Source organism: Myotis nattereri, assembly GCF_964212035.1.
Source record: "Myotis nattereri genome assembly, chromosome: 3".
In the NCBI taxonomy this organism is placed as follows: domain Eukaryota; kingdom Metazoa; phylum Chordata; class Mammalia; order Chiroptera; family Vespertilionidae; genus Myotis; species Myotis nattereri.
Window position 1 is genome coordinate 69,771,753 of NC_138077.1, and position 144,179 is coordinate 69,915,931.

The 144,179-nt window shown below is 41.2% G+C and overlaps 3 protein-coding genes and 1 pseudogene across 4 annotated transcripts; 3 read left to right on the plus strand and 1 right to left on the minus strand.

Moving 5' to 3' along the window:
• Positions 1–74,156: 74,156 nt before the first annotated feature.
• LOC308515375 (nuclear nucleic acid-binding protein C1D-like) lies at positions 74,157–77,842 on the plus strand (the record flags this gene model as incomplete). The annotated part of the gene is made up of 2 exons (XM_081085993.1): positions 74,157–74,162; positions 77,414–77,842. The coding sequence occupies 2 exons, from the start codon at positions 74,157–74,159 to the stop codon at positions 77,840–77,842; spliced, it is 435 nt and encodes a 144-aa protein (XP_080942119.1).
• A 9,808-nt stretch (positions 77,843–87,650) lies between these two features.
• DPPA4 (developmental pluripotency associated 4) lies at positions 87,651–93,126 on the plus strand (the record flags this gene model as incomplete). Its single annotated transcript, XM_081085994.1, has 5 exons — positions 87,651–87,831; positions 89,621–89,781; positions 89,865–89,915; positions 90,535–90,826; positions 92,927–93,126. The coding sequence occupies 5 exons, from the start codon at positions 87,651–87,653 to the stop codon at positions 93,124–93,126; spliced, it is 885 nt and encodes a 294-aa protein (XP_080942120.1).
• Positions 93,127–102,890: 9,764 nt separating this feature from the next.
• Positions 102,891–112,669, plus strand: DPPA2 (developmental pluripotency associated 2; the record flags this gene model as incomplete). The annotated part of the gene is made up of 6 exons (XM_081085995.1): positions 102,891–102,914; positions 105,053–105,185; positions 107,192–107,337; positions 107,428–107,511; positions 108,100–108,460; positions 112,470–112,669. 6 exons carry the CDS (start codon positions 102,891–102,893, stop codon positions 112,667–112,669), a joined length of 948 nt encoding a protein of 315 aa, XP_080942121.1.
• An 18,745-nt stretch (positions 112,670–131,414) lies between these two features.
• Positions 131,415–132,979, minus strand: LOC308515378 (spermidine synthase-like; annotated as a pseudogene). Its single transcript has 2 exons — positions 132,973–132,979; positions 131,415–132,264 (listed from the first exon to the last, which is right to left on the minus strand). The product of its transcript is annotated as a spermidine synthase-like (transcript).
• Between the last annotated feature and the right edge of the window lie 11,200 nt (positions 132,980–144,179).

Sequence of the window (144,179 nt, forward strand, 5' to 3'; positions counted from 1 at the left end):
CTAACTACTGTTGAATCCAAGAAGAGTATACCTGCAAAAAAAGGACTCTTTCTGGTTAATTGGGCTAAAATTCATACTCCAAGTCCAGCAGCCATTGTTCATAGAGATCCCTCAGGCACTTTGCATTTCAATGAAAAGCCATGGACTGGGCTGCCAAGCATCCAGCACTGTGCTTCTGCCGAGTCAACCCTTATAACAGCGCTCCTAGGATCCAAATTTGAGCAGTAGAACTGATACTTTCCCTGTCCAATCAGAGCTGCACACAGCTATATCCTTATTTGCATTGTTACCATCCAATCAGAGCAACTCTATTCAGACCAATCAGGATGATGCTATTTGGACCAATCAAACTGTAAGGATTTGGAGTCCTCATTTGCCTCCCCAGTCTCTGGAGAGCACACTTTCAGTTTCCATGCAGACTTTTTTCATTAGCTTCAACATCAGCTGAGCTGCAACACTGGCATGAAGCTGTCTCACTCCACCTGAGCTGTATCATCAGGGCTGCCTCACCTGGGCCACCTCATACCTGTGCTGTCTAACAGCTATACTGTGTCATAATTGACCTGTATCACAGCCATGCTATTCCAAAGACAAGATGTATCATAACTGAGCTGTTTGCACTGAATAAAGTCTCTCTCCCTTCACTGCATCCCAAATTAAGGACTCTGTCAGTGTTGACTTGGCAACAACGACCTTCAGTTGGCATTACAAAGGACAAAAAGTCGGAGTAAGTAAATTTGGAAGTACAATTGACCCTTAAACAATGCAGGGTTAAAGGGATATGTAACTTTTTACCCCCAAAAAACTTAACTACTAATAGCCTACTGTTAACAGGAAGCCATATCTACACTAATAAAAGACAAAGATGCTAATTGACCGTGCCTTTGCTATGCCCATCAGCCAATCAGAAGAGTATGCAAATTAACCCAACAAAGAAGGCTGTTAATTTGCATACTGCAGGCAGGGCGGGACAGTGCTATCCACCGCCTGCCCCACCACCATCTGGGCCTCCTGTGTGTGACCCGGGGTGGCCGGGCGGGACAGCAGTGATCCACCACCTGCCCCACCGCCATCCAGGCCTCCTGTGTGCAACCCGGGGCAGCTGGGCTGGACATCAGCAGAGACAGGAGGAAGCCAGGCAGTGGAGACAGGAGGGAGCAAGGCGGCGGAGAAGTGAGTGAAGCCTGCGTTGGCGAGCTTTGCTCCCTTCTCCACTGCTTCGCTCTGGCCTGAGGAAGCCCTATTCTTGCAGGAATCTTCCTGCAACAGCCTCTAGGTAATAACATAGTCATTTATCATGTATTTTGAATGATACTGTATTCTTACACTAAAGTAAGCTAGGAAAAAAAATGTTATTAAGAAAATCAGCCATGACTGGTTTGGCTCAGTGGATAGAGTGTCGGCCTGCAGAGTCAAGGATCCTGGGTTCGATTCCAGTCAAGGGCATGTACCTTGTTTGCAGGCTCAATCCCCAGTGTTGGGCATGCAGGAGGCAGGTGAACAATGACTCTCTCTCATCAATGATGTTTCTAACTCTCTATCCCTCTCCCTTCCTCTCTGTAAAAAATCAATAAAATATATTTTTTTTAAAAAAGAAAATCATAATGAAGCCCTGGCCAGGGTGGCTCAGTTGGTTAGAATACTGTCCCATACACCAAAATGTGGCATGTTCAATTCCCAGTCAGAGCACATACTCTGGGTGCAGATTTGATCCCTGGTTAGGGTGCATGCAGGAGGTAACCTATTCTTTCTCTCTCTCTCTCTTCCTTCCTCTCTCTAAAAATTATTTTTTAAAAACACATATGGAAGAGAATATACATTTACAGTATTAATTTTTTTAATTGCCTTAAAGGGGACCTGTGCATTTCAAACCTGTGTTATTCAAGTGTCAACTGTGCTTGCGTATCCTCTTTGCCTTAGTTAACTTATCCCTATGGTGTGTACCAGTGATTTCCCTCTTCTTGATAAGAATTATGTAAGATCAGGAGATAAACTTGGGGAAGGATATGACTTTAGAGAAAGTAGCACTAAATCGTTTACAAACTGCAAGTTAAAGAGTAGGAGAGATGGGATACTAATTATCCAAGAGGTCAATACAAACTCTTTGACAAACATGAACATTAGAGAACTTCCATAGGGATTAACAAATCCTGGACTGCAGAGGGAACACCAAGTGGCAGCTCTTAAATAGGCACAAGAGATCAGACTTTCAAAAGGGCAATGTAATGAAAGATTTGATAAAGGTTTTTCATGCCTTACTGATTTTGATGATAAAAGTCACATTTGATTAGCCGGGTTAAGTGTCTGCTGTAAAGAGCAGTTTAAATAAAGAGAAATGTCCTCTCTTACTGCCAAACTGTCACTTCAATAGATCTTTAGAATCTCATCTATGGGTAAGCATCTCTCCTCGGGATACAAATTAACTGTTTTACAAAGGCCTCCCCAAAATGCTTTAAATACTCAACAGAAGCTCCTGTGTGTCATTATTGGAGGCAAAAGTAATTTTACAATTTTAAATAAATTTTAATTTTTAAAAAAATTTGACTTTGCATATTTTTCATTGATTGATTTTAGAGAGAGAGAAGGAGAGAAACATCAATTTGTCATTCCACATTTTTATGCATTCATTGGTAGATTCTTTTGTTGTTGTTGTTGTTAATCCTCACCTGAGAATATTCTTCCATTGATTTTTAGAAAGAGTGGAAGGGAGAGGGAGAGACAGAGAGAGAAACATCAATGTGAGAGAGACACATTGACTGGTTGCCTTCCGCACATACCCCGTCAGGGCCGGGTATCAAGCCTACAACCGAGGTACATGCCCTTGGCCGGAATCAACTCTGGGACCCTTCATGGGCTGACACTATCCACTGAGCTAAACTGGCTACGGCCACTGGTAGACTCTTGTATGTGCCCTGACCAGGGATCAAACCCACAACTTTGGTGTATCTGGGAGATGCTCTAACCAACTGAGCTACCCAGCCTGGGCCAGACTTTGCATCTTTATCTAGAAGTGGAAGCAGAAACTTTCCTCTAGATTCTCAGCAATGGACCTACCTAGATAGCAATGGACTAGATTTCTCGTCACTAGAAATAACCAGAGCTCCCTCTATGCAATATTTGAGTCTAACTTAAATAAATATTACTGGCATAACAAAACAGTTTAGCATTTTATGCTCAACCACTAAAACAACTCAAAAATAATAATAACTGCCATTCATTGAGCATAGTTTATGCCAGGCGCTAGATTAAGTCCATGGAAAGCATAATTAACAGCTGTATTAGATAGGTATTATTATTCCAATGTTGAGATGCAGAGAATTTAAAACATATGGCAAAGTCAAGTCATTAGGCACTAGCAAACATGAGATTTATATTATAGTCAAATCTTGACTGTAAAATTTGGATATTTCTATATTCTTCTCAAATTGTGCTTATTACACATTGACACAATTTTCTTATTGGGAGGAAACAGATTTTTATTTTCCAGTTCTCTTACTTTTAAAATGGTATTGGAACCCACTTCTTTGATTGAATCACATTATTGTTGCAGGATAAAATTAAAGTAGATATGTCAACCTGCTTTGAAAATTAAGTTTCTTGCAGGTCCTATGAAGGTCAATTCAATTTCCCACAAGAAACAGATAACATTAGTCACCTCCAGGAGGGAACCAGTGTGATGGTAGAAAAGAGTAGGAGAGAGAATTTTCATTACATGCCCTTTTACTCTTTTGAACCATGTAACTACATGAACTAATCAAATAAATAAAATATAATTAAAGTTAATCCCAAATGACCCATATAGTAATGGATTATAGTTCAAAAAATCCATATAAATTCATGTTCAGCTTAATAGATACAGATGGTGACATACAGAAATGTTTATAGATATGTGTATATACACAAGCTAGTATACACATATGTTTTTTGCCCTGTCAACTTTGAGGACTTAAAAAAGGAAAGATACCCCTGTGATAACAAGTATACCTAATGTCCAGGTTTTTGTTTCTAATGCTCATTTCCAATAAAAGGAACCAAGGATCCTTGGCAAAATGGCTGTTTCTAAGACTGAGACAAGATATAAAGAATATGAGCCTGAAGCCCAGCCAGCAAGGCTTAGTGGTTGAGCGTCCACCTATGAACCAGGAGGTCACAGTTCGAATTCCAGTCTGGGCACACGCCCCGGTTGCAGGCTCGATCCCCAGTGTGGAGCATGCAGGAGGCAGCAAATCAATGATTCTCTCTCATTATGGATGTTTCTATCTCTCTCTTCCTCTCCTGTCCTCTCTGAAATCAATATGTATATTTTTAAAAAAGAATATGAGCCTGAAGCACTTTGTAGTATGAGAGTAAGGAAGTACTCAAAAACCAGAAAGCCACATAGATGGGGGTATATCAAATGAGCACAGGAACCACTGAAAGAGCTCCCAATGGCGAAAGCTGGAATAGTTTTAGCAAGAAAATAAAGTAGTATTGGATCATAACTCAAAGTATAAAATAAATATCCATGAATCCATAAATAAATTACTATTTAAATTAATAAATGAAGAAGAGACAAATCTCCTGAGCAGAAGAATTCCATATAATTTATGCAGATACTCTGCCCTCAAAGAGAGGGAATATGCCTCCTTATGCCTTAGGTGAGGCCTGCAAATAGTGGCTTCCTTCCAAAAACATTTTTTAAAAATATTGTAACAGATGATTGACAATTTAAAGCAAAATAATAAAACATACTTGAGAATTTATGTCCTATTTAAAAGTAAAATATATGGAAGCAACAGCAAAAATGCCAAGAAATATTCTGTTTTAGAGTATACGCTAAAAAGAAGCTCAGAATAGTTTTGGGGATGTAAAGTACAACATAGAAAATATAGTCAATAATATTGTGATAACTGTGTATGAGACCAGGTAGGTAATGGAAATATCAGGAGAGCACTTTGTAAAGGATATGACTGTCTAACCGCTATGCTGAAACTAATACAAAATAATATTGAATGTAAAAAAGAAAAAGAAGAAATATTTATTTTAGGTGATGTGGTATCTTGAAGTGCAGACTGTGTCAATTTAAAACATAAACTGTAAACCATTAAAAATCACTAAAAAATCTATAGAGTCAATATAATCTCAATCAAAATACAAGCAAGATTTTTGTAGAAACTAACAAGTTGGGTTTTTTGTTTGTTTGTTTTTTAAATGCACAGGAGTTAGAATATCCAAAAAAAAATTGTAAAAAAAAAAATAACAAAGCTTAGCCCTAGCCAGTTTGACTCAGGAGATAGAGTGTTGGCCTGGAGACTGAAGGGTCCCAGGTTCAATTGCAGTCAAGGGCACATGCCAGGGTTGTGGGCTTGATCCCCAGTATGGGATGTGCAGAAGGCAACCGATCAATGATTCTCTCTCATCATTGATGTTTCTATCTCTCTCTCCCTCTTCCTTCCTCTCTGAAATCAATAAAAATATATTTTAAATAATAATAATAACAAAGTTATAGAACTTAATTACTTAATTTAAAACTTACTATAAAGCTATAGCAATCAAGATGGTAATATAGACAGAGAGACATGTAGATGAATACTGGTAGTATAGAATACACAGGCTAAAAGAAATACACATATGTATGGTCCATTGATTTTCTACAAAAATGCCAAAGGAATTCAATGGGAAAAGAGAATCTTCTCAACAAATGGAGCTGGAACAATTAAAAAGTCAAATGGAAATAAAAGGGTGGGGAGAGGAAGGAATTAAAGTACGAGGAAGGAAGGAAGTCAAGGAGGAAAGAAAGGCTAATCATTTCCTTATCATTTCCTCAAACCATATACAAAAATTCCCAGTCATTTTCTCAAACCATGTACATGTGGTTTTCTCAAAACCATATATAAAGCTATTACACATATAAAATAAAACATATAATGAAATCTTGGTGATCTTAGATTTTGGAAAGATTACTCAAACAGGTCACAAAAAACACAAACTATAAAAGAAGAAAAACTGATAAATTGGACTTCATTAAAATAAAAACCCTTTATACTTCCCATAATACTATTAACAAAATCAAACAACAAGCTGCAGACTGGAGAAAAAACAAGAAAGCATATAATCTGACAAATGACTTGTTCATATAAAGAATTCTAACATGAGACTGTCAAGCCTCAGAGGGAAGGCAGGGGAGGGTAAGGGGAGGGGGAAATATCAACCGAAGGACTTGTATGCATGCATATAAGCATAACCAATGGACACAGACACTAGGGGGATGAGGGCATGAGCAGGAGTTGGGGGGACATTGGGGGGATAAGGACGCATATGTAATACCTTAATAAAGAAAAGAAAGAAAGAAAGAAAGAAAGAAAGAAAGAAAGAAAGAAAGAAAGAAAGAAAGAAAGAAAGAAAGAAAAAGAAATTCTTACAACTCAATAATAAGAAGATGAGCCAATAAAAACATGGAGATTTAGCCCTAACCAGTTTGGCTCAGTGGATAGAGTGTTGGCCTGCAAACTGAAAGGTCCCAGGTTTGTTCCAGTCAAGGGCATGTACCTTGGTTACGGGCACATCCCCAGTAGGAGGTGTGCAGGAGGCAGCTGATCGATGTTTCTCCCTCACTGATGTTTCTAACTCTCTTTCCTTCTCCCTTCCTTTCTGTAGAAAATCAATAAAATACATATATTTTTTAAAAATGGAGATTTTAAAGAACACTTCACCAAAAAGATACACAAAGGGCAAATAAACCCACAAAAAAATGTTTAACATTATAAGTTATTAGGAAAATGCAAATTAAAACCATCAAATGGTACCACTATGTACCCTCTAAAATGGCTATAAATACAAAGCCCTAACCATGCCAAGTGTTGGTGAGGACATCAAACAATAAAGTGTTCATATAATGTCAGGAAAATCTAAATGGCACAAACACTTTGATTTAGCAGTTTGTTAAAGTTCAGTAGAACTCTACTGTGTGATCCAGCCATTTCAAGAGAATTAAAGAATATATTCATATAAGGACATGTACATAAATTTATACAAAGACGTATACTTATCCTAGCAACTTTGCATATTCCCAAACTAGAAAGAAAAATGTCCTTCAGTAACTGAATGGGCAAAAAAACCCTGTGATAAATCAATAGCATAAGATACTGCTTAGCAATAAAAAATAAAAAATAAATGAGCTATTGCCATAGTCAGTAACATGGCTGAATCTAAAGATACTTATACTGAATAAAAGAAGCTAGATGCCTCCAAAAAAAAAACCAAAAAAAGCACACATACTGTACAATTCCATTCATATAAAATTCTAGAAAAATTGGAAGCTAATCTACAATGTCATATATCGAATTAGTGACTTCCTCAGAATGAGGGGAAAGAAAGTGAAAGAACTTGAGTTTTGTAAACAAGAAAACTTATGGTTGGTGAAAATATTCATTTTAGCCTGGCCAGTGTGGCTCAATGGTTGAGCATCAACCTATATCAGCGGGGTGGGGGGATAATGACACATATGTAACACCTTAATAAAGAAAATAAATAGCCGAAACCGGTTTGGCTCAGTGGATAGAGCGTCGGCCTGCGGACTGAGGGGTCCCGGGTTCGATTCCGGTCAGGGGCATGTACCTGGGTTGCGGGCATATCCCCAGTGGGGGATGTGCAGGAGGCAGCTGATCGATGTTTCTCTCTCATCGATGTTTCTGACTCTCTATCTCTCTCTCCCTTCCTCTCTGTAAAAAATCAATAAAATATATTTTAAAAAAAAAAAAAAAAAAAAAAAAAGAAAATAAATAAATAAATAAATAAATAAATAAATAAATAAAATAATTTATTTTTTTATGAACCAGGAGGTCACAGTTTGATTTGATAACTAGTCAGGGCATGTGCCTGAGATGCAGGCTCGATTCTCAGTAGGGGGCATGTAGGATGCAGCTGATGCATGATTATCTCTCATCATTGATGTTTCTCTCTCTCTTCCCTTACTCTCTGAAATCAATTAAAACACACACACATACATGCACACACACAAAGAAAATGTTCATTTTATGGACTGTGGTGGTGTTTTTTACACCATATACACATAAGCATAACTCCTTAAACTTTAAATATATGCAATCTGTTATATGTCAAGTACCTCAATAAAGCTGTAATAAAATAACTAATTATTATAACCATTTCAATACAAAAATCCATAGTCCATACTAACATAAACATATAAATAAACATAAAGAGAAAGCTCTATGTTACAGTAGAATGCCAACTAATAAATGTAGGAGTACTAGAATTGAAAAGTATCATTCAGCAAATGCTATTATAATAAACTAGAGGCCTGGTGCATGAAATTCATGCATGGGGGAAGGGGGTTCCCTCAGCCCAGCCTGCACCCTCTCCAATCAGGGACCCCTTGGGGGATGTCCGACCTCCGGTTTATGCCTGATCCCTGTGGGTCAGACATCCCTCTCTCAATCTGGGACTGCTGGCTTCTAACCACTCACCTGCCTGCCTGCCTGATCACCCTTAACTGCCCTCCCCGACCAGCCTGATCTCGCCCCAACTGCCCCCTCTCCCCCCGCCAGCCTGATTGCTTCTAACTGCCTCTTCCTTGGCCCCCACCACCATGGCTTTGTCCAGAAGAAAGTTGGATGTCCAGAAGATGGCCAGTTGACCTGGTCTAATTAGCACATTACCCTTTTATTAGTATAGATAGATTATATAGGATAGGATTGCTTAAATTGGGGAGAAAAGCCTTTTTCAGCAGGAGGTAATGCTCTTGGCAGACAAAAACACATAATCCCTATATCTGGACTGATAGCCAGCCATATGCACTATACTGCCAAACCGGTCATGAAAAAATTGAACTGCTTTCTTACACCTTATACCAAACAGCTGTTGCCCTTAAAACCCCTCCTCAGCTCCCACCTTAGGTTCTGCCGCAGTTCACCCATATTAGGTTCTGATTGGTCAGTTTCTATTCCAATCAGCATCAAAAGCTCCACCTCCTAGGCAGCAATTGGCTCCTGGCACTTCACCCAGGTTTGGTTCTGAGTGGTCGGTTTCTATGCCAGTCAGCATCTCTGGACCTATCTCTGGGCCTGAGAATGCAGATCAGACCCTGCCTCTCTCTCTGCAGGCCTCTCTCTGGGCCTGATCTGCAAGCCCCTCAGCAGTCAGGCTGAGTTGCTGCACCAGCACCAGCTGCAGTCAGAGCTGGGTCACCACAGCAACTGAGCACTGACTTACAGTGTTGTGGATGTTACGGACCCTGGCTCTTTATACATATAGATGATTCAATTAATGTTAAATGGGTGAAATATGGATGAGAAAATATATAGTCTCAAAGTAAGTCCAAACAAAATAACTATTAATTACTTATTAATGAACTTGACAGTGGAGAAATATCATAGACAGCACCTTGACCAAATGACAAAAGTTAATATCATTGGTAATGAGAATAGATTCTGTGTCCTCCCGATGTGAGGCGCTGAGAAGAAAACAGCATCATTTCTGTGGTATTTGGACCAAAAAGTATATTTTTAATCCAGTCTGGGGAAAAAAAAATAAAAATAATTTGAAAGAAATTTTATAAAATAACTGAGTTATACTCCTCAAAAATGTCAAAATCATGAAAAACTAAGAAATTACAAATTGAAAAAAACTAAACACACATGGCAACTAAATATAATGAATGATTCCGGATTGGATCTTGAACCAGGATGGAAAGGAGAGAAAGACAACAATTTTGTTATTACTATTCCTTCCATAGGTGATGATTGTAAAAATTTGAGTGGGGTTTGTTGATTGGATAAAAATATCATAGTAATATTTATATCCTGAGTTTGATGAGGGTATTGAGGTTATGTAGAAGAGTGCCTTGTTTTTAAGAAACACACTGAAGTATTTAGGGTAATTTGGCAACATGTCTGCAACCTAATTTAAAATGTGTCAGAAAGAAAATAACTATATACAAAAGAAAATGAAAAGACAAATGTAAACTGTTAATAATTCAGAATCCTGAGTGAAGCGTAATTCTTTGTATTATTTGTAGTTTCTCTTGCAAATAATTTTTAAGTTTGAAATTATTTTAAAATAAAATGTTAAAAACTAAAAAGTAATGGTGACTTTGAGTAAAAGGTAAAGGAGAGTTCCTTTTATTATTCTGGCATCTTTTCTGTAAGTTTGAAATTATCTTTCCCCCTGAAAAACGTAGGTAATGAAAACATTGGGAAGATGGAGAGATGCTTCTTGTCTAACCCATTTATTCATATATTTTACACATATGTATTGAATGCCTCTCTGTGCCAAGCATGCCACCAGTTTCTAGGAGTATCCTATATAATAAAAACCTAATATGCTAAGTGTCCAGTCATCCAGTTCTCTGTTCAATCAATCAAAGCGTAATATGCTAATGATATGCTAAGGCCACTCAACTGCTCACTATGATGTGCACTGACCACGAGGGGGCAGACAGTCAACCAGTCGACCAGTTGCTATGACGTGCACTGACCAGAAGGGGACAGACGCTCTGACTGGTAAGTTAGCTTGCTGCTGGGGTCCAGCTGATCAGGACTGAGCTAGATGGGCTGGACATGCCCTGGAGCCCTCCTGCAGTCCCTTCCCAGCTGACAAACCTTCTGTGTCCTTCCCTGTCCCAATCATGCACTGGTGGGGTCCCTTGGCCTAGCCTGCATCCCCTCACAATCCGGGCTGAGGGGAACCCTTCCTCGCCACCCCAAATATACAAATTTCGTGCACTGGGCCTCTAGTAAACAAATAAAATGGGCACAATCTGGAGCTTTTTTGAGTTAGGAATCCAAGGTAACCAACTATACTAAGTTCTTTGATGAAACTGAGCAAAAGGAAAGGAGAATCCGTGGTAACAATCATGCTACTTCAATTGTTATTGTTTAAAGCCTTTAAAATATATTCAGCCCTGTTCTAAAAAATACTTGTGCAGTATTTCATCTGGAAGAGATTCATCATCATCTCATTCCATATCACTTAAACTCCAAGGTCTAGTAGTCTCATTTATAGAAAGAAATAACATCACTAATAAAACTTATTCCCTGTATGGACTAAAAAGCTGTGTACCCCCCCAAATTCACACATTAAAATACTAACCCAAATTTGATGGCATTTGGAGGTTGGGCCTTTAGGATGCGATTAGGGTAGGATTATGTCATGAGGTGGGGCCCTCACGAGATTATTGGCTTTGTAAAATGAGGAAGAGAGAGGACAGCCCCTATGAGCAGACATCACAATGGCAGCCTTCTGTGAGTCAGGAAGAGAGTCCTCACCAGTACCACTGTGCCCGCACCCTGATATCTTGGGCTCCTAGCATCCAGAACGGTGAAAAAAGAAACATCCGTTATGTCAACAACATACAGCAGCCTGAGCTGACTGAGACGTTCCTTTTCCATCTTTCCCTTTCTATTCAGGATCCAGTCCAGGATCAAGTGTTATATTTGTCATGTCTCTTGGAATGATGTCTCTGTGTGAGCACTTCGAACAGGTAAATGAACTAGAAAAGAAATTTACTACAAGAGAAGTTTTACAAAACAGTTTTTTTCTTTCAACTACAAAATAATAATAAAAATAACAATAATGGCTAATTTTTTTAAAAAAGCACTTAGGAGGTACGAGCCAGTGTGTTAAAGGGCTTTAGAGAGTTTATGTAATTAAATCCTCCCCATAACACATGAAATGGGTTCTACTATTTCATCCCCTCATTTGCTAAATGGCTTAGAAAAGTGAATTTACTTTCTCAAAGTCATAGCAGTATTTAAAGGTAGAGTTGAGGAGAATTCTCTAGAACAGTGCCTCTTAAATGCACATACAAATCACTGGCGGATCTTGTTAAAATGCAGAAACTGATTCTGTCTGGAGGAGGACTAAGATTCTGCATTTCTAATAAGCTTTCGGGTGATGCTGATGCTGTGTTCCACTAACACTCTAAATAACAAGCTTCTAGAGGTATCTAACAGCTAAGTGTGCCTGGCATATAAGTGCTCACTAGATATTTCTTGAATTATTTAACAAAGGGAGAAAAGAAATAGAGATAAAGAAAAAGAGATTTTTTTAGATCTGTTGACCTCATTCTTAATCTGAGCCTTATTAATTATTGTGCTTTTTCTTCACAAAGATGTTATAAAATCAAATATTTCAAGGGAGATCTGGAAGATTTTCAGGCACAAGATGATGCACAATCACAGAGATCACAATGCTAGAAGGCTACATAAAAGGAGACCATCACCGTGTAGGCAACACTTTACCTGTAGGTGCATCTATTGAGTTGTAGCATCATTTCAGCAAGACTCTATTTCCTTTCCATTGACCTGCCTGGTGAGAAAGCTATACGTTAATGAAATGTCTCATTCTCCATATGTCATATGAGGCTATAGGGAATGCAAAAACCCTGTCAGAAAGAGAATCACTGGGAACAAAGCTGAAGGCCAGCGCTAGCTAGCATTCCTACTTAGTGGATATGGGTAGAAAACCTTCACACCAAAGTAACTGATGTAACAAAATCACATTAGAGGTAAAGAGTATAAATTCAGTATAAGTATAGGTTAGTGTATAACCACTTCCAGAAAGAGATCCATTTTGAGACTCTTAAATATTCCTAGTAATAATTACAGCCTTTTAGGGAACCCTCACACACTAATGGTGGGATTGCAAACTGGTGCAGGCACTATGGGAAACAGTATGGAGGTTCTCCAAAAAATTAAAAATTGAATTACCATATGACTCAGCAATTCCTCTTTGAGGCATTAGCCTAAAAAATATGAGAATACTAATTCAAAAATATATATGGATTCTTATATTCATTGCAGCATTATTTATAACTAGAGGCCCGGTGCACAAAAATTTGTGCACTCGGGGGGTCCCTCAGCCCAGCCTGTGCCCTCTCACACTCTGGGCCCCCTCAGGGGATGTCCATCTGCTGGCTTAGGCCTTCTCCCTGGGGGATTGAGCCTAAGCTGGCAGTCAGACAACCTCTGGAAGCCCAGGAGCCCTCGGGGGATGTCCACTTGCCAGCGGGGGCAGGCCTAAGCTGCAGTAGGACATCCTTAGTGCTGCTGAGGAGGCGGGAGAGGCTCCCACCACCACCGCTGTACTGGCAGCTGTCAGCCTGGCTTGTGGCTGAGCAGAGCTCCCCCTGTGGGAGCATACTGACCACCAGGGGGAAGCTCCAGCATTAAGAGTCTTCCCTCTGGTGGTCAGTGTGTGTCATAGTGACCAGTCATTCCCAGTTGTTCCACTGTTAGGGTCAATTTGCATATTACCCTTTTATTATATAGGATAGAGGCCTTGTGCACAGGTGGGGGCTGACTGGTTTGCCCTGAAGGGTGTCCAGGATCAGGGTGGGGGGCCCGCTGTGGTGCCTGGCCAGCCTGGGTGAGGGGCTAAGAGCTGTTTTCAGACTGGCCACAGCCCCTTCAGGTGGGAGTCCCCGCTGGGGTGCCTGTCCAGTCTGGGTGAGGGGCTGATGGCTGATTGCAGTCTGGCCACGCCTCCCAGCGGGGACTCTTACTCCATGGGGGCATGGCCAGCCTGGGTGAGGGGCTGAGGGCCGTTTTCAGGCTGGCCACACCACCTTCAGGGTGGAGGTCCCTATTGGGGTGCCTGGCCAGCCTGGGTGAGGGGCTGATGGCTGTTTAAAGGCTGGTCAAGCCCCCCAGTGACCTAAGATTCCAGTCTGTCCTTTTTTTCTTTTCTTTTTTTTCAGCAGGTATCTGGGATTTATTTATCTTCTATAATTGAAACTTTGTGCCTTGAGCAGAGCTCAGGGCCAGCCAGGGCAGGCGGGAAGCTTGGCTTCCTCCATTGCCGGGGGCAACCCAAGCCTCCTGCTCACTCCAGCTCTGTGGCTGCAGCCATCTTTGTGATGGAGTGAGGGAGGGGTGGAGTGATGGAATGATGGTTAATTTGCATATTACTCTTTTATTAGATTAGATAGCCAAGGTATAGAAGCAGCCTAAGTGCCCATCAATAGATAACTAGATAAGATGTGGTATATCTATGCAATGTACCATTAAAAAGAATGAAATTTTACCATTGCAACAACATAACAACATGGATGGACCTAGAGGGTATTCTGCTAAGTGAAATAAGTCAGAGAAAAATATATGATTTGGGGGAGATGCGTGAAAAAAGGTGAAGGGATTAAAAAGTACAAATACTTACAGAATAGTCATGGGGATGTAAAGTTCAGGATAGGGAATATAGTCAATGCTATCGTAATAACTATGTATGGTACCGGGTGGGTATTAGACTTATTGGGATAATCACTTCATAAATTATGTAAATGTCTAACCACTATGCTGTACAACTGAAACTAATATAATACTAAATGTCAACTGTAATTTAATTTTTTTAATTTTTCAAGATAAAGTTATAACCTTTTGCAAAACTACTTGAGATATAACTGGCATGATATAAACTATACATCACATATATAAAGTGTACAATTCTATAAGTTTAGACAGATGTATACATTCATGAAACTATTATTGCAATCAAGATAATGAAAAAAATTCATCACTCATCCACCAAAAATTTCCTCCTGACCCTTTGTAATCCCTATCAATTCCCATTTTGAAGCGACCACTAATTTGTTTTCTATCATTATAGATAAATTTGGTTTTTATATGTACTTTTTTGTTTAGTTTCCTTAACTTGGCATAGTTATTTTGAGATTCATGTTGCACCACTTTAAATGCTGAGTAGTACTCCATGGCAAGGATACTCCAACAGGTCATCTATTCACCTGTTGATGGGGACGTGAATTGTCTCCATATTTTTGGTTATTACAAATAAAACTGTTATAATGACATTGTCACTTTCATCTTTAGAAGTCACTTTGGGCTTTTTGCTTTTTTAAATCTTCCATGTCTTTATTTTACTTTTTAAAGATATTTTTATTGATTTCAGAGAGGAAGGGAGAGGGAGAGATAGAAACATCAATGATGAGAGAGAATCATTGATCAGTTGCCTCCCTGCACACCCCCTACTGGGGATCGAGCCCGCAACCCAGTGATGTGCCCTAACCAGGAATCAAACCATGACCTCCTGGTTCATAGGTCGATGCTCAACCACTGAGCCATGCTGGCTGGGCTCCTTTACTTTTTAAGCATCTGAAGTATAATAACTGTTTAATGTCCTTCTAATTCTAACATATGTATTAGTTCTTGATCTGGATCAACTGATTTTTTTTCCTGCCTTTTTTTTTAAATACCTGGTGGAATTATGAATTTTACCCTGATGGATCCTGGATAATTTTGCCTTTCCATAAATATTCTTGAACTTTATTTGGGGATGCATTTAAGTGACTTGGGAATAGTTGAATCCTTTTTGGCCTTGCTTTTAAGATTTATGGGAATGACCGGAACTGGGTTTAGTGTAGAGTTCAATATTCCCCACTACTGAGGTGAGGTTCTTTGGAGTATTGTCTGCAGTGCCTCATCCTATATATTAAAAGGCTAATATGTAAATCAACTGAATGGTGGAACAACCAGTCACTATGACGCTCACTGACCACCAGAGGGCAGATGCTCAACACAGGAGCTGCCCCCTGGTGGTCAGTGGGCTCTCACAGGATGAGCACTGCTCAGCCAGAAGCCAGGCTCACAGCTGGCAAGCGCAGTGGTGGCGGTGGTGGGAGCCTCTCCTGCCTCCGTGTGCTCCCGGACTGCGATAGGATGCAGGCTGGGCTGAGGGACCACCCCCCGCCCCTGAGTGCACAAATTTCGTGCACTAGGCCTCTAGTGAGTTATAAGCTTTTCCAATCTGGCTGGTGGGACAGGCACTTTTTCTGACCCTGAGTGTTATGTTCTATTCCAGCCAGTCTTTTCAGGTGGTTCTTTCCCCAGCTCTGGGCCATTTCCTCATATGCATGCACTGAACAACAATCTCCTGAAAACCTGGGGAAAACCATCTGCAGATCCCAGAGTTCTCTCTGATGCAGCTCCTTCACTTCTGCACTGTCCTGAGAATCTAACTGCCTGTGTCTCCCCAGACCCTTGGCTCTGTCACCTCAATGTAGAGCCTCCCAGACTCTGCCTGGGTTCCCCTCCCTGTGCCATACCCTGAAACCTCCTTCAGGTCACTTACCTGGCTCAGTCAACTGGCTCACCTCATTGTTTCCTATTTTTCCAAGATTACTGTCCGTCATTGCTTGAATCCCAGTGTCCTAAAAACTGGTTTTACATATTTTTGCCTCCTTTTCTGCTTTGTTTACTTTCAGACAAGAGGGTAAATCCAGTCCTTCTAACTCCATTTTAACAGAAGTAGAAACCTATATTTACCTCTTAGACTTGTGCTGTGGTTTAGGTTTCTGAGCTCAGAGGCACAAGCTCCAGACCGACTCCCCCCTTTCCTTGATGATGAGTTTGGTTCTACAGGGCTCTTTCTCTAAGCTTTTAATGGTCTCCCCTTCCTTTGGAGTGTGTTATGAAATAAGTTGTGCCCCCAAATTAGTACGTTGACGTCCTAACCCCCATAACCTCAGAATGTGCCTGTATTTGAAACTAGGATCTTTAAAGAGGTGATTATGTTAAAATTAAGCCATTAGGATGAACACTAATCCAATATGACTGATGTTCTTACAAGAAAAGAAAATTTGGATTTAGACAAGTTCAAAGTGAAACCATGTGCAAACAGGGAAAAGACAACCATCTGTAAGCCAAGGAGAGAGGCCTGTTGGCACGTTGTCTCAGACTTCTAGACTTCTCCAGAATTATTAAGGAATAAATATCTGTTGTTTAAGCCACCTAGTCTGGCATTTTGTAATGGCAGCACTAAACTAATGCAGAGTGGAATAGCTGCTTCTCTGGTTGCTATATTTATGTTATCGTAGAGGAGTGTTTCTTTTTCACACTTTTACTTACCTAATTACCTCGTATTTACTTTATTTCTGGCTAGCAATACTTAGTGTTAAATTCTCTCTGTTCCAATAACTGGTGTGGTTACTGTCCCCTGACTGCACCCTGAGGAACACATGTTTAGAGCAGCCATCAGCAGCCTTCACTGCCAGCACCTGCCTGGCCTACCAAAGAAAGCAGATAGATTCAGTTGATTCTAAAGATTCTTCTTCACTAATGCGGACAGTGGGTGCTCCAGCAAAGTCAGGTCAGTATAGATTTCTGGCTTTTAGGTACTAAAGTAACTGTTTAGTTCAAATGTTTGTACGAAACGGATATTACTCCAATAGCAGATTAGACAATTTAGAAAAATAAATAAGTCCTATATATAATTATATGCCAAATTTTTCTGAAATAAAAGTAAAAAATACATTAAAGTATGTTACTAAAATTGACAAATAAAATTAAAAATTTAAAGAGACTAATTATTATAAAGAAATTTAAAAGGAATCTAAAACTAGTGCCATCTCCTCTCAACTCCCGCCACTTAAAACACAACACGCAGTTTTCATGAATTCTATCAAACACTCATAGGATTCCTATTCTACCTAAGCTGTTCCAGGACACAGGCAAGCCTTGCCAAATCATTTTATGCAGGAAGCAAAACTTGGATTCAAAGTCTAACAAAGAGGCCCTACTCTTCTCCCAACAGAAAGAAAATAAGGATGACTTGTAAAGGTCAATAATTTTCATGCGCACATTACAGAAGAGTGAGGTCAGGTAGTTTGGGGAGAGTAGGTATTAGCTTGGGGAATGGCTTTCAGATTCTCAGAGAAAGGAGCTACCTCTGTTCATCTGTTCCATCCCTCTGCCTTTGAGATAGATCGCACCTCGTTTCTGAAACCTGGGTACCTGTCCTACTATTGGAGATCCTTAGGAGCCAGAGCCAACATGCTCTCTCAACTGTGTGTGTCAGAGCTTCCCCTGGTGTCATTAATCCCACCTGCTTTTCCACACTGCATGTCAATCTATTTCCTTGTGATCTGAATTCTCTCTCTCTCTCTCTTTCTTTCACACACACACACACACACACACACACACACACACACACACGACCTGTTTTCCTCATCTCTATCGTTTAAACAAGGGATACATTCAGTATCTGATTAAAGGATCTGAGTAGGAAAAGTAAGCATTTAATATAGTAAACTCTACATTTTTTTGCTTCCCTGTTTGGTGTGTATATAGCCATGTGGGGATCTTATATTGAATCAAGAGAGTAAAATTACACTAGCATGTCAAAACTAAGAGAACTGAGAAGCATCAGAAAATCATTATAAAGCTGGTAGTCCTAGACCCCAAGTCCTGTCTGACTCAAAAATCTTTCTTCCTATTATACAAGATACAAAAATATTGTATTAGTATTTGAGCTCTAAATATAATTATTTTCTAGGTGACTTTAGAAATTAGAACCAAGAACCTAATATGTAGAATACAGTATTAATAAATAGCTACTATTAAAACTGTAAATATGACAAACAACAACAAAAAAAGTATCCTTTTTGAATCCCAGAAATGCTTAACCACTGAAAGCATCCAAAACTATCTAAAAGTGACCCAGAGTGAGGTGTCAGGGACATGAAACCATTTCATTATTTTTAATTTAAAATTTAGAAATATGTAAGTCCTGAGTTAAAATGCCTGAAAGGCTTAATGCTGATGACTTTTTAACTATTTATGCAGAAGGTAAAGTAAAAGTAAATAATCTGTTTGCCTTGGGTTTAGGAATTGAAGTGCCTTCATTCCGTGGATTGGAAAAAAACAGGTCATTCTGAGTTTTGCCATTTATTAAAAATCTTCAGAAGTAATGAATGTGTAGAATAGAACATTGAATAAATCCTAAAAGGCTCTTGTTTTATAGGGAAATAAGAAAACCTGGCTTGAGAAAGGTGACTCAATTTTTTATGAACAGTGAATTCATCATTTGAATATTCTGAGTTCAGATGACAACCACAGTATATTATTCATTCCTGTTATTTGATGAATTGTGTCTCCCAAAAATTCATGTATTGAAACCTTAACCTCCAATGTGATGATATTTGAAGATGGGTCTTTGGGAAGTAATCAGGCTTAGATTAGTGATGAGGGTGGGGTCCTCCTAATGGGATTACGAGAAAAGGTAAAAAGCAAAAATATTGTTCCACATTTGTTTCTCAGTGAGCCTACAATCAGCATATTAGAATCAAGCCACCATAGCTTTAAACTGTGTCTGTGAGCATCTTTGCTTTATATCATTTTACTTTATGTATCCACCAGAGGCCTGGTGCACAAAAATTTGTGCACTCAGGGGGAGTCCCTCAGCTCAGCCTGTGCCCTCTCGCAGTCTGGGACCCCTCGGGGGATGTCCACCTGCTGGCTTTGGCCTGCTCCCTGAAGGATGGGGCCTAAGCTGGCAGTCAGACATCCCTCTGGCAGCCAGGGAGCCCTCAGGGGATGTCCACTTGCCAGTGGGGAGCAGGCCTAAGCTGCAGTCCGACATGACATCATAAGTGCTCTTGAGGAGGCAGGAGAGGTTCCCACCACCACCGCTGTGCTGGCAGCTGTGAGCCTGGCTTGTGGCTGAGCAGAGCTTCCCCTGTGGGAGTACACTGACCACCAGGGGGCATCTCCTGCATTGAATGTCTGCCCCCTGGTGGTCAGTGTGTGTCATAGTGACTAGACATTCCCAGTTGTTCTGCTGTTAGGGTCAGTTTGCATATTACCCTTTTACTATATAAGATAGAGGCCTGGTGCAGGGGTGGGGTCTAGCTGGTTTGCCCTGAAGGGTGTCCCGGATCAGGGTAGGGGTCCCGCTGGGGTGCCTGGCCAGCCTGGGTGAGGGGCTGATGGCTGTTTGCAGGCTGATCAAGCTCCCCAGTGGGGTCCCTCACCACATGGGAGTGTGGCCAGCCTGGGTGAGGGGCTGATGGCTGTTTTCAGGCTGGCCACACCCACAGGCTGGAAACAGGTATCTTGGATTTATTTAACTTCTATAATTGAAACTTTGTTGCCTTGGTCCAGCTGGAAGCCTCCATTGCCCCTGGCAACGGAGGCTCCCAGCCCCTCCTTGAGCGGAGGCCACGCTGGCTGGAACCAGGTATCTGGGATTTTTTTTTTTTCTTCTTCTTCTTTTTTTTTTTTTTATTTATTTTTTTTTCTTTTCTTTTCTTTTTTTTATTGCTTAAAGTATTACAAAGGGTATTACATATGTGTCCATTTTATCCCCCCGCCCTAGACAGTCCCCCAGCCTCCCCTCTCCCCCAGTGTTTTATGTCCATTGGTTATGCTTATATGCATGCATACAAGTCCTTTAGTTGATCTCTTACGCCCCTACCTCCTGCCCCCCAACCCTCCCCGGCCTTCCCGCTGTAGTTTGACAATCTGTTTGAGGCAGCTCTGCCTCTGTATCTATTATTGTTCAAAAGTTTATAATCGTCTCTATTATCCATGAATGAGTGAGATCATGTGGTACGTTTCCTTCATTGACTGGCTTCTTTCACTTAGCATAATGCTCTCCAGTTCCATCCATGACATTGCAAATGGTAAGAGTTCCTTCCTTTTTAGAGCAGCATAGTATTCCATCGTGTAGATGTACCACAGTTTTCTAATCCATTCATCTACTGATGGACACTTAGGCTGTTTCCAGATCTTAGCTATGGTGAATTGTGCTGCTATGAACATAGGGGTGCATATATCCTTTCTGATTGGTGTTTCTGGTTTCTTGGGATATATTCCTAGAAGTGGGATCACAGGGTCAAATGGGAGTTCCATTTTCAGTTTTTTAAGGAAAATCCATACTGTCTTCCATAGTGGCTGCACCAGTCTGCATTCCCACCAGCAGTGCACAAGTGTTCCTTTTTCTCCACATCCTCTCCAGCACTTGTTGTTTGTTGATTTGTTGATGATAGCCAGTCTGACAGGTGTGAGGTGGTACCTCATTGTTGTTTTGATGATATCTGGGATTTATTTATCTTCTCTAATTAAAACTTTGTAGCCTTAAGTGGAGCTTAGGGCCAGCAGGGCAGGCAGGAAGCTTGGCTTCCTCCATCGCCGGGGCAACTCAAGCCTCCTGCTCGCTCCAGCTCCATGGCCGCCACCATCTTTGTGACAGAGTGAGGGAGTGATGGGGTGAAGGAGTGATTGTTAATTTGCATATTGCTCTTTTATTAGATAGGATTAGAAAGGTGTGTCCTAAAGTAACTGCTTCTTTGCTTTATGCCACCTCAGCTTAAGAAAAGAAACTCTCTATCTTAGAAAAACTGTAGCAGAAAAATATGTACATTGTGATTTTTTTTTACATTTTAAAACAAAAATGTATAATAAAAAATACACATTGTATTTAAATTACCGCATTTATATAATATAACATGTTTTTATGTGTATAGAGAACCTAAAAAAACACCTCAACACGATTAGCATTGGAATTAGCTCTAAGAAATAAAATGGGAATAGGTTAAGTGAAAATTTTGACTATTACTTCATATATGTTGGAATGCCTTTTGTGCTTTAATGAGTGGATGTGATACTTTTCTAATTTTAAAAAATGTAATTGCATTGTGGCGAGAAAGGTTATAGGAGAAATAAGGTGTTAATGCCTATGCCATATGTCTTTTTTCAAAAAAACACACAGAGTGGTAATGATAACAACCGCTTTAGAAAGACTGTTGGTATAGTTTAAAGCTAAAGCAAGGAGAAACAGAAGGTAACTGAAACATGCACAAGCATATTTAAAGTAACCTTACTCAAATTAGCCCACACCAGGAAACAATACATTGTCTGTCTACATTAGGATTAAAAAATATTTACTGGGAACAGACCTCATGTTACCTTGTGGGTTGCTAAAAATTCTCTATGATTGTATCTGGGTTGTAGTTAAAGTAAGGGCTTGTATATGTAAAAATTGATGGAATGTTTAAGTAGGGTACTATATTGTATATATTATACGACTTAATTAGAAAATGAAAGAAAAATGGCTGTGTATTTTATAGAAAGTATACTCTGGACTCTTTTGTGTTGCTTAGTAAACTCTGGGGCCTGCAAGCTTGTTGCCAAGAGGGCAGTTACAAGACTATCAGTGGCCACATCCAGATCTTACCTCTAGGTGGAATCAGAGGACCAGATGCAGCCCAAACACTCCAAGTAAGTCCAGAGCCCACATCCACATTCCCCAGGGCCTGGCCACACCTTCCTACTGTGGTGATCAAGAGATTACACGTATAACAACCCAGAACAGGAAGAAGTAACTACTTGAGGTATGGCTCTAGGTACAAATTCTTACCCAGAAAAAATAGGGCTCTAAAGGATCCCATAGAGTCACTATACTGTATTGTACACTAGAGCAATCTCAACCACCTGCCAATTTTCTCTACTCTACTCTGATAATGCCCCTCTCAGGTCACACATTTAATCCCAAAGTGGAAAGTGCAGGTAAGAAATAAGGAAAGCACCACCCTTTCAATGCTTCCATTTTGTGGTACCTTCATTCCATCTAGAGAGGTTCACATCCCTTTATGACTGAAATGGGATGGTCTACACATGGCAAAATCTTCCCAACACTTATTCCTGCTTTCTCCTGGGCTTTTCTAGTTTTGAAAACATGTATTATTTTCAGTTTCACAGCTTGTCTTCTCTTTTTCATTTCTTTTTTTTTTTTTTTTTTTTTTGAGGGAGGGGGAGGGGTGTCTAGAATTACTGCTTCAGGACTGTGGTGAAGAAAGGAAGAAGAATATGGACACAATAGAGATGCTAGAATAGTTTCAGAAGATCACCAAAATATTGTTCAAGGACCAGCTTTAGTGAAGTAAATTGTTGAGTAAAGTTTATGGCTCTGCTATTCTCAGAACATAGTAAAAAAATGTAGTCATTTGTAAGAGAAATGACAGCAGTAAATCCCTAGAAATGGGGATTAACGACAAACCCAATCATTCTGCTGTGTTTACTAATGTAATGTTCAATAGTAACTTCACAAGGAGAGTCTGGAAATAATTTTGACATCATAATCTGAATATGGTCTTGTGGAGGGGGAACAAACTTTCCTCTAACATCAAGATTCTTCTGGCACGGCTGGCATAGCACAGTGGTTGAGAGCTGACCTATGAACCAGGAGGTCATGGTTCGATTCCCATCAGGACACATGCGCAGGTTGCCTACTTGATCCCCAGTGGGGGGGCATGCAGGAGGCAGCTGGTCAATGATCCTCTCTCATCATTGATGGTTCTATCTCTCGCTCTCTCTCCCTTCCTCTCTGAAATCAATAAAAATATATATATATTTTTAAAAGATTTTCTGGCTGGTGCCCTGGCCAGTGTGGCTCAGTTGATTGGGCATCATCCCATGTATGAGGAGGTCTCTGATTCTATTCCCAGTTGGGGCACATGCCTGGGTTATGGGCTCAATCCCCAGTGGGGGAGGGGGCATGCAGGAGGCAGCGATTGATGTTTCTCTATCATCGATGTTTCTCTCTCTCTCTCCCTTCATCTCTTTATCAAATCAATACTAATAAAAGAAAGATTTAACATATATATATATATATATATATTTCAGAGAGGAAGGGAGAGGGAGAGAGAGATAAAAGCATCAGTGATGTAATGCTCCTAGGGCAATGGAAACTAAAGAGAAAATAAACAAATGGGACTACATCAAAATAAAAAGCTTTTGCACAGCAAAGGAAACCATCAACAAAACAACAAGAAGGCCCACTACATGGGAGAACATATTTGCCAATGATACCACCGATAAGGGTTTAATTTCCAACATTTACAGGGATCTCATGAAACTTAACAAAAGGAAGATAAACAATCCAATAAAAAAATGGGCAACGGACCTAGACAGACACTTTTCGAAAGAGGACATACAGAAGGTCGAAAGACATATGAAAACATGTTCAAAGTCACTAATTATATGAGAGATGCAAATCAAAACGACAATGCGTTATCATCTCACACCTGTCAGAATGGCTATCATCAACAAATCAACAAACAACAAGTGTTGGAGAGGATGTGGAGAAAAAGGAACCCTTCTGCACTGCTGGTGGGAATGCAGACTGGTGCAGCCACTGTGGAGAACAGTATGGAGCTACCTCAAAAAACTAAAAATGGAACTCCCATTTGACCCAGTGATCCCACTACTAGGAATATATCCCAAGAAACCAGAAACACCAATCAGAAAGGATATATGCACCCCTATGTTCATAGCAGCACAATTCACCATAGCTAAGATTTGGAAACAGCCTAAGTGCCCATCAGCAGATGAGTAGATTAGAAAACTGTGGTACATATACACAATGGAATACTATGCTGCGGTAAAAAAAAAAAAAAAAAAAAAAAGAACTCTTGCCTTTTGCAGCAGCATGGATGGAACTGGAGAGCATTATGCTAAGTGAAATAAGCCAGTCAGAGAAAGATAAATACCACATGATCTCACTCATTTGTGGATTATAGAGAACAACATAGACTGATGAAAAGGGACAGATCCAAAGACTGAGAAACAGCGATCAGGCTATCAATCCCCAGAAGGAAAGTAGGGGAGGGCGGGGGTAAGGGGAAGAGATCAACCGAAGGACTTGTATACACACATATAAGCCAAACCAATGGACATGGACAACAGGGGGATGGGAGCATGAGTGTGCGGGGCGGGGGGGGGGGGGAGGTTGGGGGTTAATGGGGGGGATGAGGACACATTTGTAATACCTTAACTAATAAAAAAAAGAAAAGAAAAAGCATCAGTGATGAGGGGATCATTGATTGGCTGCCTCCTGCATGCCCCCTACTGGGGGTCAAGCCCAAAACCCAGGCATGTTGCCTAACCAGGAATCAAACTGTGACTTCCTGGTTCATAGGTTCAAAGGTTGATGCTCAACCACTAGCTATACCAACCAGGCAAAAGAAACATTTTAAAAACATTCTCTGGCTGATCTAATGATCAAATAGACACAAGACAAATTAGCAAGAGAAAATAACCAAATATAATTCATACATATGTATGGGAATCCCAAATACATGAGACAGTCAGAGACCCCCACATGAAGGAGAGGTTCAGAGATAGAAAGGGAAGTCTACGATATTCTGTACTAGGAATGAGGTAATGTACCCAGAGAGGGGGGTTAAAAGGGCCTTTGCAGGATAAGAAGAGCAGATGTTTAGTAAATAAAAGTTTACTCTACCATATAGGTGGGACAAGAAGAGATGCTTAGTGATTATTATGGGCAAGGCCCCTTATTCAAGTTCTTCTAGGTCAGTGGTCGGCAAACTCATTAGTCAACAGAGCCAAATATCAACAGTACAACGATTGAAATTTCTTTTGAGAGCCAAATTTTTTAAACTTAAACTATATAGGTAGGTACATTGTTATTAACTTAATTAGGGTACTCCTAAGCTGGCCTTTGCCTAAAATGGCCTCATTTTATAATAATAAAGCCACCAACACAAAAGAATTACAATTCTTAAATTGATGACAAAAATACCTGTAGGATTTGCAGCTGGTTGGAAAAATACAGGTAACTTTATGCTTCGAGTAGGTACTTTTGTCACCCGCATGTGATTTACGGACGCGACTAGCACTAACCACTGCACAATGAGACTGCTGACTGACTGGCTCACTCAACTCGTGCATGAATCACACGCGCCTCCCCCACACTGCGTTATCCCTCGGCCCGCCTGCACCACGTCTCCCATCACCCTACCGACCAACACCCCCCACTTCTTCTAACGCCACTTCTTCAAAATAGACTCGCCCAGGTTGAAAACCAACTTCTGCGCATGGGCCACGAAGTTTCAGTCGCACTGTACATGTGCGCCCGCACATGGTATTTTGTGGAAGAGCCACACTCAAGGGGCCAAAGAACCGCATGTGGCTTGCGAGCCTCGGTTTGCTGACCACTGTTCTAGGTAGGTGAGGAAGGAGCAGAAGTTTCTCTTGAGCCTAAGGCTAAAATTGCCGTTAGCTCAAATCAGAAGCTCAGTCTTTTAGACTTTTCAAAAACACAGCATCTAAGATTTCCTAATTAAACTCAGAGAAGAAAAAATAAATCAATAAAAGAGGAACATAGAGGAGAAAGAAAAGAAAAAAGACTGTGTTTGGAAAGGTGTCAAAGGAAAGAAACCAAAAACAGAAATTAGAGATGAAAACAGTATTAAAGAGTGAAAAAGATGAGACCAAGAGGCAATTTAATGATTCTTTTGTAGTACATGAATCTTGTTTTACATGGAGAGAAACAATCGGCTCTACATTTGAGAGAGTTATAAGGGAGGAAATCAGCCTCAATGAAAGTGGCAGAGACAGCCAGCTTTTCATGGGCACTCAGCACAGGCAGGACAAGATCACTACTAACAAGGAACTTACAATCTAATAAGAAAGACAGCTGCACATAAAAAGATGACTAATAATCAATTTAATGGGACAGATTATAAGAACAATTAATTCAGAGAAGGGAGAGATCTCTATGAATTCATGAGCTGAGATAGAGAGGAAACACTTCACTGAAAAGATGAAATGGTAAAATCCTATTATAAGTGGGGAAAAAAAGCTATATAATAAACCTGACAAGCTTGGGGGGGGGGGGGAGAGAAGAAGGGGTTGGCAGACCTGTTAAGCTCAGTCACTAAAAGTATTCACAAATTTTTAACTGGGCAGATCTTGGTGGGTGCTCACATCCAAGGACTATAGCTTCCTTAGCAGAGATCAATCTTTACCTTAAGTGAGCCTTGTCCATTATTCTTGTTCATCTACAATAACATAGCTTGAAATGTCAGAGTAATTTTCTTTTCTGGACCCCTCAAAGTCACAATCAGGGCACAAGACCACAGAACCCCTCATTGTTATCCTGTTCTCCACATACCATCTCTATGTGCTGTAAATTTTAATTATTAACTATCCTGCACCTAACAATGAAAAAAAAAATGTGGAGAACCAAGATGGCGGCATAGGTTAATGCCGGAGTTTGCTGCTTTGAACAACTACTTCAAAAGTGAAACTAAAAGACGGAACGGACATCACCCAGAACCACTGGAACGCTGGCTGAGTGGAAGTCCTACATCTAGGAGGAAAGAGAAACGCATACGGACACTCAGAGGAGGCGCAGTGCTGAAGTCAAATTCTGAGGTGCGGAGTGTGCGGAGCGGGCTGGAGGAGGAGGGCGCGATTGGCGTTTTCAAACGGGAGGGAGTCGCAGACTCTGAGCTCCAGATACAGGCGAGTCTTTAGGGACCCAGACTCAAACGGGAGAAGCGGGACTGCCTGGCTTTGGTCAGAGCGAGTGCAGCTTTCTCTCCGAGCTTTGCAGCGGGTGCTGGGACTCAGAGAGGCAGAGCCCCTGGGGACAGGACTGAGAGCCACCATAACTGCTCTCTCCGGCCCACCCTGTTGATCCTGTGCGACCCGCCCCGCCCAAGCCCTGCACAGAGGCATTTGCCGGATAGCCTCAGGCAAAGGCCAGATTAGCACCTCCCTAGAGGACAGAAGTTCTCTCACTGCTGACACAGCTGATTCTCATAGCCACTTGGCCTGGAGGTCAAACCCTCCCTGGAATTAGCTACAACAATCAAGATTTAACTATAAGACTGCGAACAAAGACCACTAGGGGGTGCACCAAGGAAGCATAACAAAATGCGGAGACAAAGAAACAGGACAAAATTGTCAATGGAAGATCTAGAGTTCAGAACCACATTTTTAAGGTCTCTCAAGAACTGTTTAGAAGCCGCCGATAAACTTAATGAGATCTACAAGAAAACTAATGAGACCCTCGATCTTATATTGGGGAACCACCTAGAAATTAAGCATACACTGACTGAAATAAAGAATATTATACAGACTCCCGACAGCAGAACAGAGGAGCGCAAGAATCAAGTCAATGATTTGAAATGCGAGGAAGCAAAAAACACCCAACCGGAAAAGCAAAATGAAAAAGAATCCAAAAATGCGAGGATAGTGTAAGGAGCCTCTGGGACAGCTTCAGGCGTACCAACATCAGAATTATAGGGGTGCCAGAAGATGAGAGAGAGCAAGATATTGAAAACCTATTTGAAGAAATAATGACAGAAAACTTCCCTCACCTGGTGAAAGAAATGGACTTACAGGTCCAAGAAGTGCGGAGAACCCCAAACAAAAGGAATCCAAAGAGGACCACACCAAGACACATCATAATTAAAATGCCAAGAGCAAAAGATAAAGAGAGAATCTTAAAAACAGCAAGAGAAAGAAACTCAGTTACCTACAAGGGAATACCCATACGACTCTCAGCTGATTTCTCAACAGAAACTTTTCAGGCCAGAAGGGAGTGGCAAGAAATATTCAAAGTGATGAATACCAAGAACCTACAACCAAGATTACTTTATCCAGCAAAGCTATCATTCAGAATTGAAGGTCAGATAAAGAGCTTCACAGATAAGGAAAAGCTAAAGGAGTTCATCACCACCAAACCAGGATTATATGAAATGCTGAAAGGTATCCTTTAAGAAGAGGAAGAGGAAGAAAAAGGTAAAGATACAAATTATGAACAACAAATATGCATCTATCAACAAGTGAATCTAAGAATCAAGTGAATAAATAATCTGATGAACAGAATGAACTGGTGATTATAATAGAATCAGGGACATAGAAAGGGAATGGACTAACTATTCTTGGGGGGGAAAGGGGTGTGGGAGATGCAGGAAGAGACTGGACAAAAATCGTGCACCTATGGATGAGGACAGTGGGTGGGGAGTGAGGGCGGAGGGTGGGGCGGGAACTGGGAGGAGGGGAGTTATGGGGGAAAAAAGAGGAACAAATGTAATAATCTGAACAATAAAGATTTAATTTAAAAAAAAATGTTTGTTCATTTTGCTCTTTATACAGTTCTAGAGACTTCCCCACTTCCCTTTCTCCAGTCCCTTTAATTGACCACCAAAAAATATCATGTAACTCTCTCCTATGTCTTCTTTAATTCTAATGTACAAAATTAAGCCCCCAAACTGCCATTCTATGAGGCACTTTTTCAATCTGTTAAAATTTTGCTTCTGAACATGTCCTTTAATTTTGGTTTAAATAAACTCCTATACGCTCTAGCTGGTTTGGCTCAGTGGATAGACCGTTGGCCTGCGGACTGAAGGGTCCTGGGTTTGATTCTGATCAAGGACACATGCCTGAGTTGCAGACTCAATCCCCAGTAGGGGGCGTACAGGAGGCAGCCCATAAATGATTCTCTCTCATCATTGATGTTTGTATCTCTCCCTCGCCCTTCCTCTCTGAAATCAATAAAAATATTTTCATAAATAAGTAAATTCCTATAAGACTTTTCTACAGGCTAGATTTTTTTTCATTGACACTATCAATAAAATAGAGAAAAGACTCAGGCAAAGAGAAGTAGAAAATGGCAGTAAAAACATAACTGGAATGTCTGAAAAACACATTTTTAGCACTCCTTGCTAAAGCCAATCTCTCCACTTGCCCACCAGAACCAGTGCAAGCTATGGCAAACTTTCGCTCCGATTTTTTCTTCCCTCTTTCCACTGGATAATTCCATCAACATTCAGTTTGTGTTTCTATTATCTAAAAAAACAAAACTATTCCTTCTCTACCTGTTGTTCCATTTCTCTAATTTTTTCTTTCTCTATTTTTTGTGGAAAAATTTCTTGAACTCATTGTTTATACTTCCTATCTTGTATTCATCTCCTCACATTCTATCCATTTTGTTGTTGTTGTTGTTAATCCTCACCCGATGATATTTTTCCACTGATTTTTAGAGAGAGTGGAAGGGAGGGGGAGAGACAGAGAGAGAAACATTGTTGATCGAGCCAGCAACCAAGGTACGTGCCTTTGACCAAATCAAACCCGGGAACCGTCAGTCTTCAGGCCAACTCTCTATCCACTGAGCCGAGTCAGCTAGGGCCTCACATTCTCTCTAGATCACACCACAGTCAGGACAACCACACACCAAACTGCTATCAGGCCTCCAGTGATATTCACATGGCTAAATTCAGTGGTCAATTCTCCATCCTCATCTTTTTTATTTGACTATCTTGATGCCTCTCTCTATGAAATGCTTTCTGACCTGGCTTTCAGGACACCCAGACTCATTCCCTTGGTGATGTCAATCAAGCTCATGGCTGTAAATACCAGCCACAGGCTAATGGCTTCCACTCTAATATCTCTGCCTTAATTGCACACTTGTGTATCCAACTGCCTATCTGATCCTCACCCCCCCTCCCCCAGGTGTACATAGACATCACTAATTTAACATATCCAAAATTTCCTCACCCTCTTCCCCCAATTCTATTCCTTGTACAATATTCCCATTGTTATCCTTTATAAGTGCCAGCTCTTCTTCCATTGCTCGGGCTAGAAATCTTAGAGTAATCATTAAATTCAGGAAATCATGATAATGTACCCTTCAAAAATACATCCAGAAATTTAATTTTCAACACCTCTCTTACAGCTATCTGAGTTAAATCCCTATAGGTCTCACCTGGATCATTACAAACCTCTGTCTTCACTCCTCCAGTCTATTCTCAACACAATAGCCAGGACATCCACGTAAAATGCCAGTCAGACAAGGGTACATCTCCACACAAAGGCCTCCAGTGAATTCCCATCTTACTCACAGGGAGAAATTATATATATATATATATATATATATATATATATATATATATATATATATATATTCAACCATAAATGCCATACTCACACACAAACACACAGAGACACAATGGAATATTATTCAACCATATAAAGAAGGATAACCTGCCATGTGAAACGACATAGATGGAACCTGAAGGCATTTTGGTGAGTGAATTATATTAAATCTAAGGTTCCATCAATAGTATAATTCACCATTTTATTATCAACCACTAAAGAAAAATAAAACTGAAAAAACAAATATCACCCGACTAGGATAAATTTTTTATCACTTAGAATTTGTATTATATGTCTATTGAAAGAGCTTTTTCAGATGTATTTAGACATAAATTTCTATTATATATCATTCTTGCACTTATATAAAAAGGAAAATGTAAGTGAAATAAATCACTAAAGGCATTTCTAATCTTTTAGATTCAGCAGCTGACATCTGAGTGTTGTTTTTTTGTTTGTTTGTTTTAGCAAATTGCTGTTATTGTTTCATATTATTATTCTTTTGTTGCTGTTAATCCTCACTGAAGGATATTTTTCCATTGATTTTTAGGGAGAGTAGAATTGAGAGGGAAAGATAGAGAGAATTGATGTAAGAGAAACACATTGATTGGCAACTGATCTGCACTTGCCCAGACCCAGGGCCAGGGCCACGGAGGAGCCTGCAACCAAGGTACATGCCCTTGACCACACTCAAACCCAGGACCCTTTCGTCTGCAGGCTGAGCTAGGGCTGTTTTGGTTGTTTTATATTTCTGTAAATGTCTTTATTGATTTCAGAGAGAGGAAGGGAGAGAGATACCAATATCAATGATGAGAGAGAATCATTGATCTGCTTCCTCCTACATCCGCACCCCTCCTGCCCCCACCCCCACCAACCCCCCACCCCCACCCCCGCCACCTGGGGATCGAGCCCATAACCCAGACATGTGCCCTGACCAGGAATCAAACCGTGACCTCCTGGTTCATGGGTCAACGCTCAAGCACTGAACCACACTGGCTGGGCTGAATGACTTTCAACTCAGTCTCATTGATGCCCATGTTTTCCCACCTATTTTGTCATCATAGCATGAGAATACTCCACCATGATCTCTGGAGGCTTTTCTGACCTTACCATAAAGTATCAATGCCTGGTTTCCAAACCACAAGTTGGAATGACTTAGAGTCTTTCTGAAGTGTTCCTGTGCTGCGACCTGCACGGCGGGTTCAGGAGGGCTGATGCACAATGAAGACACTACACAAGAAGATGAATGTGGAGCGTGGGGGCCGGGTGGGACCTTTCTTTGGGAAGAGGACCCACAAGTCCTTGTCTTGCCTGCTTTTATTCAACTTGGTTATAAATTGTCCTTAGCAAAGCACGTAGGCAGAGCACCTAGTAAGCAGATAGTATCAAAGGTCAGTAAAGCTCAGTAGAGTTCAGTAAACGTTTACTCAAAGATTATCAGGTCAGGAAATTGCTCCGAGACCCTGCAATCTCAGCAAGAGCAATCTGTGCTTGGTGTCAGCCCTGCTGCCACCCAAGGTTTATGGCCTTCCAAATTCCTTGTCGCACTTTCATGCCAACGCTGCCATGCGGTGGTCTCCAGAATTCCTGAAACAGTCTGTTGATTGAAACTTCGTGGCGTTGCACTTTTGCAGTCATGCCACCAAGAAATAAATAACCCGGACTCTCATGTCCCAGCAATGGGAACTAGTTCATGCCTGCCCCTCCCCCATTTTGACAGTTATTGTAAAATGCCCTGGACTGTCACACGCAGATTTCAAAAATGTGAAAATATGGGACTTAAAATACGTAACATATGGTAACAAACTTCACTTTACTTTTGTTAAGTGTCAGTAGGAAAATCACCCGTTTGGTTTTGATGTGGATGGGAGGTTGCTATCCTGGTGAAGTGCTGTGACGCAGAATCTGTGTACTGCTCCTCAAACGCGTGAAAAAGTTTGATTTTAGGAAACAGACCTTTAAATCAGCATGGAGGCTGCTGTCAGAGGTTAAAAGAAGGAAGCTGAGGTCAACAGAAACAGAAGCACTGCTCAGGCGGGACCACATGCTGAGAAAAGGGCACAGATTTGGTTAAGAGGAATACCAAGTGCTCGACAACTTGAAAATATAAGATGCTGTGAATCTTCCAAATTTTTTCCCACTGGACTAGGGTATAAGGATAAATGGCTAAGAAAGAAAAACGTAGGCATTCACAGTTTTTGTTAAAAAAGAAAAAAATCACATTAGATATCAGTATTTAACATTTATTGAGTTCCTTAGGTTTTATAATAGGTTATGAAATACAGTATTAAAAGCAATCCTATAATCCTCAGGAAAATAATGTTGGCTTTTTCAACTCTATCATGAAAAGAAGGGGCTGTCTGTATGATAAGTCAATTCACACTCATAAACCCCATTAAAATAGCTGCATATTATGCTCAAATCTCTTAGAATCCTTTGGTACAAAATGAGGATTAGAAACCTGGCTTCTGAGACTGTTTCAGACCTGTGCATGGTTAAACTTACTCTTAAATTTCAGATTGCAAGAGTCTTCCCCTGAGGGAGAGAGCATTGTAATGTGTGGGTTTTTTTTCCCTTCTATCAAAATAGTAATGCTAAAATAATAAAGCAAAAAATTATGCGTAAGTCAGTTTATCAGGCAAATAATTAAGTGCCTCTTTGCATTCCAGTGAAAGGGAGGAAACTCTGATTAAGTGTCTGCATTTTGCCAGGGATCATCTCACTTAATGCTCACAGTATATTTGTGAGATGGGTGACTTTGGGAATCAGGCTTGGGAAACCCAAATCACATGCCTGAGACCATGAGGCTAGTAGAAGTGGGGGTGAAATTGGAACCCAGTCTGCTTAACTTTCTCAATTTATGCTCTTCACACCTGATAAAAGATTGCTGGATTACCAAAATGCTTTCTGCCTCTAATAATTCTAGAGTTCTCAAAGAGGGATAGCTAAAAAGCCAGTTCACACTGAGACACAGGCAAAGATTCTATTTCTAATTGCCTGGATGCAAGACTAAGTCTATCTACTGAATATCTTCTAGAATGCTCTCTGGCTACATGTTACTTTGCTGACGCTACTAATTAGAGCCTTTCCCAGGACCCAGCCAAGACCTGTCCCTCCGCTCTTTGCCTGTCCCCTCTGCCATCTCTAATAATTGATAATTGGAGTGGAACTAACAGAGAAGACGAGCTCCTTCCCAACTAGATTTTTTTTTTCCTTTTGATTTTTTCTTTTTAAATATATTTTTATTGTTGATAAAAAAAAAATATTACAGATATCTCCCATTCCCCCTCCTCTTACCCCTCTCCCAGCCCTTACACAACCCCCTTCCTGGTCCCCCCTAGTTTTTATATCTATGAGTCCTGAGGCTTTACAATTGGGTTTTAATCCTGAAAAGATTAAGCAGTTTCCTTCAGCTTCACCACAATTATGAGGAGTCTCGAAAATACCACCAGAATTCGGGGTGTTTTAGCTACAATACACTACTAGACCCTGTGGCAGCTCATGACTCAGTAGAACGGGCCCTAATTCTTTTCCAGGTGTGATTTTTTTTCCCCCTTTCTTTCTCTAAAGACTTTCTCATTCTATGTATTGAGACAGCAACAGGAAATCTCTGACTTTTCTCCCTCCCTCCCTCCCTGCTATTCTATTTATAGTTCTAAATATTGCCAGGTGTCAGCAACAATTAAGGAGGGACCATTAGAGTCTCTCCAAGCTGTTGTTCTTACTTAGGGTACACCTAATATTTTACATTAGCAAGTTGCAGTACGGTTGCATTGATTCAATGTTCTGGACATTCTAAAGATGCCGAAAAACTGACTCTTTTCAAAGCCCCAGACAAAGCTTCTCTCTGTGCTATGCACATTTAAGCTGCTAATACCAAAAGAATTGAGCCTGGGGGAGTCATGATTCAAGCCGAAACCCTTCGCTGAAAGTGCCTGTGCTAGCTGGAGTGTACTCCACTTCATGTTGTGATAAAGCAGATAAGTGGCTATGCTTTAACACCAAGGAAATGGAGCAAGTGCTTAAGATGGTAATTCCCATGCCTTTACAAGCAGGCACTCGCTTTCATCAATAGGTTCAACTCATTTATCTACAAAATGGGAATGGTTTTAATTACGAGATAACTTGGGGGGGGGGGGGACTGCTTTCTCTATTGCTCTTGCTTAATTAGTTTTATCACGGAAGAAAGCTGGAAACTCATAGCCTACTAAGTTTCATAGCTGTGACAGGAAGTATCTTTGGGTGGGTGTGTGGAGGGATGGGATCATAGAACAGAAAGCAGTTTTGCTGTATTTCTCAGAATAACCCATTATGAACAAGCTTGTATTTTGACCAGCGGGTTAGTTAGGGATATGAGGCATATAACCAGGTGCTGCCATCTCCTCCCAATCCCCTGGTCAGTAGAAATGGTAAGAAAATCGCAGTGAAAAAATGAAGAACTAAACCACAAAAAGTAACTGTGAGTTTCAAGAAGCATAAATGAACATTAGGGCCTAATTATAATGGAGGCAACTTCTATTCAGAAGTTGAACTCACCAGGTCTGGTTTGAAAGTATGGGGGAGGAACAAACTTTCCTCTACCCTCAAGGTTCTTTGGGCAGGTCTAATAATAAAATAGACATGAGACAGAATATCAAGAGTCAACAACCAAATTTAATACATGCATATGTGTGAGATTCCCGCGTACAGGAGAGTCAGAGGCTCCCACATGCAGGAGAGATTCAGAGATAGATAGGGGGCCTGGCTGGCTTGGCTCAGTGTTTGACCATGGACCTATAAACCAGGAGATCACAGTCCGATCCCTGGTCCGGGCACATGCCTGGGTTGTGGGCTCAATCCCCAGTGTGGGGCCTATGGGGGGCAGCTGATCAATGATTCTCTCTCATCATTAATGTTTCTATTTCTCTCTCTCTCCCTTCCTCTCTGAAATCAATAAAAATATATTAAAATAAAAAGAAAGGGGGATTCAAATACGTATATAAGACATTCTGAGCTAGAGATAGGTAAGGTGCCTTTGGGGCCTCAAAGGGTCATTGCAAGACAATAAAAAGAGCAGGTGTTTAGTAAATAAAAGTTTGGCCTGCCAGGTGGTGGGTCCAAAAGGTTATTGCTGGTAACCTCTTATGGGCTAGGCCTCTAATTCAAATTCTTCTAGGCAGTTAAAAGTGGGAGCAGATCGCTCCTGAGCCTGCGGCTAAAGTTGCCTTTAGCTCAAAATATTCTGTATACCACAGAGGCACATCCTGGGTTACTCCTTCTGGAACCCCACAAAAGTCACCCCAGCATCTGTAAGACCCAAATATGGGAGTGGAGAGAGATAAGGCAGCTAGATTTCTCTTCTGTTTGCTTTGATCAATTCAATGTGCTTTAGAGTTAATTCTCACCAAACCCTTTCAGAGATAAATATTTTTATATCAATTTAAAAGATGACGGAAGTGGGATGTACAGTGGCTCTAAATTTGGTCACACACAAACATAAGGCTGACCAACCCCAAAACCATATAGTACTAATCATATACAGGGGGAGTGGATAGTCAAGCAAACCCAAGTCCGTCTGGCTTCAAAGCCCTTGCTCTTTCTACTCTGCATGTAGAGTTTTGCTTTTTGTAAGCACTATGCTGGGAGAGAAGAAAATCAGCCAGAGTATATTTAGTAAATGTGCTCGTTTTATAAGTTATAGAACTACTAATAGCAAAGAAGATATGACTGGGCCGCCAAGGCTGAAAGCAAATCAGAATCCTTCGAATTAGTAGAAACTCAAGAGATCATTTATGGCCCTCTACAAAAGTTTATAAACTTATCAACATATTTTATAGCATTCCCAGAGAGAAATGTTCCCAGTTACTTCTAAATTATGCCTTGGGTTCCCACCACTGAACTAGAAACTTCATTATGAAATCAAATATAATATCTCTGCCGAATTCCAGCCACGGTTCCCCACACCTACCCCATAGTCCAAGTCCATCTGCACCAGCCCACCTTCAAGTGGGCTGAGGAAATGGCTCAGTTCCCAAATTTCACTGTGGAGAGTATTAACATAAGCATAAATCTAGCTAGGATCTAATGACATTTTAATTGTTCCAGCTAGCCTGGAGCATTTACTCTCTATTCCTCTTTTTTAAAATATATTTTTATTGATTTTTGTTTGAGAGAGAGAGAGGAAAGGAGAGAAGGAGAAATATCAATGTGACAAGGAAACATTAACTGGTGCCCCAATCTGGGATGGAATCGGCAACCTGGGCGTTTACCCTGATCGAGAATCAAACAGGTGACCTTTCAGTGCACAGAACACCCAACCAACTGAGCTACATCTGCCAGGGCTCTCCATTTCTTTGGTGGTAGGGTTGGCGGGTGGTATGTACATGAGGAGGGCTATTGACATATGTTGCTTCAAATTTAAAACTAGGAAATTTCTGCCCTGGCCAGTGACTCAGTTGGAGTGACAGCCAGTACACCAAAACACTGAGGGTTCGATCCCCAGTTGACACACATACCTATTTTTTTTTAAATATATTTCTTTATTGATTTCAGAGAGGAAGGGAGAAGGAGAGAGAGATAGAAACATCAATGATGAGAGAGAATCACTGATCGGCTGCCTCCTGCACACCCCCCACTGGGGATCGAGCCCACAACCCAGGCATGTGCCCTTGGCCGGAATTGAACCCGGGACCCTTCAGTCCACAGGCTGACGCTCTAGCCACTGAGCCAAGCTGGCTAGGGCGACATACATACCTATTGATGTTCTCTCTCTCTCTCTCTCTCTCTCTCTCTCTCTCTCTCCCTCCCCCCCCAAAAAAATTAACAAAAATATATCCTTGGGTGAGGATTTAAAAAATAATAAGAACATAGAACTAGGAAATTTCTGAAGACCTTTTTTCTTGAACAAAAAAATCATGGTCTTTTAGATGAAACACTTTGTTTTTGTAGTCCCAGGATTTTTATACTTGAATTTTCTTATCTCCTGTAGTAAAATCAGTCTGTAAATACTTTTATTAAAATGCAGTCTTAGGCTGTTTGAGGTTTTTCAGGAGCTTAGAGAATACTAGGTTTATTTGCAGCTAACTCATATTGATTTTTCTGTCATCTTCAGGATTAATTGATTGGCTTCAAATAAGAATTTTGTTCTATCCACATCAGTGAGAATTTTAAAATCTCAGTAGAGAACTTAAAGAAATAGAAAATATATAGGAAGTATCATACCAAATAAATATTGATTTTTTTATGTTACTTTGCAAGTTATTCTAAAGAGATTTCTAAGTAGTATGAATAAAATGGAAGGTTGTGTGCCCTAGCCAGTTTGGCTCAGTGGATAGAGTGTTGGTCTGCAGACTGAAGGATCCCTGGTTCGATTCCAGTCAAGGGCACATGCCCGGGTTGTGGGCTCAATCCCCAGTGGGAGCCATGCAGGAGGCAGCCAATCGATGGTTCTCGCTCATTATTGATGTTTCTATCTCTCTCTCTCCCTCTCCCTTCCTCTCATCTATATATATATATATATATATATATATATATATATATATATATATATATATATATATGAAACACATGCTCTTGGGTATAAACCAAGATCAACCAAATGAGAAAAACAAAAGCTATTCCTGCAGAGCTTGCTATAGCAAGGAATGTTGGTTTGCAAACTTCCTGGGTGAAATCTGAAACTGGTTCCTCTACACAGAGGGCAAAAAAGGCTTCTCTAGAGTGTGGCAAGACCACCATACCCGCCACGGGGATCTTAAAAGTTTCAGCTCTGTATCATGTCCAGACAGCCTCAACACCTTACTTTCTCAAGGCTGCATCCTTGAAAATGGCTCCGACATTCCAAGGGCAGCAGAGGGGTGAGGAGCCTCCAGTTGTTGGTCAATTTCCCGCCAGGACTTCCTCCAATGCTCCACTCGTTTTGACATACTCTTACAACCTTACGGAACCACCTCTCCTGCAGCCTTCCCGAGGGTCAGCAAGGACTTTCCCTAGTGTGGAGGGAGCTCATTTGGCAGCTATCTAGCTGCACTGGAGGCAGATACCACAGCAACAGGATAGGCACATGCAAGAGAAAACACAAATAAAGGTAACGATTGCCAAAATAAGTAACCATTTCTTCTATCAAGGGCTCCACGATCCAAATCACTGATTTATCAAATCCCCGAGGGACTAAGAATGTGTTGATCCTTCTCAATAGATTTCCAAGGTTCGCTGTGCCCAAGGAGATCCCTCTCATTGGGTCAAACTTCCCTCGGGCTAGAACTACCTAATCTCTATGGGAGTGGGTCAGAGAAATGCCTTCGCCCCCTACCTCACAGCCACATTAACCATGCCTAGATCCTTTCCCTGGCCTCCCCCTCCCTCCTGGACCTTGGAAGCACTATTGATTAACTCAGTGGGAGTATATTCTCTCATCATGAAAGTTTCCTGAGCTGAGGACTGCCCGGTTGGCTAGGGTGTGGTTGCTATACTCTTATTTTCCTCTATATTAGGGGTATTTTGTCTGTTTCTGACAATCACAACATCCTCCTCTTTGCCCTCCTCATTTTCCCCAAAATTCCACCTCTTAGTGTCCCAGTCAAGTAGCCTTTTTGTGCCAGAAGTTGCTACTTTTAATCAAGGCTTGTTTTCATCTGTTGAATCTCAAATGTCTCCGGCTTAAAAAAATCTTTATATCAACTCTGGAATCCAAGTGGGTCCCCAAGATTGATAGCAGATGGCTTCCTGGGCACTTTATTGTGGATAAGGGGGTTCATTCCCTGGACAGGTTACTGAAGCTTGTGGGTCAGTTCTCTTTGTGTAAATGGTCCAGCCATTATCTGTTTGTACATGGCCCTGTGCGATGCCATTTTGCAGGGAAGGAAGGACAGACGTTTTTTCTCATCCTTTTCTTTTAAGTCCATTTTGTCATGAATGTAAACATGTGTGCCTGAAGTTTAAAGGAATTCAGGATGAATAAGGAATACTTTCAGCATAGCCAGCTTCTTTTTGTTTCCAGGTAATTGTGCTGCAATTAGACCGTATTTGGGGAAGAACTGCATCCCTTAGCCAGTAGACATAAGAAGACTGTAATGGAGCTGGGTACGGGGGGGGGGGGGGGGGGGGAACTAAGGGCAAATGAAGATGCCTCACATGAAGGTGTTGGTGCTTTTGTATTGGGAAGGGCTCTTGCAGTGACTGGTTGTCTGGCTTCAACCCAAGAAAAGAGTCATGGGGGGTGTTTGGCAAGATGATAAAGAGAGACAGAGGCAAAGAGAAAGAGGACAAATAGGAAAAGACAATGGAAAAAAAAAAGACAATGAGGTTCAATAATTCTAATTAGCGTTTAACTTTCTTTCTACCCAAAGTCGTGAGAATGATCTGTATCTACACAAACCAGTGACCTTCTCTTTCTTGTCCTTTGCCAACTGGTTTTTCCACAAATCTAAGATTAACCACAAAATCTCATTCTAATTAAGAGAAAGTACAGAAACTTACAGGACAAAATCGGGTGACCCAAGCAAAATAATAAATTGCAAGGAAAATAAAAGGTAAAAAAAAAATGTATTATTAATGATATCAGAAAAAAAAAGTACAGTGAAAATGTTGCTTTCTTATTACATGGCATACTCCATAACGAATATCTCTAAGTCTGCTAGACATTTTCAAACCTTAAAATCTTCAGTTTTTTAAAAAGTAACTGCAATTTAATACACATAGTATGTACCATCTATACCAGGAGAGTAGCAGACAAGTCAAGGCTGACTTGTCCTGGGAAGAAATTGTTGTAATGTGATGTACATTGGGGGGGGGCTAATTGGCATCCAATTTAAAATACACAAAATATTAGCCTACAGTGCCACGCTATTAGCTCTTCCTGAGAAACATTGGAAGACAGGACATATGCGCTACACTTGAAAAGGGCAAAAGTTATGTTCATTTTTAATGAAATCTTGTGAGAACCCTGTAAATTATAGACTATTCAGCTTCACCTGGTTTCCCAAAGAAATATTGGACTGAATCTTCACACAACCAATGCAAAAATATCAACAATGCCAAGTATGGAAGAATGCTCAGCCTGACTCTATGAAGAGTAAATCTCATCAAACCCATTTTCTATTCTACAGCAGCTTGCCAGGATACGCAGATAAGGTGAAAGCAACTGATGCAATGCTGTGGGCTTCAATGAGATTTTAATTCTATAATACCTGAATTTTTTATCAGCAAAAAATGTTTAGTGTCATAGTATAGGGTTTGTACAACTTAAGGAAAGGCTTGTGTCCAGAGGGTTCAAAAGCTCAAGAACTCTAATGCCAGAGAACATGTCAAGGAATGCCTCATTTCAAGGCAGATATTCTGGTCACCACCTGCAAAACCCACCATGATTAGTCAAAACAGGCGCGTTTCTCCCGCAGATGGCTGGCTTTCAGCCCCTGCTTATGCCTCACTAAGCATCCTTGTGCAGGACACCACTACAGACGCAGATAGCGTGATTGTAATCCCCTCTGCCTTCTTCTTCGGCTCTTTTTCCTGCTTTATTTTCTCCACAGTGTGTAATACACTATATAAATTATTTTGTTTATTTTGGGTCTCCTCAGACTAGAATATGTGCTCCGTGATGACAAGGATTTTTGTCTTTTGTTTACTCTCATTGTCACTAGCACTTGCTATGCCTGATTAGTCAAGATAGTGCTCAATAAGTAGCTGTTGAAGAAACTTTAGAGAAAATAGATCAGATAAAATGGGATAAATGAAGGCAAATAAATGATTTTTGAAGGCAAAAAGGAAGAGGATATTCTTGTTATCACTTGGCTTGTCAATAATGTCCTAACATAATAAATAGCCAGGGTCAAGAGACAGTCAGTGGGGACTCATTGCCCTTGATCTAGACTGAACACCAAGACATAGCATTTTGTTGTAGTTGTTAATACTCACCTGAGGATATTTATTCCGTTGATTTTTAGAGAGAGTGGAAGGGAGAGGGACAGAAACATCCATGATAGAGAAGCATCAACATCAATCAGCTGCCTCCTGCTGGGGAGTAAGCCACAACCAAGCACGTACCCTGATTAGGAATCAAACTGGTGACCTCCTGCTGCATGGGTAGATGCTCAACCACTGAGCCACACCAGCAGGGCTGACATAGCATTAAAGTATCCCTTCTCCTTTTTGGTCCTCTCTTTGCCCTGCCTGAATTCACCAATAGCAATCTTATTTCTAAGGCAGTGTGACAAGATCGCCCTCTAGTGATGTGCCACTCAGCCAAAGTCTGTGCAGCCAGGATGAATTGGAGATATTAGGCTCATTATTTTTCCCTGTTTAAAAACAGCACCCTTACTACATCAAAATAAAAAGCTTCTGCACAGCAAAAGAAACCATCAACAAAACAATGAGAAAACCCACTGTGTGGGAAAACATATTTGCCAATGTCATATCTGATAAGGGCCTAATCTCCAAAATTTATAGGGAACTCATACAACTCAACAAAAGGAAGATAAACAATCCAATTAAAAAATGGGCAAAGGACCTAAATAGACACCTTTCAAAAGAGGACATTCAGAAAGCCAAGAGACATATGAAAACATGCTCAAAGTCACTAATCATCCGAGAGATGCAAATCAAAACAACAATGAGGTACCACCTCACACCTGTCAGACTGGCTATCATCAACAAATCAACAAACGACAAGTGCTGGAGAGGATGTGGAGAAAAAGGAACACTTGTGCACTGCTGGTGGGAATGCAGACTGGTGCAGCCACTATGGAAGACAGTATGGAGTTTCCTTAAAAAACTGAAAATGGAACTCCCATTTGACCCTGTGATCCCACTCCTAGGAATATATCCCAAGAAACCAGAAACACCAATCAGAAAGGATATATGCACCCCTATGTTCATAGCAGCACAATTCACCATAGCTAAGATCTGGAAACAGCCTAAGTGCCCATCAGTAGATGAATGGATTAGAAAACTTTGGTACATCTACACGATGGAATACTATGCTGCTCTAAAAAGGAAGGAACTCTTACCATTTGCAACGTCATGGATCGAACTGGAGAGCATTATGCTAAGTGAAATAAGCCAGTCAATGAAGGAGAAATACCACATGATCTCACTCATTCATGGATAATAGAGACCATTATAAACTTTTGAACAATAATAGATACAGAGGCAGAGCTGCCTCAAACAGATTGCCAAACTGCAGCGGGAAGGCCGGGGAGGGTTGGGGGGCAGGAGGTAGGGGGGTAAGAGATCAACTAAAGGACTTGTATGCATGCATATAAGCATAACCAGTGGACATAAGACATTGGGTGATAGGGGAGGCTAGGGGACTGTCTAGGGCGGGGGGATAAAATGGACACATATGTAATACCCTTTGTAATACTTTAAGAAATAAATTAAAAATATATATATATATATAAAAACAGCACCCTTGCCCTGGCCGGGTAGCTAAGTGGGTGAGAGCATTGTTCCCTTATACCAAGGTTGCAAGTTTGATCTGCTGTTAGGGCACATACCAGAATCAATCAATGAATGCATAAATAAGTGGAACAACAAATCGCTATCTCTCTTTCTCGCTCTAAAACCAATCAATAAATAAAAATTAAAAATACTAAACCAATTACACAAAGCAGTTGGTTTTTTTACTTCATAATAACCACTCCAAAGGATTGATAAGTTATACCTCAGAGCTCCAGAAGTAGCAGGAAAAATCTCCTAATCAGAGAATGCTTCATTCCATCTGCATCCCCCTAACTAGCACTTACTAACATACTAAATACATATCATCTTGTTGATAATCACCAAACTTTTTTACATTTTATATCTAATTTCAGTAATATCTGTGATGTTATTCACTGCTTTCTATTTTATATATGGATGTTATGAGGGATCTGTACAATGAAGATACTATATTGTTGGTATGGCAAGTGAGTTCTCTTGACCCACTGTCTACTTCATCAACAACAAAAAAGAACAGAAAAGGAATGTAAAGAAACCTGGTAGCATATACATTGGTTTTTATGTATTTAAAAGAAAAAATGTCCTGAAGCAAATCGAGACCTATTGAACTACTATAGGCAAAATAAAAATAATACAAGCAACCAATGCCCTGTTCCACTAAGAGATGACAAAAAAATAAGAAATGTGGCATTGAAAAAAGCAGTGTACTTAATGGAAAGTTTATGAGGCTCCATAGCTTAATAAGCTGCCCTCTTTCATCACCCTCCCCTAACAAAGGAAGCAGAAATGTCATTTCAGTATCATATATACTTGACTTTAAGACTTTTTTCTCATTTGATCATTTCTGAAATCCAAATGTATCTTATAATTAATGTGAATGGTTAGTGTATAAGCAAAATAGCTATAAATAAATCACAGGGGAATTTACAGTCACAGCTATCCAAGGAAATAAGTTATGTCTCATCATATTTAAGAATTTGACCTGTTTCTACTAGTGGACCATAATTCAATAAAATTACAGAGTATCCATAGGCATTGTGTCAAAGACAGTCATAGAATTCAAATGGTGTCTTAGTGTCTCGGATTATGAGATTTGACCCATACAGACCTACAGACCTTTCCAGCAATCTTTGCACAGTGGGTAAATTACTTTTAGAAGTAACTTCCTCAAGTTAGCAGACCAGAAAATAAAGTGATTCATTAAGCACACCGTTATATCATTATGATATAAATATTTAAAAGGTCCAGTTAGATTGCAAAAATACTATAATAAAGAGCACTTAATTCTAGCATATTCTCTCTCTCTCTCTCTCTCTCTCTCTCTCTCTCTCTCTCCCTTTCTCTCGCTCTCTTTCTCTCTTTCTCTCCCTACCCCCACCCTTCACCAGTGCCCTCTTCCTTTTAGGAGTGTCTCTGCTTTCTTTCTCCTAAGCTCCAGGGGCCCTTCCTTTGCCTCTGTGATTGGTTTCCTGGGCCCATACAGCCAGACTGGCTTGATTTTTTTATTGATTTTTTGTAATCCTCACCCAAGGATATTTTTTCCACTGATTTTTGGAGAAAGAAAATGGGAGGAAGGGAGGACGGACAGAGAAAGAAAAATATCGATGTGAGAGAAATACATTGATTGGTTGCCTCTCCTACGTTCCCCAACCCAACCTGGGATCGAACCTGCAACTAAGGTATGTGCCCTTGACCATGAATTGAACCCACAACCCTTCAATCCTCCAGGCAAGGTTCTAACCACCTAGCAAACTGGCCAGGGCACTGGCCTGCTTTCAAAAAAAGCTTTTGCTTATTTTTAAAAAAAATGAGCACATAATTCTAATTCTTAATGTTAGGTATTGATTATAAATATGAAATTATTTATATGTATATCGATATTATCTATATTTATTTATATGTAAGTATATATTTCCATGTAATATTATTATGTGTGTGCTTAAAAGAAGTTATCATTTTGCAACCTGCTTTCTTAATTGCTGCTTCATATACAAAGGGTGCCTATTCCACAGACATTTCCGATACTAATGAACATTTTGACTATTTTTAATTTTTTGCTATTTCAAATGTGCTTCAGAATATCTCTAAAGGGTACATTAAAAATTGGTACATCCTGGTTGCCACTAGGAAGAACAAATCGTGAATAGATACATGAGTTTGAAAAGGACACTCACTGTTCCCTGAACATCATTTTATACTATTTGAATTTTTCCAAATAAATATAGCTTGAAATATAGTATCAATACTGTGGAATCAGTAAAACTGAAAAACAAAAAGCAAAGCTGCAATGAATTTGCCTTCTTGGGCATTTTTTATTGTAATCTATCAAGTGCTGTGTTAAGAGCTGTACCTGTATTGCTTCATTTTGCCTCATTTAATCTTTATAGTTATCTACAAGACAGGTATTATTTTCCCCACTTTACAGATAAGGAAATTGAGTGCGAACAAGTTAATTAATTTTCTTGAGTTAGAGAAAGAGGGAGAGTGACAAAACCAGGATTTAAATCAGATGTTTCTGGCTCAAAAACGCTTGCTTTCAACCACTAAGCTATAACGTAACAGCTTCTTCACCAGAATCTTCTAAACTCTTGCCTCTGACTGTGCTACAACTTAGGGAGTCATTTATAGGATTCTAGTGAACTAGATTCTCTCATGTACCTGGACTTTTGCACATGTGTCCTTTCTGTTAACATACCTTCCCCTCCTTGTTAAAATTCCTACCCAACCTTCAGTGGTCAATTTTTTCATCTCTTGCTCTTTCCCTAAACCTCAGACTGAGATGAATGCCTTCTGTCTGCCTTTGTGTTAGATCAAAAGCTGCTAGATCACCTTTGTGTGTCTCAGTGGACAAGTCCTTGGCGCCAGGAAATCTAAATATTCCTCATATTACTAGCCCCTGTGCTAGTAATATTTAGCATATATCAGACCCTCAATGACTATGTGTTGAATTCAAGTCAAGAACTAATATATACAAAGCATCATAGGATGTTAGAACTGATTCAAAGTTTCTGACCCTGACTGCACACTGAAACCTCAGAAGCTTTTAAAATAGATTATCTAGCCTTGACCTAGAACTAATAAGTCAGAGTGTGTACAAGTAGAACTCCACAATCTGTATTATTTAAAAAGCTTTTCAGCCCATTTGGCGTGGCTCAGTGGTTGAGCATTGATCTATGGTTCAATTCCCAGTCAGGGCACATACCCGGGTTGCAGGCTCACAGGGACCGTCTCAGCCTCACAGGGGCCGTCTCAGCCTCACTGGGACTGTCTCAGCCCACAGGGGCCGTCTCAGCCTCACTGGGACTATTTCAGCCTCACCGGGACCGTTTCAGCCCCACCGGGGCCGTCTCAGCCTCACTGGGACCGTTTCAGCCTCACCGAGACCATTTCAGCCTCATTGGGACAGTCGCAGCCTCACAGGGGCCGTCACAGCCTCACAAGGGGCACTGCAGCCTCGCAGGGGGTGCCGCATCCCACGTTGGGGGTGAAGGTGCTTGTGAAGGAGTCAAAAGCTCCTCTCGATGTCTCTCCCGCTGGAAGTTCCTGAGAGCTGTCTGCAGGTGCTGGACATCATACTTTAACTGGTCAACACGAAGTTTGGCATTCTGTCTTTTGTTGGGAGGCTCCTTGCTGGACACAATCTCCAGGCTTTCTAGCTGGCTGAGTATCTGGGTTATGCTTGCTTGGGTTTCGTTTTCTACTAAGTGCACAGACTGCTTGTCTGCCGTCTCCCGGCGTCCCATGTGAGACTGGATCTGGTGGACCTGCTTGCGCGTTTGCTGGTACAGCGGTTCCATGTTGCCGGCCCAGCCGGGTCCGGCTCTGGCTTCCTCCAAACCTGAGTCTGCTTCTTGAGTGTGTCCCTTATGGGTGTGAGGAGTTGAAATCTGCAGTTTGTTGGGTTAAGCTGCAAAAGCGCAGGTGGTTCCTTTTGTGCCACTGGCACAGCTTGGGCGAGAATGTAAATTGAGTAGGGCGGGGACTCAAGGAATCACCAGGGCAGAGCTAGCAGCAATGGCATCTCCACGACTCCTCACCTCTCCACGACTTCGCGTCCCCGAGTGCCAGCTATCAGCTTCGAGAGAGAGCCACCCTTGCTTTCCAACCTGCTGCAAGGCCGTCCCACCTCTCCCCGAAGGGGTATGGGACCTCAGAATCCAGCCCCAAACAAGCTCAGTGGATTCAAGAGTTTGTAACCCCTTCCAATTGAAAAAAACCGCGCATCCAGTTGCAGCCCACCTGGCGCCTCTGCATATCCTACTCAGTCTCAATGCGCTTCTTTCTTTCGTTCCAGTTGTAGAACTTCCACTGGGCCAGCTTTCCCATGGTTCTGGATGATAGCTGTTAGTCTTATAGTTGGTAGTTTCAATGTTGTTGTGGGAGGCAGCACGCATAGGTCTATATCTTACGTCGCCATCTTGGTTCCTACATAATAATTTTTAAAAATAATAAAATTCATGGTATGTACCTTCCCAATTGTAAGTGCTTTGACATGTGTTAATGCATTTAATCTTCACATAAGCCTAATGAGATAGGCATTATTATCTCCCCATTTTGCAGATTACTAAACTGAAGCATAGATGCTACATGGAACATTTTTAGAAGGGTATACAAAAAACTAACAACAGTGGTGGTGTCTTGAGGAGGAACTGGGGATCAAGGTGTTGAAACAGATTTCTAGGCCCAAGATGGAGCCACTCATGCCTCGGGGCCACATCAGCACACCGAAAATTAGAAAACATTCCTGTCCCTATAAATTCTCCATCTGACCAGAAACAATCAACCAATTCCCAAACGCAAAGCCAACTCTGGGCTTTACACTTACTTCTTTGTTTCTCATTGTTTATCCTATAAAAGCCTCCAGCCCTCTGCCCCACTTTGCAGTACTCTGGACCCTTGGGAATAAGGACTGCCCGCTACATGAAACATTAAAAAAAGTTTAATAAAGTGTCTTCTTTAATCATTTTTAACAAAAGTCAGGCTCATATGTAATACCCTTTGTAATACTTTAAGCAATGAAACTAAAAAAAAAAAAGAAAAAGAAAAACAACAAAAGTCAGGGATGAAAGGGAGACTGGTTTTCGTTGTTTATCTTTTTGTAGAAATTGAATGTTGTTATAATATGAATGTCATCTGCTAACACTTCAATTTAAATGTAAAAATATATTAGGACAATCCACAAAACCAGTGTTAAGAGCATAAACCCAAGTATAATTAAGTACAATTGAGTCCTTAATTGAAAGTAATTGAGGGAAGATCACTTAGAAGTCAAAACATAAAAACCATTGAAGAATTTGCATCTTTCAATCTAATCACAGGCATGTCCTCCCTGCTTACTATCTGTGATCTGCCAAAACTAAGGTGTTTTGTGAATATTCAATTAGCCTAAATGCCAAAGCTTTCACAGGGAGAAGCCAGGCTCAGCAATTGCTTCCAAGAATTATAATTTTCATCAAGACAAAAGGCCTGAAAAGAGCAAAAGCATCTTGCTTCAGTTTATGCCCAAAGTATTTATCATAAATTGGGTAATGTTCTTTCTTCCTGTAGATGTGAATTCAGTTTCCATGAATTTATTCAGATTTGCTTAGGCCCTGGTTGGGTAGCTCAGTTGGTTAGAGCATCATACTAATACACCAAGGTTGTAGGTTCAATTCCTGGTCAGGGCACATACAAGAATCAACCAATGAATGCATAAATAAGTGAAACAACAAATCTCTCTCTCTTTCTCTCTCTCTCTCTCTCTCTCTCTCTCTCTCTCTCTCTCTCTTTCTCAAATAAATAAATAAATAAATAAATAAATAAATAAATAAATAAATATTTCTGCCCTAGCCGGTTTGGCTCAGTGGATAGAGCATTGACCTGAGGACTTAAGGGTCCCAGGTTCAATTTCAGCCAAGAGCACATGCCGGGTTGGGGGCTTGATCCCCAGTAGCGGGTGTATAGGAGGCAGCCCATCAGTGATTCTTTCTCATCATTGATGTTTCTATCTCTCTCTCCCTCTCCCTTCCTCTCTGAAATCAATAAAAAAATATTTTAAAAATCAATGCAAATATTTAAAAAAAAAAGAAAAAGATTTTCTTATGAAAACATGGCTTAGAAGTCCTATGTGAGCCAAGGTGAGGCTCACTATGGCTGAGTAGATGATCCCTGTTGTTTCAACTATATTTCTACACTAATCAGCACTACCAGAGAAACCCAGGTTGTTAAGTCTCTTAAATAACAGCATGTATTTACTGAAAATTTACTAATTCTCTCTTTCTTTTATTCTCTCATATATATACCTCACTGACATTCCTACTATTCACTTTCATTTTGTGGGTGTGTATGCCTCTTTTTTAAATTATTTATTTATTTATTATATGTTTTTATTGATTTCAGAGAGGAAGGGAAAGGGAGAGAGGGATAGAAACATCAATGATGAGAGAGAATCATTGATTGGCTGCCTCCTGCACACCCCACATTGGGGATGGAGCCTGCAACCTGGGCATGTGCCCCTGACCAGAATCGAACCCAGGACCCTTGATTCCACAGGCCAATGCTATATCCACTGAACCAAACCAGCTGGAGCAGTGTGTATGCCTCTTTACGTTGGGCTCTTTCTCTAAGAGTTAAGGGATGGGGGCAGGGGATATCAATGGCCTAGAGTAGACAGACAAAAGATTTTCTCTCATGGCTGATATTCTCTGGAAGTGAACAGAAAAGCCATAAGCAAACAAATAAGCAGACCAATTTCAAATGGCGATCAGTGCTATGTGGGGAGAAGGTTATGAGATACAGAGGAGGAGGGAGGGTGGCTTACTTGGAATGCGTGATCAGGGAAGAGCTAAGGAGTTGACGTCTGAACTGAATGAAGAGAGAGCCAGCCATGAGGCTATGGAGGGGAAAAATATTCTAAGCAGAAGGCAGAGCAGTTATGAAGGCCTTAAAGAGAGGGATAGGTCTGGCATGTTTGAGGAGCAGCAAAAGTAACTGTACCCTGGAGCAGGGTGAACCAGAGGAGAGTGGTAAGGGTAGATACCCTCAGAGAAATGGGCTAAGGTTCCTATCACATTAAAAGATTTGTAAGCCATAGTCACACATTTAGACTTTACTCTAAGTTTAATGGGATTTTCAAGATTTATGTTTTAAATGTCTGGCACTAAAATGTTGAGGATTAGGTTAATGGTGAGCAGTGAAATTAATATGCAGAATCAGCTGATGTCCGGGAGTTAATATCCAACTGCTGGTTTGTGATGTTCAACATGGATCCCCTCATCTCTTGCCCCGACAATGGTAACTCCTGGGAGCTAGGTTGAAAATGCAGAACCTCAGGCCCTGCCCCAGGCATATAGGATCATAATTTGCATGTTAATAAGCTGCCCAGGTGATTCATATGCACATTAAGTCTGAGAAGTGCTTCCTGAGTCAGGGGGTCTGGGCATTGACTGCATTCTGGAATCACCTTGGGAGCTTTTAAAATATGGCTGCAACCATAACTTTGGGAACTTTGGGAGCCCCTTATCATTTTTTAAAATATATTTTTATTGATTTCAGAGAGGAAGGGAGAGGAAGAGAGAGATAGAAACATCAATGATAAGAGGGAATCATTGATTGGCTGCCTGCTGCATGTCGGACCGAGCCCACCAACCAGGCATTAGTTCTATCCCACACATTCCCTTGACCAGAACCTGGAACCCTTCGGTCTGTAGGCCGACACTCTATCCACTGAGCCAAACCATCTAGGGCCCCTTATCTTCTAAAGGTTGAAAAATGCTGCCTTAAGTGTAGTAGGTGACCACCAGCTGTTTTTCATGCTCAACTGATTATCTGTGAACCGTCTTTTTCCTTATTTTCTCTCATATCAGTTCCCAGGGACTCATCTTCTTTTCCTTTCTCTGGTTACTAGCAAAAAGAGCTTCTCTTCCTGGGGATTTTCAAACTGACAGCACGGAGAAAAGCAGCCAGGCTGGCCCTGAAGACGGACACACTGGCTTTTAATGCTAAGGATTAACTGCCCTCTGCACTAAGCTGCACGCTGTCAAAGAGAACAACCTGGAACAAGTTACAAAACCCACAATATTCTTTCAAAAGTGATCATAAAAATCCTAATTCCTTTCCAATGGAAAACCTAGAATGAAGAACTCAACTTTCTTGTCAGCCCCCAGCTTTCCAAGTTGTCAAGCATCCAGAAAAGGCCTTTTCTTAAAACTTAATAATTGTGGTAGAAAAATAGGTAGTACTCTCCCTGAAACCTATATAATTTCATTAACTAATGTCACCCCAATAAATTTATAAAAATAAATAAAAGAAAAATAGGTAGTACTCTGCAGCTATTTGCATCTCTGAGGAGTTGGTTCCTCCCAAACCCCATGCAGCACAGAAAAGAGCCCCCTGGGCATTTACTGCCCAACCTTTTGTTTATTTGTTTGTTTGTTTTAAATATATTTGTACTGATCTCAGAGAAGGAGGGAGAGGGAGAGAGAGATAGAAACATCAATGATGAGAGAGAATCATTAATTGGCTGCCTCCTGCATGCCCCACACTGGGGATGGAGCCCACAACCTAGGCATGTGCCCTGATCAGGTATCTAACCATGACCTCCTGGTTCATGGGTTAATGCTCAACCATCGAGCCACACCGGCCAGGCTCTTGCCTGACCTTTCAGTCACTTCCTGGGCTGACTTCTGGAGGGGATAGTAAGAATCCCATGATTGTAAGGGAAAAAGGAAAAAGACATTCCAAATTTTCACACAATGATTTAGCCCAGGGGTGGGCAAACTTTTTGACTTGAGGGCCACAATGGGTTCTTAAACTGGACAGGAGGGCCGGAACAAAAGCATGGATGGAGTGTTTGTGTGAACTAACATAAATTCAAAGTAAACATCATTACATAAAAGGGTACGGTCTTTTTTTTTTTTTTTTAGTTTTATTCATTTCAAACGGGCAGATCCGGCCTGCAGCTGATTAGCCTCATGACTTCAACTCAGTGCTTCAAAAATATCAGCTCAAATTGCTTTTCTAAAGAATCATTACTGAGAAACTAAGATGGCGGCATAGATAAACACCAGGAAATTGCCGCCTCCCACAACAATTGAAAAATACCGCAAAGGACAGAGCAGACATCATCCAGAACAACAGGAAGGCTGGCTGAGTGTAAATTCTACAACTAGAAGGAAAGAAAAGCACACTGAGAGCCAGAGGAGCTGCTGAGGTGAAGTGCAGAGGTACTGCGGCTCGTGCGCGCTCGGAAAGGGGGTGGCACCTGAGGACGCGGCTGTTTTTTTTGAATCACAAGCTCCCGACTGCTCTGAACTCCGGTTCCAGGAAGTCTCTGGGGACCCAGGACTCATACGGGGAGAGGCTGCTCTGTCAGGCGGCAGCGGGCGAACTTGAGGGCGGAATTCCCTCAGAGGTGCTTGCAGCAATTATCGGGTCACTGAGACGCGCGACTCCTTAGGAGAATCAGCCATAGCTGCTTTCTCCGCCCTTTGACTCCCTGAGACCCCGCCCCACCCAGGCTGTGGCAGAGGCTTTTGCATGTGAATGTACCTAACTACAGCCGAGCCAGGCAGACCCCGAACTTCCAAGGGAAGGCCCAAGGCCCCGCAGCGGCTTGCATTGCTTCACAGCTGAGCCTCTTCGTGGCTCCTTCTGTGTGGCCTCAGGCAGAGGCTGAATTAGCACCTCCTTAAATCCAGGAGCCACTGTACCCAGTGGTCAGAGGGGGACCATCCAGATTGCAACTCCTCAGATCCATAAGGGACACACTCAGGGAGCAGACTCAGTGAGCACCAAAGCCCCACTGAAGCAAGTCTTGCCCCAGAAGGGTGTCTTCAGCACAGAAGTTCTCCCACTTCAGACACAGCTGATTCTCACAGCCAATTGGCCTGGAGGTCAATTCCTCCCAGTGATCCTACAACAACCAAGGCACCAAGAGTGCACCAAGAGTGTCCACCTCAGGTAACTGGGGAGGCTGAGCCACTGGGCCCTATAGGACACCTGGAGCGCAGGGCCACTCTATCAACACAGGGAAGCAGCCAAAATGCGGAGACAAAGAAACAGGTCACAAATGGCAGAAATGGAGGAAAGCAAACAACTGGATATAGAGTTCAAGGCCACGTTTATAAGGTTTTTCAAGAATTTTATGGAAACCGCTGATAAATTTAATGAATCCCTCAATAAGTATAGTGAGACCATGGAGGACATGAAAAAGGACCAACTAGAAATTAAGCATACACTGACTGAAATAAAGAATAATTTACAGAGATCCAACAGCAGACAAGAGGATCCCAAGAATCAAGTCAAAGATTTGAAATACAAAGAAACAAAAAATAGCCAACTGAAAAAGAAAAAAGAAAAGAGATTCCAAAAATATGAAGATAGTGTAAGGAACCTCTGGGACAACTTCAAGCGTACCAACATCAGAATTATAGGGGTACCAGAAGGAGAGAGAGGGCAAGATATTGAAAACCTTTTTGAAGAAATAATGACAGAAAACTTCCCCTACCTGGTGAAAGAAATGGACTTACAAGTCCAGGAAACGCAGAGAACCCCAAACAAAAGGAATCCAAAGAGGACCACACCAAGACACATCATAATTAAAATGCCAAGAGCAAAAGATAAAGAGAGAATCTTAAAAGCAGCAAGAGAAAGACAGTCAGTTACCTACAAGGGAGTACCCATACGACTGTCAGCTGATTTCTCAACAGAAACCATGCAGGCCAGAAGAAAGTGGCAAGAAATATTCAAAGTGATGAATAGCAAGAACCTGCAACCAAGATTACTTTATCCAGCAAAGCTATCATTCAGAATTGAAGGTCAGATAAAGAGCTTCACAGATAAGAAAAAGCTAAAGGAGTTCATCACCACCAAACCAGCATTATATGAAATGCTGAAAGGTATTCTTTAAGAAGAGGAAGAAGAAAAAGGAACTCTTACCATTTGCCACAGCATGGATGGAACTGGAGAGGGGATAAATACCACAGGATCTCACTCATTTGTGGAATATAATGAACAACATAAACTGATGAACAAGGACTGATCCAGAGACGGAGAGGCATTGATTGGACTGTCGGGCCTTGGAGGGAAGGTAGGGGAGGGTGGGGGCAAGGGGGAAAGATCAACCAAAGGACTTATATGCAAGCATATAGGCCTAACCAATGGACACGGACAACGGGGGGGTGAGGGCATGAGTGGGGGGTCAGGGTGGGGTAGAGGGTAACGTGGGGACAAGGACACATATGCAATATCTTAATCAATAAAAAATATATTAAAAAAAAAAGAAAAAAAAAGAATCATTACTGCCCTGGCCAGTGTGGCTCAATTGGTTGGAGAATCATCCCAGTAGTAGGTTCAGTTCCCAGTCAGGGTGAGGAGGAATATACGAGGCAACCTACGGGGGGGGGGGGGGGGGGTGGGGGCGGGGGGGGACAGGGCCCAATCTAAATCTGTGGCAGTGACTGGTGTCCTAGTGAACATTCTTGTTAGCCTATAATTAAGTCACTGCCCCTTCCTTAGGCAAAAGTCTTTTTTGCTGGGTGCTCTCAGTTTGCAGGGGCCACGGGTCGGGAATTTGGCAGCTTGGCTGGAGAGGGGTCGCTGGCGCCACACATGCCATGCATTTAGATATAATTGAAAGGGCGAGGGCTATGCCCTCCATCTTGCCCTGTATCCTCCATGTTGGGGCAGCAGCCATGTGCTCAGGAAAGTACCTTCTTCCCGGAAGCCCAGGCCTCTGCTGGCCACGCCCGGAATCTTTTTAAACTAACCAATGACGATCAGGGGCCCCCTATTAAAACCCCGTTTTTCCCCACGGGCGGTCTCTCTCTGCCACTGGGTTTACCGCTGCATCGGTGAGTGTGGTCGGGGAGCCGAACTAGTTCGAATAAAAGACTCTCTGCTTTTGCATCTGACTCGCTGGCTCCCTGGTGGGCTCTTGGGGATCTTGAAATAAGGGCATAACAATAATCTAACTTCCCCATTCTAACTGACTCAGGAGGGGCTGTGAAAGCCTGCCACAAAAGCCCAGTAGTTAAGAAACAGATAGGAAATAAAGAAACTTAGGAATATGTAAGGGGTGATCTCATTGTATTAGCTGTTCAGGCTTTGAATCTTCGAATAGCCTGAGCCAGCAGCTCTGCTTTAAATGAAGGGTTTTTCCTGAACCTCCTGTATATTTTCCAGTCATCTGTTAAATTCTGCAATAAGAGCACATACCCAGGTTGTGGGTTTGATCCCCAGTCAGGGCGTGTGTGAGAGGCAACTGATCAATGTTTGTCTCTCTTCCTCTACCTTTCTCTCTTTAAAATCAATACAAAGCATGTCCTTGAGTGATGATTAACAACAACACAAATTACTTATTTAAAAGGAAAACTATAGAGAAGAACATTTCATTTCTATTTGTTTTTATTTACTAGAGGCCCAATGCATGAAATTTGTGCACTGGGGGGCGGGGGCCCTCAGCCCAGCCTGCACACTCTTGCAATCTGGAACCCCTCGGGGGATGTCTGACTGCCGGGTTTAGGCCCCATCCACACTGCCTAAACCCGGCAGTCGGACATCCCTCTCGCAATCTGGGACCATTGGCTCCTAACTGCTCGCCTGCCTGCCTGCCTGATCGCCCCTAACCACTCTGCCTACCTGCCTGATTGCCCCTATCCACTCTGCCTGCCTGCCTGATCACCCTAACTATTCGCCTGCCTACCCGATCACCCTAACCTCCTTGGCCTTGTCCCCTGTCCACCATGGGAGCCACCTCTGCCTCATCCCCGCCACTGTAGCTTCATCTGGAAGATAGTTGGGAAGGATGTCCAGAAGTTGTTTGGCGGTCCGGTCTAATTAGCATATTACACTTTTACTATTATAGATTATCTTTAAGTACAATTGACATACAATATTATATCAGTTTCAGGTGATTCAACATTAATATACCTTACAAAGTGATCACCACAAAAAGTCTAGTAACCATCTGTTTTGGGACATTGTTGTTACAATGTTATTGACTCCATTCTTTGCTCTGTACATTACACCCCTGTGACTTATTTTATAGCTGGAAGTCTGTACTTCTTAATCCCCTTCCTCTTTTCAGCCCTTCACCTGTCCTCTAATTTCTCTTTAGTTTTCTAAACTTTGAGCATCAACAACTTGTTATCATTTTAGATCTACCTCCTGACAACTTATTAGCAAAAGTATTTGAAATTACTTATGAAAAATCAGAGTAAAATGATAACTTTATGAAAATGCAAACTTCACTTAAAACTAATCTAAAAATAATTAAATAGGAAGGGGAATGGAAATTTAAGACTTATTTTCTTTACTAATGATAAATATGAATATTTATTGACAAATACTGTGAGAGAACTAAAATATATTTTATGAAATAGTTTTGCAATGCAGCGCTTTAAAAAGGAAAGAAGGGAGTCATTACATGCCATTGCTTTTTACAGTGGTGACGTTATAACTTGCCTTCTTCCTAATGTTCAAGCCATGAAAATAGTCTACTCTTTGAGTCCATTTGGATGGTGTTCTTATGTTGGCTTTGAGTTTAGGCCAAGAATAATTGGAATTAAATCAGGAATTAAGCTCACTCATTCTATAACATCTGGGCCTTTGTCAATCGGCTTTGATTATTTTTGCAGTCACATTGCAATCATCAGCACCACTCTGGGATACTTGGAATTTAATTCCCTTCCTAAGGACTAGGTTTTCTGCTATTAGCACTGACATCTTAAGCATATGTAATACAATCAGTAACTGCATTACATACGCATTATGTTTCCCATACTTTGTTCCTGATCGAGTTTATTGCTGCCCTAGGGGCTTAGCACTAGTTCTGTCCTCTGCCTAGAATGTTCTTGCCTCCACTCTTGTTATTTAATTCTCAATTCCCTCCTCAGAGAGCCTTTGCCTGAACACCCAATCTTAAGTAGTCCCCCAGACACTTCTATCACATAACCCTACACTACTTTCCCCTAGCACTGGTCACTGCCTGAAATGACTTGGTTTATTTCTTTGTCTCTTCTTCTGTTATCATCATAACTAGCTGGTTATTAATATGAATATAGGAAGGAGCAAAGGGGAGGCCAGACATTATAAATGTGGTCATGTGGGCAGCTTCACCAGGAAGCTGCAATTTTACACTCCCCAGGGAAACACCAGTCCATTCCCTGCAAATCACTAGGGGAAGGGGCCCAACAAAGGGGAGAAATGGGAACAAAGATAACTGGCCAGAGGGGTGGAGCAAATGCAAGCCTGAGAAAATTCGGGAATACAAAATCCCAAGACTAAGAATTCTCTCTCTCTCTCTCTCTCTCTCTCTCTCTCTCTCTCTCTCTCTCTTTCTCTCTCTCTCTCTCTTTGCTTCACTCCTGCTTCCTTGCACTAGCCCATGCTCCCTCCATAGTCCTGTGGCCCTAGGCCAGTGATGGTGAACCTTTTGAGCTCGGCGTGTCAGCATTTTGAAAAGCCCTAACTTAACTCTGGTGCCGTGTCACATATAGAAATTTTTTGATATTTGCAACCATAGTAAAACAAAGACTTATATTTTTGATATTTATTTTATATATTTAAATGCCATTTAACAAAGAAAAATCAACCCCAAAAATGAGTTTGCGTGTCACCTCTGACACGCATGTCATAGGTTCGCCATCACTGACCTAGACCCTACACACAATGGACTGCAACGGGGAACACAAGTTAAGCTTACCAGATGCTGGACTGGACTGTGCAAATATGGGACGGAGTCTGGGCAGTGGCTTTGCTTCTAGCTCTTTTGAAGACAAAATGGGACCTTTTCCATAGCAAATTGAGGGAGATGGGACCTTGGAAACTCAGGAGTTTAACTCCACAGAAATAAAGCTTTCCACGATACCTCATCCTCCCATGGGGGCCTCAGGAAATTCTTATTCCCACGGCACCCCAAGAAGCTCACTTCTACCAGCAACAGGTAGAGATGCAAAGAGCACCCCACTGATAACACTTCCACTAAAATGAAGCTTCCTATACTTGGGGTCTGTCTACATACAACTCTATCCCTAGCACCTAAAATTGTAACTGGACATAGTAGTGAGTGCTCAAATACTTCTGACTTTCAGAAAATGTTGTGGATCTTTTGGTATCATTTCATCCAGTTGTGGTAGCTGAAATAAAACATCATAGGCCTTTACCTTTAATGCATCAGAAAGACAACAGAAATGTTTACTTGGCATATTATTGCTTTTTAAGACTTGAAAATTAGCATTCTTTAATAATGAAACATCAAAGAACGAAGGTAGAATTGCAAACCTGAGTTCTACCCCTCAAAGTCATTGAATAACAAAAAGGAGATATTGGCTCTTTGATGTCATTTTAATTTCTGTCACTGTGACTAAAACTCAGATTGGATTCACTTTATCAGAAGATATTAGACCATGATGATATTGAACATGGAGAAAGGATCAAGAAGAGAAATCTTAGCATGAAAGGCATCTTAATAATATTGATAACTCATAGAACATTTTATAAGTAAATTTATCTCAGAGAAAAGTCTTATTATAATCATGAATCTATAATTTGTTAGCAATATATATTGTTTCTGAAAAAATACTTGTATATTGTGGATGGATAAAGGGCCACATACTAAACCTGACAAACTCAGGGGAGGCCTGCAAGGCAGCCTTACAAACTCAGAGACCTAAAGTAACCACAAAGGATGGTCTGAAATTAAAACTTTTCAACTAAAAGCAAATCATGGCAGGTAAGCTGGTATCTTCCTTGACAAAGGTCAATTTTTACCTTGAGTCTATTGTCTTTTTGCATCTACAAGAACATACCTTTGGTGTTTTTGTTTTTGTGTTTTTGTTTTTAATTTATTTCAGAGAGGAAGAGAGAAATAGAAACATCAATGATGAGAGAGACTAATGGATTGGCTGCCTCCTGAACGCCCAGTGGGGGTCAAGCCCACAACAGGGCCTCCTGGTTCATAGGTTGACACTCAACCACTGAGCCACAACAGCCAGGCAAGAACATACCTTTGGGATGTCAGAGTAATTCCCTTTCTTTTCCTCAGGGCACAATCTCACACCAGAGCAGAAGATCACAGAACCCTCATTGTTCCCTTGTTAACTTGTTCCCCTGCATACCATCTCTATGTGCTATAAATGTTTTCTTTTTTTAATTCATTGATTTTTAAAGAGAGTAGCATCGATTTGTTGTTCTACTTATTGATGCATTCATGTATGTGCCAGACCAGGGATCGAACCCAAAACCTTGGCATACGGGGACAATACTAACTGAGTTACCTGGCAAGGGCTTGTGCTGTAAATGTTAATAGTTAAATATCCTGTACCCACCAATGTGAATGAAGTATTTTTCTCTCCATTTTATTACTTATCCAATCTCAGAGATTTCCCCACCTTGTTTTCTCCTGCCTCCCTAATCTACCAACAATGAATTTCACGTAACCCTCCTTTGGTCTGTTTTTTTGATTCTAATGTATAAAACTGCAAAACTGCCTTACTCCCAAGTATCCTCTCAAACTGTTGAGATTTTGCTTCCTGGCAATTGTCATCAGTTTGGTTCAAATAAACTCAAAATTTCTCTACAGGTTTGGACATTTCTAATGTTGTATGCACTGCTGATAATCTGATAAACCATAGCAATTTTAGGATGAAGACAAATTTGCTATATTTTATACCTCTAATCCACTGCCAGAGTTAATACACCATTTAGGTTTTCTATACACTACCTTCATTTTACATTCCTAGTTGCTTTAATTCCAGCTGCATAGTCCACATCTGTTTAGAGAAGGATTTTCTTTTTAAACTTTATCTCTGGTTTGCACATATAACACAACTTATTATCGGCTGTCATATTCCTGCAGAAAGATGAAGAGATCATTTGCTACTTGGACTTTTGTTTAGCTTGTTAGGTTTTTCAATGACTCTAATGTACCAGATGTTATCCAGTTGGCAAAACAGTGCTTCCTTAACCATCTGTGTGTTCATATCTCCATTTCATTCTCCAGCTGCATTTGCTCTCTTTCTCCTTGTACAAAGAGCAATATTGAAATACTTCCCAAGAAAACATGTCACTTATTAACTTTTCCTTCCTTGTCCACAAGGAACTTGGAGTCCTCTGCACTTGTCTTCCATGACCTTCTGGATCTCCTCCCACGGTACTAAAAGAGTCACAGTTGGCAATACCGACATCCCAGCTGTAAGGGTAAGACAGTTCTAAAGCTGACTAAATCAACTGGGATTATAGCCTACTTCGAATTTCATCAAGACACTGTGAAGAGCTTCAGTGAAGTTGTTTACCTTTTCTGAAAAACGCACATAGATCATTTATGCAAACTAAGAGCAAGTCATGCTACACTAGCATTAGTGAATGATAAAAGGATGTTTGTTTTAAAATCATTTATCCAACCCAGCCAGCATGGCTCAGTGGTTGAGCATCAACCTATGAACCAGGAGGTCATGGGTGTAGGGTATGCAGGAGGTAGCCAAGCGATGAGTCTCTCCCATCATTGATGTTTCTAGCTCTCTCTCTCCCTCTCCCTTCCTCTCTGAAATCAATAAAAATATATTTTAAAATAAATAAGTAAATAAATAAATAATAAAATAAAATCATTTATTCAAGTTCTCAAACCCACTGAAAATATTTTAATGTCATTAACAAATGTTATAAATTTATATAATCTTTTAAGCTTATACCAGTAAATCAACTATACCAGTAGAGCTCATCACTTTAAAATTAATTGAAAACATCCTTACTATTAATGTCTCCTTTATAAATGCTCAACCTGAGAAGAAAAAAAAAAGTAACTTCTGGTTCACTAGGATAGGAAAGAAAAATAATAACACAATAATAATCACTAATGTTTATAGCGTGATTACTATGTATCAGGCTCTGTGTAAAGAGATTACATTTATTACCTCTTTTAATCCTCATATGGACCCTAAGGTAGATACTGTTATTACTACCATTTAACAGAAAAGTAACCAGCAAAGCTATCACTCAGAATTGAAGGTCAGATAAAGAGCTTCACAGATAAGGAAAAGCTAAAGGAGTTCATCACCACCAAACCAGGATTATATGAAATGCTGAAAGGTATCCTTTAAGAAGAGGAAGAAGAAGAGAAAGGTAAAGATACAAATTATGAACAACAAATATGCATCTATCAACAAGTGAATCTAAGAATCAAGTGAATAAATAATCTGATGAACAGAATGAACTGGTGATTATAATAGAATCAGGGACATAGAAAGGGAATGGACTGACTATTCTTGGCGGGGAAAGGGGTGTGGGGGATGCGGGAAGAGACTGGACAAAAATCGTGCACCTATGGATGAGGACAGTGGGTGAGGAGTGAGGGCGGAAGGTGGGGTGGGAACTGGGAGGAGGGGAGTTATGGGGGGGGGGGAAGAGGAACAAATGTAATAATCTGAACAATAAAGATTTAATTTAAAAAAATAAAATAAAAGCTTTAAAAAGAAAAGAAAGAAAAGAAGAGAAGAGAAGAGAAAAGAGAAGAAAAGAGAAGAGAAGAAAAGGAAAGAAAAGAAAAGGCAACTTTGGTGTGTCAGGATGATTCAGGATGATGCTCTAACCAGCTGAATTACCTGGTCAGGGCCTACAATACTATTTTAAAACACACCCTAAATACTATATTATTTTATATGTATGTGTTTCAGCTTGCAGCTCTTAAAAGTGTGGCCATTTTCTTACTGAAGAAATGTCAAGCCAAACCAGTTTGGCTCAGTGGATAGAGCGTCGGCCTGCGGACTGAGGGGTCCCAGGTTCAATTCAGGTCAAGAGCATGTTCCTTGGTTGCGGGCACATCCCCAGCGGGGGGAGTGTAGGAGGCAGCTGATGGGTCTTTCTCATCAATGTTTCTAACTCTCTATCCCTCTCCCTTCCTCTCTGTAGAAAAACAATAAAATATATTTAAAAAATAAATAAATGTCAATATCCACCAAACAAAATTAAGGATAAATCTTTGGTCTTGGCTAATAAGGTAGGCCATGCATTTCCCTGTCTTAAAATGTTCTTGCATTTAACTTGTTCACATCAAGATGAAATGAGGTCCACATGTCACATTTGCTTGTGATATCTCTTGTCTCCCTGAATCTAGTAGGCTACTCTAGTATTTTTCTCTGGTTTCGATTTGTCCTAACAAATATCCCATATTCTGGATTTGCTTGTTTCCTTCTCTGAGACATCACTTAATTTGTTTCTTGTCGCATAATTTTTTGTCAATGGAAGTGAGCCCCAGAGTCTTGATTAGGTTCAGGATCATCATTTGGGGCAAGAACACTTAGCATGTGGTGTTTTTCATGTTGCATCACATCAAGCTCCACAATGTCTGATTGTTTCTCTACACTTATGTTAAAACTAGAGGCCCAATGCACGAAATTCATGCAAAGGGCTCAGCCCCTGCCCCCGCCACGGCTGCCTCTGCCTCAGCCCCCACCACCGCAGGTTCATCTGGAAGGTTGTCCGGAAGGTCATCCAGTCTAATTAGCATATTATGCATTTATTATTATAGATTGACCAATGGATTTTTGTAGTAACTGCTGAATGCCTCCTCCATTATGCATATCAGCATAGGCCTCATCTACTGATTTCATCCATTGATGATTGCTGCCTGAATTTATTATATTAGGAGTTGCAAAATGTGGCTTTCTAATTTTATTATTCCTTCCACATTCACTACCTATAATTCTCCTATAGAGAACTTTCCAACACCTACTAAAGCTATTACTTAACTTGACACACTGTTTAAACAAGAAAAGCTTATTTCTTTCCATTTAATTGTAAAGTTTAGAATAAAAAGTGGGTGTCTCAGCAACTACCAATGCTGTCCAATGAGTTGGAGGTGATGAGGTTGGAGGGACCAAGTGGGGGACACTCTCTTTCCCTCTCATTAGTTCCATTATTAATTTATCATCTTACATTAATAAATATACATCTATATAACCAATTACAATGGTGTCTAGTGTTCTATTGTTTGGCTAGATTAGTGGTTCTCAAAATGTGATCCTTGTACAAGCAGCCTCAGCATCAACTGGGAATTGACTAGAAATACAATGACTCCAGCTCTACTCCAGATCTGCTGAAGCAGAAACTGCATGTGAAGCCCAGAAAGATGTGTTTAACATGCCCTTAGGGTGGTTCTGATAGTCACTAAAGTTTAAGAATCAATGGGCTAAGTCAGCCATTAAATTGAAAAGGAAAGTAAATATATACATCTTATAACTATTAAAGCTACAATGTTAGTTTTTATGAAGGTTGAAATATTCTCCCCATGAATCAGAAGATTCTTAAGAAGAACAAATGAAGACTTTTTAAGGTAAGACAGATTTTATTACGCATTTCTTTTCTTGTTTGGGTGATTTGTACAGTTCTTTATTTCCCAAGTCACTTTCTCCTGCCATCTTAAGTTTTTCTGATGTCACACCAGCCTTCCACAACTTCACAATATTCCCCTGAATCTCTTATGTCCAGACTTGCTTATCCAACTACATCCTAGGTATCCACAAGCACCTCATACTCACCTTGACCTCCATAATAAAACCAGCCTCCACTGTGGCCTCCTCTCCCTCAGCTGGTCTAGGAGGAGCACCTTGTCACCATGACCTCGGCAGTATTCTGCTGGCTGAAAGCTGGGAAAGGGATGTGGGAAACCGCCTATTGTCTTCACTAGCAGAGAGGTGTAGACAGAGAACCCTGAAGGCTGGTGACCTTTGAAGCCCTAGCAAAGGTCAGAGCTGTGCACCCACTGTCAGTCCAGATAATGGTAGCTGAAGCAACTTCCCCACCAGATAGTCATTTAAATCCTTATTGATAAGATAGTCTATGTGTTACTGGAACTTGCCTGCCTAAGGGCTATGGGTGTATCCCAAACCAATAAAAGGTTGGCGAGGCCTGAGCACCAGTGTTTTAAAATCTGTTTTAAGTGTTTAAGTCCTTCCTCTTGAGTTGGACTTACCCATCTGGCCCCCCAATATTTCCAAATTTTCTCTTGTCTCTTCTCTTTCATTTGTGTGTGGCTCCTCTTCCAGATCCTGAACCCTGAACCATGCGGGATGTGGGGGGAAACATTTACAACAGGAATGGAGTCTCCCACCTCCCTAATTCACTCTTCCCAGTATCAGTAGGAACCGCCATCCACTCATTGGTGCAAGTCAGAAATCTAGGAAACAACCTTCATGTCCTCTCCACCTGCACTTCCACTATGCTGCTCCCACTGGGCATGTCTGTGTACTCACTGCCTCTGGCCTCCCAGCTTCCTCTCTTGCTCTCTATAAACCTTCTCCCTAATGCTCACAACACTGGTCAGTCCCTGCATCCCAGTCCACACAACTCTATTATGCATTTCTTTGAAGTAGGGGGAATCTTTCAAAGAGAAATGGTGCAATATAAAAGGAACATGGGATATCATATTGCGCCGAAAAGCAAGAAGGGTATCACAGACTCACTGGACATGCCAACATGAGCTATAAGAGAACAGTACAGGCCTCATGGATGGGATACCTTGCACTCCAGAACTTTCTATTTGAATTTTGTACCTCAACACTTAGCAAAGTTGCTATACACATTATCTCTTAGCTATAGATATCTGAGAATTAGAAAAAGAAAAATCTAAATTTTATCAGAGTAATAGAAAGGAAAATAGATGGCATAAAAATAAATGTGCCTACTTAGATGTCTTCTATTTTTCCTACCCCTGACCTCACACCTCATACCATCCTCACCATCATCACCACCACTTGCCAACCAATGCCCTGAATTGTCACACATGTTCAACATCAATATAGCCCATCTAAGGAACAATCTGAGCCAACATCAGGATTCCTGTGGCCAGACACCCAAACTTAGCCTCAACAACAATAAGGACTAAGAGTATTTTGTTTGTTCATCATGAGTCACTCACTCATTACTTAGCATATACTTATGTCCTATGCCCTTAGACTAGGGCTCACAATACAAAATTAAATAAAACATAGTCCTTTTAATGAAGACACTCCCAATCTGGCAAAACATTACAGCAGTGATTTTCAACCAGTGTGCTGCAAAGATTTTTAAAACATGCAATACCTGACTATTTAAAGTTAAAAAACAAACAACTACAACAACCAACACAACAATAGCCGTACAGTGTAAATGAATCAAATTTATACCAATTTTTGTCAGATTGGCAAAAAATACATTTTTTTGGTATGCCACAGTATTTTAGAAATTAGTTTATGTGTACCATGAGATGAAAAAGGTTGAAAATTGCCATATTAAACTATAGAATAAGAGTGCAAGATCTGCAAAAATCAAGGAAGGATTAACTGGGGTGAAGTAATTTGTCATATAATTAACTAGGACATTTTATTAGGCTGGTTATATGTTGAACCACTAAATGAACTACGACTTTGCCATTTCCAGCTCTTTGACAAAGGAAGATGTAACATGTTTCTCTCCTCCATAATGTCTCCAGAATCTTGGCCAAAGCCTGACAGACACTTGATTAGACAATACCCTTGGATTAATTTTCTGCCAGGTGTGATCATGGCAGAAAATAACACCTATGAACAGTAAATAGTGCTGCAATCTCTTCAGCCCATGCTGTAGCTCCTGTCTTTCATGCCTTCTCTTTGCTTCAAATGTGGTGTTAATACCACACCCCTGGAGACAGTAAAACAGTTAATACATTTAAGCCTCATCTTTGTGACAAAGTTCACCCCACCGCACCCCCATCTTTCTGCCTCTGTAATGCTTTACATAACAGTCTTCATTGCCTTTTTACTCCCCCAAAAACCACCTCATTCTGGTTTTCCTGGTCCCTTGAGGGAGTCCCACAAATGGCTCCTTAACAGTAATTTTCCTAAAACACCACTCCCATCATGCTTCTCTCAGGAACACAGCTGTGTTCATCATTAACTTCTCATCAGTAAGGAGTCAATAAATGTCTGTTGGCATTGACCCCTGGCTTCTGCTAATGAACTTCCCAAGGGGAGAAGAAGGGGTTGAATATTTTCAGTATCTGCTTCACTGTAGTATTTTCATGTGTAGGTCCACTGACTGAAGTTTCCCTCTCCTTTGGACAGTTGTAAATACATTCGTGCACTGACACATTCTTTTTTCTTCACCCTACTGTTTGGTTTATAACAGGATGTGACCACACTGCCTGTCTTCATTTCAATTGTTTTCAAACCAGGTTACAATTTTGAAATATACAGACTTTTTACATTTATTGCTTATCAGATTGGCTACAAAGGACCAACATCTTCTCAGAAAATTGCCTTTGAATCACATTAAATGAATTAGTATACTTGTATATTCTTAATTGCTTTTTTAAAAAGGCCATATTTCATAAGAATTTTTTACAACCTTTCACCAAAGTCAGATCTAAGACAGTATTTGTGGGATTCATCTTACTTGTGCATCAGAACCATTGTTCACTGTCTATGTAGGATCATCAATCTATATTAGCTACCTAATTTGGTGTTGTGGGAACTAATAGAATGAGAATCTGTTCTTTTTAAAACAAGCTCTCCACATAGACACTGTGGGAAGCGTCCTGGATGCTGTGTCTTACACAAGACTGCATTGATTCCCAGGTATTTCTAACTATAATTGTTGCTAATTAACTGCATTACTAGTGCTCCTTAGAGCTGAGGGATGATCTAAAAAAAAAAAAAAAAAACCCATAAGGAGTTGATAGCTGTGTCATTCAACATAGCAGTCACTAACCATATGTGGTTATTTAAATTTTAACTAAAATTAAATTAAAAATGTAATTTCTCAGTCACACTAGCTGTATTTCAAATGCTCAATACCTACATGTGGTTAGTTGCTGCCTTATTAGACAGTGGTTTATACAAAACATTTCCATCATCCTAGAAAGTTCAATTGGATAACTCTACTCTCTAACCTACGGCATTAGTACACTTAAAATCACCTGCAGGGCATTCTTAAAAATAGCTTTCTGGGCTCCAAAGTTTCTTATCCAGTAGATGTGATGTAGAGATGGAGAACTCATTTCTGATAAGTTCCTAGGTGCTGCTGGTACTGCTGGTCGGGGTCCAACCACTGGCTTAGGGATTCACATCTCAGGTTACTGAGATAAGACAAAAATATCTGAGATTGAATCTTAAGCTCACCTCTCACTAACTGTATGATGTGGTAAACTTCTAATCATCAGTGCTCTCATCTATAAAACAGAAATAACAAATGAGATAATGTAAATATAATGCTTAGCACACATGCTATTATATGTTAACTGTTAAAATTACATTAGCCTAGATTTTTTCTGTTACCTAATGAATTCCCACACAAGGAGTACAACTAGAGGAAATCAGTCAAAAAATAAAAAACTGGTAGGTTTATTAAAAATATATATTTTTATTGATTTCAGAGAGGAATGGAGAAGGAGAGAGAAATAGAAACATCAATGATGAGAGAGAATCATTGATTTGTTACTTCCTGCATACCCCACCGGGGGATCAAGCCGCAACCGGGCATGTGCCCTGACCTGGAATCTAACTGTGACCTCTTGGTTTATAGGTCATCGCTCAACCACTGAGCCACGCCTGCCAGGGGCAACAGATAGGTTTTGATGGATCAGTGGGAAGCAAGTATGAGCAACCACTCTTAGTGTTCTCAGACTCGTCCCTAAGGAAAGTGTCCAGTGTGTAAGAGGCTGGGTTCTTGGGGTGCTGTCTGTGACACGGGGTAAGGAAGGTCAGAGGATCTCAAGAGCATCAATGAAGATGGAAACACTGAACACAAACTGTATGAGTGTCTCCACTTTCTAAGACCATCCCCACCACTCAGCATTGATACAATTTAGGATGGCTGTTCCATTCAGAGACCTTGACTGATGAATTTAAAAGTTACATTTTCCTTTCTTCTGGTTGGCCTGAAATCATGCTCCAAACAAGAAGGGAAGATTTTTCACCCTATCACACAATCATTAATATTGTTATAACAAATGAATTCTCTTTTTAGTGCAGTTTGAATGTTAGGTGGTTAAAATACTCTTAGGTAAAGAAGTATTTCAAAATATAGTCTCAACACAGGACAGAGTGGCTAAATCTTTTCAGTGTTGTTTTTTTTTTTTTTGGTAATTATAAAAATAATGCATGCTAATTGCAAGAACTTCAAAAATTACAGAAAGGTCTGACTAGAAATAATAATGCCCAATAATCCTTTCCCCCATTCTCCACATTACTATTGTACAAAATGATGTCATAGCATATACATTGCCCTAAAATCTGTGTTTTTACTTAAAAATGTACCCAAGCCCTGGCCAATGTGGCTCTGTTGGATGAGTATTGGGTCCTGCATCAAAAAATTGCCAATTCAATTCCTGATCAGGGCACATGCCCAAGTTGTGGAATCAATCCCCCGGTAGGGTGTCTTTGGGAGGCAACCAATCGATGTTTCTCACTCACATCAATGTGTGTGTGTGTGTGTGTGTGTGTGTGTGTGTGTGTGTCCCTCTCTTTCTCTTTCAAAAAAATCAATAAAAACATATTTTTTAGAATGCACCTAAGTTTTCCCTGGCCTGGGTAGCTCAGTTGTTTAGAGCATCATTCTGATACCTAAAAGTTTCAGGTTCAATTCCCAGTCAGGGAACACATAAGAATCAAATAATAAATGCATAAATAAGTAGAATAGCAAATTGATGTCTCTCTTTCTCTCTTTCAAATCAATTAAAATAATAATATTTTAAGTGCACCTATATTTTCTTTCTTTTTTTTTTTTAAATATATTTTATTGATTCTTTACAGAGAGGAAGGGAGAGAGATAGAGAGTTAGAAACATCGATCAGCTGCCTCCTGCACGCTCCCCACTGGGGAAGTGCTCGCAACCCAGGTACATGCCCTTGACCGGAATCGAACCTGGGACCTTTCAGTCCGCAGGCCGACGCTCCATCCACTGAGCCAAACCGGTTTCAGCCCTATATTTTCTTTCAAAAGTGAGAGTACATTGCTTTACTTCATTAATTTTTGATGGTTTGAAAGCATTTCATTGTATGACTGCTTCACAAATTTAATCAGTTATCTATGGCTGGATATTTGGGTGATTTTAAGTTTTTCACTACTTCATATTTTCTTTTTTAATTTTTTTATTTTTTTAGAGTGTAACTTCTTTTTTTAATATATTTTTTATTGATTCAGAGAGGAAGGGAAAAGGGAGAGAGAGAGAGAGATAGAAACATCAATGATGAGAGAGTATCATTGATTGGCTGTCTCCTGCACGCCCCCTACTGGGAATCTAGCCTGAAACAAGGCATATGCCCTTGACCAGAATAGAACCTGGAACCCTTCAGTCCGCAGGCTGACGCTTTATCCACTGAGCCAAACCAGCTAGGGCCATGTTTTCTTTTTTAAAAACATTTTTTTATTTATTTCAGAAAGGAAGGGAGAGGGAATGGGAGATAGAAACATCAATGATGAGAGGGAATCATCAATTGGCTGTTTCCTGCATGCCCCATACTGGGGGTCGAGCCCACAACCCAGGCCTGTGTCCTTGACCAGAATTGAACCCAGGACCCTTCAATCCGAAGGCCGACATTTTATCCACTGAGCCAAACTGGCTAGGGCTTTCATATTTTCTAAAGAAATGTATATTTTGGAACATTTTTATATATTACAAGTTACATTTTCTTCCTGGCGTCACCTGCCTGGTTTTGCTGCTTTTCTGTGCCTAAAGCTGAAATGCAACTGAGGCCTAGATGTTATCCCTATGGAGGAAAGGTAAGGGGGTATAAACTGCATGACCAGCAATGTGAAAGGTCAAGTGGTCTAGACCCCAGGACTAGCCATATGCCAGGAGAGGAAAGGCCACCCTGGGGCAAGGTCCTGTGCCAGTTTTGGTTTTTTCTAGGCACCCAGGGCTTTCTGCTCTGGTAACCTTCTGTAACTGGCTGTAAATTGCTCAGCCACTTTCTTTAGCTATCTGTCTCGGTTTCCCCATTCCATTTGCCAAGGAATTTTCCTAGCTTCTTACCATCCTGCTTCAATGTCAGGAGTCAAAATGCCCACGGATAGGTATTATATGAACATTTAAAGCCACCAATAAAATATAAGGCCATAACCTCACAAGAGAAAGTGTTTAAAGGGTTGGGGGGCTGAGTGAAGAAGGTGAAGGAATTAAGCAGTACAAATTAAGTAGTTGCAAAAAAAAAAAGAAAAGAAAAGGAAAGAAGAGAAGAGAAATGAAGAGGAAAAAGAAAAGAAAGGAAAGGAAAGGGAAGGGAAGGAAAGAAGAAAAGAAAAGAAAAGAAAAGAAAAGAAAAGAAAAGAAAAGAAAAGAAAAGAAGAGAAGAGAAAAGAAAAGAAAAGAAAAGAAAAGAAAAGAAAAGAAAAGAAGAGAAGAGAAAAGAAAAGAAAAGATAAGAAAAGAAAAACAAATTAAATAGTTGCAGAATAGCCACAGAGTCAAACAGCAGCATGGGGAATATAGTCAATAATGTTGCGATAACTGGGTCTGGGGCCAGGTGGGTGCTTGGGGCAGCGGTTTTCTGACACTGCTGTACATATGAAAGTGGTGTGAAATGGTATTGAATATAAACCATGGTTGAAAAATATTTTTGTTTTTAAAAGAACATTGAGTCTGGCCGGTGTGGCTCAGTGGTTGAGTGTGGACCTATGAACCAGGAGTTCATAGCTCAATTCCCAGTCAGGGCACATGCCAGGGTTGCAGGCTCAGTCCCCAGTAAGGGGTGTACAGGAGACAACTGATCAATGATTTTCTTTTATCATTGATGTTTCTGTCTCTTTCTCCCTCTGCCTTCCTCTCTAAAATCAATAAAAAAAAATTTTTAAAGAACATTGGAAAAAAGAGGAAGTGCATGTGTAAAAAGGATCAGTAACAATTCATTTCTGGGGAATTTTAGCTCTACCATCAATATACAGAACGTTTAGGGTAGTGTATTTCAGAGCTGTAATTGGAATAATTCCTTCCTGTTTATTTCACTGAGCACATCCTATGAATCAGTGGACAAGCTAATTCTTGGACACATTTTTTTAAAATATATTTTTATTGAAATCAGAGAGGAAGGAAGAGGGAGAGAGATAGAAACATCAATGATGAGAGCGAATCATTGATTGGCTGTCTCCTGCATGCCCCCCACTGGGGATTGAGCCCTCAACCCAGGCATGTGCCCTGACCAGGAATCAAACCATGACCTCCTGTGTTTGTTAGCACCATGGTTGAATTTATTCTGGGGGAGCAGAAAATGTTCTATTTTCGTCTTCATCTCTCTATTTTTCTACTACAACTTTAGAACAGAGCAGAAAGATGTCCATTCATCCCTTAGTATTATATTGTTCTCCAACGAGAGCAAATGTTTCAAAGGCAAGTGGTCCATCAATGCCTTTGCAACTCAGGGTTAACGTTAGAGGGGTAGGAAGAAAAGAGAGAGAGAAAACTGTGTTCAAAATCAATACACATTTGGCGGTCTTCCTCTCGGGGAGCACGCCCGTGCCTTTCCACTCCCTCTCTCCTCCCCCAGGGGCATACCCTTTGCTTTTCCCTCTCCCAAGTTCCAACGCCCTTATTTTGCTTCTGTGACTTGCCTCTTGAGCCAACACAGCCCAGCTGACTCACTTCCACTACCTCTTTTACTTTCTAAAATAAACTTTATCTTATAATTTGAAAAAAAAAATCAATACACATTGAATTCTAGAGATGCTTTAACTCAGTATCATATTTGAGAAAGGAAACACTCAAGAATAAGGAAATTGCACAGTTGTAATTTTCTACTATAACACAGCATCAAGTACATTTTGCCTTCCTTTGAGATACTCAGATGAAAGGCAGGCGTGTATGAATGCAAAGTGTTATTACCTATCTTCTCTTTGAGGCTGCAGTTATTTAGTAATCATTTTCATTTAAGTTACTGTTACTGTTCTATGCATGGCTATGCTTCTAGCTCAGGAGGAAAGCAATTCTTATCATAAAAGCCACCCTATTTCAGAGCCCAGTAAAATCTAAAGCCACAAGAAAATGAATTATATTGTACAAGAGTTAAGGCTTCTGAGCAAAAACGCATACATACTGCAGAATTAATTAAGCCAGCTTTTATCAACTCTCACTACGAAGTTCTTTGAGGTGGCTATTTGCGGGGGGGAGGGGGGGAACACTCATGTACTTATGTTTTCTATTCCCTGAATCATCGGGATGCTAGAGCTGAAAGGAAAACAGGGGCTACCATCCATGTCATATCCAGATCCCCTGGAGGACAACACAGCCTTACAGAGCAGACCTCGTGTGGACAACACTTGGAAGGAGACTAAAAGAAGATTAAAACCTCAATAAGGTGGCCCTAGCTGGCTTGGCTCAGTGGATAGAGCGTATTCCTGCGGACCAAAGGATCCAGAGTTCAATTCCGGTCAAGGGCATGTACTTGGTTGCAGGCTCCTCTCTGGCCCTCTGGCAGGGGCTCCTGCAGGAGGCAACCAATGGATGTGTTTCTTCACACTGGTGTTTCTGTTTTTCCCGCTCTCTTCCACTCTCCCTAAAAATCAATGGAAAAATATCCTTGGGTGAGGAAAAACAAAACAAAAACCTCAATCAGGTGAGAAGACGAGAAATCCTGAATGCAGACATTAGCTCTAGGTGAGTTCTTGTTATCACAAAGATTAGTACAGAGCCAGGTATTTCTACATTTTCAAATAAAGTTGGTTCTTTAAAGCCTGCAGACTCACCAATGCCTCTCTTCCCCAGTAACGTGCCAGCAAACAGCTTGGGAAATCAACACTAATTAATCTACTGACAAGGCTCTACCCGTTGGCTAGATAGAGAGCAAACTTTGGGAAACATCAATATCCTTTGAGGCAATGATGAGTCTCATGGAGTACTGATAGACATAATTGGTCTTGGCTCAAAAAGCATTTGCATATGTCCTCAGTAACATATTTGAAACTAGGGACCCAGAGCTGCCATGGTAAGTGTACAGGTTGTGGTTTTCATGTGGATGCTCCAAAAAAAGATTAATAGAGATGGAAATAAAGCTCCTGAACCACTTGCCATGTGGCCTGGTTCAAAGCTAAATCAGCCAGGAGGAATTGGCAACTTTTTTTTCTAATTGCTTTACCAAGGGAATGCTTTTCTGCAATTTGTCAGCCCCAAAGTGCCATCTTTTTCCAATGTATACTAAATTTTATATCTTTCAGGGGACTAAAAGTTTTGCTTTTGCGATACTGATTTCAAGGTGATAATTAAGAAACAAGACTCAGAAAGAACCATTGATTCCCCAGCCCCCTTCCCTGTCCAAGAGATTCCAGATAGAAAAAACTGCTTCAGGAAGGAAGTCTTGGGATGGTGGCCTTGGCCTCATTTGAATTAAGCATGATAATGGGGCCCAAGTCCAGTAGCTCAAATGGTTAGAACATTATCCAAATACGCCAAGGCTTTGCTTTTGATCCCAGTCAAGGCACATAGAGGAATCAACCAATGAATGCATAAATAAATGGAAAAACAAGCTGATGTTTCTCTCCCTAAAAATCAATGTTTTAGTCCTGGTCGGTTGCTCAGTGGTTAGAGCATGGGCTCTTGCACGGAAAGGTCTGAGGGGTCAATTCCCAGTCAAGGGCACTTGGCTAGGTTCTGGTTCCCTCCCTGCCCCCTGGTCCATGTGTCTTTCTCACCTGTCTCTCTCTTTCCCTCTCCCTCTCCCTCTCCCTCCCTTCCACTTTCTGAAAAGCAATGGGAAAAAAATATCCTCTGGTGAGGATTAACCAAAAATAAATAAAAATATTTTGAAGTATGATCAATAGGAGGGCTTCAGTTAGGGGTGTGTTAACTAGATACAGCCTGTCTCCCATTGCTTCTGAGTTGCCTAGCAACAATTTGCAAGCCACGTGCTCCACTCTTCCTCAACTACCTGTAAATCATTCATTCTCACTTTTTAAAAAATATGTTTTTATTGATTTCAGAAAGGAAGGGAAAAGGAGAGAGCAATGGAAACATCAATGAAGAGAGAGAACCATTGATCGGCTGCCTCCCGCAAGTCCTACCCGGAGGATCCAGTCCGCAGGGCTTTTACCAGGAATCCACGCTCAACCACTGAGCCAGGCAGCGGGCCATTCTCACTTTTAAAGTCTAAGTCCCCAACCCTACCCCCTTTTCTCCTTTATCCAAAATGACATATATACCCAATGTTGTCTCACTGTCTTTGGCATTTTCATGCTCATGTGAATTGCCCACACGCATGTATTAAACTTCAGATTTTCAAAGAATAAAATAAAAAAGGAAAGGCTTGCTAAACCCTACCCGGACGCGCCGGCACAGGGCAGTACGCCCACGATGACGGTGATGGGCAGCTAGTGCGGCGCTGCTGGGGCCCTTGCCAGCGGGCAGCGGGCTGGCGGGGGACCCACCCCAGTGGCGCGTGCTGGCGGGCTCCGGGGCCACGTGGCGAGGAGGATGCCAGGGGCGCCCGAGTGGGCGAATAGCCGCCCTGGCGGGTGCTCTTCTTCAGCGCAGACCAGTTCGCCAGCGAGGCGCTGCGGGGCTGCGTGCCGCCAGGTACCAGGGAGGAGTTTAGGCGCCCGGCTGCTGAGGGCGCCGAAGTCCAGGTCCTGAAGCCGCCCCGACGGGTTGGATTCCCGCTGGGAAAAGCAATGGCGCCAGAAGGGTGTGACAGATCTTGGCGAATCCGGGAGCGCTGACGGCGCGCCGCACCCGCTCGGGATGGTCGGGTCTACACACTCCACGCCTTGTCAATGCGCTCTCCGAGCGCTGCTGGCACCCGGCGGCGCCACGCCCAAGCCAGCGGCTCTGTGTACGTTACCTCCCTGCCATTTGCATGTAATGAAAGCCGAGCTGAGAGGATAAGTGAGATAAGCAATTCCCCAAAGTCAGCAGCTGAGCGGACTGGGGCTAGAAGGGGGGCAGACTTCAAAGTCCTCCCCTTTCAACTTCCTCCAGTCATATAATTTGTACCTCCAGTCCCTTGGGTTTAACAGGAGCAGGCATCCCTTGCACACCCATGTTTTATTCGTTTGCCTCCATCTCCTCCCTGGATACAGCCTAGTTTTCTGGGGCTGAAATGAGGACATAGTCTCCAAAACCAACTGTTTTCAAATGAATAAATTTATAAAAACTCTTGAGTATGCATTTAGGATTTCTAACATTTAACAAATCTTGGGGGTGGGGGGTTATCAATTTAAAAATGTGTTTATCTTCTCCTGTCAATCTGTCCCGGTAATTAGCCAGCCAGAAGAATTTAGAAGATGAGATAAAAAGCATGATCAATTTTTTAGCCCCCCACATGTGCTAGTGATGGACCTAGTGTTGTAGGCGGCAGAGCAGCACCAGGTGTATGACCAATGGGGTCAGACCAAACCTGGATTCAGCAACCTCAATACTTGGGTTCTGGCTAGGAAAGAGTTCAGAGTCCAGACCCAAACCGTAAGAGAACGTTTATACGGTAAATTACTGAGGTAGAAAAGTAATTCCTAGAAGAAATGGACTTAGGAAACAAGTTACAGAAGTAAAGGAAGGGCCCTTGGAGCTTGGGAGTGAGGAAGCTAAAGGTAAAGTGCCCCAGGCAGGGAGGCGGAGGGGAAGGAAAGGAAAAGGGACTGGTGTGCTCCAAGAGATTTTAGGGGAGGTCCCAGGGGATGATCTCAGTAGAATATTGAGCAGTTTTCCAGGTGTGTCCATTCAGGGTTGAGATCACTGACTGATTGGTGGGTACCAGGGTAGGGGGTCATTCAATGCATGGGCAACCGTGGCTGGTTTTGTTGCTTCTCTGGACCTGGAGCTGAAATGCAACTGAGGCATAGATGGTATCTCTATGGAGGAAAGGTCAGGGGGTCTAAACCAGCCTAACCAGCGATAAACTTGGGGAGAAAAAGTCATCCTGGGGGTGAGGTCCTACCCTGCAATTGATTGTCCATTGCTAAGCACCTGGGGCTTTCCACCCTCATGACCTTCTGTACCTAGCCCTTCAGCCTTGCTCTGCTCATGTTTGTCTTACTACCGATAACACTAGGATATACAATTGCTTTGGCACTTAGCACATATAGGAAGACCAGAAGATGGAAACCTAATAACCAAGTAATGCTTCTATTGGTGCACAGTGAATTGAGAAGAGTCTGGGGAGTAGGGAGAAGTAAAAAGGAGAGCATATTAGGTGAGATTTTCAAGGAATGTTATTGTTTTATACAACCATTCCAGTGCTTATGTATCATCACTTAGGCAGATTTGTAGGGCCTGAAGCTAATACAACTTTGGAAGTCTCTCTAAGAAAGAGAATATAGCTCTAGCCAGTTTGGCTCAGTGGATGGAGCATCAGCCTGCAGACTGAAGAGTTCCAGGTTGGGTTCAAGTCAAGGGCATATGCCTCAGTTGCAGGCTCCATCCCCAGCCCTGGTCAAGGCTCCAGTGGGAGGCAACGAATCGATGTGTCTCTCTCACATTGATGTTTCTCTGTCTCTCCCTCTCCTTCCACTCTCTCTGAAAATCAATGGGAAAATATACACAGGTGAGGATATTTCAACAAACACAAAAACAACAACAACAAAGAATATAGCCCTGGACATTGTGGCTCAATTGGTTTAGCGTCATCGGGTGTACCCAGAGGCCTGGGGTTCCACTCTCCTACCTCCCCACCCTGCCAGGGATGGGTTTCGGGCTCCATCCCTAGTAGAAGAGGGAGGGGGAGACATGCAGGAAGCAGCCAATCAATGTTTTTCTCTGTTCCGCTCCTTCTTTAAAATCAATAGAAACATATTTAAAGAAAAATATAAAATTATAAATGCAAAACTTCTAGAGACCTTGCCGGAAGCCGGTCCATCCTTGCTGCTTGACACAATCACTGCAGGGAAGAAACATCTGCACAGCATATGTTTCAAGGGACCCGGCATATATGGCATACTGTTCTTAATATGTTTGCTCCCCTTTTTAGTGCTATGTGTTTTAACCAAGGTCACCTCTCTGAGAAAGATTTTTCCCCAGGTGGGGATTTTTCCCTGAAGTTAGGGATTAACAAGACTAAGGAAGGGAGTAAAACCCCTTAACTAAGTGCCAGGCGGGCAATTAATCACTTTAACTACAAACAATCAGGTTTAAGCTACATAATCTTTACTTAGGATAATCTCCTTCAGTTACTTCCTTGTAGTTTAACAGAACAATAGAGCAGTGACCTTGGAATGGAGATAACAAACGCCCTAACCTTTGGAATAGAATGGGTAAGATTAAAATCAACTGGTATAAATACAGATGTAACAGGAGAATAAAGACAGAACCTGGCTGGAGAACCTGGCTAGGCTGCTGATCAACTGAACGCTGTCTCCCTGTCATTCCTTCTTTGCCAACTCTGTCCACACCTTTGGGAACCCCTGGACCTGCTGGGGCTGGACCCCAACAAGACCTCACAAGAATGGTCCGGAACAAGTGTAGTACCTGAAGCCTTAAACTTCAATAGCTTTATGGTAAATCTGCCTGAGTAGCAAGTCCTGTTCTTTAAAGTAAATGCCTAAGGACCTTCCCTAAGTGAGAATACAAGAAGTCAGAAGTCTGCAATTGGAAGAGGGCCAGCACCGACCATACAGTAGGTCATAATGGCAGAAGAAATTAATGAAGACTATCCAGCAGAAATCCATGAGTATTTATCAGCATTTGAGAATTCCATTGGTACTGTAGATGACATGCTGAAGACCATGATGTCTGTTTCTAGAAATGAGTTGTTGCAGAGGTTGGACCCACTTGAACAAGCAAAAGTGGATTTAGTTTCTGCTTACACATTAAATTCAATGTTTTGTGTTTATTTGGCAACTCAGGGAGTTAATCCTAAGGAACACCCAGTAAAGCAGGAATTGGAAAGAATCAGAGTGTACATGAACAGAGTCAAGGAAATAGCTGACAAGAAGAAGGCTGCCAAGTTGGACAAAGGTGCAGCTTCAAGATTCGTGAAAAATGCCCTCTGGGAACCAAAACCTAAAAATGCATCCAAAATTGCCAGTAAAGGAAAAAGTAAAAAATAACCTTTTGGTTTTGATGTACACATGTTCAAAAAGTACATCATTTTTATTGTTTAACACAAAATAGATGGTGATTATGTGGCAATGCACGGTTTAAAAGTATTCCTTATTGAATTCATATATAAAATTTACATTTGAATTTGTAATGCTAAGTACATTTGCCCCCAGAAAGATGAAGTTATCTTTATTGATTTTCCTATAGTGTACTGTGAGGTTTTTAACATTGTGGTATATTTTATATTTGTAGTTTACCATCTCTCTTGTCAGGACTCTTGTTTCCTAATATAGGTCAACCTTTCAAGTACTATTTTATAAGCAACTATGAAATTCAAGTTAAATGTTCTCTGTAAACATTTGTCCATTTTAAATGAATAATGACTTTATGAATAAATAAATAAATAAAGTAAATGCCTAAGGAAACTAGCAGTGTAATTCAATGACAATGTTTGATCACATTTTGGAATCTCTCCTACTATGAAATAATTAAGGACCAGAATCACATTTTCTTTTTCTTTTTCTTTTTTCTCCCCCAAACCACCTTTTTATCATTCTTGCCTAACACCTGATGGGAGGAAGGAGGAAAGTTGGGAGACAGTTTATAAAAACACAGGTTTGGCCCTGGTCAAGTAGCTCAATTGGACAGAGCATCGTTCCAGATATGCCAAGGTTCGGGTTCAATCTCTGGTCAGAACACATACAAGAATAAACCAAGCCCTAGCCGATTTGGCTCAGTGGGTAGAGCATCGGCCTGCAGACTGAAGGTTCCCAGGTTTGATTACTACCCAAGAGCACATGCCCGGGTTTAGGGCTTGATCCCTAGTGTGGGGCATGCAGGAGGCAGCTGATCAATGATTCTATCTCATCACCTGTGTTTCTTTCTCTCCCTTCCTCTATGAAATCAATAAAAATATATATTTTTTAAAAGAATCAACCAGCCCTAACCGGTTTGGCTCAGTGGATAGAGTGTTGGCTTGTGGACTGAAGAGTCCCAGGTTCGATTCCGGTCAAGGGCACGTACCTTGGATGCGGGCACATCCCCAGTAGGGAGTGTGCAGGATGCAGCTGATCGGTGTTTCTCTCTCATCGATGTTTCTAACTCTCTATCCCTCTCCTTTCCTCTCTGTAAAAAATCAATAAAATATATTTTTTAAAAACACAGGTGTTTTTGTTTGTTTATTGATGTTAGAAAAAGTGAGAGGCAGAGAAAAAAACGTGGATTAGGGATGGAACCCGTAACCCTGCCCTAACTGGGAATCAAACCCACCACCTTCTGGCGTATAGGGTATAACTCCAACCTCTGAGCCACACTGGACCAGGGTGATTTGTTGTTTTTTTCTTTCATGATATCATGTCTACCATCAACCTCAAATTCTTCCCTTTTTCACCAAAGTTATAAACTCACCTGAGGGCCCACTCACTTCTAGGTTTACTCTAACCAATTTATTAAAATAACCCCATAGAGAGTAATTATTTCCCACTATAAGAGATAACTAATAGGTAGATTATTATAAATTAGGTGTGTCGAATTCCAGTCGCCATAGCCATGATCAGGTCCACAGAGAGCAGGGTGGAGCAGACCCACAGAGGGAGCAGGAGCCAAGAGGCAGGAGGGTGTGCCCAGGCCACTGCTACTGGGAGACGGCCCCCAGCAGTCCCGCCTCTGCATGTGAGCTGCAGAGGAAACACCTTTTCTTACAGCTCTTTGGCTAAGCTCCCTGTACACCACTCTCAGTGTTCTTGGTAAGTTGGGTAATAAGAATCCAAGAAGGTGATCTAGGGTTTTTCCACCTCAATCCTGGAGGGCAAAACAAAGGTCCACTGCTGGAGGGGCTAAGAAATGTCATTTCCTGCCCTAGCCGGCTTGACTCAGTGGATAGAGCCTTGGCCTGCGGACCACAGGATCCAGGTTCGTTTCTGATCAAGGGCATGTACTTAGGTTTCAGGCCCCTCCCTGGCCTGGGCCCAGGTCAGGGCTCATGCAGGAGGCAACCAATCAAAGTGTCCCTCTCATATTGATTTTTCTCTCTGTCTTTCCCTCTCTCTTCCATGCTCTCTAAAAATCAATGAAAAAATATCTTCAGGTGAGGATAAGGAAGGAAGGAAGGAAGGAAGGAAGGAAGGAAGGAAGGAAGGAAAGAAGGAAGGAAGGAAGAAAGAAGAAAGAAAGAAAGAAAGAAAGAAAGAAAGAAAGAAAGAAAGAAAGATCATATCCTATGAAAGAGACATCTTGAAAATGCCTAAAGAAATTTGTCATTTTTTTGAGGTGAAGGGACTGGAGTCCATGTTGATGAAAACACCTTAGCGGCCAAAAGTGGCAGCAGCAGCGGTGTGATGGGGGTGGCACCTTCCCTTGATCAACCTGCAGAGGGAGGCCAGACTGAGGGCTCCCAGACTTTGAGAGGGAGCAGGCTGGGCTGAGGAGACGCCCCCCCCCCCACCCCCGCTCCCCCAGTGCATGAATTTCATGCACCAGTTCTCTAGTAAATAAATAAATGTGATACATCACATAAATAAAATGAAAAATAAAAATCACACGATCATAACAATAGATACAGAAAAAGCATTTGACTAAATCCAGTGCTCTTTTTGACAAAAACTCTCAGCAGCCAAAACCGGTTTGGCTCAGTGGATAGAGCATCAGCCTGTGGACTGAAGGGTCCCAGGTTCGATTCCGGTCAAGGGCATGTACCTCGGTTGCACACCCCCAGTGGGAGATGTGCAGAAGGCAGCTGATCGATGTTTCTCTCTCATCGATGTTTCTAACTCTCTATCTCTCTCCCTTCCTCTCTGTAAAAAATCAATAAAATATATTTAAAAAAAAAAAACTCTCAGCAAAGTGGGAAGAGAGGGATCATACCTCAACATAATAAAAGCCATATATGACAAACCTAGAGCGAACATCATTCTCAATGGGGAAAAACTGAAATCATTTCACCTAAGAACAGGAACAAGACAGGGATGCTTTCACCATTCTTATTCAACATAATACTAGAAGTCCTAGCCACAGCGAAGAAGAGATAAAAGGCATCCAAATTGGAAAAGAGGAAGCAAAACTGTCATTATTTGCAGATGACATGATATGGTACATAGAAAACCCTAAATACTCCATCAGGAAACTACTAAATTTAATAAATGAATTTGGGCTTGACCAGCATGGCTCAGTGGTTGAGCACTGACCTATGAACAAGGAGGTCACAATTCGATTCCCGGTCAGGGCACATGCCTGGGTTGTGGGCTCAATTCCAAGTCTGGGGTGTGCAGGACGCAGCCAATCAATGATTCTCTCTCATCGTTGATGTTTCTATCTCTCTCTCCCTCTCCTTTCCTCTCTGAAATCAATAAAAAAATTTTTTTTAAAAGACTGATTATTGGGTGGCTACATCTATGTTGGGTGAGAGATAGACTAGAGTACAGGTTCCCCTCCAATTGATCATCCATGTTTTGAGTAGAACAGTCTCCCATTAAGAAGGGATGTAGAAAAAAAAATCTCTAGCACATGCCAAATCATTAATTATAGTGTTTGATTAGGATGCTTGTTTTCTTAGTTTTTTCCCTTTCTAGGCATCCAGAGCTTTTTATATCTGGCCCATCATTTTTGCTTTTGGGGGGTCAGGAGGTCTGGGCTCAAAAGGAGGTTGTTATGGTGTCTAGAGATGGTGTTTCCTGAGTACAAGTAGGGCTGATTACTGCTAACCTGGTGGAGACAAACTGTTTTTACAAATTTTAGTATTACTGGGGCAAAAGCTAGAACAAGAATTATGAGAAATGTTCTGGTGGAAGGGAAGAGATATTAGTTTGGAGGGTTGTAGTCTAATATACCAAAATGAGATGAGATTTATTCTCTCTCTCTCTCTCCTTAAATTCTCATTTGAGAATATTTTTTCATTGATTTTTAGAAAGAGTGGGAGGGAGGGGAGAAACACAGAGAGAGAGAGAAATATCTATGTGAGAGAGACACAATGATTTGTTGCCTCCCGCACACACCCCAACCAATCGGGGATTGAGTCTGCAACCAAGATACATGCCCTTGACCAGAATTGAACCTAGGACCCTTCAGTCCATGGCTGACATTCTATCCACTGAACCAAACAAGCTATGGCAAAATGTATTCTCTTTCTTTCTTTTTTTCTTTTTTAAGATTATATATATTTCAGAGACAGAGAGGGAGAGATAGAAACATCAATGATAAGAAAGCCTGCAACCCAGGCATGTGCTCTGAACCGGGAATCAAATCATGATTTCCTGGTTCATAGGTCCATGCCCAACCAAGAGCCATGCCCCATGCCTGCTGGGCATGAGGTTTGCTATCTTAACTTCATTTGTCCTTGGATGAGGTTGACAAATGGCACTAATTGGATTTCTGCTCTCTGTCTCCCTGAGTAAGTAGATTTAAGCTTTTACCCTCTGGCTAGGGAGGAATAGTACAAATCTTACTCAAGTGTCCTTGGTTTAGGGAAGGTAGGATTTACTAGATGGCTATGGACTACTTGGCATCTAGATTTTCTAGATGGCTGCAAGCTGCTGTTTAACTATCTCAGTTTCCCTATTCTGCTTGTCCTGGCTTATTGGCCTGTGTCATCTATATAACTTTCTTTAAAAAAAAAATATGAACACTTCACAAATTTGGTTGTCATCCTTGCACAGGGACCTGCTAATCTCTGTATCTACATAACTTTCTTTTAACATTTCTCTTTACAAACCTTCTATAACTTTCACAAACCTTTCTACAACTTTATTTTTAAATTTATTATTATTATTATTATTGATTTCAGAGATGAAGGAAGAGGGAGAGAGATATAGCAACATCAATGATGAGAGAGAATCATTGATTAGCTGCCTCCTGCACGCCACCTACTGGGGATTGAGCACAGAACCTGCGCATGTGCCCTTGACTGGAATTGAACCTGGGACCCTTCAGTCCACAGGCCAATGCTCTACCCCAAGCATGTCAAACTCAAAGGCTAACTTGGGCCAAATAAACAAGGTTTAAGTTTATGTGGGCCATAAACAAACAAAAGCGTCAATTTTCATAGAAACGTAGGTTTATTTCGATAGAGACATGCTGAATACAAAGGGCTGAAATATATGAGTAATCATTAACATAAAATAATAGAACATTTTAATATAAATTAATATTTTTTCTTGAACATTAACATACCAGACACTGAATAACTGCACAAATTAATAAGCAAGCGTAACACAAGTAAACCTATTTTTCTTGTTCTTTGAAAGTGATATATTTCCTGTTGCACACATCAAACAAGGCAGTACAAGACTAATAACATGGCAATCAGCTGCTAACACATTTGCTGCTAGTATTAGTGGAGAGAAATGGTGTGCCTGCGCGTAAGGGAAATGAATGCAATACAATTATAGTAACCAGTCATTAGCAAAAGTTGTTCGTTATTAATAATTATGTGTAACAGATTATTGTAAAAATTAGGTCACAAAATTTTTATTAAAACGTTTTTTACATACTAGTACCGTTATATTGGCTGGGCTGCAAAAATATTTGTTGTGGGCCGCATGCGGCCCGTGGGCCGAGAGCTTGAATGCTTGATCTAGAGTCTAGATTCTAGACTCTTGCTTTCCTCTTTGGTACTTTGGGGCTTGCTCAGTTCACACCTACACTTCCTTCTCTACTCTTAACTCCCATTTACTTATTTCCTATGTCCACATATTTCTATACTGTGAGTAGATTATCACTTCCATCTGGGTAAAAAAATATCTCGTCTTCATCATTTTAGGGCAAGCAATGAGATATAGGAAAACAAAACAAGCTTTGTAATCTGACAAGGGAAGGTTTGAAACCCAACAGTCACTTGTTCTGAACATAGGAAATGTCCACTTATCCTTTTTTCAAAAAAAAATATTTTTATTGATTTCAGAGAGGAAGAGAGATAGAAGCATCAATGATGAGAGAGAATCATTGATTGGCTGCCTCCTCCATGCCCCACACTAGGGGTCGAGCCAGAAACTTGGGAATGTGCCCTGAGCAGGAATTGAACCAGGACCTCCTGGTTCATAGGTCAACGCTAAACCACTGAGCCATGCCAGCCCGGCCTTCGCGTATCCTTTGTCCCTGACAGTTTAGCAGTGAGGAGTGATCTGAGGAGGCCATTTTCAAACTTTTTGTAAGGAAAGAATTCTTGTTTGGGAGTCAATAGGTTAAGACCTCAAGCAGTAGAATCAGGCTGACCTAGACTTAATGAATTTTAAATGCTTATTGAACTTTTAAAACTATTAGTTGCTGACACATGGGAAGGTGTTTGTTATCATTAGTACAGAGGGGAAGCTGGAGGTTTTTGTGTGTGTTTTTAAAATTCTCACCTGAAGATATGTATTTTAGGGAGAGGAAGGGAGAGAGAGAGGGAGATCCATTGATGCAAGAAACATCCATCAATTGCCTCCTGTATGTGCCCCAACCAGGGATCCAACCCAAAACATGGGTATGTGCTCTGACCAGGAATGGAACCTGCCACCTTTCCATGGGATGACTGAAAAGACGGAGTTTTAATTGTTTAGTAACTTGCTTAAGAAAGAAGATGTTGCCTTAGCTGGTTTGGCTCAGTGGATAGAGCGTCGGCCTGCAGACTGAAGTTTCCTGGGTTTGATTCTGGTTAAGGAAGGGCACATGCGCGGGTTGCAGGCTTGATTCCCCAGTAGGGGGCGTGTAAGAGGCAGCTGATCAATGATTCTCTCTCATCGTTGATGTTTCTATCTCTCGCTCCCTCTCCCTTCCTCTCTGAAATCAATAAGAATATATTTATTTTTAAAAAGAAAGATGTTATGTAGTACATGAAGCCTTTTTTTGCTTTCTTCAAGCCACCAATCTGGCCCTGAAATTCAACTGCTTCTGCAAGTTCTGGCTTTAAACCCCTTCACTCCTATGGTTCAGAAGACTCCTTTTGTTTTTTCCCTGGAATTTTTCTGAAGTTTTAACTTCCCAAGATCTCCTGAGCCACACCTTAGATAATTATGTTAAAAAGCTCACCAAAAAAAAAAAAAAAAGGCCAGGAATGGTATTAATCCATTCATACCACGGTTCCCTCATAAATAAAAACACAGGTAGCATTCACAAATTGTGGGGGAGGGAGAAAAAGGAAGGAGGAAGGAGTTCCTTTGGTTGGCAGGAAGTAGGAGGAGACTTTTTAAAGCAATCTTGGGCCAGGGGCCATTTCAGCAGTAAAAACGTTTTCTTCGTCAGTCTTGAATTCTTTTCTGAGTATGGAAAATGCAAAAGGCAAGAAGGTAAGGATATTTTAGTGGCTTTGTTTTGTCTTTTTGTGTTACACTCTCACTATCAGTGCGTTAATTCTTTTATTTATTTATTTTTTTGGTAAAAGAACATTTATTGGGTAAATTACAGAGGTAGAAAAAGTAATTCCTAGAAGAAATGGGTTTAGCAAACAAGTTTTAGAGGTAAAGGAGAGTGAGGAAGCTGATGGTAAGGTGCCTGGAGCAGGGAGAGGGAGGGGGGAAAGGAAAGTCTATGATTGAAGCCTGCTATGTTGGAGTGAGGAAATAAATAAGAAATGAGTTGGCTGTTTTTGGTTTTAAAGAGATGCTTTATCCTGTCGAAATGATCAGGTATCAGGGCTAGAAGGAAATGGTAATGGAAGAAAAAGAGAGGTGAGGAAAAGACTTTAGAAAGAGGCGGTTGACTAAGGCTGGGGTAAAAATGAGATCCTAACCTAAACCAAAGGTGCTGTGTCTGAGCTGGTCTTTGCCTGGGGTTGTTCGAGCCAAGACATATTAGAAGCCTTACATACTGGTGAGCACTGCAGACAGAAACTAAAGGTGGGAGAGGCTTTGAGGTTAGTACTGTGGGGGCTAAAAAATATATTTTCCCTCCTACCTTCTAAGTTCTTCTGTCTGGGCTAATCAAATTAGTGGAGACAGATTAACAGGAGAAAATAAAGTTTTAATACATGCACCCGGGCAATTCACTTGGGTGTGAAAATTCCCGAAGGCGGTGAGGTAACATTGCCATTTTGGACGAAATAGCAAAGGGTGTGTGGTGGGAGGAGGGGGGAGGGAGATCTCCATGAAGCAGTTTCTCTGTCTGAAGCTCTTGGGGCTGAGGGGGTCAAAGGTTCTTTCCGGTGCTTGCTTTGGCAGCACATATACTAAAATTGGAATGATACAGAGATTAGCATGATCCCTGCGCAAGGATGACACACAAATTCGTGAAGTGTTCCATATATGTGTAAGTTCTTTCTGAGACTTGTTTCGTAATAAACAGCTTAAAATCAATATCCCAAAAAGGCAGCCTCAGGGTGGCCAAAGTTGGTTTCTTTCAGTACAGCAGAATTGAACAACTCTGCCAAGAAACCTGATTGATCACTCTTGGGATCTCTTCCTAGAACTGGGTCATTTTTGCCCTCTCAATTTTAAGATTTTTGTGAGGCCCAAAAGTGAGCATTTTGTGAAAGAGCTTTGCAAATGTAACATTTGAATATGAATGTTAAACTGCTATAGAGTTGTAAAAATGCCATACAAATGTTAATTTGTCCAGTACTCCCACCTGGATGGATGATAGAAAGGCTTTAGATTTGGGAGCAAATTGACCTTAGATTTAATTTTATCTAAAATACTGTGTGCCCTTAATTTTATAACCTTAGTTATCAATACCTGGTAGAAGATAGAGGCTCAACAGAGGTCAGTTTCTCTTCCTCCGTATCACCCAACATTATCATCCCCACTGTTCTCTTGTTTCTTTTGATTCAATTAACCAATGAGTATTGAGTGCCTATAATGAAAAGTAAAGAAATTCTACTCTGGTGGGGCTTACAATCAAATGGAGTAACAAGCACTGATCATATAACAAGCAAATGTAAAATTGCAACTGACAAGTGGTGGAATGAGGAAATAATGTAGATTTGCCATGGTCTGTAAAGGCTAAAAAGGATTACCAGGTGAATTGGAACTGGAAGTGAGAGTCCAAAAGAGTAAGTTTTAAAATGTAAATAGAACAGGGTGGGAGTGGAGCTGAGGGAAATCTCTTTATTTTTATTTATCAATTCTTTTTTTTTTTTTTTTAAATCCTCACCCAAGGATCTTTTTCCATTGATTTTTTTAGAGAGAGGGAAAGGCAGACATATCTGATGTGAAGGAAACGCATCCATTGGTTGCCTCCTACACGCACCCCAACCAGAGCCTGGGCCGGGGAGGAGGTACTTGCCCTTGACTGGAATAGAACCTGGGACCCTTTGGTCTGTAGGCCGACACTCTATCCACTGAGCCAAGCGGGCTAGGATAGGGAAATCTCTTTAGGTCAAAGTAACTGTGCTGGGAAGGAAAGGAATGCTGAGGCTGAAAATTGGGGCAATGGAGAGTAGTAGAAAAAAAATACTGAAATGGAAAATAGGCTGATATGTTGTATTAAGGGCATTTGATTATCTTGATATTTTCCTGCTAAGAACAATAATGGATGTATAGCATCTCTATGGGAAACATTGTTTTGGAAGAGGTCAAGAATAAAGAAATAAGGTGGGCAGGGGGTGGAAATCTTCCCGGTGAGACATAAGGATAATGTGGGTGACATAAGGGCTTCCTCCAAAGCAGAGCATAATTTTCTCTATTTTATTTGTATCTATATTTTGTGTCTTTTCTCGTACATTCAAATTGGCCTTCTCCCATTTCTCCATCATTGTTTTGCTGCCTTATACATAAACCTGAGCATTAAGATGATACCCAGAGAATACACGCTGCCAGCGGAGTTCAATGGCCTTCAGTGACGGTCTTGGTGTCTTGGGTGTGGATGACCTTAAGGCAGATAATGTGATGTGGTGGGTCAGACGCCAGAGGAATGACTGGCTGGCTCTTCTATCCCCAGCAGAAGTCCCCAAAGAAGTCAGGGGAGCGGCAAAAAGCTCCAAAATCCCAACCAGTACCAACTGAAGAGAAACATGGGGCTGCTGGCGAACCAAGTGAACAAAGAACCTCAGGGGTGGAGACCAAACGGAAAAGATCTAAGAAAGATGACAAAGGTAAGAGGTGCACTGCCCCTCAAATCCCATTTCCTTGGTTTAAGCCTGAGGAACTTTTCTGGAAAAGGAAATGTATGTTTGTCCTCTCCTCTGCAAGCCATATGCTTCCTTGGAAGCCTGGCTTACAGCTCACCTCCCTGAAGCCTTCTTTCAGTCACCTCTTAAAACTTATTACTTCCTGTCCCCAAACTCCCACAGTACATTTGGTTCTAATGATCATTTTGCTTCCACTCTGACTAGGAGAAAATTCTGAGATGTCCTCAATTACAGTCGCCCGAGTGGTAGCGAGAGACAGAACTGTGGGTCTGTTGATGTCCAGAGGCCAGCTAAGAAAGGACTGCTCACATTCTGTCTGGTTGGAGCTTGGATTAAATTCCCGGTCGTATTTCTACAGATTATTTTAGCCAAGCACCATCACACTCCACCGGCCACCGCTGTGTCTTTACGTGTGGGCTTTCTGACTCGAGGCCTATCCCAGTCCTGGCCCCCTTCACTCTCTCCCACCCCCTTGCCTTGCCGATGGCTAATGTAAATTCTTGCAAGTGGCTGTACACCTTTCTTCCCCCTCCCTGCTTCTTAATGTATACAAACACTTGTAAACTCCCAAGTCGATGGACATGTTTGTCTTTTCCACCTAGCCAAGCTGCTGGTGGTTTGGACTTCATGTCCCAAGACCTGTCTCCTTTTTAGCTAGCATTTCTGGCTCAATGAAACCTTTCTTTAAAAAAAGACTTTCGACCATGGAAATTAAAATGTTTGTTTTAACTAGCTGCTTGGAGTGAAGGACCTCGATGTGCAATGACTTGGGGCAGACCGATGCAGGTTTGAAATTACATTCTTGAAATTCACCCTGGCCAGTTTGGCTCAGTGGATAGAGCGTCAGCCTGCAGGCTGAAGGGTCCCGGGTTCAATTCCGGTCAAGGGCACATTCTTCGGTTGCAGGCTCCCAGCCCTGATTGGGGTACGTGCGGGAGGCAACCAATCGATGTGTCTCTCTCACATCGATGTTTCTCTGTCTCTCTCCTCTCATCCTCTCCCACTCTGTCTAAAAATCAGTGGAAATATATCCTCGGGTGAGGATTTAAAAAAAAATAACATTCTTGAAACTCCACTTCCTATTTTAAAAATCGAGGGTAATATCTGCTAGGCTGAGACAGGGGTGGAAGTTCAGTTGTAATTTATACATAATGATTGGGTAAAACTTCCAAACTATACCCAGCGAGTAACATGGACTCAGTAAATGCTAGTGATTATTAGTGTAGATATAATTGTGTCTGTTCTGGAGCTGTGTTCTCTAAGTCCTTTCCTAACTGGTGTGTGCGGGGTGTAGCAGGAGAGGAGGCCTGTGTGCCAGGACAGCAGTGCTGCCCTGATGGGGTGGGCCGGCAGATCTGTGGGTAACAGGGGTTGTGCAGCACTTTGCTGAATGGTTTCACTGTTTTGCGAGAGGACAAGGCATCACTGCATATTTATGATCGCAGGTCTAAAACTTCCCTCATTTCCCTGGATTGGAAGGACTATCTCTAAGCAACCTCCTTGGAATCTGTGGGTTAAGGAGCTCACAAGTGTGTGTGAGGAGTGGGGAGTTTTAGGAATTAAAAACTGGGGAACTCAGAAGTGTTAAGTCTTAGGTGTGAGGTCTGTGCCTTTGAGGTTTTGTGGTCTTGGGTAAATCATTTAACTGTACACTGGGGACTGTACTATGATAACTAAAAGTGTCTGTACTTTTGACATTTTAAAGGGTCACGTAAGAGTTAATTATTAATAATTTTATCCCATTCTCCTTCAGCTTCTTGTCCACAAAAGATGGCACAGGAAAATAAAAGAGTAAGAATTCACAAGAAGATACCGATTCCTCCGCTGCCCCTTCACTTGCCACCAGTTAACCTGATTCACCGAGACGTCGTGAGGGCTTGGTGCCAGCAATTAAAGCTGAGCACCAGCGGCCAGGTGAGGGCCCAGGCTGTTAGTGCGGCTGGAAGGAAGCATGGGAACCTTGATCTAATTATTAACTCATTTTTCTCTTGTCTTAGAAATGGGAAACATATAATAGGCTGCGTGCATATGCTTACCCTAATCAAAAGGTGAGTAATTTGTAAGAAATTTGGTAGAATGGAAGCTTCAGGTCTCATCCCTAATTACCTATTTTAGTATGAATAAGTAGTAAAAGAATTGCCCTAGCCCTTCTTTCCCCCTCCACTCCTAAAAAGGCACAACATCCCTGTCCTCAGGTTTCACTAACTCTGCAAAGAATAATAAAAATGATGCTGCACTTCTTTTCTTTTCTTTTTTTCTTTTTTTTGATATGTTTTTATTGGTTGGAGAGAGAAGTATCAAGCTGTGCCTCCTGCACGTGCCCCAACCAGGGATCAAACTCGAAACCTGGGTACATGCCCTGACCAGGAACTGAACCATCAACCTTGTAAGACACACTAGCCTGGGTGAGGCTGCATTTATTTTATTTTATTTCAGACAGTAAGGGAGCGGGAGATAGAAACATCAATGATGAGAGAGAATCATTGATTGGCTGCCTCCTGCACGCCCCCCCGATTGGGGATGGAACCCACAACCCGGGCATGTGCCCTGACCAGTAATTGAACCATGACCTCCTGGTTCATAGGTCAATGCTCAACCACTAAGCCACACCAACTGGGCGAGGCTGCACTTCTGATAACACTTTAATCTCTCCAATTCTACTTGTAGGCTATTCCTGTCAAACCAGAGGAGGCAAAGATATTGACATTATCACAAAGGAAATTGAAGATGCAAAAGGGGGAAATGAGTCTGGACAGTTTTGGTCTTCCTGAACTGACTGGTCCCCTAGTGGGGGGTCCTGCTCCTGATGGGGGTGCTACTGCTCTCCTGGAGGGAATGGACAATATTTTCGTGACAACTTCCACCCCGGATGATGTGTTTGCCTCCTGGAGCAGAATTGCAGCCACTACTGGGAAGTCTAGGAAGATGGAGAATGTGAGGTCGCCACAGGAGGCCTCTGGTAAGCCCCATATCAAAGCTGGTTCTGGTTCAGAGCCAGAGGAAATAAGTTTAATTGATATTATTATCTAATGGCTTTTTTGTTGTTGTTAATCCTCACCCAAGGACATATTTTTTCAGAGAGTGGAAGGGAACCAGACTGACAGAGAGAAATATCGATGTGAGAGAGACATCAATTGGTTGCCTCCTGCACAAGCTTGGACTAGGGCTGGGGATCAAGCCTGCAACCAAGATACATACCCTTGACCAGAATTGAACTTAGACCCTTCTTCAGTCTGCAGGCTTATGCTCTACCCACTAAGCCAAACCGGCTAGGGAGTTTAATTGATATCAATTTCAATTTAGGGCATATCTAAATGACCTAAAGGGCTAATGATTTCTGCCATCATCCCTAGTTTCTGATTCAAGGCCTGAGAATGTGCATTTCTGGCAATTTTCTCAGCACTGCTGAGGATGCTAGTCAGGGGACCACCACTCTGAGAACCACTGCTCTAAATTACTGGTGTCATCACAAAGGGATGGCAATCTGTTTGAATTAATTTATTTCCTCTTTAAGGAATTAGAGCATAACTGTTTTTGGCTCAGTGGATAGTGCGTCAGCCTACAGACCAAAGGATCCTGGGTTTGGTTCTGGTCAAGGGCACGTACCTCAGTTGCAGGCTTCTCCCAGGCCATGGTCAGGGTGTGCAGGAGGCAACCAGTTTATGTGTTCCTCTCACATCAATATTTCTGATAATTCTCTCTCTTTCCCTTTCTCCTCCACTGTCTCTAAAAATCAATGGAAAAAATGTCTTCCCGTGAGGATTTTTAAAAAAAGAAAGAAAGAAGGGCAGGCTCTAAAATCAACTGCCTGAGCTGAAGCCCTGGGTCTTCTAACATCCATTAAATGAGAAACACTGATAGATTGTTGCAGCTTGTTTCCAGTTTTCACACCATAAAATGGGCTAAGAATATAATGCCTACCTCATACTTTTGTAAGAATTATAGAAGGGCCGAAACCGGTTTGGCTCAGTGGATAGAGCGTCGGCCTGCAGACTGAAAGGTCCCAGGTTCGATTCCGGTCAAGGGCATGTACCTGGGTTGTGGGCATATCCCCAGTGGGAGATGTGCAGGAGGCAGCTGATCGATGTTTCTCTCTCATCGATGTTTCTAACTCTCTATCTCTCTCCCTTCCTCTCTGTAAAAAATCAATAAAATATATTTTAAAAAAAAAGAATTATAGAAGATATAATTAAGGAGGATCATAAACTGGTGAGCTCAACAAACTGCCTATTGAAGTATTCACACCCTTGGACCTATTTCATGAAGGCCATTCCAGACCTCTCTGGGTTAGTTTTTTGGTGGGGGGGTGGGGGGTTAGTCTTTCTGTTGAAGGAAACCAGAATGCGTCACCTACAAATATAACTCTTTGACATAAAGAAATTTATTTTGAGGTGAAGGCAATTAAACTCAGAAAAAAACCCTTCCCCTTTTCTGCCTAAAGGGAGGACGACATAAATTCTCCTTTTGCCAGAGACGCTCTTGTCAACTGAGAGATGGTACCAGAGGAACCTGTGAGCAACCTTACTCTGTTAGTGTCCTCCCATGTATTTACCTCCCCACAGTTCACCACCCTTTGGGGCCTAAAACTGCTTTCCTTTGTCCTGTCATTTCTCCACAAACATATTGTTCTTTGTAGAAGATGTCATACAAGATGGAATTCTAAGCCGCCATTTCGAGTCCAGTTTTGTTGTGTTTTCTCCTACCTGGCATGCACTTCATGCATTAATAAAGTGTTTTTCTCTTATTAATCTGTCTTCTTTTTAGAATCCCAGCTGAAAGCCTAAGATTTGTAGAGGTAAAGTTTTGCCTCCCCAGCACCACCATCTACCCACTTGCAGCTTATACCACTTCCAACTATAGTTTTTGTTTCTTTTTAAAGTTATAACAGGAACTGTCTCGCATTATTTTCTAAAGGGAACAGGATACAGCAGGTCAAGTTAGAATTCCAGGGTTCATATCTCAAGAGCTAGCACTTGAGAAAGAATCAAAGACCAGGATGCAATTTTTGAACATGATTTGGTCTTGCTCTGTTCATACTTACCTCTTTTTCCTTCCCCAGGTTACAAGTGGTGTGTGGTCCATGGACAGAGTCTCCCTGCAGACACAGAGAGTTGGGTTCAGCTACAGTTTTATGCTGGGCAAGCCTGGGTCCCTGAGAAACCGGGGCAAGTGTGTGCACTCTTCTTGATACCTTCTTGCAACTTTCCACCCCCAGACCTGGAGGATAATATGCTGTGCCCCAAATGCATTCATAGGTAATTACCTAGTTCTTTTCTACAAACTAAAAGTGGGCCCTTGGGTTTTAGTTGAGGGAGACAAGAGATGCATGTTTCTTCGTCTTCATTAGCCCTGTATTCCAAGCAAAAGTTATCAGTAAAGAATTTCAAGAAAATTATCACCCATTAGTATTTTCCTAGGAAAAAACATTTATGTCCATTTCGAGATCCATAATTTTAGAGAAACACACATGTATAATTACTATATTACAAATATATGCACTACACAGAAATAATGACTCCAAAAAACCCCCCATTTTTCTTTAAGTAGCCTACAGTCTAATGGGGATGATTGGTTTGTAAACGTCTGTAAACATTTGATGCCATGTGGTGACTGGCATAAAAGAAAGAGATTTATTTATTAATGTAAGGGAAGAACTGACTAGATGAAAAGCAGTAAGGTCCGTTTTCAGTATGGGGATCAGAGCCGAGGCTGTGAAGGAACTTAGGACAACATAGAATTGAAAGTAGTTCATTGTGACAGAATATTGCAGGAAATAAGTCTCCATTTTCTATTACAACATACGCATGATAATGCCTATCTAAAGATATTGTAAAAAAAAAATGAGTAAACAAGAAAAATGTACACTTGCAGTTGGGGGGAGGACAAGGAGTTGAGTCAAGCAGCTCATCCCTAGGAGATGGGCCACTGAAGGGTTTTAAGCAGGTACATGGACTGAGGCTTACATTCCAAAGAGGATGGGGTGTACGAACTATTGGAAGAAATCTCGTAGGGAAATTCCACCTTTCATATGTTTAATGGGCCTGCCACTTCCTATAGGTGCCAAAAAAAAAAAATCTTCTTCTAGATAATTATCTGATGGTTGTTTAGATATTCCTAAAGGTAATAGTTGCAGTGGAGCTCAGAATAGTGCTTCAAGGAACAGCAGTATTGGGGGAACATGTTAAAGGAGGCGGAAAAGAAACGAGAAAAGCTGGAATATGAAGTTAATGGGGAGAGTGCCTGGGGAAACTTTCCTAATTCCAAGTGAAGCTTGAAGAAGGTACACATAATGTACTTGTTTAGATGATATAAGAGATTCAAAGCAGTAAAGGATATAGAAAATTTGGTGTTGGTTGAATCAGGGGAGGAAAGAAGTAGAGACTGCAATTGGAGATATTTTCTGAAAGTACAAATGGAGAAGTGGCATAATGGGATGCTTACGGGGAATTTTCATCAGGGACAGGGAAGATGGGGAGAAAAGAATCCCTCTGGTGCAGCCCAGTCATGGCTCCTAAGGATCTATACCTCCCCCCGCTTTGGTGTCATGGTTACTGAACACCAGAGATCCAGCACAGCTGGTAGAGGATAGCAGTCTGAAGGGGGGCGTCTCAGGCCAGACTCCCCCTTCACCATCTAGGAGTGGCAGCCCCTGGGACCTGGCACAGGAAGTGTACGCTTGTCTTTTCCCCTTCTGGCTGTCCTCTTCCTGCCACAATTCTATGCCAATGAAGTTAAATACAATTGAGGTCATTTATGTTGGATAGCTTTACTGACATACTGGGACCATGGGAAATGGTAAAAACAATCCCTCGGGAGGCTTCTTCTGCCCAAGGCTGCACAGAACAGGAAAGTGATAGAGACATAACTGGCTGAAGTTGCCATTCCTAGGGGACCTGGCCATGCGCTTTCCACCCCCATCCTAAAGTTTAAGGACAATTTTACTGGTATTCCAGCACTGGGTTTCTTGACATTTCTTGTTTGGATTTTTAAAGATGACGATCATTTCATTTGCTTTATAGGAATAAGGTATTAGCGAGAAGCTTCCATTGCCAAGAAAAAGGGTACGGCTACGATTGTAATTAATAGCGTAGAAAGGTGACTACAATCAACTCCATGGTGCCACTGACAGCAACTCTGGGCTGGCTGCTTGACACCCTCCAGGCTGCACGCTCCCTGCTCACAGGGCCCAGACCGGTGGGGAGCAGATGTTACTCTCAGACTACCAACAGTGCCTGCTGCTTCGTCTGCTGGGATACAGCTATGTTTTAAAATAGACATGCACTTCACAAACTATCATTCATTGCAGTGAAGATGCAAAAGTCACTCACACCGTCCAACGATGACCTGTCTGGAACAGAAGTGACTCCACTTCTGTTCTTTCACGGTGGGAGCCTGCACTGAGCCTCACGGGGGGAGTGGAGAAACAGCTGTCTGTGCTCCTTCACTAAACTCCTGCCTCAGAATTGTGTCCCTTCCCAAAAAACGTTCTTAATATTCAAAACATTTTGCGAAGTTGTCTTAACTTGGGATTTCTGTAGTGTGTCTCTGGGATGAAAACACGGGCACTCGGGCCAGTATCATTTCCAGTTGTAACTGGTTTGTATATTTTTGCTTTTTAAATATGACCAAGGTTACTTCTGAGTCATAAATATCTAGTATGCTTAAATTCCATATGTAAAGTAATTCATCTGCTGTTTCAGGAACTTTGTTGTGTGCAAATTATTGTTAATGTTCTTAACTCGGTAGGATTAAGCCAAAAGGCATGATTTTGTTTCAGTGTAATAAATAAGATACACTTTATTTCTTATTAGTATATGCATGTTATTTTGTTTTCTTTTTTTAACATTTCCCTTTTTACATTGGATTGCTCAAGTTTCTATTTTATTTCCTTCCTCTCTTTATTAATTTGGGAATTTTACTTTGCTTTCCAGTTCTGTTTATAGACAGTTCCCTGTCCCTAACCTATTAAAATAAACTTAAAATTCTCTTTGCATAAATCCTATCACTAAGATTGTTTAGTTACCCCTCCTCACTGCCCCTGGCAGAATAAAATCTAGTCACATTCCCCAATCCTCCATAAAATTCACAAACCTCCCCAAAATTACTATAAAGTTTTAACTATTACCCCCTTCATTGTCTCTGTCCCAAGCTCTTAGAATGTTTCAAGGAAGAGACAAATTTAAGTTATATACTCTATAACTCCATGGCAAAGGGGCCTTGTGGTATGGTCTGGATGCGGGATGCGGGGGGGGGGGGGGGGGGGGTGGCAAGAGAAGAGCCATTTTTCCCATTTGGAAATTAAAATTAACAGCCACAAAAATATGTCTGTGCCCATAAGCACATGTGTGGTGTGTTTGTGTGTGTGTGTAATATGAGGTGCAATAGAAATCGGGCCAGCCCTCCAAATTTTCCTTGGCTCCAAAGGGCCATAAAAGACTACGAGTTGGTGCTGAAGTAACAGCTCTGGAGTCCACCAAAGTCCTGCCAAGACATTGCTGACTGAGGCAAAGGAACCTGCATGTAGAAAGTCTGAACTCACTGACAGGAAGCAAAAGTGGAAGTGACCACATCTTCAAAGATCCCCCAACCCTAGAGAGCAGAGGTGGAAAGGAGAAGAAAGAAGGGGGAAATTTTTGTTGTTAATCCTCACCCAAAGGTATTTTTCCATTAATTTTTAGAAAGAGTAGAAGGGGGAAAAGATGAAAGTGGAAGGGAAGGGGAGAGACAGAAGGAAAAATGTGGATGTGAAAGAGAGACATCAACTGATTGCCTCCTGCAGGATGGCGAGGTATATGCCCTTGGCCAAAATCGAACCCAGGACACTTCAGTCCACGAGCTGATGCTCTACCCACTGAGCCAAACCAGTTAGGGCAAAAACTTATTTTTCTTTATTTTTATTTTTTTGTTAATCCTCATCCATTGATTTTTAGAGAGAGGAGAAACATCAATGTGTCTATTGGTTGCCTCCTACAGGCACTGCAACCAAACCTGCAACCAAGGTACATGCCCTTGACTGGAATCAAACCCAGGACCCTTCAGTCCATCGGCCAATGCTCTAGCCACTGAGGCAGAATGGCCAGGGCAAAACTCATGTTTCTTTAGAAGCGAAGTTGTTTTGACACAACTATAGACATCTTCATTCTTCATTTGTTGTCATTGATAAGCAGTCAGCAGCCCAACAGCTAAAGGGGCTTATCTATAAAATAATAGCCTAATATACTAAGTGTCCAGTAGGCCGGTCGGCTGTTCAACCAATTAAAAAGTAATATGCTAATGATACACTAAGGCTGCTCAACCGCTTGCTATCATGTGCACTGACCACCAGGGGGCAGATGCTCCAACCGGTAGGTTAGCTTACTGCTGGGGTCCAGCTGATCCAGACTGATCAAGATAGGCCAGGCCAACCTCTGGAGCCCTCCTGTGGTCCCTCTCCAGCTGGCCAACCTCCCACATCCCTCCCCGGCCCTGATCCTGCACCCTCTTGCAATCCAGGCTGAGGGACCCCCACCCCCACCCCGGCAAGTGCACAAATTTCATGCACCAGGCCTCAACTGGATAAATACAAGTGGAGACTTCTTCCCCCTCCCCTCCCAAGTGCACAAATTTCATGCACCAGGCCTCTACTGGATAAATACAAGTGGAGAAGCAACTCTGGCAAGGGGACATTTAGACTGAATGTTTAGAATTTATGAGGACTATCTGAGAGTTTAGATTTGGACAAAATGACTCTTCCCTAACCTAAAAACCTCTACAAAGGCTCTTTGGGCATCTCTCATTTCACATAGATGGTAGTGGGTGATAAACCATCCCAGAATCCAGGTGAAAGACATCAGCCTGCCTATTATACTGAAGTCTTCATTCCCTAGCAACATGCTCTAGCAACAAGGAACTTTTACTTTTGTGCTGGCAGCTGGAAAGCCAGCTCTAACCTGGATGCCATCTCTCCGAAGTGCCTTCTAGCATAAAAAGACACCTCATATTAAATGTGTGTCTAAATTAATTGTAATTTCCACAGAGAACCCAGGCTAAATACTAGTAAATTGCTGGCAAAGACAATTCAGTTTCTGAGCATAACTTTTGCTGGCCCTTGAAACACTAGACAAAGCAAAACACTGTTGTTCCATGATTCAGACGAGTTTTTTTTTTTCCTTCAAAAGAAAAAAAACAAAAAGCAAAAATGCCCATTTATTCTCAGTCAGAAGGTTAAGATTTGTAACTATTGCTCTAAAGTAGAAATTAGTTCAATAGTCCTTTTAAGTGGGAATTTCTTGAAATGGAGAATGCGGCCAAAGTTGGGAACACCTTTCAGTGCAATTTCATTTTGCTCCCCAGAAAACTAAAGAACTCAGTAGCAGTCCCTTCCATTTGGAAGTGAGACTGAATCATCGTTGCCAAACTGTTTCTCAGAATCCTAGGGCTCTGCAGATGTCTTATGAGTTTTATTTCCCAACTAGAGTCATTCCACTTTGACCTGTTATGTATTGGTGCTCCATAAACATTTACCCTTTAGAATATGTTCCTCTAATTATTTTTTTAAAGGATTTTGAAAATATAATACATTCGCAAATATTTGAAATAGGTAATGCATTTTTCTTTCAGAACCCTGTTATTGAAATAAATATTAAAATGCAAGTATTCATAAACAATTTTTCTTTATTATTAATATATCTACCCTACAGCCTAGATTATTATTATTTTAAATATATTTTTATTGACTTCAGAGAGGAAGGGAGAGGGAGAGAGACAGAAACATCAATGACGGGGGAGAATCATTGATCTGCTGCCTCCTGCCTGCCCCACACTGGGGATTGAGACCACAACCCAGGCATGCACTCTGACTGGGAATCTAACCATGACCTCCTGGATTATGGGTTGTTGCTCAACCACCAAACCACACCGGCCAGACCTAGGTTATTTTTTAAAAAAATAGCTTTACATCCTGCTTTTGAGCTTTTAGGTATATACTGAAGCCCCAAACTTAAGTTTGTGTAATACAACTTAGAGAAATTTGTTGCACCTAATGAAGAGCCTTATCATCCAGGCGCTATGCTGAGAATGAAGAGAATGAAGATGACTTTGCTAACTCAAAAGAGTGTCATGGACTGGTAAGAGAGTCACGTGAATCTGTAATCAGTGTTTGCACCACTCCTCTAGCAGCAGCGCTGATAGGGGCTTCTACTCAAAAGGGGGTTAGGTGGGATGAGGAAGACAGGAAGAAGCTGTAGCAAACCTGAATAGCCAGCATTCAGTCACAGCGTAGAAGGTCCCTGGGACCTTCATTTTCAGGGGTTCTAAAGGCTGGGCGTTTAGGCAAGGTCTTGGGATAGAATCAATAGAATATTCATTGGCTTTATGCTGATATACCAAAACGAGATTTATTCTTTTAATTTGTCCTTGGGTGTGGTTGGCAAATGGGACTTAATTGGATTTTTGTTATCTGTCTCCCTGAGTAGGGCGATTTAAGCTATTTACCCTCTGGTTGGGGAGGAGAGGGCAAACCATTTACTCTTAAGTGTCCTTGGTTTAGGGAAGATAGGATTTACTTGATGGATACAAACTGCATTTATTTATTATTTTTTATATATATATATATTTTATTGATTTTTCACAGAGAGGAAGAGAGGAATAGAGAGTTAGAAACATCGATCAGCTGCCTCCTGCACTCCCCCTACTGGGGATGTGCCCGCAACCAAGGTACATGCCCTAGACGGGAATCAAACCCGGGACCCTTGAGTTTGCAGGCCGACGCTCTATCCACTGAGCAGACCGGTCAGGGCCAAACTGCATTTAATATCTGTCTCAGCTTCCCCATTCCACTTGTCCTGAAATTTTCCTAGCTTCTTACTTTTCTATAATACTGCTGGATATTTGTCAACCTGGATGTTTTGATAATATTAAATAATTATTTAAAATTATTTTTAGCCGGAACCGGTTTGGCTCAGTGGATAAAGCGTCAGCCTGCCGACTGAGAGGTCCCAGGTTCGATTCCGGTCAAGGGCATGTACCTGGGATGCGGGCACATCCCCAGTGGGGGATGTGCAAGAGGCAGCTGATCGATGTTTCTCTCTCATCGATGTTTCTAACTCTCTCTATCTCTCTCCCTTCCTCTCTGTGAAAAATTAATAAAATATATTTTAAAAAAAATTATTTTTAGATACTGCACTGGTCAGTGAGTTCAAAGGTTAGAGCATTGGCCCATGCACTGAAAGGTCTCAGGTTCAATTTTTGGTCAAGGGCACATACCTGGTTTGCAGGTTCAATCTCTGACCCAGTCGGAGCACATTCAGGTGGCAACTGATCAATGTGTCTCTCTCACATCAGTGTTTCTCTTTCTCTCTCTCTCCCTCCCCCCTTCCCCTTCTACCTCCTTTCCACTCTCTCTAAACATCAATGGAGAAAATATCCTCAGGTGAGGATTAAACAAAAAATAAAATTATTTATTTATTTTTATTTATTTATTTTTTTAATCCTTACCCGAGTATATTTTTCCATTGATTTTTTTAAAAAAATATATTTTATTGATTTTTTACAGAGATAGAGAGTTAGAAACATCGATCAGCTGCCTCCTGCACATCTCCTACTGGGGATGTGCCCGCAACCCAGATACATGCCCTTGACCGGAATCAAACCTGGGACCTTTCAGTCTGCAGGCCGACGCTCTATCCACTGAGCCAAACCAGTTTCGGCTCCATTGATTTTTTGAGAGAGTAGAAGAGAGGGAAAAGACAGAGATAAATATCCATGTGAGAGAAACACATCTATTAGCTGCCTCCGGAATGAGCCCTGACCAGGGCCCGGGCTGAGAAGGAGCCTGCAACTGAGGTATATGGCCGTGATCAGAATCGAACCCAGACCTTTCAGTCCACAGGCCAACACTCTGACCACTGAGCCAAATTGGGTAGGGCAAATATAACATTATTTTTAGATATAAAAAAGATACTGTAATTGAAAGGTGAACATGGTGGGTTAGCATTGTGGTGGGTTAACACACCCAGGGAGGCTAACTAGCCTTCTCAGATGGTGATTAAAGAAAATGGAAGTTATGTGGGGAAAGGAGGTGGGGGATGGGATACCTAAAGGGAAGGGCTGCACAGCACCTAGCCAAGGGGACATTAGGTCGACGATGGCAGTCCCCAGGAACTGGAGCTTCATCCTTCTGCAGTCACTGGCGGGAAACTGGTGGTCAGTTGGGTTTGGGGGCTAGGCTGCTTGGAATGTGGATGGAATGCAGGTGTGCAGTCAGGTGCCTTCAGGACAGTTTCCATTCCTTGTATGGCCTGATTCCTGGTGTCCAGCAAGTTTTACCTGGTTTTTTGGTTCTGTGGTGGGAAGCTTGCAAATGGCCATTAAGGATTGTATTGCCCCGTGGGCCTAACAATAATTATACGTAGAAAAAGTCTCCTGCCCCCAAATTGACAAATAAAATGATATGAGGTCTGGTAGTTCCTTTCATGGTTGAGATGAAATGAGATTGGCTAGAACTCCATAGTTGTTGATGCTGGATGATGGATACAGAGGGTCTGCTTTGTATGTGTTTGAACTTTTCCATAATATAATATTTTCAGAAACAAAAACAAAAACCCAAAACCCAACACACAAACCTCAAGAAAACAAATCAGATAATTATGTTGTAATAAATGCTAAGAAAAAAAAAAGTGGTAATAAAATAGTTTTCCCACTTGAAGTTCTGACTAGCTTAAGGCACTGAGATAAATTCAGGCTACCAGGTCAGTTCCTCTCTAAATTACTGAGGTAAAGCCCACCAGGCCACCCTCCCTCCCTCCCCCCGCCCCCGCCCGTCTCCCCCCCCCCCCCCCCGCCCCCCCGCCCCCTCCTCCAGTGGATAGGTGGAGTGCTTTTCTGTTTGAATGGGTTGATTCAGTTTCTAATCTGAAAGAAAGGAGTCAGGATTCCAACCATTATCTGCCTAGTCCAAAACCGTTGGTCACACCCTGATCTAGACTATGCTTCCAGACTTGTAAGTGACTTTTCTTTAAGTAATTCTTTACCTTGAAGGCTTGATGAAGCAGACATCCTGAAGATCTGGGGTGTGGTCTCATAATTTATTTTTTCAGTCATTTCTCTAGTAAACTGAAGCCGAGCCCTTGCAGACCACATTTTGAATTTAGTGCATATAAACTAAATTAAACTCATCTGGGCTCCATGGGTCCTGAGACTAATGGACTGAACCACTTTCCTAGGGCAGGGAAAGCGCCCCGTGAGACTCCTGCATGACAAAGCTGCCATAATGTTTGCTAATAATTTCTTTAGTGGCTCTGGCTCCTTGGAGTGGCTTCTTCAGGGTCACCTCTTGTCGTATCTGCCTCCGACATTATGCTCCAGCGATTCCCATGTGCTTGCAGTTCCTTCAGCATTCACTAGTCCATCACTTGCCTTAATATTTTGGCTCTAGCTGCTCCTCTTCTAAACAGCCATACCGTTTCCTCTACCCAGCTCCCCAGTATTACAAGCTTAATATTTACATCTAGAACTAAATCCAGAAGGGATTATGTTATTCAAGCCCTACAATTCAAATCTAATCTCCCAGTGAGTGACACACCCCTGGGCATAAATCAGTTACAAAATACCTGTGAGTCTCTTTTTATTCGTTCCATAATAACCTCATTCAATCCATCACCGCCATTCTCTGAGAAATGTTTGAAATTACTCTGGTCAATTGTAACTTGTCTTTAAGAATTTTTCCAGTTTCACCCCAAGTCTTTATTTCTTAAAAATAAAAATCTCTCTTTTTAAAAATTCCTGAATGCTATTAATTACCCAATAATTCCAAGATCACCTAGTAAGATAAGATAGGGCATAAAACTGATAAAAACATCATCGGTCAGATAATGGTGGGAGGGCGGGGCTTGGGAAGAGAGAAAAGAGCTCTTGAGAAACAGGAAGTAGAAGGAGACATTTGTTTATAAAAAGAGAAATCAGGCTGGAAACCCTGTGGTTAAATGGAGTAAACCGCACGTATCCTCAGCACTGCTGCCATTGCCTTCCTCTGAGTGCTCCTGGAAATGGCAAACTCAAGAAGCGAAAAGGTAAGTTTAGTTTAAATAAAATTAATTTTCCCGCAGATTCACTTTTTAAGGCCTTTCTGGAGCTCACTTATGTTTTGCTCTTGCCATGCACGAATCTTAACTTCTGGGTGTAAGGACATTTTTTGTGGTTAATTATTTTCTTTCACGGGATTGTGGCTCTGTCTACTTGGGCGAGAGTAGAAAGGAAAAGCAAAGATTCTTTTTCATAGAGCAAAGTAAGAGATTTATTTTGCAGAAAGGCACGTTGTAGGTCAACAAGATAAAGACGGAAAAGAAGGAGAGCTGCTGTACCAAGAACATGGGAAAGATTAACATGGATAAGGACAAACAGGAAGGGACCAATTCGTTTCTTCCAGGAGTGAGAAGTAATGTAATCCCAGTGGCCTTGGTATCAAATGGGTTTCCAGACCAGGCTTAGGTCACCCTGGACTGGCGGAGAGGATATAATTGAGGTTTCATGGGTATTTTCAGGGCTGCTGTACCAGGCTAGAAGAGGACTGAATTGGCCAACATTAAATATATGATTATAAGCAGGTCATAGAGCTGCTTTGAGCCCCCATTTATCTCTAGAGTGGAGTAATAATGTCAGTGCTTTTTTAAATGTGTGTGAAGTGCTTTGAAAAAGCGGCATACAAATGTAAAATCCCTATATCAAGCTAGGAGTTTGAGAGCTACAGGAAGTCATTGAGATTATTTAAATGGGGAAAAGGGAGGGCTGCTTCAGATGCCACTAGGCTGCTGTGGGAAAAATGTATTCCATTAGGGCTGGGATGGTTTTGAGAGAAAAAGCTAAGTTCAGAGATTTACTGAAGCATGTGTTACTCTGTGGCATTGGCCATTTAATTCCTGAGACTTAGTGGCCTAATTTGTAAAATAGGAAAACTAATAAATTACTACAAGTATGTTATAAGGATTAAACAAGAAAATACAGAAAGCATCTAGCATAGTGCATGTTTACAAAACCAGTAAATGTTACTCCCTGCCTGTCCAGTTCACCTTTCAGTCCTTAGATCACTGAAGAACATTGAGTGCCCAATCCGTGCTGGGAACTGTGTTAGTTACTGTGATAGCAAAGGGAGGAAAACAGATGCATGCTCTCTCCTCAGGTCAGGGCTGAAATAAGGCCAATATGGCTGGAGCTCAGAAAGCTTTTAAGCTGGAATGGCAGGGCTACACTGTTCAGGGATGTGTTGTGTAGGCTACATGAGAGAGTTTTGTCATTTACTCAGAAAGCAATGTTAAGCGATGGGAGTATTTTAAGCAGGCAGGAGAGCAATCTAAAGAAAGAATGGAGTTGGAATGGGTTTTTTTTTTTTTTTAATATATTTTACTGATTTCAGAGAGGGCGAGAGAGAAACATTAATGATGAGAGAGAATCATTGATCGGCTGCCTCCTGCACGCCCCATGCTGGGGACCAAGCCCACAATTTGGGCATGTGCCCTGACCGGAATCGAACCCTGGACCTTTCAGTCCTCAGGCCGGTGCTCTATCCACTGAGCCCCGCCGGCCTGGCTGGAATGGGTTTTTAATAACAAGACTTTTGCATCTTCCAGTGAGAGCTAATGATAGCTTGAGTTGCAAATCATGTGATGGAAGATGGGAAGGCAGCAACACATCTCACATGGATTTCGGAGATAAAATGAAAGTATTTAGTGTTTTAGTTGATGGAAAGGAAGACCACAAGGGGAATGGTTTCCGAAAACCCCTTCAATTTCCTCTTTTGTGATCCTCACCCAAGGATATTTTTTTATTGATTTTTAGAGAGTGGAAGGGAGAGGGGGAGAGAGAAAGAAACATTGATATGTGAGAGAGACACAGCGATTGGTTGCCTCCAGCACATGGTCCTAATGAGACCCAGAACCCTTTCGCAGGCCAAAGCTCTATCCACTGAGCGAAACCGGGTAGGGTCTTTCTATTTCCTCTTTATCACTTGTAAATCTGTTTTTACCCATTTTCTCATTTTTTAAAAAAATCTAGTAAAAGGTCTGCTAATAACACCATATTTAAGGAAATCTTGGTAATTTTTTTCCATCACCTTCTCAGTTTTGTATTCGTTAGGTGTGATTTGAAAGTAAGCAGTTTAATTGTATGCATCAAATGAAAATTGGTAACTGACGCTTTTCAGGATTTCTTTCAGGATGAATTAGAAGAAGAAAATGTGATACTCACATTGGTTCCAATAAGCGAGGAACATAATGAACATCAAATGGAACCAAGTGTTTCTTCAACCTCAGACAGCAAGCTGACAGCGCCTGGGACAAGCGATAAAGGTGAGATGATAAGGATTGCTCAGTGTGCTGCTCCTCCAGCTCAGGGAAGCCAGGAAAAGGGATTTTTCTTTTCTCTTCTTTGGCCATACAAGGCCCAGCTCACCTCAATTACCCGTAATAAGAGATTTCTCAAACTCCCATGCTTGTTATTTGCTAAGCACTATGTACTGCCTTGCATTTAAGACACACAAAAATCAGCATGTGGAGTGTTTTGGGCAGAGCATAGTCTTATGGGGCAACTGGCTAGAAGTTCAAATTTCCAACCCATGACCCTCACCCTTCTCTTCATTTTGGTTAATACATACTTTATATACCTCTTACAAAGATTAATTTTTTCTAGCTTTATTGAGATATTTACACAATACTATAATTTTAAGGTGTACAGTGTAATGATTGGTACACATATATACTGTAAAATGATTATAAAAATAAGGTTAATTAACACATTTAAGATTTACTCTTTTAAATCATCATTCAAGGATGTTTTAATTAATTAATTAATTGTATTTTTATTAACTTCAGAGTGAAAGGGAGAGGGACAGATAGAAACATCAATGAGAGAGAGTCTTTGATCTCTGCTTTCGGCACGCCCCTTACTGGGGATCGAGCTCACAACCTGGGCATGTGTCCTTGACTGGAAACAAACCTGGGACCCTTTGGTCCACAGGCTGATACTCTTATCCACAGAGCCAAACCAGCTAGGGCTGAGGATGTTTTTATTGCTTTTAGGGAGAGAGGGAGGAGGGAGGAAGGAGAGGAGGGAGGGAGAGAGAGAGAGAGAGAGAGAGAGAGAGAGAGAGAGAGAGAGAAGAAGAAGAAGAAGAAGAAGAAGAAGAAGAAGAAGAAGAAGAAGAAGAAGAAGAAGAAAAAAAGAAAGGAAGAAAGAAATCGATCGCCTCCTGTATCCAACCCAAGACCTGGTTATGTGCCTTGACTAGGAACCTGCATATAGGATGACACTCCAACCAACTGAGCCACACCGACCAGGGCAAGATTTTCTATCTTAGTAACTTTTAAGCATACAATACAATATTGTTAATATAGTCACCATGCTGTACATTCATCTCCAAAATGTATTCATCTTCTAACTGAAGAATTATACCCTTTGATCAACATCTCCCTATTTTTCTCACCTCCAAACCCCAGGCAACCACCACTCTACCCTCTGTTTCTATGAGTGAGTTCTGCTTTTTTAAATTCCATCTACAAGTGAGATCATAGAGTATGAAGAAGATAAAATCATTTTGAAAAACATGCAATATTTTGCTAGGTTGAGTAATTACTGATCAAATACCTAGCAGCTCTTAACATCATAACCCTTTATCTCCTTAGTGCTTCATATAAGGCATTGAATATGTATTTTCAGATGATGAAGTACATAATGACAAATTGTGGCTAAGCAGATTGAGTAGAGAAAAATGAAACAGGATGACCATTGTTGGTTGGGATGCTTTCTTGGATTCCTATTGGTCCAAGATCTAGACATTTTGGAGGAGCCATCCAATATAATGTTCTGTTCAGCTTGTGTTGATGGCCATAAACACAACAGGTTGCTATGTTAGTGTAAAAAGCATGGAGCTTGGCCAGTGTTGCTCAGTGGTTGAGCAACTACCTATGAACCAGGAGGTCATGGTTCAATTCCCAGTCAGGGCATATTCCTGGGTTTTGGGCTCTATCCCAAGTAGGGGGCGTGCAGAAGGCAGCCGATCAATGATTCCCTCTCATCATTGATGTTTCTGAAATCAATTAAAAATATTTTTTAAAAACCATGGAATTTTGAATATCAAAATGTACATTTGAGTCTCAAGTCTGTCATTTTTATTGGATATGTGGTATTGGACAAGTCCTTTATTCTTGAATCTGTTATCTTATTTGTAATATGAGAAGAAATATTTGGTACCTATATGTATAAATTGGGTTGTAAGAAATAAGTGTGAACTTGGTAAAATTATAAAGAATCTTACAAATTTTAAATTATTACTACTTTGGTTTTCTCCTTTTCTCAGTTAATCTTCCTCAAATGAATGAACAATTCAAAGATTGCCCAAAACCAATCCTTCCCTTGCCGACTAATTTGCCATCATTTAATAAAGTGCGTCACGACACTTTGCGGAACTGGTGCCAACAATTGAATTTGAGTACCGATGGTAGGGTGAGTACATTGGTGAGAATATCTGCCACTCAGAGAAAATATTCAAAGTCTTGCCAACTTTGCTTTTTCTCTCTTTCTTAAATTTCTTAGAAAATAGAGGTTTATCTGAGGCTCAGCGAACACGCTTATTTTGAAAGAAAGCGAGTGAATAGGAAGCATGGAGACAATGTAAAGGTGAGTTCTGACTGTGAATTGTTCCTCCTCTCCCAGCATCTCCACATACTAGTATGTTGTACCTCTAAGGTAGGGGTGAGGAATGTCCAACCATCTAAGGCCCACGATATCATTTCATCTGGCCATGCCAAGACAACTGCAGGTTGTCTAGGAGCTTGTTTCATAACAACATGAATTTATATTTATATTAAGCGAATGATGTTACAAATATTCAAATGGCCCTTGGTCGAAAAAAGTTCTCCTCAACCTTGCTTGCTCTAAGGCAAGATTTCTCAACCAAGACTATTGACATTTTGAGCCAAATAAGTTCTTTTTGTTTGGAGGCTGTCCTGTGTATTTTAGGATGTTTAGCAGACTAAATATCCCTGGCCTCTATCCACTTGACGTTAGTAGCAATGCTTCCTCCCTCACAGTTTTAGCAATCAGCAATTTCTTCCATTTGAGAACCACTACTCTAAGGAACTAACATTCCTAAACCTTCCCCATGCTGACCCACTTGGGTAAATGTATAAAGAATGATCAAATTGATACAGAAGTCATTATGGTAGTAGCACTTCACAGAATACTCATCATGAATGCCATTTGCAGAATGTTGCTGAAACACCAGAGGAGGCCACATTGCAGTCATGTTCGGGGAAACTGACCAAGAGATCAAGGAGTAAGAAAAGTCATCAGATGAGCAAAAGAGAGGAAGAGGCTCATACGGTTGAGATGACCAGTATAATTGAAGTGGCCAATACAGTTGAAGTGGCCAATACAGTTGAAGTGGCCAGTACAGTTGAAGTGGCCAATACCGTTGAAGTGACCAATACAGTGGAAGTGATAACTTCAGCTCGTGAGGCCATGCTGGCAGCATGGTCAAGAATTGCTGCAAGAGGCTCGCTATCTAAGTCTGCGAATTCATACAGCATTCCTATTTCTGTTGAGAATTTTCTGCTGCAAACATCTGGTAAGATCAACTTTAAACAGTAAGCTCCATTCCAGAGAAAGAAGGTTAACTTTTATTAGTCCAATACTGAAAGGTAGTACAAGGAAAAGAGTTAATTAAAATATCTGTAGATTGGATATTAGGTTCATAGAAAACTTACCTTTTGATTGATAGTCAAGTTTTGCTGGATGAACTTGTAAGCCAGGTGATAGAGTGCTGCCCCTTTCTGATCACTAAGCAGAAGTATAAGGTGGGGAAAAAGCATAATCTGATAATGTGGTCAGCCACAGCCTGAGGTCTTTTATTTTTTAAAAAATAATTTTATTGATTTCAGAGTGGAAGGGAGAGGGAGAGATAGAAACATCAGTGATGAGAGAGAATCATTGATCTGCTGCCTCCTGCATGCCCCCCACTGGGGATTGAGCCCACAACCGGGGCATGTGCCCTTGACCAGAATCGAACCTGGGACCCTTAAACCCATAGGTCCACATTCTATCCACTGAGCCAAATCAGCTAGGGCCAGCCTGAGGTCTTTTTCTCTCCTTTTCCTCAAGGCTTTCTTCATAGCATAGTATGAGGATTTGAATAGCCCTGGTTCAGATCATTTTTTTTAAGATTTTTTAAAAAATATGCTTTTATTGATTTCAGAGAGGAAGGGAGAGGAAGAGAGAGATAGAAACATCAATGATGAGAGAGAATCATTGATCGGCTGCCTCCTGCATGCCCCACAATGGGATCAAGCCCGCATCCTGGGCATGTACTCTTTTTTTATTTTTATTTTTTTACATATAAAATATATTTTTATTTATTTCAGAGAGGAAGGGAGAGGGAGAGAGAAATAGAAACATCAGTGATGAAAGAGAATCATTGATTGGCTGCCTCTTGCACGCCCCATACTGGGGATCGAGCCCGCAAATTGGGCATCTGTACCCTGACTGGGGATCGAACTGTGACCTCCTGGTTCATAGGTTGATGCTCAACATTGAGCCACGCCGGCTGGGCTAGAAATTGTAAAATATTTTTAAAAAGCAGAATTTTAAATTGTAGATTAGAAAAGGTCTTAACAAACTGGAACACATGTTGAGAGATAAATTTATACTATAATTCATTGTGAGAAAATAGTATTTTATATAACAAAAAAATTTGTTTCAGCTGGAGAACAATGCTTCTTTTTTTTTAATTAATAGCAAAGTTTTATTTAAATATACATGCCTTGAATGTCCTGAAAAGTTATTATTAAGTGTATGCACAGACCCACAAAGTCATTTTTCTAATTTCTTGACTCACATGTACAACTATCTAAAAAAATATAAATGCCAAGGGGTTTGAAGTCATCTAGAAAACCCTAGAAACTAAGGACAATAAAAGTTAATGATTTATATTTTCCCTCCCTAAACAAAAGTTAAATAGCTTATTAAAAATACTTAAAGGAACTAATAGCAGTAATCCAATTAAGGTTATTTACTGTCCTTAACTTAGGACAAGTAAAATTAAAATAATAAGCTTTATTTCAAATTAATTTAAATTGGCTAATTGAAATGAATGAATATTCAAGAAAATTTAATGGTACTATACAGGAAACTGTTCCTGAAGTATTTTTTTTTTTTATTGGTTAAAGTATTACAAAAAGTATTACATATGTCTCCTTCTTTTTGGGCATGTACTCTTGATCGGAATCAAACCTGGGACCCATTAGTCTGCAGGCTGACGCTCTATCCATTGAGCCAAACCAGCTAGGGCTAAGATATTGTTATATATTTCAGAAGTGAAGGGAGGGAAAGAGAGAGAGAAACATCAGTGATGAGAGAAAATCATTGATCAGCTGCCTTCTGAATGGGCCCACACTGGGGATCGAGCCTGCAATCCAGGCATGTGCCCTGACTGGGAATCAAACCTATGACCTCCTGGTTCATAGGTCGATGCTCAATCACTGAGCTATGCCAGCTGGGCCAGGTTCTTTTTGTTTTTGTAAGAGAACAACTATTGGGTAAATTACAGAGGTAGAAAAAGTAATTTCTAGAAGAATTGGGCTTTGGAAACAAGTTATAGAGGTAAAGGAAGGACCCTTGGAGCTTGGGAGTGAGGAAGCTAATGCTAATATGACTGGAGGTGATGAGGAAGAGAAAGGGAAAGAAAAAGGCACAGGCGTGCTTCCAGGAGGGAGAGCACCCAGGCCAGATTCTTGTTTTATGACTTCCTTGATTTGTCGCATTGGCAAGTTAGTGAGCATAAACCCTGGTATCCTGTTTTATTAAATGAAGATTACAACTATTGTATTTCATAGAATGATTGTGAGACTTATGAGATACAACTTGGCACATTAAAAAGCAGGCAATAATAAAATGTTTGGGGCCCCTGTCCTCTTAAGAAATCTTGAGAATAACTTAGCCTTGTTGTCCTCCAACTCCTCCTCTCCTTGATATTTTTGTTTTCATCTCTAGCTGACCCTAGCTCAGGTCAGCCAAAAGTCCTCGTTCATTTTTGCTTGAGTTCTTTTCCTCTCCACATCATTTCCAAAAGTATTCTGGCTCCTCTTTTATCCAGGGCTGACTTGTAAGGCACATTGTTCATTATACAAGGAACCCAGCCAAAAGGAAGACAGACAGAACCTGAAATTGACCTACTGTCTGCTCTCCAAGTAGCACTCCCTCCTATGAAAAGGAATGGGCACTGTTTTGCTAATTTCCAAAAGCACTGTCCAGTTACATAGCTGTCTCCGAAGAACTGCTTACCCAGCAGCAACACCTCTTTCTAATTTTCATGAATGTGCCGTATGACCTAGTAGCATTCCACACTTATTCATCCTTTTAGTACCTCTCTATTTATTTCTTTTTAAAATATATATATATTATTGACTTCAGAAAGGAAGGGAGAGAAGGAAAGAGACAGAAACACCAGTGATGAGAGAGAATCGTTGATCGGCTGCCTCCTGCCTGCCCCATACTGGAGATGAGGCCCGCAACCTAGGCATGTACCCCTGACTGGAATCGAATGTGGGACCTTTCAGTCTGCAGGGTGATGCTCTATCCACTGAGCCAAACCAGCTATGGCATTAGTACCTCTCTATTTAGCAGTTATTAAGCATCTACTGTGATCCAAGAGTGTGTCTAATCACCGGGTATATAGTGCTAAACATAATCTTTCTTGTTTTACAGTCTGATGGGAGTTTTTATGAATATTTGAGCTCACGGTGACTGCTTCTTTCTCAATTTCAAACACTCGATATCTTACCTTATTTTGTCTTAAATATCCCTCTCCCCAATTAGATTGTTCCTTGGCCTTTCAACAAAGATCATTTTGCCTGTTTTTTATATTTAAAGCAGTACAATGTAGTAGTTAGACCCGCGGTTCTCAACCTGTGGGTCGCGACCCCTTTGGGGGTCGAACGACCCTTTCACAGGGGTCGCCTGAGACCATCAGAAAACACATATAATTACATGTTGTTTTTGTGGTTAATCACTATACTTTAATTATGTTCAATTTGTAACAGTGAAAATACATCCTGTATATCAGATATTTACATTACAATTCATAACAGTAGCAAAATTAGTTATGAAGTAGCAATGAACATAATTTTATGGTTGGGGGTCACCACAACATGAGGAACTGTACTAAAGGGTCACGGCATTAGGAAGGTTGAGAACCACTGAGTTAGACAAATGGGTTGTGAATCAATACCTGGATCCATAGCTTGGTTCTGAGAAAATTATAATACTTAACACTGTAAGCTTCAGTTACTTCATTTTTAAATAAGAAAAGTGAATAGAAGGTAAATATAAATGTTCTTAATAAATTTATGAATACATATAAACCATTTAGCAAGCATTTAAAAAGGTAATTGTTATCCCCCATGCTATATAATCTGTGAAGTTAGAGATAATGTCTTTTGGTCTACATTTTTCATGCTTCTCATTCAATCAATCCATCAACAGAAAATAAGAGCCAAGTCAAGAGTGAGTTGCTGAGAGGTTGGATTGGGGAGCAATTACTTGCCCTTCACTGTTTATATTTGCTTCTCTTTCCTCCCCAGGTGTCAGGTGGTGTGTGGTCCATGGCAGACATCTCTTGGCAGACAAAAAGGGTTGGGTTCGCCTGCAGTTCCACGCAGGTCAGACCTGGGTACCTGACACTCCCACGAAGATGATTTCTCTCTTACTTTTACCGGCCTGTACTTTCCCATCCCCAGACCTAGAAGATAACATGTTATGCCCTGACTGTGTTAAGAGGTAACCCTTAAATATGCTTTCTGTATGTCTAGATGGTAGGAGAAAGCAAATGGTCAAACATACTGTTTTCTTAATTTGCCATATAGATCAGGCAAACATAGGAAGGAAAAAGAACTTGATAGTGGATTAGAACTCAGATAAGTATGTGCTTTTTAGCAATCTTAAAGTATGTGACAAGTTAGAATATTAATTTTCTCAAGTTTAGTGATCTGTTTTATTTTTTTGTTTTTTGTTTTTTGTTTTTTTAAAATATATTTTATTGATTTTTTTACAGAGAGGAAGGGAGAGGGATAGAGAGTTAGAAACATCGATGAGAGAGAAACATCAATCGGCTGCCTCCTGCACCCCCCCCCCCCCCCCCCCGCCCCACTGGGATTGTGCCTGCAGCCAAGGTACATGCCCTTGACCGGAATCAAACCTGGGACCGTTCAGTCCACAGGCCGATGCTCTCTATCCACTGAGCCAAACCGGCTAGGGCTAGAGATCTGTTTAAGAAACAAAGTTGTTATGCCAGATATTTAGCTGGGGTTAAGAAAATCATTAAGGCAAAATCCATGTAGCATGGGGGGGAAAGGAGACTTATGTAATACTTTAAACAATAAAGAATTTAAATTAAAAAAGATATTGTGAAATAAATGGAGTAGCTTAGGGAAACTTCAGAAAGGATTACGTGCACTGAGGAAGATCTTATCAGTTAGAAAATAATAATTTGGGCATTTGGTAGTGGAAACAGCTCATACAAATATCTGAAAATAAAAGAACATGACATACTTAAAAATAGCAGATAGGTCAAAATGATTGAAGCTATATTGACAAATAAGTCTAGAAAGAGAGGGGTAGATCACTGATGGGTTTCTTTCTATAATGATGGCCTCATATATTATCTGGTGAGTCATAATTTCTCAGTCACTTTTGGGACATAGACTCCCTTGAGAATATAACAATAGCTATATACCCACTATTCAGGAAAATATGCATTGGGCATACACAAGCACTGGTTTAGATTTTCTATAGACTATGGAACTCTTTTTTTGTTTATTTTTTTTAGACTATAGAACTCTTAATGTTCACCCATTAATAACAGCTTTTGGTGATGGGTTTGGGTGGAGGTGATGTGAGATAGGTGTTGAGGGAAGCTAAGGCTTTTTTAAGGACGTGGATTGTAATCTTGCAACAAAAACTAGCTTGGAGGTTAAGTAAGAGATTACTATAATTCTGAAAAGATATAATTTATAAACTTGGCAAAAAGTTTAAAGAGGAATGGGACAAATTTAAGAGATAAAAGAGTAAAAGGAAGGGTGCTATCTTATTAGAAGGGAGAAGTCTCCCCAGTTCAGTGGTGAAGAATATGACATGTGAGACATGCTTGACATGGGCCTAGATGTCTGAGATAAGAATGGGTTTATAGAGAAACATTTTTGGGAGTCATTAGCATTTAAATTGTACGTAAGAGTATGTAGGAAATAAAAGGGACATAGGAAAGAACCCTAAAGAGAGTCAGTGGCAGGTGAACAATGGAGACTAAAAGTACAGTTATAGGTTGGGAAACAAGTAAGATAAAGAAGCGATGGGCAGAGTTTCTGAAGAACATGGTTGGCAGTGAGATGGCCATGTAAGATTATGAATAATGCAGTGCTGGTTGTTTTGTTTGCTTAGTTTTTTTGTTTTGTTTTGTTTTGTTTTTTAATTGATGTTAGAGGAAAGGAGAGGAAGAGAGAGAGAGAAACATTGATCAGTTGCCTCTTGAACATTCCCAGACCTAGCATCGAACTGCAACTTGGGTATGTTCCCCTACTGGGAATCAAACCCACCACGCTTTGGTGCTTGGGACAACACTCCAACCAACTGTGCCACACAGGCCACAGCTGCAGTGCTGTTGAGAATGTCAGTTTAGGACATAACTGGCGCCTTTTTTGAGAGTAGGTTGAGAGGATCAGTATATGCAGAAATGTGATAGTGACAAGTTAGAGCATGGGAAGGACTATGGCAGAACATACTGGCAATCTGTACCACCTGAGTGAGAAGGAGATGGCAGTTAGCTGAAATAATAAGATCAAGGGTGCTTCCTTCCTTTCTTCCTGCATTCCTTCCTTCCTTTCTCCCTCCCTTCTTTTTTCTTTGTATTTTTTAATGGGAAAATCATGAGCATGTGAGAACAGAGAGGGGATGTGGGAGAAACTGTGGGAAGGAAGGAACAGTATAAAGGAAGTGGAACCAATTGTAGTATAGAGAATGTGAGGCTTGATATTAAGTGGACAATCTTGTTTCTTTGTTGAAGATGTAGAATTCTTTCACTCACCATTCTTAGGTGAGGGTGTGGGTGCCAACTACTTAGGAACTCCAGAAGTAGATTCCTTATTTTATTGCTCATTTCCAAGGGGTTGGTATGGAATGGTTAGCTTAGTCTAAGTTTTAAAAATTCTTTTCTCACTTGTTTTCTAGGAATAAAAGGATGGTGGAGAAATTAGCTAAAATGAGGAAGAGAAAAAGTAACCTGGTTTGAACACTCTCAACACAAAAGAAATGGTGGAGAGCTCACAACTAAATTAACTTGTGTCCCACTGATTGCTGTGCTTTGCCCTGGACACCCTCAGCATTCCTGATGCCTTGAGTACAGATGTGAATGTTAAATTCTATATTGGAGGTTTGCCACTGCTGCTTCAGGTGTTCAGCTATGTAGAATATGGTTTTGTTGTAATTAATAGATTTTTAAAGCAGCTTTAAGGCTTTTGGAAAAATTGAGCAGAAAGTAAGAGTTCCCAAATTCTGTCTCTCATCCCCCCCATTTCCCCTACTATCAACACCCTACACCAGAATGGTAAATTTGTTGAACTTACATTGACCCATCATTATCACTGAAAGCCCATAGTTGACATTAGGGTTCACTCTTTCACACTCTATGAGTTTTGACAAATGTATAGAGATGTATCCACTATTATAGAATCATACAAAAATAGTTTCACTGCCCTAAACATTCTGTACTCCTATTTGACATTCTCTGTTCCCAATCCCTGGCCCCCTGATATTTTTACTGTATCCATAGCTTTGTCTTTTCCAAAATGTCATACAATTGGAATCGTACCGTAGCCTTTTCACAGTCACTTCTTTCAGAGCAATGTGAAATTAAGGTTTCTCCCTGTCTTTTCACTGCTTGGTAGCCCACTCCTTTTTGGCACTAAATATTCAAATGTCTGGGTGTACCATAATTTATCCATTCACACATTGAAGGTCATCTTGGTTGCTTCTAAATTTTGGCAATTATGAATAAAACTGTTGTAAACATTTGTGTTCAAGTTTTTGTGGACATACATTTTCAACTTATTTGGAGGAGCATGATTTTTGGATCTTATGTTAAGAGGGTTTAGCTTTATGAGAAACTGCCAAACTTTCTTCCAAAGTAGCTGTACCATTCTGAATTCCCACCAATGATGAATTAGAATTCAGTGATTTGGATTTTAGCCATTCTAATAGGTATGTAATGATATCTCATTGTTGTAATTTGCAATTTCCTAATTACATATTATGTGGACCGGCTTTTAATATGCTTTGTCATCTGTATACCTTTGGTGAAGTGTCAGTTCAGGTCTTTTGCCATTTGTTTTTAACCTGGCTATTCATTTTGTTTTATTTTTGAAGGTTAGTAATATTTTATAATACATTTTAAAAAAATTTTTATTTGATTGCTTGAGAGAAAGCGGAAGGAAGAGAAATAAAAACATGAGTTCATTGTTATACTCATTTATGCATTCATTGGTTGATTATATGTAACCTGATCAAGGCTCAAACCCAAAACCTTGTCATATCTGGATGACACTCTAATTAACTGAGCTATTCAGCCAGGCTTATTAAGTTTTAAGAGTTCTTTTATATTTTGGATGACATTCCTTTATCAGATATGTCTTTTGCAAATATTTTTCCCAGTTTTTGGCTTGACCTCTCATTCTGTTGACTAATTAGTATATTTAAATCATTGATATTTAAAGTGATTAATAGAGATGCATTGAGATATTTTTCATTCTCCCATTTTTAGTGTTTGTTTTTTGTTTGTTTTTTTGTCTTTCTCTTGTTCCCTTCTCTGGTTCTAATTGAAACATTTTATTAGATATGAATAAAATGGATACCCATTAATAGAATTTAAAAACACATCTGGATGCAGAAAAAGCATATAACAAAATACAATATCTTATGATGGAAACAAAACACAAAAAGAATAGAATGGCCCTGGCTGGTTTGGCTCAATGGACAGAGCATCAGCCTCCAGACTGAAGGGTCCTGGTTCAAGTCTAGTTAAGGGCACATGCCCAGGGTTGCAGGCTCAATCCCCTTCCTCTCTGAAATTTATATATATATTAGAATGAAACCCTGCCTGGGTGCCTCAGTTGGTTGGAGCATTGTCCTGTAAACAAAAGCTATGGGTCCAATTCTCGGTCAGGGCACATACCTACGTTGCAGTTTCTATCCGGGGCACGTAACAGGAGGCAATCAATTGACGTTTCTTTTTCTCTCTGTCAAACAAAATCCACAGATATCCTCTGGTGAGGATTAAAAAAAGATTAGAATGTAACAACCTCAACGTGATAACAAGATCACATGGGAAAACCCCACAGCTAATATACTATGGTGAAAGGATGAAAGTTTTTACCCTAAAGTCAAGGACAAGGCTGATTAGGATGGTGGGGGCCCATTGGGGGTGGGGCCGGCTAGGGGGAGGGGCTGCAAGAGGTTAGCCAGCCAGCCCTGCCCGCTAATGGGGTGCAGGGTGGGGGGTGATCGAGGGCAGGGCCGGCCAAGGGGAGGGGCTATAGGCCTATCATGGTGGGGCGGGCCGATTGGGGGCGGGGCCAACGGATGGGGTGGGGCTGGCTGGGGGGAAGGGCGGGAGGGCCTAGGGGGGCATTTGACCTGCTGGCCCCACCCTTGATTGGGGTAGAAGAGTCCCATCAGGGGCAGGCCAGCTGGGGTGGGGTGGGGGGGAGGGGCCATGAGAGGTTGGCTGGCAGGTCCCACCCCCTGATCAGGCCGGTTCATTGGCTACAGTGGGCATCATAGTGACTAGTCATAGCTGTTCCGGTTGTTGTGGTTGCTGGCTTTTTACATATATGTTATGACTTTATTACAGTGACGAACACTTTATTTCTTCCAAGTCTGAGGTTCAGTTTTCACTTTGAAATTTGTAATTACTTCATAGGATGATACTTTGACATTATCTGATTATCTTGCCCCTTCCCAACAACTCTTTTTCTTTTTTTTTTAAATATATATTTTATTGATTTTTTACAGAGAGGAAGGGAGAGAGATAGAGAGTTAGAAACATCGATGAGAGAGAAACATCGATCAGCTGCCTCCTGCACATCTCCCACTGGGGATGTGCCCGCAACCCAGGTACATGCCCTTGACCGGAATCAAACGTGGGACCTTTCAGTCCGCAGGCCGACGCTCTATCCACTGAGCCAAACCGGTTTCGGCCCAAAAACTCTTTTTTTTTTTTTTTTTTTATTATTAGTTAAGGTATTACAAATGTGTCCTCATCCCCCCCTTTAACCCCTAACCTCCCCCCCACACACAAACTCATGCTCCCATCCCCCCGTTGTCCATGTCCATTGGTTTGGCTTATATACATGTATACAAGTCCTTCTGTTGATCTCTTCCCCTGACCCCCGCCCTCCCCTACTTTCCTTCTGGGGATTGATAGCCTGATCGCTGTTTCTCAGTCTTTGGGTCTGTCCTTTTTCATCAGTCTATGTTGTTCTCTATAATCCACAAATGAGTGAGATCATGTGGTATTTATCTTTCTCTGACTGGCTTATTTCACTTAGCATAATGCTCTCCAGTTCCATCCATGCTGTTGCAAAAGGCAAGAGTTCCTTTTTTTTTTTTTTTTTTTTTTACCGCAGCATAGTATTCCATTGTGTATATGTACCACAGTTTTCTAATCCACTCATCTGTTGATGGGCACTTAGGCTGTTTCCAAATCTTAGCTATGGTGAATTGTGCTGCTATGAACATAGGGGTGCATATATCCTTTCTAATTGGTGTTTCTGGTTTCTTGGGATATATTCCTAGGAGTGGGATCACAGGGTCAAATGGGAGTTCCATTTTTAGTCTTCTGAGGTAGCTCCATACTGTTCTCCACAGTGGCTGCACCAGTCTGCATTCCCACCAGCAGTGCAGAAGGGTTCCTTTTTCTCCACATCCTCTCCAACACTTGTTGTTTGTTGATTTGTTGATGATAGCCATTCTGACAGGTGTGAGATGATAACGCATTGTCGTTTTGATTTGCATCTCTCGTATAATTAGTGACTTTGAGCAGGTTTTCATATGTCTTTCTGCCTTCTGTATGTCCTCTTTCGAAAAGTGTCTATCTAGGTCCGTTGCCCATTTTTTTATTGGATTGTTTATCTTCCTTTTGTTAAGTTTCATGAGATCCCTGTATATGTTGGAAATTAAACCCTTATCGGTGGTATCATTGGTAAATATGTTCTCCCATGTAGTGGGTCTTCTTGTTGTTTTTTTGATGGTTTCCTTTGCTGTGCAAAAGCTTTTTATTTTGATGTAGTCCCATTTGTTTATTTTCTCTTTAGTTTCCATTGCCCTAGGAGCATTATCAGAGAAGAAATTTCTTCGGCATATGTTTGCGATTTCGCTGCCTGTGGATTTCTCTAGTATTTTTATGGTTTCCCGTCTTACGTTTAAGTCTTTTATCCATTTTGAGTTTATTTTTGTGTATGGTGTGAGTTGGTGATCTAGTTTCATCCTTTTGCATGTATCTGTCCAATTTTCCCAACACCATTTATTGAAAAGACTGTCTTGACTCCATTGAATGCTCTTGCCTCCTTTGTCGAATATTAATTGGGCATAGTGGTTTGGGTCGATTTCTTGGGTCTCTATTCTATTCCATTGATCTATATGTCTGTTCTTGTGCCAGTACCAAGCTGTTTTAAGAACAGTGGCTTTGTAATACAGTTTGATATCTGGTATTGAGATCCCACCTACTTTGTGTTTTCTCAGGATTGCTGCAGCTATTCGGGGTCTTTTTTTATTCCAGATGAATTTTTGGAACGTTCGTTCTAGATTTGTGAAATATGCCTTTGGTAATTTAATGGGGATTGCATTGAATCTATAAATTGCTTTGGGTAGTATGGACATTTTGATGATGTTGATTCTACCAATCCATGAACACGGTATATTCTTCCATCTGTTTATGTCTTCCTCTATCTCTTTTTTCAGTGTCCTGTAGTTTTCAGCATATAAGTCTTTTACCTCCTTAGTTAAGTTTATTCCTAGGTATTTTAATTTTTTTGGTGAAATGGTAAATGGGATTGCTTCTGTAGTTTCACTTTCTGTAAGTTCACTATTGGTGTAAAGAAATGCCATGGATTTCTTAGCATTAATTTTGTATCCTGCTACATTGCCGAATTCATTTATTAAGTCTAATAATTTTTTGATGGAGTCTTTAGGGTTCTGTATGTACAGTATCATGTCATCTGCAAATAAGGACAGTTTTACTTCTTCTTTTCCAATCTGGATGCCTTTTATTTCTTCTTCGTGTCTGATCGCAATGGCTAGTACTTCCAGTACTATGTTGAACAGGAGTGGTGAGAGGGGGCATCCCTGTCTTGTTCCTGTTTTTAGGGGGAATGGTTTTAGTTTTTGCCCATTGATTATGATGTTGGCTGTGGGTTTGTCATATATGGCTTTTATTATGTTGAGGTATGATCCCTCAATTCCTATCTTGCTGAGAGTTTTTATCAAGAAAGGGTGTTGGATTTTGTCAAATGCTTTTTCCGCATCAATTGATATGACTATGTGGTTTTTTTCTCTCAATTTGTTTATGTGATGTATCACGTTTATTGATTTGCGGATATTGTACCATCCTTGCATCCCTGGGATAAATCCTACTTGGTCATGGTGTATGATCTTTTTGATGTACTGCTGGATCCGATTTGCTAGGATTTTGTTGAGGATTTTGGCATCTATGTTCATGAGGGATATTGGCCTATAATTCTCTTTCATTGTATTGTCTTTATCTGGTTTTGGGATTAGGGTGATGTTGGCTTCATAGAAGCCATGAGCTGGGAAGTGTTCCTTCCTCTTGGATCTTTCGACATAGTCTGAGGAGGATAGGTTTTAGGTCTTCCTTGAATGTTTGGTAAAACTCCCCTGTGAAGCCATCTGGCCCCGGGCTTTTGTTTGCTGGAAGCTTTTTGATTACTGCTTCGATTTCCTCCATAGTTATTGGCCTATTGAGATTTTTAGATTCTTCCTGGGTAAGTTTTGGAAGGTTGTATTTATCTAGGAATATGTCCATTTCCTCCAGGTTGTCTAGTGTGTTGGAGTAGAGTTGTTCATAGTATTTTCTAACAATCCTTTGTATTTCTATGGGGTCTGTTGTTATTTCTCCTCTTTCATTTCTGATTTTGTTTATTTGGGTCCTCTCTCTTTGTTTCTTGGTGAGCCTGGCTAGAGGTGTATCAATCTTGTTTATCCTTTCAAAGAACCAGCTCTTGGTTTTGTTGATCTTTTGTATTGTTTTTTTGGTCTCTATGTCGTTTATCTCCGCTCTGATCTTTGTTATTTCCTTCCTTCTGCTTACAGTGGGCTTTTTTTGTTGCTCTCTTTCTAATGCTTCGAGTTGTAGAGTTAGGTCATTTATTCTCATTGTTTCCTGTTTCTTGCAGTAGGCTTGTAGAGCTATGAACTTCCCTCTCAAGACTGCTTTTGCTGTGTCCCATAGGTTTTGGATTGTTGTGTTTTCATTGTCATTCGTTGCCATGATGTTTTTTATTTCTTCTTTGATCTCACTGGTGACCCAGTCGTTGTTTAATAGCATGCTATTTAGTCTCCATGTGTTTGATTTTTCTGGATTGTTTTTGTTGTAGTTGATTTCCAGTTTTATGCCTTTGTGGTCTGAGAAGATACTTGATATGATTTCAATTTTCTTGAATTTGAAGAGACTTTGTCTGTGACCCAATATATGGTCTATCTTTGAAGATGACAAATGTGCACCTGAGGAGAATGTATATTCTGTGGCTTTGGGGTGAAATGTTCTGAAGATGTCAATAAATTCCATCTGATCTAGTGAGTCATTTAGGATTGATGTTTCTTTGCTGAGTTTCTGTTTAGAGGATTTGTCCAGTGGCGATAATGGGGTGTTAAGGTCCCCTACTATGATTGTATTGCTGTCAATCTCTCCCTTGATCTTCTCCAGAAGATTTCTTACGTATTTGGGTGCTCCTATATTGGGTGCATATATATTTACCAGAGTTATTTCTTCTTGTTGGACGGCTCTTTTTAATATTATGAAGTGGCCTTCTTGATCTCTTTTTATGTCCTTCACTTTGAGATCTAATTTGTCAGATATAAGTTTTGCTACCCCGGCTTTTTTTTCACTTCCATTGGCCTGAAAAACCTTTTTCCATTCCTTCACCATCAGTCTGTGTGCGTCTTTTTTTCTGAGGTGGGTTTCCTGTAGACAGCAGATATATGGGTCATGTTTTCTTTCTTTTTTTTTTTTTAATTAAATCTTTATTGTTCAGATTATTACATTTGTTCCTCTTTTTTCCCCCCATAACTCCCCTCCTCCCAGTTCCCGCCCCACCATCCGCCCTCACTCCCCACCCACTGTCCTCATCCATAGGTGCACGATTTTTGTCCAGTCTCTTCCCGCATCTCCCACACCCCTTTCCCCCCCAAGAATAGTCAGTCCATTTCCTTTCTATGTCCCTGATTCTATTATAATCACCAGTTCATTCTGTTCATCGGATTATTTATTCACTTGATTCTTAGATTCACTTGTTGATAGATGCATATTTGTTGTTCATAATTTGTATCTTTACCTTTTTCTTCCTCTTCCTCTTCTTAAAGGATACCTTTCAGCATTTCATATAATCCTGGTTTGGTGGTGATGAACTCTTTTAGCTTTTCCTTATCTGTGAAGCTCTTTATCTGACCTTCAATTCTGAATGATAGCTTTGCTGGATAAAGTAATCTTGGTTGTCGGTTCTTGGTATTCATCACTTTGAATATTTCTTGCCACTCCCTTCTGGCCTGCAAAGTTTCTGTTGAGAAATCAGCTGACAGTCGTATGGGTATTCCCTTGTAGGTAACTGAGTTTCTTTCTCTTGCTGTTTTTAAGATTCTCTCTTTATCTTTTGCTCTTGGCATTTTAATTATGATGTGTCTTGGTGTGGTCCTCTTTGGATTCCTTTTGTTTGGGGTTCTCCGCGCTTCTTGGACCTGTAAGTCCATTTCTTTCACCAGGTGAGGGAAGTTTTCTGTCATTATTTCTTCAAATAGGTTTTCAATATCTTGCTCTCTCTCATCTTCTGGCACCCCTATAATTCTGATGTTGGTACGCCTGAAGCTGTCCCAGAGGCTCCTTACACTATCCTCGCATTTTTGGATTCTTTTTTCATTTTGCTTTTCCGGTTGGGTGTTTTTTGCTTCCTCGCATTTCAAATCATTGACTTGATTCTTGCGCTCCTCTGTTCTGCTGTCGGGAGTCTGTATAATATTCTTTATTTCAGTCAGTGTATGCTTAATTTCTAGTTGGTTCCCCAATATAAGATCGAGGGTCTCATTAGTTTTCTTGTAGATCTCATTAAGTTTATCGGCGGCTTCTAAACAGTTCTTGAGAGACCTTAAAAGTGTGGTTCTGAACTCTAGATCTTCCATTGACAATTTTGTCCTGTTTCTTTGTCTCCGCATTTTGTTATGCTTCCTTGGTGCACCCCCTAGTGGTCTTTGTTCATGGTCTTATAGTTAAATCTTGATTGTTGTAGCTAATTCCAGGGAGGGTTTGACCTCCAGGCCAAGTGGCTATGAGAATCAGCTGTGTCTGCAGTGAGAGAACTTCTGTCCTCTAGGGAGGTGCTAATCTGGCGTTTGCCTGAGGCTATCCGGCAAAAGCCTGTGTGCAGGGCTTGGGCGGGGCGGGTCACACAGGATCAACAGGGTGGGCCGGAGAGAGCAGTTATGGCCGCTCTCAGTCCTGTCCCCAGGGGCTCTGCCTCTCTGAGTCCCAGCACCCGCTGCAAAGCTCAGAGAGAAAGCTGCACTCGCTCTGACTGAAACCAGACAGTCGCGCTTCTCCCGTTTGAGTCTGGGTCCCTAAAGACTCGCCCGGATCTGGAGCTCAGAGTCTGCGACTCCCTCTTGATTGAAAACGCCAACCACGCCCTCCGCCGCCAGCCCGCTCCGCACACTCCGCACCTCAGAATTTGACTTCAGCACTGCGCCTCCTCTGAGTGTCCGTATGCGTTTCTCTTTCCTCCTAGTTGTAGGACTTCCACTCAGCCAGCGTTCCAGTGGTTTTGGGTGATGTCCGTTCCGTCTTTTAGTTTCACTTTTGAAGTAGTTGTTCAAAGCAGCAAACTCCGGCGTTAACTTATGCCGCCATCTTGGTTCTTCCTGGGTCATGTTTTCTTATCCACTCATTTACCCTATGCCTTTTGACTGGGGAATTTAATCCATTTACATTTAAAGTTATTATTGATAGAAACTTGTTAGTCGCCATTTTTGTTCTTTACCGCTGCGTTCCTTCTTTGTTTCTTGTTTTTTCTATTTACAGCAGACCCTTTAGCATTTCTTGCATTGCTGGTTTGGTTGTAATAAACTCCCATAGACCATTTTTGTCTGTGAAGCTCCTGATTTGACCCTCAATTTTGATTGATAGCCTCGCTGGGTATAGTATTCTTGGATTCAGACCCTTCCTTTGCATGACTTTGTATATTTCATTCCATTCCCTTCTTGACTGATGTGTTTCTGTTGAGAAATCGGTTGCTAGTCTGATGGGGGATCCTTTGTAGGTAACTTTCTGTCTCTCTCCGGCTGCTTTTAAGATTCTTGCTTTGTCGTTGGTGTTTGCCAATTTAATTATTATGTGCCTTGGTGTCGGTCTTTTCGGGTTCATTTTGTTTGGGACTCTGTGAGCTTCTTGGATTTGTGTGAGTTTTTTCCTCCCTATATCAGGGAAATTTTCTGTTACTATTTTTTCAAACAGGTTTTCTATTCCTTGCTCAGTTTCCTCTCCTTCTGGCACCCCTATTATTCGGATGTTGTTTCGTTTAGCATTGTCCCAGAGTTCTCTTAGGCTCTCTTCCTGCTTTTTAATTTTTTTTTTCTAGAAGCTGTTCTGTTTGGGTATTTTTTTCTACCTTGTCTTCTAGCTCGCTGATACGGTCCTCTGCTTCTTCTAGTCTACTGTTGATGCTTTCTATTGAGTTCTTTATGGCAGTGATGTCGTTTTTCATTTCTTCTTGGTTTCTCTTCATTTCCTCTTGGTTCTTCTTCATTTCCTCTTGGTTCCTACACATATTGTTGAATTGGTCTTCCATTCTTTTCATCTACCTTATGACCATTACTCTGAATTCTTTCTCTGACAGGTTGCTTGCCTCCATTGCCTCTATTTCGTTTACTTCCTTTTCTGATGATGCCTGTTTTTCTTTCATATTTGGGTTGGTTCTTTGTTTCACCATGATTTCTCTTCTCAAGGTGTTTGGTTATGTAGATCTCTCTCTGTTGCGCTGATTCAAAGGCACAAAACACAACACAACAAGGCACAACGTACAAGGCACCGAACTAAATGCATTCACGATATTAATAACCCCAAATAAAGGTGACCCCCCCGAGCGAAGAGAATTAGGGGATAAAGAAGAAAAAAGAGAAAAATATTAGAGAGAAAAATAAAAAACAAAAAGGAGTGCTGAAATGAGATTGGGAAAAGGGAGAGAAAAAAAACACACAAAAAGACCAAAAAAAAAAAAAACCAAAAAAACCCAACAACAACAAAAACAAAAAAAATTTAAGAGAATGAAATAGAGGTGGGGAAGAGGCTATTTGTATGGGGAGAGCGAGGGATTGGAAATTAGATATATAAGTAGGGTGAAATTTAGACAGTGGGTAGAAAGAAGGAATAGGTAAAATCCAAAGCAGGAATAGGGTAAGAGAAACAGGACAACAAAAGGGGAAAAGTGAGGAAGAGAGTTTTGGCTTAAGGGTAAATGTGAGATAGAGAGAAATGATGCTAAAGGAACGATGAAAATAGAGTGTAGAACACTAATCCCAAATTAAAATAAAGAAAAATTAAAAAAAATAATAAAAAATAAAATGACCCTTGAAAAAATGGTAAAAGGATAGCAATAATACTGGTTAAAAAATGTAGTAATTAAAAAGGTAAAATCAGGTGATGAAAAAAATAAAAAATAAAAAAAATAGGTAAAATAGGTTCTTAATGAAATGGTGAAAAAAGAATTAAAAAACATATATATATAAAAATATTCGGAAGTGAAGGTGCTTCAGATCTTCCACTCTTCTTTTTGGCACGCCTCAGTCCTGCCAGGCATTCAGGGGAGTGTTGAACTTCCCTGCGATACACTGTCCCTCCGTGCAGTAAACCACAGACCTGATTTTAAGGCAGGTTGTATTTTTTTACCAGACTGCCTTTATTTGTGATAGCAAAAGAGACAGTTCGTGGCTCTGCCTCTGGGTGGCAGTGTGTCTGGATTTACCTCCGAGGCTCTAAGTCCTCTCTATCAGTAGGGTTTTGTCCTCTATGGTATTTGGAACTGATTCGGGAAAGACCACTGCCCAGAGCTGGTTCCTTGCCACTGTCCGCTGTTTCCCAGGCTCCCCAAAAAGAGCTTTCCCCTACAGGCTCTGCGAATGACCCCAACTGGGGAATCCCATGCGCTGGGTTTAATAATCAAATGCACAGATCTAAGGGGAACTGTAACAAGAGCCTGAGAGTTGTGCGAATTCGCAAGCCTCCACCTTCCAGGTCTGCGCACAGTCTCCGCGCGCAGTCTCCGCGCGCCCACTCGCCCCTGGCACCAAGCAGCCAGCAGATTGGCAAAGTCCAAGGCTGCTCCTTTACATCCAGTCCAGCTATGGGCTCATTTTTCGCGTTCTCTTCTGCCAGCAGCCCTGTGGGGCCCCTTCCCCACTCGCGGGTCACGCTGGTCCCAATGGCTGCGGACTCTGTGAGGCGCAGATTCCTCCCCGCGCGCGCGAGCTCGGTTCTCCCTCCAACCCGAACTGCAAACCGCACCTTTAGGGGATGTCCAACCTTTCCGTGAGAAGAAGCAGTGCTCGTCTGAGTTCAGGCAGTCACGCTGCTTGAGATCCCTTGTTTCCAGGTTAGTAGCTGGTCTCTGGATGCCGGCAACAACCACCCAAGATGGCGCAGTCTCCCAACAACTCTTTTTTTTTAAAAAAAATATTTTTATTGATTTCAGAGAGGAAAGGAGAAGGAGAGACAGAAACATCAATGATGAGAGAGAATCATTGATCGGCTTCCTCTTGCACGCCCCCTACTGGGGATTAAGCCTGCAACCTGGGCATGTGCCCTTGGCTGGAATTGAACCTGAGACCCTTCAGTCCTCAGGCCGATGTTCTATACACTGAGCCAACCCAGCTAGGGCTCAACAACTCTTTTATTTAAAAAATTTTTTTTAAATTGATTTTTAGAGTGAGAGCAAGGGAGAGAAAGAGAAACATCCATGTGAAAGTACATCAATCAGCTGCCTCCAGCATGCTCCTTACTAGGGATCAAGCTCGCAACCTGGGCATGTGCCCTGACCCGAAATGGAACCTTGACCTCCTGGTTCATAGGTCAATGCTCAACCACTGAGCCACGCTGGCAGGGCTTGACACTTTTATTACTTACATTTCAAACTCTACAAGCTTGAGAATATGAGTATTTGTGACCTGCAGTATATTTTGTAGAACTAAAGTGAGGTTACCCTGAACTCAGGCTATTGATGGCTAACGGCACAGCTGTCCAATCATCGGTGTTTTATAGGGAGCCCAGGCTGGCGGGGAGACTAGAACTGAAAGATCAAATGGCACTTAAAAGCCTTCCCAAGAGAGTGCTTCGCTGGGCTCTCAGGGCAAAATAGACTTAGGGCAAAGTGCTATCAGGTCCGTCTTTAAAAGCATCAGGAATTGATGGTGTGGTTTCAGAGCTGTGATATTAATTTATACTAAGCATGCAGTAGTGGGGAAGAATATACAACTTGATGAAAACACTCCTTACCTTCTGCTAGTTATCATCTCTTATACAAAGGCAAATTAGTGGCTATATGGCCAAAATTATAAACTATATAACATTACTTGAAAGTTATTTAGATTAAAAAAAAGACTTTCCTAAAAGGCCACAGGCACTTTCTTGTTAGCAAAATGTACTTTTGGAACGCTAAATGATGGGATTTAGGGTTTATACCTATTTTTATTTTATTTAAATCCTCACCTGAGGATATATTTCCATTGATTTTTAAAGAGAGTGGGAGAGGGAAAGACGGAGAGCAATACCGATGTGAGAAAAACACATCGATTGGTTGCCTCCCACACGTGCCCCAATCAAGGCCCGGGCCAGGGAGGAGCCAGCAACCAAGGTATGGTGCCCTGGACGGGAACTGAACCCGGGATCTTTGGTCCGCAGGCTTGTGCTCTATCCGCTGAACCAAACTAGCTAGAGATATACCTATTTTTAAAAATTAATCTTGTCCTTCAACTTAGACAATGGTCATGAAATGTACAGATGACTACTCACTGCATATAAATAAATGTGTTATTGGGGCATCTCGAGAACTTTTCCCATTGGCACTATTGAAGATTAGGATCTCCCATGCCTCTCCTTAGACTCTCTGAATTTTACTTTATTTTTTATTGATTTCAGAAGGGAAGGGAGAGAGAGAGAGAGAGAGAGAGAGAGAGAGAGAGAGAGAGAGAGAGAGAAACATCAGTGATGAGAGAGAGAATCATTGATCGGGTGCCTCCTGCACGCCCCCCACTGGGGATTAAGCCTGCAACCGGGGCATGTGCCCTGACAGGTATTTGAACCTCAAACTCCTGGTTCATAGGTTGATGCTCAAAGCATTGAGCCACGCCAGCCAGGCTGGTCTCTCTGAATTCTAAAGGCATACTGAAAAGGATATTAAAGTTGGAATTAAACAGAGCAGTGGGCAAATTCTGGTTTCATCACTTGCCAACTGTGAGTTCTTCTTCATCAGTAAAACAACAGTGAGCTTTCTTACCAGGCTGGTGGTTGTTTGGTGAGAGAATGCCTATAAAACTCCTTGCAGAAAACAGATCTTTAATAAAAAGTAGCTATTATTTTTAGTAGACAGGAGAAGTGCGGAAAAGGAAGGAGAATCTATACAATTATCAGGCAGGAACCTTGGAAGATTATGAAAGGTTTACGTTTAGTATAAATTTTCTCCAAAGTGTCTCTATTGTCAAATAAAGAAGCTTGAGCTTTCTTCCTTACTTAGCTCATCTGCTTGAAATCTGTCTTCCTCTGCCACTGTCTTAATAGGAAGTTCGTGTCTGTTCATAATCTGTTATTTTATTTTCAAATTTATTTTTCAAATTTCTAATCCTGACTGGCAGTAGAGAGGTCTTTTTCATTTTTTTTAATATATATTTTTTATTGATTTCAGAGAGAAAGGAAGAGTGAAAGAGAGATAGAGACATCAATGATGAGAGGTAATCATTGATTGGCTACCTTCTTCACACCCCACACTGGGGATCAAGCCTGCAACACGCATGTGCCCTGACCGGGAATCGAACTCATGACCTCCTGGTTCATAGGTTGATGCTCAACCACTGAGCCACACTAGCCAGGCGAGAAAATCTTTCTCTTGTTCACTGCTAGGCTTTAGTTCCAGTTGTCCTCTCATCTTGACCTGTCATCTCCATGTACTTTTCTCTGCCTACCCCATCCCCTCTAATAAAAAGACCAAAGAGCAAAGCACTCCCCACATAAGTTGAGAGTTGCCTGTCTTGTCTGAATTCTCATTGTAAATACTACATTTTATTGTAATTTAAGTTTGCATTAAGGGTATCGCTTGTGTTTCCTCAAGGCAGTGGATTGTACTGTTATAGTTCTTGGTGTCCCACCAAGATGCTAACATCTGTGATTTATGTTCCTTAGATAATTCTGTAAAAGGAGTCTGCAAGTTCAATGACAACTTCAGTAATAATTTTGATAATGCATCCAAAGAATTAGGACTTACCCAAAAATCACATGAGTCTGCAGTTCCCTCAGGTATTTCTGCCTCAAATGCTATTTTTTCCAAGTAGTTATTTTACTGTAAATAATTCTATTTCGGGAGTACCCCCTATTGGGCAAGCTGCTATTTGAAATTTTGACATTGTAATTTCTCAGTACCAAAGTTTCAGTCTACAGGCAAATACAGGATGCATAAAAGCAATGATGCAACTCTAATGTTGAGACCCAACATCTGAATATGTTACCCATTTTTATTTTTTAGCCTCAACACACAGAGAGAAACATTGATCAGTTGACTCCTGTACTTGCCCCAACTGGGGATAGAACCTGAAACCTACTTATGTGCCCTGATCAGGAATCAAACCCGAGACTTCAGTACATGGGATGACACTCCAACTAACTGAGCCACCAACTAAAAGAGTTATGGTTCCCTTGGAGTTTGAATTGTGGCATCATGGACCCAAATTTATTTCTCTTAAAACCTATGAGATAAGTTACTGAAATTAAGTTACCTCCACTATTTAGCATATACTATACAAAATATTGAGGTAATCAGTGTAGTCTGCCTCATCTTTGAGCAGAGACTTCATTTGGAAGTGCCAGTGACTGCTAAGTGTTAAGTTTCTAGTATTTACCTTTAACTAGAAAAAAAGCTGAATAATATTATGACTCCTCCTCCACACTCAACATCTAATTAGCACAAGCCTTCCCATTTCTCACTAATGCTCTAATTTAGATCTTGGGGTATGCAGCATTTTATAAATAATTTGTTTTTTGACATCTAATTTCTGCATTTGTTTCTTATATTAGTTTAGGAGGTTATGGTAATCACAGTAACTTGTTATTCATTGTCCCTTCTGTAAGGGAAAGTTCAAGGTACTATATTATAGTTATAATTAGCAACTAAAAAAGATTGAGGCCTTAGCTGGCTTGGCTCAGTGGATAGAAGATTGGTCTGTGGACTGAGGGTTGCGGGTTCAATTCCAGTCAAGGGCACATGCCCAGTTTGTGGGCTCAATCTCCAGTAGAGAGCATGCAGGAAGCAGCTGATCAATAGTTCTCTCTCATCATTGATCTTTCCTTTTCTCTTTCCCTCTCCCTTCCTCTCTGAAATCAATAAAAATATATTTAGAAAAAAAAGATTGAGGTTGGTAAATGCACACCTTACATCACTCTACTGCCAGTACTACCACCTCCTCTTTCACTAGTACAGCAAACATGAGATTTGGTTTGAGTTAGGCAATGTCCTAAGCACTTCATGTATATTAACTTATTCAATCTATAGGCTATTGCTTAAAGATTATGCAAGAAACTGGTCATTGTAGTTTCTCTAGAAAGGGAGTCAAGGGCAACAGCATCCTTTTATATTGTTTTGACATTAACTATAGATAGTAGTAATTTTAATATTAAACTCATTTGAATGTAAAATCACTTCATTAATATTAAAATAATGTGGAAATAAACAGAATACAGGTAAGCAGGAAAATGGCATGCTTGCATGTGCACTATGGCTGCACATTTTGTTGCTGTTATAAATGCATGTGTTTGGTGAGTGAGGGTGACAGAGAGTGACAGACACAGCTGGTATAGGCTTGCAGGCTGAACACCACAGAGAGAGAGAGACAGTCCAGCAAACAGTGCAGGCCAAGCAGCATTCTGGGGCCTGTAACACTTGGTTGGTGGGTGTGCTGGCAACCTGGCCTGAGGTCCTGGGCAGTGTCAGCAGTGGCATCTGGGCTCAGTTCACATCACTCAGGGCCCCGAGGCAAACTCATGCAGAACAAAGGCCACCGGTGCACATCAGAGTCGTAGTGTCAGCTGCATCTGTTCCCCCTGCTTCTGCATCAGCTGCTGCACCAGCTCCTGGAAACTGGTGCTTGGGTTTTTGCTGCACAGCATGAAGGTGATCTGGCCGCTGGGGTAAGTGGGGATGGTGCCGTAGGCGTAGCCCACCCTGGCTAAGAGTGACCTACGTGCATCTCCTCCTTGAGGGCCGTCTTCATGAGCTGGTAACAGAACTCCTTGAGGCTCTCGGCAGGCCCCATGGGGTCCGAGGAGTCAGTGATAACATCGAGGGCGTCCTGGTTCGGCTTCATGAACTTGAAACCTTCACCCACGTGGAGGATTAGCTTTGAGCTGGAGCAGCCAACCGCCATGCCCGGCAGGACCTTAGAGAATTGAATGACATCCTCGTCCATGTGGCACTGGACCACGGACTCCACAGAGGAATGCTTCCCCAGCTCCTGCGGGACACCCGCATCCCCATCCCCATGACCAGCACCTTGCGTGGGTTGCGGTGGCTGCAGAGCTGCAGGTCGGCTATCGTCTGGGAGGAGAACTCGTGCCTTTCCGGGCACTGGATGACACCGTCCAACACCAGGGCTTTGCCATGGCTCTCGCTGCCGAAGACAAGGATATCCTGGTACCGCGAGTGCTGATGGTGTAGCAGTGGCTCCACCTGCAGGGACAGGGTCAGGTCGCCCACAGGCTGCACATCTCACAGAACCAGCCCTCGCTGAGGGCAGGGGCCAGAAGGCGGGGCGGGGATGGGGTTCCATGGCTGGCGGCAGTGCGAGTGCAGACCAGGACTGCAGGTCACAGGAAGTCACAGCACAACCGCTGCAGATTTTTTAAAAGAAGTATGGCTAACACCGAAAAGCACAGCTCAAATGTCCCTTCAAGGGGGTCGTGCAGGAGGCGGCCGATCAGCGATTCTCTCTCATGGATGTTTCTATCTCTCCTCAACTTCCTCTCTGAAATAAAAAAATATATTAAAAAAATAGTTTTACAAATTGTGGGTTCCTTTCTTCTATGAAATATAACTCACGTTATGCACCATTCTTCTTGCTTGTTGTTTGTTTGTTTTTTACTGAGATCTCAGCATGTCAGCTGTCCTTGCTGGAAATCTGTCTCTCACAAAGCACAGTATGCAGAGATGGCAACGTACTCTTAGGGCGATCTCATAAGGAGAGATTGTGAGGTTTGGGGTATCTTTAAATGATCAAAACAATTTATATATTTAGAAAAACAAATAATGAAAAATTTATATACAGTAAATACATGCAGTTATTTATATATTAATTATACTTCAGCAAAGCTCTTAAAAAATTTAGGAATTTTGGGCTGACTTTAGGTCACGCTCAGTTTGATTGTCACTGTTCCTGTCTTGAGTGTGACCGACAGAGCCTGCAATAAAGACTCTAAGTGTTGGCTCAGCCTTTTTTGTTGTTGCTTTCTTTGTATTTGGATTACAGTAGTCTCTTCCCTGTGGTTTCGTTTTTCATGTTTTTAGTTACCTGTCATTAACCACAGTCTGAAAATATTAAGTGGAAAATTTCAGAAGTAAGCAATTTAAGTTTTAAATTGCTCGCTGGTCTCAGGAGCTGTGATATAATCTCCCGTGCCCTCCTCTTACCCACCCATCCCTTTGGCCAGCGTGTCCACAATAGGCTATCAGACCACTGGTCACTTAGTAGCCATCTTGGTTGTCAGATCGGCTGTCCATATATGTGCTTGTGTTCAAGTAACCCTTATTTTTCTTTTTCTTTTTAATCCTCACTCGAGGATATTTTTCCATTGATTTTTAGAGAGAGGGAAAAACAGAGTGAAACATTGATTTAAGGGAAACACATCGATTGGTTGCCTCCTGCACGTGCCCTGACCAGGGCCCAGGCTGGGGAAGAGCCTGCAACCGGGCTATATGCCCTTGACTGAAATCGAACCCAGGACCCTTTGGTCCACAGGCCAGTACTCTATCCACTGAGCCAAACCGGCTAGGACAACCCTTATTTTTCTAAATGATGGCTCCAAATACAAGAGCAGTGATGCTGGCAATTCAAATGTGCCAGAGATACTCTAATGTGTTTCCTTAGGTGAAAAGGTAAAAAGTTCTTGATTTAATAGAAAAAAAACCCCCAAAATTTATATGTTGAGGTGGCTAAGATCTATGGTAAGAATGAACCTTCTATCTGTGATTTGTAGAGAAGGAAAAATAAATTCATGCTAGTTTTGCTGTTGCACCTCAAACTACAAAATTTCTGGCCCCAATGAATGGTAAGTGTTAAGATGAAAAAAAAAACCAGTAAATTTGTGAATGAAAGACTTGAACAGAAAACATTTTCTGATGGATGGCAACCTGTTGTGGTAGAAAGCATTGAGTCTATAAGACTTCAGCAAGGGATACCTTGAAACAAGTGACACCAAGCCATTTACTGAAAGTAAAGGATGGTTACACAGTTTCAGGAATAGGCACAAGAAAAAGGGCGAGAACAGTACAATATGACATTTGAGAGAGAGAGAAATAGAGACCACATGCACATAACTTTTATTACAGAATTTGTCATAATTGTGCTATTTTATTATTACTTATGCTTGTTAACCTCTTACTGTGCCAAATTTATAAATTAAACTTTATGCTCCATATGTATGTATAGGAAAAACATAGTAGATATTCCGCAACCTGCACGGCGGGTTCAGGAGGACTTGTAGGACGGCCAACACACAATGAAGACACTACAGAAGAAATGAATTTTAAGCATGGGGACCAGGTGGAACCTCCTTTGTGAAGAGGAGGAACCACAAGCCTTTGTCTTGCCTGCTTTTATTCAACTTGGTTACACATTTGCCTTTAACAAAGCATGTAGCCAGAGCACCTAGTAAGTTGATAGTATCAGAGGTCAGTAGAGGTCAGTAAAGTTCAGTAAACATTTACTCAAAGATTATCAGGTCAGGAAATCCCCGAAATCTCAGCAAGAGCAATCTATGCGTGTGTCAGTCCTGCTGAGCGCCCAAGGTTTATGGCCTTCCAAATTTCTTGTTGCACTTTCATGCCAATGCTGCTATGCGGTGGTCTCGGGCATAGATGTAGGGTTCAGTACTATTTGTGGTTCAGGCATCCATGGGGTAAGGGGTGTCTTAGAAGTATCCAATGTGAATAAGTGGGGACCAAGATATGTTCAATCTACATTTCCATGGAAATGTATGCTTTGAAATCATTTAACTAGTTACATTGGCTTAACAAGGCAAGCATATACTGCAGAAAATTTCAGTAAACTGAGATCGCTACTACTAATCTAATGGACTTTCTAGCATAATGAGGTAGGTAACAATGTCAACCTGTGCAGGGGTCCAACCCCAGCAGGTCCAGGGATTCCCAAAGGTGTGGAGGGAGTCGGCAAAGAAGGAATGACATGGAGACAGCGTTCAGTTGATCAGCAGCCTAGCCAGGATCTCTAGCCAGGATCTCCAGCCAAGTTCTGGTCTGGATCTCCAGAGCGGTTCTGCTTCGGATCTCCAGCCAGGTTCTGTGTCCATGTTCTCTTGCTAGGTTCTCCAGGTTCTCCAGCCAGGTTTTGTCACCAGGTTCTAGTCAGGTTCTCTTGCCAATTTCTGTAGTCAGGTTCAGTCCAGGATCTTTTGCCATGTTCTCTCGCTAGGTTCTGTCTCTAGGTTCTGAGGCCAGTTTCTGTCCAGGATCTTTTGCCATGTTCTCTCCAGCGAAGTTCTTCTGTCTCTAGATTCTGTGTAGGTTCTGTCTTCTTCTCTCGCTATGTAGGTTCTGTCTTCTGTCTCTCTTTCTGTCCTGTCTTCTTACATCTGTCTCCTGCTGTCTTGTTACATCTGTATTTATACCAGTTGATTCAATCCTATCAATCTCTATTCCAAAGGTTAGGGCGTTTCTTATCTCCATTCCAGGGAGTAAAGATTATGTAGCTTAAGCATGATTGTTCGTAGTTAAAGTGATTAATTACCCGCCTGGCACTTAGTTGAGGGGTTTTATTCCCTCCCTAACTTCAGGGGAAAATCCCTACCTGGGGAAACAATCTTTCTCAGAGAGGAGACCTTGGTTAAAACACATAGTGCCAAGAAGGTGAGCAAACATTTTAAGAACAGTATGCCATATATGCCAGGTCCTTTGAAACAGCAAGGATGGACCGGCTCCCGGCAAACCTGAATATTAAATATTAGTGTAGCTCTTTCTAAAATAAAAAATGTAAATATAATTATAATATTTTCTCCTAATACGCTATTGGATTGCTTTGCATGCATTCAGGTCCAAACACCTGAAGACAGGTACACTAGAATATGCCATTCTTTCAACATGTAATTATTGCGGATTTCCCTGAAAGTACATTTCTTTTTTTTTTTTTTTTCTAAATATATTTTACTGATTTTTTACAGAGAGGAAGGGAGAGAGATAGGGAGCTAGAAACATCGATGAGAGAGAAACATCGATCAGCTGCCTCCTGCACATCTCCTACTGGGGATATGCCCGCAACCCAGACATTTCTTATTTGTGCATGTTATTATCATGCTTTTAAAAGAATCTTTCTCAAACTTTTATCATATGTGTTTTGTCTCAGACCTATATACCTGATATATGTGCAATTTATGAAGCCTTTGTTTTTGGGGGGTTACTTTCATGTATTGAATCTAACAGTCCAGAAGACACCATGGTAGGGTGGTAGAATAATGTTTTTGTTTGTTTGTTTTGGGAATATTTATTGTATGTTTACCCTTATAAGTTACAAAAGCATATAACAATTATGAATAAATCATAGCAATATATTAGATGCATTTACTTTACATTTATTTGATAAGAACAAAAATTACTTATATTTCCTAATTAAATGAATTTATTTGATATGAGCAAAAATGACTCAAATTAAGAATTGAAGCCTTAAAAAGAAAAGAACTGAAGCATTCCTTCAAAATAAAAAATTCCATTTGTCTTTACAGATCACTCTTTTTATATTCATGAATCAATTATTCTCTTTGCTGAAATAAATCTACTTTCAAAACTACATTTTTAAAATTCATAACACCTTTTGTAATATATAAGGTCATAGAATCATTGAACTTTAGAATCTGAAGGTAACATAGTTTCTAAATCCTTCTATTACTAAAGAAATAAAAATCTTCTTTAAAAAGAGGGTCTCACAGCCCTGCAACCCTTTCTTTTGGTAGGACAGTGTTTTTTAAAACTTTAATGTACATTAAAATTACTTGCAGATTCTGATTCATTATGTCTGGGATGGGGCCTGCATTTCTGATAAATGCAAAGATGTGCACAGTCTGGTCTCACCCTTAAGGGACTTATACAGTAACATAGCCAGAAATGAGCATGGATCTGAGTAATTAAACACTCCAGATTTATGTAAGTGTGGTATAGCTCTCCTGTTTTAGTGCGTGTATAGTCCCATTCTTCTCAAGGTCACCAAATTTACTTACTTTCTTGGACAGTAGCAGCATGTGCCATGTGTTTTAAAACTTACCTATCCTCCCTGAGTATACCCTTTCTGAGGCTTTCACTCTTTGACAAGTAATATGTTATTCTATTGCTTTAAAATATGTTAATATCTATTAATGTCTAACCCCTTTCAGATATTATATTGAAATTTGTACCAGGTGAATAAAAGTTGGTTAATTGCTAGTGAAAAGTTAGTGAATTTAAGTGTTATGTATTATCACTTGACACAAGCAAAAGACTGTGTCCAGTAGGAGAAATTCTAAGGACTGGGAAAATAGATTATGGAATAGTTCAAGGAGCTGGGACCAATCTGCCATGCAGGTCCATGTTTAAATGTCCAGGAGTTCTACATATAGCATAGCCCCTAAAGTAAACGTATCCTGAACGAGCAGGACTGTGGGCCTGATACACAGAGAACAAAGAATGCGAGAAGAGAGCTCTGCTAACCTCAAAATGGACTCATGAAAGGATTAATCATCAGTGATAAATGTTCATGGTCCCCAAAGAGCTGAATGTGTTGTGCTATTTTGAGCAAATTCCATCCATCACTGTTGACCCATAATAGCTATCCATCTATTATACTGACTGGTAAGGAGCTGCCCCCAAAGAGGTCAGTTTTATGACTTGCTTGGCTTCATATTAGCCACAGTGGCTGTCACACCGATGCTATCTCCAAGCATCCTTCCCTTCACCATAATTGCCAACACACAAGAATGCACACTCACCTCTTCATTCTAAACAGAAAGACAGAGGGATGGTTCTTTCCAGGCTTGCCTGCCAAATTTAACCAAGCGACTAAAATATAGACTTTCAGCCCTAACCGGTTTGGGTCAGTGGATAGAGCGTCGGCCTGCGGACTGAAGGGTCCCAGGTTCGATTCTGGCCAAGGGCATGTACCTTGGTTGCAGGCACATCCCCAGTAGGGGGCGTGAAAGAAGCAGCTGATCGATGTTTCTCTCTCATCAATGTTTCTAACTCTCTATCCCTCCCCCTTCCTCTCTGTAAAAAAATCAATAAAATATATTTAAAAAAAATAAAATATAGACGTTCAGGCCTAATCAATTATTGAACATTGGTTGGGTACTACTTTATAAAAGCACTCAGGCCTCTGGGGGAATATAAAGATGCATAAAACCTGCTTTCCATCTTCACAGAACTTAAATTCCAGTTGTTCTGATAATACACAACCTTTTGAAAAATTCACTTTGAGCCATTGGTCAAGTTTTCTTCACCTTTTTGTTTTCCTACCTAGGAAAGTGACTGGCAAATAGTAGGTGAGAAAATTATATACTGAATAATGGTAATTAAATAAGAATATTAAGCAGCAGTTTTAGGCAATAATGAAGAATTCTCACAGGACATGGTATAGCTAACTTTAAAATGAACTATGTAGATCCCAGCTGGTGTGGCTCAGTGGTTGAGCATCAACCCAGGAACCAAGAGGTCACTGGTTTGATTCCTGGTCAAGGCACATGCCCAAGTTGCAGACTAAATCTCCAGTAAGGGGTGTGCAGGAGGCAGCCGATCAATGATGTTTCTCTCTCTTGGATGTTTATGTCTCTCTATCCCTCTCCCTTCTACACTCTCTCTAAAATAAATAAAAACATAATTTAAAAATTATATAAAATGAACTATGTAGAGAATGATACGGGAAGTATGTTTCTCAAACTGGTTCCACAAGTTTGCTCCAAGAATATTATTTTATTTTATACATATATGGCAACCATACACTTGAGGAATTTAGATCTGGCTTCATGTTTGTATATATTTAACCAACAGTATACCTGAAATTAAAATAATTTAAAGAAATATTAGGAATCCTCAAGAATATTATCTTTTAATAGACAATTATTCAATGCCATTTATGGATTTCATTTAAATTCTCTTTCAAACAAACTGCAAAGTATTTTTTAAATCATGACAGAATAAGGTAAATATAAATAATTACTGGGTATTTGATGATTTAAAGAAATTATTCTCTCTCTTTCTTTTTAGAGAGACAGAAACATTGATTTGCTTTTCCACTTATTTATGCATCCATTGGTTGATTCTTATATGTGTCCTGACTGGGGATTGAACCCACAACCTTGGAGGATCGGGACAATGCTCTAAACATTCGGAGCTTCCTGGCCAGGGTTCCTTCTCCTTCTCCTTCTCCTCTTATTCTTTACAGCTTCTTTTTTTAAAAAAAATATATTTTTATTGATTTCAGAGAGGAAGGGAGAGAGAGAAACATCAAATGACGAGAGAGAATCATTGATTGCCTGCCTTCTGCACTCTCTGCACTGGGGATTGAGCCTGCAACCCAGGCATGTGCCTTTGGCCAGAATTGAACCCTGGGACCTTTCAGTCCGCAGGCTGATGCTCTATTCACTGAGCCAAACTAGCTAGGGATATTCAGGACTCCTTTTAAATAATTCTTATCTTTTAAAAATATAAGCTGATCCCCAGCCTGTGTTGCTCAGTGGTTGAGCATAGACATATGAACCAGGAGGTCAGAGTTCGATTCCTGTCAGGGCACATGACAGGGTTGCAGGCTCGATCAATGGGGGACGTGCAGGAGGCAAATGATCAATGATTCTCTCTCATCATGGATGTTTCTAGATCTTTCTTCCTCTCCCTTCCTCCCTAAAATCAATAAAAATATAGTTAAAATATATAGATTTAAAAAAAATAAAAATATATACTAAAATAGCTAAGAAATGAGATGATAGAATGTCAGAGATTTGTTCTGAAATAATCTAGGGGGTGGGTTGCTAATATGTAACATATAGATTGTGGTGGGAAGAATAGTGACTCCACAAAGAAGTCCACATTCTAATGCCCAGAAATTAAGGTAGTGGATGGAATTAAGGTTGCTAATCAGTTAACCTTAAAATAAGGAGATTATCCTGGATTAATCACGAGGACACAATGTAATCACAAGGGTCCTTATGTGAGGACAAGGTAGGCAGAGGCAGAGTGATGTGCATGAGGAAGACTTGACTGGTCGTTGCCAGCTTAAAGATGGAAGAGAACCACAAACCACTAAGCTACACATAATATAAGAACCATATAACACTATATTTCCACTTACTGCATCCATTCTTTGCAGTATTATTGCCACGTATTTTAAAACTACAAAAGTTATCATCCCCCAAATACAGTATTATAATATTTATATTGAACAACCTGTTGTCTTTTTAAAAAGAGCATTTCCAGTGCTCTTAATTTTTTCCTATAGAACTAACTTTCTATCTGTGTCATTGCCCTTCAGTCTGAAAAATTTCATTTAGCATTTCTCGTAAGACAGGTCTTCTTGTAATGAACTATCCCAGTTTTTGTGCTCTTTTTGGCTATTTTTAATTCTCCAAATGTTTACCGAGGATAAAATATGAGCAGGCACTAAATAATTATTTAATATATCCTATATAATAAACCTTAATATGCAAATCAACCGACTGCAGAATGACTGGTGGAACAACCTGCTGCTATGATGTGCACTGACCACCAGGTGGCAGATGTTCAATGCAGGAGCTGCCCCCAACCAGGGGCAGCTCCTGCGTTGAGTGTCTGGCCCCAGAGAGGGAGGTGACTGATGGGGCGGGGGAGGGGGGGGGCGGGCGGGGGGAGCATCAGGGCCAGCCAGTGGGTGGCACCAGGCCACCAGCCAAGACAGGTGCCAGCGGAGGCCCCCTGATCGCCCCACCCACCAGTCGCCCTACAGATCAGCCCTGATCACTGGCCAGGCCTAGGGACCCTACCCTATATATTGGGAACAGTCTCTTAGATTTAAAAATTAAAACCTTGTAAGGTTACTCTAACACTGAAAAAACAGGATGATGCAGTGATGACATGCATGGACTCTGGCTTGCACATTTTGTGGTCAGCCCTGACTCTGACACTTATAACTGTGTGACAAAGCCAATTACTTAACTTCTCTCTGCTTCAGTTTTCCACCCATAAGATGGGGAAAATGGTACTACTGCCTCAGAAGGATCATATTATGTACTACTTTTTATAATCAGGGCAAAAAAATGTAGCTGCCCATACAATAACAAGATGCCTTTCACCTGTATGAAAAGTATGGTCACTGGTGCATGCAGCGTCCTGGATTGCGAGAGGGATGTCTGACTGCCAGTTTAGGCCCGACATTCCCAGAGGGGTCCTAGATTGCAAGAAGATGCAGGCTGGGCTGAGGGACCCCTCCCCCCACCCCTGTGCATGAATATCATGCACTGGGCCTCTAGTTCTTAATAAAGGAAGTGATTGTTTTCAAACTTTTGGATTTCTATTTTTAAATACTTTGCTTTTAGTATAGACTGAACAATAGGTGTTAGCAGCAAATCAGTATCAGCTAATACTAAACACCACTGAAGAAATGGAAATTCAAGTAATTCCGTGGTAAAGAAATGTAAGTAACAACACATCCCACTAAGTTAACATTATCATTTTCTTTATACATAGACTGTAATTTAGAATTATAACAATTGTTTTAACAAAGTTATTTTCAAAAGGAAGCAGTAAGTAGCTACTGGTTTAAAGCTAACATGGTAGGTGATTGGTTCAATGCTTTGACAATTTAAAAATTCCTCAAACAGGCTTATGTAAATAAAAGACAAGCAGAAATTTCCAGTTCTGTGTGTGAGAGAGACCGAGACAGAGAGCTTCTCCTCCAATATGAATGGGCCGAAAATATTTTTCAGGTTAATAAAGTTATGTTTTTGTGTTTTGTTCTGTTTTTTGCTTGTTTGTTTGTTTGTTTGTTTTATAAACAGATTTTTACAGCCCTGACCTGTGTGGCTCAGTTGAATGAGCATGGTTCTATGCACCAAAAGGTTGCTGGTTCAGTTCCCTGAGAGGGCACATGCCCGACATGTTTCGGCCTTGATCCCCATTAGGGGGCATGCAGGAGGCAGCTGATTGATGTTTCTCACATGAGTCTTTCTCTTTCTCTTTCTCTTTCTCTTTCTCTTTCTCTTTCTCTTTCTCTTTCTCTTTCTCTTTCTCTTTCTCTTTCTCTCTCATCAATTAAAAAATAGGCTTTTACAAATGTTTGGCTTTATCCCCTCATAGTCTCTGTAGAAAATGAACACACATATAGCAATAACTCATTTTTTTGGGGGTATAATTAGTCTTTATTTTATTTTATTTTATTATGCATTTTTATTGATGTCAGAGAAGAAGGGAGAGGGAGAGAGAGATAGAAACATCAATGATGAGAGAGAATCATTGATCAGCTGCCTCCTGCACACCCCCTACATGTGCCCTTGATAAGAATCGAACCCAGGACTCCTCAATCTGCAGGCTGAAGCTCTATCCACTGAACCAAACTGACTAGGGTCTAATTAGTCTTTATTAATGCATAAAGCCAAACCTAAACTATCTGCTATTTTATCTTGTCAGATATATTCCCTTTTGAAGTAAAATACAAAAGGTTTCTAATGACAACATTTTATATATCATTCCAAGAATGCTGGCTGCTTACCATTAGATAGAGTTTTAGGAATGAGAAGTGACTGGCTTAAAATTATGGCTAATAAAATTATAACCTAAATCTATCAGTATCCAATAATCATAGACACATGCTTATTTACTTAAAACAATGTCTGTATTTTTATTTATTACTAGAGGCCCGGTGCATAAAATTCATGCACTGGGGAGTGGGGTTCCCTAAGCCCAGCCTGCCTCTCTCACAGTCCAGGAACCCTCAGTGGATGTCCTACTGATGGCCACAGTCTGGCAGCAGAGACTCAGAGCAGGCGTCCCGTGTGTGTGAGTGTGTGTGTGTGTGTGTGTATGTGTCTGCTGGGCCTGCCCCCAGCCCACCACGTAGGCGCAGAGCAGTTGTCCTGTGTGTGTGTGTGTGTATGTGTGTCCCTGACAGGGGCCTGCCCCAGCCACATCAGAGGCTCAGAGCAGTCACCCTGTGTTTGTGTGTGTGTGTGTGTGTGTGTGTGTGTGTGTGTGTGTGTGTGTTGGGGGCTTGGCCCAGCCACACCATGGAGGCTTGTTGATCTCTCAGGCTCCTGGCCTCCACTGCATGTTGTTCTCTCCCTAGAGCTGTGGCCAGGGTGGGGAGCAGGCCCTTCTGGGTGCTGCCTGCAGGCTGAGCTTTTCTGCTCACGGATCGCCACGGCGATCCGGGAGCAGGCCCTGCTGGGTGCTGCCTGCTGGGGGCTGCCTACAGGTGACACTTTCCTGCTCATGGATCACCATGGCAACTGGGATGCAGGCCCTCCTGGGGGCTTCCTGCAGGCCGCACTTTCCTGCTCTCAGATTGCCACAGTGACCGGGGAGCAGGCCCTGCTTGGGGCTGCCTGCAGGCTGCACTTTCCTGCTCTCAGATAGCCACGGTGACCCAGGAACAGGCCCTGCTGGGGGGCTGCCTGCAGGCCCTGCTTTCCTACTCGTGGATCACCATGGCGACCCAGGAGCAGACCCTGCTGGGGGCTGCCTGCAGGCCATGCTTTCCTACTCACGGATCGCCACGGCAACCTGGGAGCAGGCCCTCCTGGGAGGCCGGGGCTGGGCGGGCGGCGGATCACGCTCTCCCGCCCCACATGCAGTATGCAAATTTAACGGCCATCTTTTTTTTTTTTTTTTTAATTTTTAAATTCTTTATTAGTTAAGGAATTACAAATGTGTCCTCATTCCCCCCCCCCCATTAGCCCCCAATGGCCATCTTTGTTGGGTTAATTTGCATACTCTTCTGATTAGCTGATGGGTGTGGCAAAGGTATGGTCAATTAGCATCTTTGTCTTTTATTAGTGTAGATTTTTTTTTTGTTAAGCCTCACCTGAAGATATTTTTTCCCATTGATTTTTATAGAGACTGGAAGGAAGGGGGTGAGATAGAGAAAAACATCAATGTGAGAGAGACACATAGATTGGTTGCCTCCTGCACACACCCTCAGTAGGGATGAAGTCCTAAAAGGGGATGAAGCCTGCAACTAAGGCCCTTCAGTCTGCAGGCTGATGCTTTAGCCACTGAGCCAAACCAGCTAAGGCCAAAGTTTGTATTTCTAGAAGGATCTTTGAAATTTCTTTTCTCCTTATTTTTATGATTACCTAATTATCCATTCCATTATTCTTTTTGTAGCAAATATTCTGAAATTCTGATTTAATTTATGTATAAAGACTAATCCTGAGTATTCAAATGGATGTGTCCTCTGACATGGGGATAAATTATGCCACATAGTGATTGAAAATATAACTAACCCGGAAAGTGATTTTGACATAAGACCTCATTTATTTCCAGAGATTATTTCAGTTT